The 144,179-nt window shown below is 38.5% G+C and overlaps 1 protein-coding gene across 2 annotated transcripts; it reads left to right on the top strand.

The window, feature by feature from the left end:
• The first annotated feature begins 32,400 nt into the window (after nucleotides 1–32,400).
• Nucleotides 32,401–122,292, top strand: grik3 (glutamate ionotropic receptor kainate type subunit 3). 2 transcript variants are annotated; one of them, XM_051407894.1, is made up of 16 exons: nucleotides 32,401–33,431; nucleotides 80,088–80,261; nucleotides 80,459–80,722; nucleotides 80,847–81,028; nucleotides 83,506–83,559; nucleotides 86,331–86,501; nucleotides 88,443–88,586; nucleotides 93,194–93,301; nucleotides 95,430–95,543; nucleotides 99,886–100,089; nucleotides 105,884–106,107; nucleotides 110,042–110,160; nucleotides 114,752–114,969; nucleotides 117,429–117,654; nucleotides 117,909–118,159; nucleotides 118,942–122,292. In XM_051407894.1, exons 1-16 carry the CDS (start codon nucleotides 33,317–33,319, stop codon nucleotides 119,305–119,307), a joined length of 2,934 nt encoding a protein of 977 aa, XP_051263854.1. In that variant the 5' UTR covers nucleotides 32,401–33,316; the 3' UTR covers nucleotides 119,308–122,292. The 2 variants fall into 2 exon arrangements, with proteins under 2 accessions (XP_051263854.1, XP_051263855.1); XM_051407895.1 differs by having other exon boundaries at nucleotides 32,404–33,431; nucleotides 80,459–80,716.
• The last annotated feature ends 21,887 nt before the right edge of the window (nucleotides 122,293–144,179 follow it).

Genomic DNA, 144,179 nt, shown 5'->3' with positions numbered 1-144,179 from the left:
AGTTGAGACATTTTTGGACCTTGCAAAGCTGTACTGTGAGATCAGCAGGGCAGCATTTGACCACCTACTTGCTTTTCAGCATGATTGTGACACCTGCACACTATTTTGGGTCAGAGTCTTTCCTAAATGGTCAAGGTCTGTGGTGTAATAGCCCAATGTTTTCATCCTGAGTATCTATGGGTGCTTTCATCTCTGTGTGTGGGCCTAAGGACCAACAGGATGTGATGGTACGGCCACTTAATGAAAGAGACTAATGCAGAGTCAATGCAAACTTCACTGTCTGCACAGTCTGCCTAGGAACCAGGGCTATGCTCATATAACTATGACAACAATGTGTAACATGCAACATTCTTTTTTAGTTAAACATTTCTACGCCAGATATGGATTTCCTTTACCCAATCACTCAACCACTCTTTCATCTATTTATCTATTTTTTTTCTATTTTGTCTTCTTAAATGGAAAAACCTTTGCTGATAGGGTAATATGCAACGATTCACTTATTCTAGACATATCATGAGGCCCCAAAGCCTTGTTATTAAGCAATAAGACATAAACATAATGTCTGTGTTGTCCTGAACATGTAATATAACATGGACATACAAGCTCCTGACTAAAATCTTTTTTGTTGACAGCAAATTGTTGACTAGTCGTCTGACGTTTATGATATTAATTAATTTATTTAAATATCTATATTTTAACTGCAGTCTGTTAAATGCTAATGGAAAGCAGTAATAATTCTGAGTGTGTCGGAACGACAAGCAAGGACACTGAACATTTAGTTAACATCAAACAAGAGTAACATCACACAAGTCTTGGTGTTCAAAACACAGAATAAATAACTTTTCCAATTTCCAACTTCAGAAAAATAAATAAATTCCTGTCCCTGCCTGAAGCTGTGTCTTCATCCCAGAGTCACAGTCCTGGTTGGAGCCATTGAGGCTGCGAGGTGCTGCTGCGCTAGTGGTGTTAAAACTCCCCCTGTCCTTCAACCTCCCAGTCTGGGTACAGACAGCTAATAGGACCACTAACTGGTTAGTAGTAGCAGCAAGTACTGCTAGTGTATTTGCAATAGTGCACAGGTTAGTGACTCCATGTATTATAAGAGAAAGAGTCTGTGTCATAAAAATCCCCTAATACGAACAGAGTTTGACATTGTTTTTGTTTTTCTGTGACTGTAAAAAGTAGTTTGACTAAGACTCCTCTCAGCGACTAACAATTAAGTCGACTATTAGGGGTCAACCTTAGGACATGTCAATGTGGAAGACGAATTGTCAAATGAATGAACATCTTTGGAATTTGCATCTTATGTGTTCTTTCATATATATGTATATATATTCATATACACAAGACATCCACAATACAGAACAGTTTGATTTGTGTCACATTTCCTTTAACTATCTGTTTACTTGTAGTGTAGTTCTGTGAATGTGAAAGTGTGAAAAGAAAAGGGAGAAAAAATAGCTGTCTGTTTGCATGTGGGAGTAGCAGTAGCTCTCCTGACAATTCATTTGTTATCATCTGTAAGTCCAGTTTGATGAAAGTGGTAGTAGTATGGGATCATAGTTATGCTACGAGCTAATGCATCCCGATTGGCCTTCTTCTCTCCAGGCAAACCCGGAGGTGTCAGACTTCATCCGCTCCCGTCCTGCCAGAGGGGATATCGCCCAGTTTGATAAATGATGAATTCCTGAAGGATAGCCTCCAGTCAGTCAGCAGACAGAAAATAGCTCACAGCTCACATGACGAATGTTACCCTACCCACACACTCCATTTGACCCTAGGAAAGATGGACAGCCTGCTTTGTTGTTATTTTTCCTCTATCTTTTTTAAACAACATGCTCGACTGTCAGTAATGCTAACAATTACCACGTCCACCCACCAAATGGGTACATTTTCAGGGGACAGATTTAATTCCTTTAACATACGCGTGAATTGATTGTTAGCTTCAGAATCATTAATTAAAGCACGGGACATTTCCTGGCAAGCTGCACATTGATGGAGAGCAGATCATTAGTGGCCCTTTGGGTCCTTTTAATATACTCTTCCGACAGTGGGCAATTCAGCAGTGACTTGAGTAGGAGGACCCAACCTGCAAATCAACCTTGTTGATCTGTAATTTGCTGTATAGGGTGGATATCAGCTGCACAAAATATAAGGATACACCCCCTGGTGGTTCCCAATTATTGCTTTTACATAAACTGGTTACAATTGTTGTTGAAGAGAAGCATCAGCCTTTATGTGTAGTAAAATTACAATGAAAATGTATGGAAACTTTTTAAAATCTAATGCTTTGGTATATGTCTGTATTTCAAATCTAAACTAGCTGAATGAACTATAACAAATACAAACTTGATGCAACTGAATAAGAACATCCTCCATTATTTAAATTTGTCTATATCTCATTATCTGCCTGCATTTCCTCAATAAGTTGTGTTGATCTGATATGATAGGTGACTCACACTGAGGGCCATGTTAGTTCAATAACAATGATTGCCAATCCTAAAATCAATTATGTCCCTATTTTCCCACTTGTAAGTATCGGCAGTTTGATAGATCTCATAACTTCGGGGTATAGCATGTAATTAAAAGGAGTAAAAGGACCATTACAGTGGTAATGCTTTGCATTTAAAATGACCTCATTTTCAGAACTCACATCCTGGTGCAAACAGAGAAAGAAACATGCGTGTAGCAGCATCGACCTCAGCTTGAGCACATAAAACAACAGGCTAGTAAGATGTCACATTAAAGTGAGTGTCGCCACACATAACATGCTGCAAAGGCTAGTGACCTTTATGAGAAGGAAGTGTCCACACTCAATTGACTATGAACTCAGAGTGATGGATAAAATGACATGCTTTCTGGGAGCAGTATCTTCGGGCACACACACAAAAAAAGGAAAGCAGTGATGAATCAATAGGTTTCTTATTCTTAAAGGGATGTCTCTATGGGGCAAACATTTGGTGATGGCAGCTCCCTTGTGGCCCCTGAACTCAAAGAACAGCCTGGCTTCGGGTCACAAATCACATGAAGCTCTCGATTGCATCCTCAACCAACATTGATTTCCCCAGTCTGTGGATGACCACAATTCAATGTCTAACCCCTGATTAAACATCAGCGGCATGTTTGACAAAGTAGTGGGGGTTATCGCCTGATCGCCATTCGTACCACTGGGAATCCAAAGCTTATCTTATTAACCAACCAACCTCTGACATACCTCTGAGGAGGACTTCCACTTATCTTGATACAGTTACAATCAGAATCAAATTATTTAAAGTCCCAATGAGTACTGATATATCCTCCAAGAAAAATCAAGTTGAAACTGCTGTTGCAGGTTAAAGGTTGAAGCACTGCCCCGTGATCAAAAAGCACTTCCACATCCCTCATACACAATGGATAAAGACAGCATTTAAGGTAGAAATCATTTATGGTCAAATAAAAAAAAAGCACTTTGATATCAATTCTGTGCATGTCCACATAATACTAAATCACAAAAAGGCTGTGGGCCAGTTTTACATAATGAAGGCTATGATTTTGCCTTCAATGACTTCTCCAGCTCAAACATTATTTCTGTAAAACCTGGTTTCTGTCTACGGCTTTGAAACATTCATAAGTGAAGCTAAAACAGCAGGCCACCTGGGCTTTTGGCCCATTTAGTCATTTGAAGCCAAATTAAAAACCAGTTAATAGTATTGGGAAATGTTTGAGATCAGCATCAGTAGACAATATTATTTGTTCCTATCACCATCAACTGCCCATGGCAGGCACTTCTGATGCAGAATTTGATATCAAAATCTATCCGAGGACAAGGTTCATAATGACATGGATTGAAATGTTGAGGCAGAAATTGTGTTAATTAATATGAAGCCATTTTTATAGCTGCCTGAATAAGGATAAAACACATATAGATCCAGAACAGAAGAGGCCTGCACCATTTAGTGTTTTACAGCCAGGCCAGTGTCCAGTATTATTTGGTATCTTGCTGAACACCTAAATAAAATGTGCAGTAAGGAGTTTTTACCCCTCAAGGATGATCCAAACGGATGGGGTGCTCTGCTAAAGTGGATTTGGGGGAGCCAGCCGAGGCAGACTAATCAGAGGGTGCTTGGGAGAGCATTAAGACAGACGTGTGGAGGGGAAATGTGACACCTGGAAATTACACAATGTAATGGAATCAGCCAAGTGGTAAATGTAGCTTTTAAATAGGTTTTGTGTTCTCCATTAACTTGCTAGACACTGATTGGTCCTGACAGCAAGGGAAAGTGACGGTCAGCATGCTGCCCCCTCCCTCCAGTACAGCCTCGACTGAATGTGTGCACACTCATGCACACACACACACACACACACACACACACACACACACACCCATACACTAGCACACACCTCTCACTGTGGGACACAAAGTTCTTTGTAGTTAGTGGGGCTTCTGGAGCCAAATGAAAGTCTGGCTGGAGCTGGGCACAGGTGATCACAGCACAGTGGCTGCAGTTAAGCTCAATTGCATCCTTTTGTAGTTATAGCTGTAGATGCAGGGTTACAGCCAAATCAGTTCCATCGTCACTTTTTTCAAATACTATTTGAATCTCTTTGTCACTAAAATAATGTTCCTTTAAACTGGCTTTTTTTAATAGTGCACCACTGATTTAAAACTAATTTTAAAATAAATAAATCTAATACTTCTGTGAAATATAATTAGGTTACTCATGCTTTTGGGGTTTCCTACCTGTTTTGTAACCACTCTGTTTACATATTGCATTCCTTAGGCAAAGGAAGAATGCTCAGTTATCTATCAGTATTGCAGAGCTCTAATTTCTTAGTGAGTTTTCTGATCTAATTTCCTGCTGAAAGTGGATTGGATTTTTATTGTATTAGTGAGATAGGCTTAACAGGCTTCTTAGTTTGATCATATTTCATAGGTAGAACATAGAAGAATGATATGGTGGGGTTTGATAAGAATTAAAATCATTTCATAGACTTTCTATTAAAATAATATTTCCAAGTTTGTAAAGTAATGCCATGCTTTTGATTTCATGTTACATGGAAGACATTTTCATTTCCCTCACTAAATAATAGTATAAACTCTAACAATACTTCAGTTATTGGACATATTTTGCATATTATTTCAAAAGAAGAAAAAGCTTTCTGGACGTGCAAAAAACATAACCGCAGCAGCTGACATTTTGAAAACCTGCATTTCGAGAAGACGTGCTGTCAACTTCTGTGGTGCGGTACTGACTCATAGCTCTCTGTCAGCCTACATATGTTGATATAAGACCCTTTTCCCCCTTTTTCAACAAGCCCACATAGTTGGTTTATGTACCATTATCAATCTAAGAAATCTGTCCTTTCATAATCCACCGCAATCAGTGCTACATGCTACTTTTTGTAAATGTTACTTCAACAAATACTGAGTCATCTGGGGCAGCTCCTTCACACTTACTGCTGCGTTTGTTACACAGTATAGCCTACAATAAAGGGGGGTGTTAGCGGTGTCCAGTTGTGATGGTGGAAAATAGCTGTAAAGAGACTTGAAGCAATGTGCAGTCCTGTAACAGCTCTTTTTAAGTTACCTTCTGATTCAAATCATGACATGGAGTAATGTAAGGAAACATTGAGCGACATAGGATGTGACCCACACAGATATTTCAGTGCTGACATTCTCATTAAAAAACAAAAATTCCCTGCACCTAAAAAACAAATAGGGGTGGTGTTATCGCTGCATCAAAATAAATACAACTTTTTTCCAAATAAGTCAAAACAAACAGGGTAGGCTATATACTGATTCTTAGCAAACATGAATTTTAAGTTCAGTTTGACTTAAATAGATGCGGGCTTTATCTAGAAATTGACATTCATTTTGAATTGCATTGATCTTATGTCAAAAACTCACTTAATCAGTCTACCTAGGCAGGCAGTAAAAACACGCATGTAAAACATCATGTAATACATAAACATACTCTATACTTGGGTATTTACCCAAGTTTCCATGTCCATATTATGCATCGCTGCCAAAATGTGAGTGGGGGCAATGAGTGCTGTTTGCCTTCCTTTTGCTCAGAGCTCTTACATGTTCACCAACATGTGGGAGTATGAACTGGCTCAAGGGGGCCCACACAGTGCCATGAAGCTCATAAGCCTCAGCCTTCACACGAACCCTGCAGTCCTTTCAATGCAAATGAGAGAGGAAAAGAGAGGAGGGCTTAGTTGGGTATGTTCAGTATCTGCCTTCCTACTTTTGCATTTCAAATGAATAAATGATAAAAGCCCCCTTTTTAGTCAGTTGGTGACTGCCCTCTCTCACTTTCTCTCTTTTCATTTACTGAGCTCTCTCACTCTCTCCACCCCTCATCCAGTCCTTCCTCTCATTCTGAGTTTACTGTGACTTTCCCTTGACTGCATGGTTATTCTTCCTCTTATGAATCTAAAGTTGCCTTTGCATAATATCTAAAGCTCATATTAAACGGCTAATTTGGCCAGTCGTATTCTGGCAATTAACTGCATTTATTTGAGGCCCCTTGAGGTTTACAACTAGCCATCAAAGTAAAAAAAAAACATTAAAACATTGAAAGTAGATTCACACTGAAGCCAACAACGCTCTGCTCAGTGGAGCCATTCTTGTAGGTTTTTACTGTGGATCTCTTGTGACAGCCATGAGCTGCCCTCTCTACCATTGCTTCCACCTCTGCACTTTTGCCTTAGCAGCCCTGTGGTAAATGCAATAGTTGGTGTGCATTGAAATAATGGGCCATTACTACTTCTCTTTCTGAGAAACACTGGAGGCCCGTAATGCTAGAATAGTAGGGGAAGGGGTAGGAGGGGGGTTTGATTGAAACCCTACCTCATGGGATGTGGGGGTGGAAAAGCGTATGTTGAAGTCAAACACCAATTACTGAAGGCACTGAACTCTGGATAATCCCCAGTAAAAAGAACTTTAAAAGACTGTATCATCTGTACTTTCTATATTATAGCATTGATGAATATTTGCAGATTACCACGAATAACAACCTTCTGATTAAGTGATATTTCTGATCTCAGCTGGAGAAAATATATATAAGTTTGACATGTTGTGAAAAATCAGATGTCATTAAAGAGTCACTTAACTACTGCTTTGAAAGAGCTCATTTTTAGATGCGGGGTTATTCCATATAAGTCAAGGCAAAGACACAAGTGGGTGCTTACCAGTGCAGTTTTCTTTGAAATGATGTCACCAGTGTGAACATTACAAAAGATGCAGTGTGTGCATGTTGGAGGCTTTGGAGTTGTTATATAAGCATCTTTTTCACGGAGCTAGGCTAGGAGTGACATAATGAATAGAACAAGTGATGTAACTAATTACTTTCTCTAATTAATTAGTGAAGTAATGTAATTACTTTTATAAATGAATATAATATGTAATAAGTATGATTAAATAGTCTATCACTAGTACTGGTCTGTGTTGCGTTCCAGATGCTACGCGGACACCGGACATGATCGTGCCCACACTAGACAGTGCTTGTGATTCTGTCGGAAGTGCAACAGCATATTTCAGAAGCAACCCGGAAGTGACTTTGCTCCATAGAGAATACGTGGTTATTTTTTGACGGAAGCTGCATCAAACTACACAGAGCAGACTGAACCGGGCAGGAAGTCAGACACAGAAATGGAATAAACCTGGTCCGTTTTTTTTTAAAATAAAACAAGCTCTGCAGACTCCTTGTTGTAAAGAAAAAGGTAAATACATGGTCTTCCAATGCCAAAACTGTATAGAATGTAAAAAATAGTAGCAGCTGGCCAACAAGAACATGATAAACATGACATTTCTCTTTTATTTTAAAGTGAAAACTTGGGCCTTGGTTGCATGAAGGTGTCAATGAAAAGAAGCTGTGCCACTGTGAATCACAGATGATACTTTATTTACAGACTGTTCTTCCCCCAGGGACTCGAAGAGTTACAGCATGACATTCATCTCTGTAACATCCTCTGTCCTCTTAACCCAAGATGTTGCTCAGTATATAAAACATTACTTTTTGATGATTTCCTGCGTTTCTAGAGAAATGGAAATGTATGATGATGTACAAATAACCCACTGCTGACTCTACTCAACTGAAACTTGGTAAAATACTCATTATTTATATTAAGAAATTACATCTTAGAAATGTTCTAAAAAACAATGCGGTAATATTTTTTGTAACAGACAGTAGACAACTTATAAATTTATATTAGATATTGCACTCCAAAATGCATATAAGCCTTTGGAATTGAAATATTTTCATTATTGATGTCAACATGAGAATGAACACAGTAAGAATTCTAAACTACTTGTAACACACATGATGATGAAATTAAAACTTAAACTTTTTCTGACACAAGATATTTAATTTCAGCTGCAGACGGGCTTGCAAGCAGAAAAATCTGGGACAAATTCATTCATTATTAATCCAGCTTTTATTTCCACACTTTCTCATTTGATTATCTGCTTTCTGAAATGGCAGCGCTCATTTGCCTTCATAGATTAATAATTCAGAATTTATCCTGGTGTTCAGACACAGATACTTTCACACTTGCGGTGTTGTGTAACAGCAATGGGTTTCATTGTTACATTCAGTAAAATTACACACATTTATTTACTCCTCATGTAATCCCTGTGTTGTTGTTAGGCAATCTTTTGGAAATAATTGATAGCACTAAAGTATAGAAAATGTTCATGTTAGAAGTGATGTTGTGTTCATGACTCAAACATGCTAAACCATTATGAGCATAGGGAAGAAAGGGTCTGAGTAGAGATTTTTCTGAGGAAAGAACACAAACAGCGATGCATTAGTCAAAGGTAAATGCTTTGCAATGAGAGTTGTCATGTTTTTTCTACATCTTACAGTATTTTCAGCATCTAGAATTCTTAAGGTCTGAGGCTGCAACAATTCCATACAAAAACATCAAGTGTATGACCTCTTAAAACTCTCTATACTGAACTCACAGTTCTAACTGTGGCTCCTCATGTTTCCTGCCCTCACAATGCTATGCGAGTTGAAATTCTATTAGGCTCAACATTTAGCACATTTAATCTTTAATGAGACTGGTTCAAATTTTATCACATTTCCCTTTTTCGAAGCATCAGTCAGAACTGTTCACGCCTTGTGAAAATTCTGAAGCCATGATGCGAGACGAGCCTTATCAGGGAAGACAGATGGGATTGTTGATAGTTGACAGACATGCTGATATCGGATTTTGGTTTTATCTCCAATCACTTCATAGGGTGGAAAGCCTGACAGCCTGCATCTTCAAAGCGACAAAAGGCCAGAAACACACCGCGCTCAGACAGATGGAGAGGCTGTGTTTTTAATAACCTCAGTGCCACCGTGGCCTAGCAATGATGCCAGACCCAGGGGTGCCAGTGAGGGACACCACACTGTTGTGCCTTCTTGGCTCTCACATCTGTAAGATGGCAAGGGTGATAACATCTTTTTTAGAATTATAAAAATGGCAATAAGGTAGGATGGGCAATTGTGTTGTGGAATTTGCTCTTTTTGTTTGCTTTGAAATGTTAATGTCTTCTTTACATGCAGTCAGATTTAGATGTAACAGCCAGATATCAAGTCACAAGTTTGCATTCCTTTGAGGTTTCTTAATTTGAACACAGTTAGATGCACCACTCCTGAGGGCTATGCATTGAAGTTCATATGGTATGGCAGGCTTTTTTGTTCATTTGTTTATCATTCACTCACATGCTGCAGCCTACAAGTAAACACAGTAAACGTCAGGTCAAAGCCATTTATCTTAAGCAGCAAAGCTCAATCCATGTGACATCCGCGCAGCTGGACTGACATCTCACAAGCTTCAGCAAAGCTGCTTTAACTCTCTGTGACAGTTACAGTAAGAGCCACAACTGACCGCAGAGCGTTAATGTGAACTGATCTTGTCTCTTAACAGCGCACTGAATTCTAATGTCAACAGTCATGCTCATTTTTCATTAGCATTATGAATCACTGCCTCTGCTCATCATACTGTTGCTCTAATGACTCACTGCTGTGTAGGTTAGCCAACGTTAGCATTACTGATCATCCCCTCAAAAAAACCTGGAAGCTTCTGGTGTTGTGCTTTATTTTTTTTAATTCTTGATTGAAAATCACTAGAGATAATATTTAAAACAATAAATCACACATACTGAGGCACTTGTACTCAATCACACAGCATACTGCAGTTAAGGAGTGAAATGGAGAGCCCTGTAGAGAAAAGAACTGACTATTGACTGGCCATTGATAAATAATGTATTACTCTACAGTGCAATTTGATGTGAATTGCAGAATGGCTGCTATGAGGTTCTCAATGTTTAATGGGAACAGTGTTTAAAAGTGTTGATAGAGTACAGCTACACAAAGGGTCTGGTAATTATTTTCAGCCACTGGCACTGAGCTCCGCATTAATTTGAGAGACAAACTGAGAGCATAAGAGTAGGATGGTAAAAACATACATACAGTTCAGAGTGCTGAATTCAGACTAAAGCATTTACAACAGATATAGATACTGTTTGCGTACTACATGTTTCCATTCTCATTATAAAGTAAATACAGTAGTGTTCAGTTGAACTTTAGTGCTAAATGTATTCAGATTATAAAATATACTGTATGTCTGTATACAATATATAATACAGAATGTAGTGTTTATTTTTCTCAGATGGCTTTTAATCAGACTCATTTAGGTAAAGAGCCTTAGCAGTAATCAGGATCCTGCAGGTGTGTCTTGCTGGAGTTATATATACATGGACCATATCAACATCCTGCAGCATCTCTGTCAAATGGCACATGAGAATAAAACCCAAACTGTTCTGAGAGAGTTGAAAAGTGGACAAACTTGCCGTTTGATTCGCTAAAGGAATAACAAGACCAGGAGTGCCTCTGTGAGGCTGCAATTAGGCACAGTGGTGTTTTGAGCTAAATGTTAATATTAACATATAATGTTCACAATGATAATGCTAACATTTTAATGTTAAGCAGGTATAGTGTTTACTATTTTCACCATCTAAGTTTACTATCTTCAAGACAAGGTACAGCTGAGGCTGATAATGGCTTTAGTTTTGCAGGCATTTGGTATCATAAAAGTATTGAAATTTTGACCTGATAATACCATTGAATTAAAGGTCAAAAGATCACCAAACCTTTTACAATTCATCCTGAAGGGGACATGAATGCTGAATGAGAGAATGTTGAATGGTGTATTGCAATAAACCACCTTTTATGGCAATCCAATAGTTGATAAGACATTTTACTTAAAAACCACAATTGGCAATGTCATGGTCACACCAGAGGGAAAAAAGAGGTAATTTCAGTAGATATTTCAGTCTGGACCAAAGTAGTGACTGTCCACAGAGCCGTATCGCTCGCATGGCTAAAAATACATGTAGCTACTTGATAAATTAAGTTATCTTAATATTGTCTTTATTCCTTCATCTATTATGTCTCTTACACAGGTTTTTGCTTTCCCACTGCTGACTGAATCTGCAGTGCAGTGGGGAAAGTGACAAATTTGTTAGCTCTATTGTTTTGACGGAGTCACCTCTACCTAAAAACATAGTCTACAACTGTAGTACAACCTACCCCTAAAAATAACAGCAGACTGTTGACGAGCAGTTGGGAACCTCAGGCTCAATCTATGCACATCTGTCAGGCAGGTTTGAGCAAAAGCATGCTGCATTATTAATGACGAGCCGCTTAGGGAGAAGCTGGAGGCCAAGCCTAGGGACGACATCTGTCAAAGAGCAGCACATCTCTTTCTAGGCTGAGGTACTTCAGTCCAGACTGGCTTGAGGGGATGATAAGTGTGTACATGTGTGTGAGGGGGGTTCTTCTAAGTTGACCTTCAATTTCCTTAACCTTTATTCATCACCCATTCTTCCTGCAAATTTTTAACATTACCATTGTTTCTCATAGTGCAGTTTTATGCAGCTTGTCTGACAACACACTTGAGGCTATTTTAGAACTCATTAGTTTAATTGGCACTAAACTGCAATTATTTTTGCAGCTGCAAACTGCATTTCGAAGCTACTACAAACACTAGCGAATTGAAAAGAATGTTGGACTAGCAAATGAAAAGAATGCCAGCGCCAGCTTTCCTGGATTTCTCCCTCTCCGTCCTGCATGGCTGTATGGAGAGATAATAATTACTGCTGAGGGGGTAGGCAAGTTCACCTTAAAAGTTCCCTTGCACCAAAAGAGTCAATTTCTTCTCCCCTGCTTTAATAATAATTCATTTGTGGGCTATGTCTGTCCATGACTCAATAAAAAATAGATGAATAAATAATAAGCTCAATTGAAGGCACTTGGTAGACATTCATGCTCCAGCTTCTTCTCCCTTATACAGAAACCTCCCTATTCCCCGCTCACATGCATTATTCATATGTTTAGGAATGCAAGTTTGTGGTGGAAACCTGACTGATGATAGGAAATTGTACACACAAATAAATCACAACAGATGTACTGAAAGCACGCTATTTTGTTAGAATTCTGGTTTATCCACTTAATCTTATCTACTTGAAAATCCAGAGACAACAGCGAACATTTTAGATAATACATACATGCAGTATGGTGCATTAAATGATCTAGTGTAGAAGCAGTGCCTGCACTTAAAATACAGATATTCACAGGCACTCTACCAATAGGAAAACCAGAAACTTAATCTCTCAATGAAAAATGAAGGTGGAAAGAGACAATCACATTATTGGAGAAGGTGGACTAACTAAAAGATCAAAACTCATTTGAGGCCAGTTAATGGCCACCTACCCATCTGTATAATGTACCACAAAGAGGTACAAGGTCTAGTTCAAGACTGGTGTGTCAGAGGCTGTGTAATTAACCTCTGTGAATGAGTGTTTACTACGGAGAGACAAATGGGTTTGTGTGTGTATGTGTGTGTCTGTGCATTTTTCTCTGCATTTGTTTTTCACGTATGCATGTGTACGTGTGTGCATGTGTGAGTATATCTCTCAGGCAATGGGACCTTGGACAGGAGAGTAATTGATTCAGAGAATCTTCAAATCAATTCTTGGACAGCTGGGGCCGAGGAGATTAGAAGTGAAGCACAGGCGGCCCGGAGTGCAGTCAGACAGGCCCCAGAGCAAACAGTAATCTCAGGATTATAGACCTGGGGGAGATGTACCTGTTTTCTCTCATTTCGTTCCCTCTTGCTCTCCCAGCAGTGACAGTCTATATTCACTACTAACCACTTTCCCCTAAAATGCTGCACTCCCTTCTTCCATCTGTAGAGCTTCACAATAAAAAGGTGACTAAAAGCTCTTGCTGACATCGAGGTAAGATTTCAGTGAGAATATATGAACGTAATGCTGTTGGGGGAGGATGTAGACTGGCTGATATATGGTGGCAGATGACTTTTGACCCTTTTATTCTCTGCATTTTCTTCAAGTAAAGCTCATTGCAAAAGTAGCCAAGTCAGAGGCAAGTGGAGATTATCTGGCCATGCAGCTCAACGGAACCACTTAACCTAATGAAGTAAATAAGGTAATGTGTTCAAAGGTCATTTGTATAATTGTTTTGGTCGGACTGAGCGCAGACGAATGATGCAGACCTTTGTCCCATAGCTGGAATATATCTCATTGCCCCTTTCAATTGATTGAATTAAATCACAAGAGTAAATCTGTCAGCTTAATGGTGGAAAAATTGGCCTTAGAAGGAGGTAAGGAGGAGTAATTTTAAAAAGAGCTTGGGAACAGACAGCACCACAGGCTGCAGCTGACACAAAATAAACCCTTATAACTATGTGCCATATTTGCTGTTTGACTTCTGACTGCTTTTGTAATTCTGCCTCTGAGCAGCCATGAAAAATACAGTATATAAACCCCTAATTATCTAGAGCTCGCAAGGTCCACTGAATGCATCTTTGCGTTCACAAAATATGTCTTAATATGAGAGGGAAAGAAAACCCAAATCCATTATGCCATCTCCAGCATTTTCAAAAAATTTTAATTGTTTCTCAGGGGATTTTAATGAACAATGCCACAGCTGAACATAGTGTGGTGGGGCAGCGCACACTCACCAATCAATCATTCACACAAGGTATTCTCTAACGGAAATGAAACAGGCATGCTTTTTTTCTCATTACCAAGTTTAATATTCAGGGAACCCGCACTGTGAATAAAAGTATTTAAAACTTTAGATATTTTGCTTAATATCTCCCACAAATGAGGAGTAAATACACTTAGACAATGACTCACAGTGTGTTTTGCTCATGACCATTTTAATAAGCTGTAGGACAACTGTTTACTTCCACGACATAGCAGCAGCTCTGGAATAAAGAGATAACATGTTTGCAAAGAATAACAACAGAATGCATAGCAGTACAATTGAGCTGACACTACCAAATGAGGAGGTATCATAATGTTGTGTAGTCTTCTGGGACAAATGAGTCACTCGTGCTTGACTTATCAGTCTGTTCATCAAAATACCTCATGTTACCCATCCAGCACTGCAACACTGAAAACAGCTTTTATTTTCAAATGTTGGACATTGTTATACATATACACATATTATAATTCTGAGAAGAGGCTTGTGAGATCTTTCTTGATCAGAAGTTACAGGAACTGAAAGGGTGTCTTAATTAGTGCTGAAATGATTAGTTGATCAATTAAATAGTTGTTTTTGATATTTGAGAATCTTTGAGTTTTTGACTGTTGGTTCTAACTAAGCCACCAATTTAAAGTTGTGACCTTGGGGGCAGGGACAACAGTCAAAAAATAGTCTATCGTATAACTAATTGCATCCCTAATCTACATATGTCTGGAACTGCCTTTTCTTTGAGAAATTTGAGATCAGACCTGGAGGTCCTCACAGTAGTGTCTGTATAAAAGCTTAAATTGAAAATGTTCTGTGTTAGGAGATTAGAAGAGGAACAATAGCTGGAGGATGGATATCTCAGTCAGCATATTCCAGCTGGAGGGAGTTCAACTGAGGTCCTGTAACAAGATGAGACTTCTGTCAGCTGTGTGATCACATTGATGAGAATGGTGGCTCACACAACGCTCTGTCAAGGGCTTGACAGGCTCTTAAGGTGATTACTGGCTGATTAGCATTACAGTAATCACAATATGATTCCTGATATGGAAGTGACTGTTGCTCCACAGATTATGACCTTGGCAGAAGCCTCAATTCTGGCCAGTGAGAGAAATGAGATTGGGCATATGAGAAATCCTGTCACCGTGTTCATTGCACAATGTGACATGATGAATTCAACTTACATCGAAGCCTTGTCATAATGCATTTTGCGGCCTGTTCCTCAATCTAAAATTAGATCCTTCTGAATTACTGTTCCTGGCAAATTTACCATTTCTTTCTTTACAAGCTAGAAGCAGATCTTTTAAAGCTATTATTGGTGTTCTACCTAAGAATGCTACCCATATAAACAGGAACTTGACTAATATTATCTAAACAAGACTAAGGGTCTACATCCATGCTACTGGCTCTGTAAGGATGTAATGAGGCACAGTGGTGCTTTGACCTAAATGCTAATGTCAGCATGCTAAGAAGTTTGGAATCATAATCCTAACACGCTAATGTTAAGCCAACGCTAATTTTTCATCATCATAGTTTACTGTTTTAGCAAGCTAACATTTGCTATGTCATTAGTTTTGCAGACATTTGGTTGTAACCAAAGTGCTGGACAGATTTGGCCTCTATGATCGCAATTCATCCAATAGGCCTAGTTATTGAGATACCATGAGGACCATCCAACTGACTGACATTCCCATCCCTAGAGCCACTTGACAATGCCTGACAAAGATCTGTTTCAGATCAAAAAGTTGTTCTGTTAAATTAAATTAGCTGGGAGCTATCAGTACAGTGCAAGGATCTTTTGTCTGACTTTTGCATCCTTAGAGCCACACCACTAACAGACCTAAGAAAGCAGATGATGTCTCACCTTTAACTTCGTGTAACACTCAAGCAACAGAAATTACACTTCTCATGCATACAGTATCACAATATATACAAATCTCCTTATCGATTGTACTGTAGAAATGGTAAAATCCGTGTAAGTGGGCTGTTTAAAGACAGCCAGGAGTCATTGGATTGGCATTTTGCATTGGTGTGGAGGTAAAAGGGGAAATTAAGGGATGATGGTGCAATGGTAGAATCTCTGAGGGGCATTTGCTTGGATTATTCCAGAAATCAGATATAGGAAACAGGAAAGAAAGGCAGCAGGGGCTTGTGAGTGGGCATTGGTTTTAACGCACCACTGTATATGTGCAGTGATCCAAAACCGGGAGGGATCGGATCAGGAAGCGAAATTAGAAGAGCTCCTCGCAAAGCTTTACACTGGAAGCCTGAGGTTTGACACAACCATGCAATTTTTATACTTGTCAGAATGTGTACTAGATGCATGACATGTAAATTAAACTGGCAACAAAACACAGCCAGTGGGCAGTGAAGGCAACTGAGGTCTGGAGTTACCCTAAAATATCAGGAAATAGATTTTGAATGTGCCATTGTGGCTGCTGGAGGAGCTCTATTACTCTCCACAAGAAGAATGTTGGGGGGTTGAAATTCCTGCATCACTTCTCTAACATTGCCAGTGGCTGTCAAAAAATCAATAACTCCAAAATAAGACTGCTGTTCCTCCAAATCCTCTATGATTACTCCCACGTCACCAATAACTACTGCAAACAATGTCCTTAGCCACACTTACTCGGATAATCTGATATACAGTCTAAAATAACCTACAACTGAACATGCACCGTTTTAGACACAGGGAGGAGTCCACTCTGGCAAAACATTGTTATCTACAGTACATCACATATCAATGTCTACTTCACTTCCTTGATAACGTACTGAAGCACAAATAGAACGGATGTACAGTAAATCTAGCCATGGTAGTGTTCTCTGGCTGACGTTCGGTTTCTTTAATCAGGTTCCTGGAGCCGAGCAACTGCTTGGCCCCAACCTGAGCTGTTTCAGTCACACCACATTGTGCAGAACTGTGGCAGGCGTGGTTTTCATCATGCATATGCTTGCTGGCAAAACCTCCAAAGTGGAATTCTGGGAGGATTTCTGCTGGTGGAGAGAGGTGGCATCAGTTCAATGTGGGAAAGAAATTCTCAGCACCTTCATACGATCAACACAACTCCATCCCTTTACCTAAAATACGCATATACTTTAAAATTACACTCTAAGATACAATGCAAATGATCAGTTTCTTTGGTTTTCAGTGCATAATTTTGCACCAGGTCTTGCAATATGCCTTTTTCCTGTGCCCACTTTCTCGCAGCCTTCCCCTTTGCAACTTTGTTTTTATAGAATATATCCTAGAATGACTTTCTACCTACATACTAAGAGAAGACACCTGAACTTTTATTCAATCCACGCAGCTGAAAAGAGTGATAGCAAAACAGTAAAAGTAATAAAGTGAGAATTTTTCAGGTCACAAAAAGGTGAGTTGCACCCATTACTCAAAAACCTGCCCTTCATCTGTAATGGATTTCTTCCTCAATGATTGCTGGACTTGGAGGAAACAAGGTAAGTCTAGAAAGAGACCCTTGCTCTCTGAATCTCAGATTCTAACAACAAAACCTGATCTTTACATTTATGTTGCAGATAGCTGATTTTTTATCTTAGTGTGACAGCACATGGTGCATGGTTTACCAGTTACTTCCAGACAGAGAAGAAAAGTGGCCTGGTAACATAATTATAAGATGGATTTTCCAGTAAAACAATCAAATATAGCAAATAATAAAACAAAGACTTGATTAATGGAAAACTACTGTTTCATTTGTTGCTTTGTTATAGAAATATTATTTGTTTTTTTTTTTACAAATCCTCTCAGAAATCAGCTTTTCACATACTTGTGAAATCTGAATGCTCCCCACCACATTTGATTTCAGGAGTTCCTTATGCATTCATGCAGCCCCTTTTTTCCAATTTTCAGGAAAGGGAGCACATTAGTGTGATTAGCAGGTGGCCCCAAATGTTGATTAATGTGATTTGATACAGGGAGATAATTCTGCCTGATGCCTAATATTTAGCTGATCCAAAAGACAATGGACATTAATTATCATCGTTACTAATGCTTCTGGCATGAAATGTTCTCATTACCTATTCCCATCTAATTTAACACCAGGAAAGGCAGAGAGAGAAAGAGAGAGAGACAGACAGCGAGAGGAGAGAGAGGGTGCACACAGATTTATTGAGCAAGAGGAAATGTAATGAAAAAGATCATAAAGACAAAGAAAAAGTAAGTGAGATAGATAGATACCTAGATTGAAATACTATAGTATTATCTGTTTTTTTCCCTATTTCTCCATATTGTCTAGAACACTTATCAAACATGCTCCATTATAACTTAAACAGGGTAGAATTACTATAACTCTTCGATTGATGAGAAGGGTTCACAGAGATAACAGAGTTCCATGACTTGGTTAAAAAATCCTTTTCAGCTGACTTTTTAATGTTTCCAGTGTGGCTCATAATAAAATTAGAACCCTGTAAGATGATCTCAATATTCATTCATTCAGAAACATTTAGACGTTAAAGACGTGCCTCAGGTGAAATGTAAAAAGCATCTTCTAATCGATGAAACATGGAGAAGATGTGGAAAGCAGGAGTGTATTGCAGGATATATATATCCACAATATACAAACTCTATGAAGTAACACTAGGTAACTGTTGTAGTAAGCTAGGTAGAAGCGTTGATTGCTTAGGTCTGAACAATACAGTTTAATTAACAGTTAAATCCATTTCTTTCACTTTTCCATTTTATATTTTTGGTACTGGAAGGTGATATAAAAGATAAGCACTTTGGATCCCGTGTATCGGTTTTAGAGGAGCCCCATGCACACCAATCTAAAGCTTGACAAACATGCCATGTCTAGTTACGGTTGCAAAGCAATGATTGGAAAGCTGCAGCTTGGGGGACGGGTATAATGAAATGTCGATCAACACAACCATGACATTTTGTTGCTTCTGAGGAGAGAACCTAATTTGTCTATTTTGATGTTTGTAAAATGCTGAAACTGAAAGGTATCATTGCTCATGTTTTTTTCACAGACTTGTTCCCTCAAATCTGGTGTTTTCATACAGCCTGCATTGAGATTCTAAACATCACACGACTAAGAAAAATTTCAAACACTTACACCATTTTTTCTCTATGAAGGCTTCAATTTAGTGATCGAGGACATATTCTCAGCCTGTAATACAAGACCTTTTGTTCTGTTGGAGTGAGATAACCGATCCTTAGGCAGAGCTCAGAAACTGCCTCTCCTTGAGATGATAGAAGACCTGCGCAATGCCTCCCTATCCAGCATTCAATGGGAAAAACAATAAACAAGCCTGGGGGGGGAGACGGAGAGATTGATAGGCATGCAGTTCTGATCACTCAACCAACAGAAGCTCACTTTACCGGTTCTGTGCTTTATGCACATTGGTGTTTATGAAATTGCAATCGATTGTTTCAATTACATGCACGGTTAGACCATAGCGTTGTCACAATTGATGTGCTACTCTGAGTCAACCTTTGTAAATATCATTCAAGTTGTAAGCAGTGTTTCTTTCATCATATCCCACTGTAGTCTGAAATACTGCAGATATACAACCTCTACATTTGACTATGGTGGTAGATACCATAATGTACCAAACAACAAAGGTTTAGTTTTCATCTATGGACAAAAGCTTTGGGTAGGGACCATAGGATAAAGATCATAGGTAGAAGGAACTGAAATTAGGTTTCACGGTAGGGTGACTTGGCTCTTTCCCCATACCAGGAAAAGGAGGTCAGTGATCTGAAAAGACCTTGGAGTCAAACCACTATTTCTTCACATTAAAACGAGCTACCTAATGTAGCTGGGACACCTGTTAAAAGAAAATCGTAGTTATGACCACCTCTTGTAAGGGGTGTTACTGGAGCACACTCATGTCTTGCTGGAGAGACTATATTTCATAGAGGCACCTTGATACTAGTGTTCAGTGCTCAGTGCATGAACAAATAGATCTTTAACACAGAATCCTCAATTTGAATTTAGTGAACCAGTAGTGTCATTGACTGAATAAGTAGCTTTTAGAGTTGGAGCTCCCCTTGCTGAGGATTAAAAGTGGCATTGCTACCTAAGCCACGATATACAGTATGTTGCTTCCTTATAAAAAAAGCTCACTACAAGGTCAGAAGATAGGTGAAGATTGTAGTGGTATCCTAATGAACAGTGAATATATGCGGTAGACATGGTTTTGCAGTGAACTGAACAAAACAGTTTGAATAAGCAACAGACTGAGCTTACATACAGTAAGTCAGAAACTGAAGTGAAGACAAAATAGTGTCTTAAAATCCCACCATCTCTCTGAATGTTCTGGCAATATGCGTTGGCGTTTGAATGGTGATGTGATCACTCAGATGCAAACTACGGAACCACTGACAAATCTTCAAACTAAAGTGGAATAAACACTTCAAATCTGCAGTTACCAATGCAGATTTCATTTTTTGCTAGTTTTGTGGCCACTGTAGTTTTTCCTACACACTTCACAGCCCATTCTCATTCCCATGTTGTCAGATACAGACACAAGCAGTGTTCAGTTAATTGCAATCAGCAACTTCACTGCTAGGTGCTACTGATTCCTAAGCACTGGTCCCTTAACTTTATTGTACCGAGGGGGAGATTTGCTTCACAGCATGGTGAAACACAGGACACAAACATTTATTTTATTTTATTTTATTTTTTATTTACTTACCAGGGACAATGCACATCAATCAACACTGCACAATTTAATGTAAACGCACCAGAGTTAATAAGCAAATTTTCATCTGTAGTCGCTGGGCAGGTTATAACAAATTAGTGCCTAATGTTATCAGTACAATACTTCAAAAAGGACTAAAAAACAATACAATACAATATAATACATAAATGCATTACAAAAGTGACAGAGATGTATGAAAACAATGAGATTATGTAAAGGCAGTGCCAGAGATGAGGTGGTAAGATTTTTTTTTTTAAGGTTTTATGTTTAAAAGTTAGGTAATTAGTGAACTCTTAATTCAGTAGGTAGACTATTCCAGTAGTGGGTTGTTTTTAAAACCTGCAACATCAGCAACTCTTATACTGTAACAGTGAGAGTGATGATTTTGGGTTAATGCCCTATGCATTAATACCCCATATTATGTTGTTTTTGTGTGTGTGTGTTCTGTACTGTATGTTCCTGTTGTTTTTTGTTTAAAAAAAGTCAGATCCATTTTTTGTGGGACTTCTTGTTTCATTATTAAGTATCTACGGAGACCTTGGAGACACTACCTGTAATTAAGGGCAGTAAATTAAACTCTGGAATGGACTAGAAAGACCCTCCCGGGCCACCTTAGTGTTCAGCATGCTGTGATGCCTCCCCTGTTAATTTAGTTCACAGAAAGAAACTTAAACATCATGCAACCCATGAGTAAAAAATTTAAAAAAACTCGTTGCCAACTCATCTGTCCTTTCCCACAGCATATGACCCACCCTCCCTCACCCCCCCTCAATTTACTGAGGTAGCACTAAGGTGTTGATTGAAATTCTATTGACTGTACAGTACACAAATCCCTGGCCTCTAATCCCCATAATTCCAGCATATTGTATTGTCATTAACCACTCACTGGTTGGTAAATACAAATCCTTTCACCTTTCACTTTGCAGTCCATGGATAATTGCTGTATCCTTTCCTCAGAAGCGTTCCCATGGGGAGAACCAAGCAGCACACAGGAAACAGGCGCAGTTGTGCTTGACACCGTAATATGGAGCTACAGTAAACTGGAGCTCACTTGGCAGCGGAAGGAAGGGCCTTGTACAGGTCTGCCATCGCTGACAGAGCAGACACAGTGGCTAATTAGACCTTTGCAACCTCCCAGTGGTGAAACACTTAAATGTCTGGTCTTTGAGTTGAAGCTCCAATCTTTAAGGCTGCTCTCTGGTGGAGCCGGAGCTTGGTGTTCTTCGGTGTATTTAACAGAATGGAGGATGCTTACTTGAAACTGAAGTTCTACCACTCAGATTAGAGAAATATGTGCACAATATGGAATAAAAATTGATGGATTGTAATATATATGTTTGAAATAGAGCACTAAAGATCTGGTAGTACTCTCAGTTGTCAATAGCAATACACCAGTTACTGTGTATTTCAAAGGGTATTGGATATTTCTACCAGGAATAGAGAAAGACAAGGAATGTGCACTGTGACATTGTGCTTCATTAGACTATACGTCTACAACAAATTTACATTCTTGTCAGGTCACTCCCTCTTATTGAGTATGCAAGTAAATTTCCCACAGGGCCTTCAATGGATGTCACCATGAACAATATAGGTTAATTAATTCTCATGAGACTTGTACTGGTCTATGATGACTATGTTCAGAGAGATTTATGTAACAACAGAGCAGGGGGAAAAAAAAACTTCGATATGAGAAACAGTTTGAAAGCAACCGGAGCATCAGTGAAAGCAACATATTTCTAGATTACACAAAAATATTCTCTTATACCATATAGGATAATTTCATTCAGTATAAATTCAGTTAATAACAGTATTGTTAATTTTTAATCAATATTGTACTGAGATGTTGTAAGGTTCAATCTCCCCCTCCCAGGAGTGTGAGGTATATTATGTATATTGTTTATTTTTAGTAACATCACACCATACCTCTCTCTGTCACCATTTATGTCTTTTGTTTTAAGCACAAGCTTTCCAGATGGTTTCCTGTAAATTTTCTACAGCGTCTTGTAGTAATTTGTCGAGGCCTATTGATCTGTTGTGGCAGGAAGGTTTTGAGCAGATTCAGACAGCCTCTCTAGAATGTACAAAATATAGTTCAAATTCAGCTTTGAACTAACAGCAGCACTTAAAGGACCAGTGTGTAGGATTTAGAGGGATTGCAACTAACGGAACAATCCTCGTGTCTGTATTTGACAACTTGGAATGATAATGGGGTGTAAAGTGTGTAGGAGAATCTATAGTGGCTGAGAAACTGGGAAAGCTAAACTCGCAGTACGTCACAGCTGCTGGCTCTGTCTGACTGTCATGGCGACGGCCAAAACGCCAGACTCGATGCTTCAAAACAATACTCCCCAAACCAATGGGTGAAATCACAAAATTATTATTATTTTGTTTAGTTTTCCCTTCCAGTGAATTATCTTGCAAATTTGAGATCTATTAATGTAACTCCTAACAGTCTTTCTTCTATATAGAGCATATTATTTTTATTTGTTAAAATCTCTCTATCTCTCCCTTTCCTCTTATGCTGTCCTGCCAATAGAGCTGATTTACCTCTCATACTGTATGTCTTTCTTCTGATCAGGGGCCTAAACGGATAGTAGTTTTCTAGAAACATCCATTTTATTGGTTTTAGTTAATACTTAATTCTTTCTCCACAGATTCTGAAAATATATACTAAGGTTTGAGGCAGAAATGTGTGTGTGTAATTTGCTTTACTCTCCTGTCAATCACCTTGTGACCAGATTAACAGTATCTTTCGACCCCTTCTGAGGGTCCTGAACCCCAGGTTAGGAGACACAGGCTTGGAGAATAGCTACACCGATCAGCCATAACATTATGAGCACTGACAGGTGTTGGGTGTTCCTGGTCTGCAGTGGTCAGTACCTATTAAAAGTGGTCCAAGGAAGGAAAAGTGGTGAACCGGCAACAGGGTCATGGGCAGCCAAGGCTCACTGATGCATGTGGGGAGCAATGGCTGGTCCATGTGCTCGGATCCAACAGCTACTATAGCAGCTAAATTGCTGAAAAAGTTAATTCTGGTTCTGATAGAAAGGTGTCAGAACACACTGTGCATCTGAGTTTGTTGTGTATGGGGCTGCATCACGTTATGACCACCAGAGTGCTCAGGTGGTCATAATGTTATGGCTCATCGGTGTATAATGTAGTTCATTAGACGCAAACAGACCTACAGGACATAAAACACTGATGAGGGTTCATTAATTAAGGATTGCTCACGTTTGTACATTATCTCATCATAACTGCACTTACAAGTTAACTCTCAAACTAATATATAAAGCAGTGACATTTTCTATATCCACTTAAGCAAAATTACCGTAACTCTATAATGGATTTGGAACTGCATTCCAGCCCTCCATTAAACGGAATCAACATCAAACTATAACCACACTGATGTGTGAAAAATGATTTGAAGAAAGCGCTTTTGATGTTTTCAGCTCGATGCAGATAACATCACATGCAGTGATCCACCGGATAGAGTTTGAGTGAGACTGACTCCTGTAACTCAATATATGCAAATGTCAGCCAGGCAAGGTTCACTTGTAGCGATTATCCATGTACAAGATCTTTGATTAAGCCAGCACGGTGCAGTGTACATTGATTGCAAGAGCACGTTTCCGAACGACCCCTGTCTCTTGTTACAGTTTTTTTAAAACCCAGTCAGTGATTACTTCAGTAAGTGTGGTGGTCATTTTTCCAGTGTGCTTAATGTATGCAGTCATAATCAGTCAAACATTATACAGGGGTTTTATACTTAAACAAGTGCATGCCTTGTAATCATCAACATTTAAATGTCTAGCAAATCCTATCCTATGAATCCTATGAACGATGTCTTGATAGTAAATGTAGCACAAACATAAACTTATTATTAAAACCTCACTACACCTTCATGGTTTCGTCATCATGTTATCTCAACAGATGTATCCCAAAGGTCTTTTTAATCCTCTTTGGAAAATTGGTCTCATATCACTCAGGATATTAAGAAATTCTGGAGGGAAGAAAGTGTACGAATAGTAGACTTGATGGCATAACAGTGCACATTTTCAAGCTCGTTCTTTGCATTATCCACCCTGGTACGTATCTGATGAACTAGCGTAATAATTGAGCTCTTCTTGCAACATTTTTAATTGAACAGGAACATGTTTCATTACGTGAGCTGCATGATAAAACCGATTCATATGAGAATAAATTCAGAAATAAGAATACTTCTAAACATATTCCATCTGCAGGGGTAAAAAAACAAAGGATATAGATTGATGTTTTAGATCTTGATGTGTTGGTCAAAACTGGTTGTGAAGCAATCACGTCTCAACAGGTTCCTTGACTCACTTGTGACAAGAGGGACTTGCCCGACATGATACTGTGAGTGACATGCCGCTGGTTGGTATGTGCTTCAGTTCACACTCTTCTGCTCCTACGATGATGGACAGCACACACACACATTCATCTCTACAGGGAGAGATGTTTCAGGCATAGGCCATACAAGACAAAAATGATCCATGGTGCCCGAGGAATAATGTTACATTGGGTTCATTCATTCATGTTGTCAGCGCTCAATCTCTTCTATTCTCTTTCTTCAAAAAAAAAAAAAAAAAGACTTTCAAGCTCCCCTGCTGCCTTTCATTCAGCTTCTGTAAGCATTCCACGGCTTTGCAACACATTATTTTTAAATTCCTTATCATACGTAGTCTAACAAGAAAGGATAATCCCTAATTCACATCAACAAATACCATGGTGTGAGTTTACCTCATACGATTAATAAACATGTTTTCATGATTTAGGAAACGCTAGTCCTTGTACAACACCAGAGTGAATGTAATCGTTCAAGACTCTAGCGAAGACATTAATGCAGGAGAGCATGTGCACTTCGTAACATAATTAAAAGTTGTCCGGGGGTAGGGACTGCTGCAGGGTGCAATTACTCATAACTGCCAATGTGATAACGTGAAAGTCTGCGGATCACTGTATTGTGGACAAATGCAAACATGTTTCAAATTAGTGAGACACTTTCTTTCACAGGTTGTCTGAATGTGGGTATGCGTGTGTCAGACTGGGACACACACACACACATATTAAGACACATGAGGGTGCACACAGCCTTCAAGCTGTTACCCTGCGTGACCTGTCAGAAATGAATGTGTTCTCTTTGACCAATATAACAAACTTGTGTACCATTAGGTCAAACAAGAATGATAAAGTCATCAAATGCGACAAATCTCAAGGTCCCTCTCGTCACACAAAAAGACACAGCATATAAATGTATCAGTCTTGTGTGTGTTCACTCTTGTCTCAAAATATTCAACAAGCTAATGTCTGCATAACATTAAAGTTAAATCAGTGAAGACAGTATAATCATATACAAAATGTTGATTCTCAGAGCCTGCATGCTCTGCAAACACCTGTGCTTTCATGATATCCATTTCATGTTGCTGCAGTTTTTTTTTAATGGGCCATTGATTTGGCAGACGCAAACGAAAACAAGGTGGAAATGCATTCTAAACCATTTATAATGTAGTTTTGAAGCCACTAAGCTTGTCTGGGTTGGATACTGCATATAATTAATTTCTCATTGTTTGTGTTAGACAGGGTCATTGAGGTTAATTGAGTCTTACTTCAAAATTCTGGCTGGGAGCCACACGTGCACTCTTTACTGTATATTCATTTTAATTAATATAAAAGGAGTAGGCAGCCAGCCTTGCCAAGCCTAATGATGGGCAAACGCTGTGTAAACAACAACAAAGGCTGGCCCTGTTCAACTGCCTGCGCAATTTCAGCTGACATAGCGTCTAATCGTACTGTGGCTGTCACCAGTGCTCCCTTTTCGTCACTGATAGATAGGCTACTCGAGTGAACTGAGTGGAGAGGGAAGATAACCTCCGAAACAAAGCCTTGTGGGTATTGGTTGCTGGAGTATTTGCAAGGCATGTCATGATACCGGCCTCTCACTCTGCCTCACTTTGAAGCACTGAATGAACTCTCTGGAGATAGTAAACACACTTTAAGGATGCTTCGCTGATGGCCTACCCATAGTTCTGAACTAAAAATCCATAATTATGTTTTTATTTACACAGATTTACATTATGCAAACTTCCAAACCTCATACTTTGCATGCAGCACAGCCTTGAGTCCACCTCTCAGGAAGCATTGGTTTGTTAAGTATAATAAAGAAAGGTACCAGATCCTTTCCTTGTGACATCAGGGTCTGATGCCATTTTAACCTTGACAAGTGTTACAGTAATACCTCACTCTTGCTCAGTATATTTAAAACTATAGACAAAAAATTGCCAAAAGTTTGATAATTACTCATTAAACTATTGTTTCCAGTGAAACTGCAAATGTCCTCTGGCTTCAGCTTCTCAGACGCAAAGGCCCTATCCTACAGCTAGTGTGTGGTTTGTCCTTTCTGGGTTACTGTAGAAACATGGTGGTTCAACATGGTGGACATGGAAGGCGACCTTCAGCATCTGCACATATAAACGTCTCATTCTAAGGTAATGAAAGCACAATGTTTCCATATGCAGATGATTATGAACTAATGAAAACATACCTAGGAATCTTTTATTACAGTTCTACCAATAGATCCTCCAAACGATTACACACTGGACTTTTAAACTAGTTTTTAATAAGTTTGGTAATACTACAAACTACTACTATTAAAGTTTCCTTTGTTTTCTAGTTTGACAATGGATGATGTCCAGACAAAGGAAATTCTTATACAACAGGAATGCCTTGCTTCAATAACATTCTTAAACTTGAATGCTTACTAATATCATGTTTACCTGCTACATACTGTGGACGATGAAGCACTAAGTTCACCTAAGAAACCAAAATATCCAAAGCATGACAATAACAAAATAATGCAAATAATGACTTCTGCATAGTACAAAAACTACATCCTGATGACAGCCTGAGTGTAGGTCAGTACCAGCGATGTATAAGTCAAGTATAATCATAGACAGTTTTACAAGAAAATTAATCACTCCATGATTGTACTCCATAGGTTCTCCAACAGAAGTGTTTAAGTATGATTTTAATTACCCAGTTTTCCTCCTTGACCTTAAAGGTTTGCTCTAACATCAAGGACCTGTCACTTGAGAGATGAACAACTTTGTATTGTGTTGCAGTAGAAGAATTATTCTTTACTTGACAGGCTAATAGTATAAGTATCTTTGGAATCTTGACGTTAATCATGTTCTTTTATAAAGAAACATCTATTCAGTCCAAATTTAGAAGTGATGATTTAAAGGTCATGAAACTGTGTCTTTTTTTATTTAAACATGCATTCAAACCGCTTCACAATTTTAAACTAGTGTTCAATCGTTATTGAAGATAGATGGTAGGGATGATCAGGATGATAACTCTAATAATTCAGTTGATGAATCAGGTTGGTCAGAAATCTATTATTACTCTGTGCCTTTCTCATCTATAACCAGTGGCTGAACCCCGCTAGCAGTCATTTCCCATCTCACAGACTGTCTGGATGACTGATCAGGGTTGTGATTGTCTACCCTCTCCCCAACACACCACCACCACATACGTCAGCAGCTGCACATACATCTTGAGCAGTCTCTAACTCCAAGCCAGAGCAGTATAGAGCCCCAGTAAACGTTGCAATCAGTGCCAGAATTGGGCCAATTCCTCATAACCTTGTCTGCACATGGCACCTTGCCTTGAATCATAAGAGTGCGAGGCTGTAGCAAGTGTTCAATCTGTCAGCAAAGCAGCTATATTACCCCAAGTACAGTTGAAGAGGGTAAATCGACATTTAATTATCTGTGTCTGCCCACAGAAGCTACATGGGCATTGTAGACCTGATGTAATGGAGTTGCCACAAACCCTGTCATGGCAGCAATATGTACAACCAGCAGCTATATGACATTGCAGCTTGTTTCATAAAGTATGTGCTATTCTGTGCTATGCCTGACAGCGGACAGGTATTTTGAATTTTTTTAATTCTATGAGGACACAGGGCGTTAACAAAAGAAAGAAATATTAAAAAGAAGTCTCAGGTGTACTTTATTCCACTCACAATGAAAATATGGAATTTTTTTTTGTCCAAACATCAAGCTTCTATGCCTTTAAACCTATTTTTGATTTGTCACTTTCTTTTCTTCCGAGAGATCAGTACGACTCCCTCATAGTTTGAAAAGTTGACTCTGTGGCCTTTTGCTGAAACAATCATCTTTTCTTTTAACAAAGCTAAAGCTTTGCCATAAAAAAGTGAATCCCATCAAAAAGACCTGAAAAAAGCCATCTAATTTATAACCACAGACTTAGACTTAGAGATGAGTTCCTATTGACCCATTGTTGAGGGGAGATGTTCGATCTTGAGCATTATGTTCAGTCTGGTGGCAGAGTTCTTTATGTATCTCTTGAAGAGAAAAGCAAAATCAATGTTGAAAATGTTTCACATGATTCATTTTTAAGGCTCAATCGAAGTGCAGCAATTTTTCCAAATAATTATGAACAATCTAACATCTTGGATTGCACATCTTCTCCAGCCAATCATAGGTGTATAAGCAAGCAGTGAAAGGCACCGTGTGGAAATTGATTGTCCTCTTTCTCCTCTCTCACAATCTTCAAAAAATAAACAAAGTGTGCTGATCAATTCCGTCAACTAAGTACACCTCTTGTCAATGTCTCCAGCTTCACAATGGAGACTTGATGTTTCTGGAGCCATTAGTTATGACCAACTTGCCAGACGAGGCATTGATCGCTAGCCGGTTGTAAATGCAACAGTAATCATTTCACAGGGAAAAGAATAGAGCTGACTGTGCTGTCGTGTATGGATGTGTGACCTGCTTAAAAAGTGTCAGCTTAAATGACTTTTTAATTTACTCAAAGTAGAGACTTGACTGAGTTATTTCAACAGTCGTTTGATGTTGTTTTAATAGACCTCTGTGTCCTTCAGTGCCACTTTTATACTTCTGAGTTTCTTATTGCTTCAATGTAGTCTTACGCAGCCACATCAGTATCATATAAAGAAGAACATTTTATAATCTTTACCAAAATACTACAATTTTTGAGATCAATAGGAAGTCTGTTCAAACACATAGGAGCCTCTAGGAAGTATGAAGGGTGCATCATGACTGCAGGATAAAGTGAAGCTGCAGTTGTTTTTCTGAACAGAATTTTGATAAATGTGCTGCTGGTGACAGATTATCAGTTTCAAATGATGTATTAATTAAGTATATGGAATGCCATTTAAGTCATTACTAAATTAATAAAAATAAATAGTAAGTATGCCTATGAAATAAATAAATATGGTTGTGAAAGTAAATTAATCAATAACTATATAAATACATGTAAATACAAGTGAGTCAATATAGTTCAATAAATAAAAAGTTTTTATTTAAGAAAAATTGTTTTTTCCTAATGCCACATTTGTTTCCCAGCAGCATGATCGAACACAGCCTTCAAGATTGACGGAGGTTTGACGACAGCTATACAGCCCAAAGGTGGTTTTCCTGCTGGGTTGTGCTCCTGGCACCCCTGGCATCCTGTTCTGCCCCAACTCTCTGTGATTTACAACGTTTCCTAATAGACAGTTAGTTGTATTTTTTTTTGGTTTTTTTGTTGTAGGCCAAAAGTGATTCTGATTCAGTCTCCAACTGTAACAGTTTTAACATTTCGTCAACTGCAATCATATGTTCCGTCTTTGCCAAATTCTCCTCTAAACTTGTCAAATAGTTTTTTATTTAAATAATTGTCTGAGGCTTGAAGAGATCAAATTATTCAACAACAGAAAATAAATAAATATTTTTTTTTTATCTTAAATATGTGTAGTAATGTAATGTAATGTAATATTAGTTTTTTCTTCTTTCCTCTCCCATTAATCATCTCATGAACCTTCAGATTTATCTTGTGAGGCTTTGGGCTGATCCCTAAGTTGTGAACCACCGGACTATACTTAGCTGTATATAAAGAGGTGAAAAACTAGCTCCATCTCAACCAGCTACAACAGAAAAGTATTACTTACAAATTTTTGTAGTCTAGTTGTAATAGTCTATCATGTAATAAGAATGAGTACTAAACAGAATGAGCACTTTTACTGTTCATACTACTTCACGTGCATTTTGCTGATTTCTGTAATTAAAAGTAAGTGATCTCAATACTTTGTCCAACACTGATGTAAGACTGTGTGTACAACATAACATGTTGACATGACACCAACCGTGCTCTGGTCCCTTTTAATAATACTCCTGGCTCCACTTCCTCCCACTGCCAAAGTGCATTTCTACCTTTTCTTGTAATGGCATGAGGCATCGTAACATACGTCACTTCTTACAGTGACGAGTGAACGGGAGACACAACTGATGACTACATGAAGACTGAATGCCAACCCCTGTAAGAAACACAACAATTAACAACAATTAAAATCCAGTTTGCTTCAACAGCTATTCAGAACGTGTACATTTAACTGAGATACTACATCTTGTGCTTCACATTTCCTCTCTTTGAGTCACAGTGAGGGAACTCTCGTGCTCCAGGGCCTGACTCCTACCAGTTATCAGCCTAGGTGATTGAGAGCACAGACCGCCATCTCTCTATAGAGGGCACCCACAGACCCAGAATGTCTTGTTTGCTAGAGCTGTGTACATTTTGTATTTGAAAGAGCAGCAAGTCAATGAATCTCTATAATGCGAGAGCCGGGCCACATAACTCACGTTGATAGTCCTTACATTGTGCCAAGAGGCGATAAATCTGCTCTTGGAGACATGAATATGCAGTGGCAGTCAGTCTGGCTTGTTCTTGCTTGCATGCCCCTCGATGCACAGTTTATTCCTCTCCCCCATTCCAAACAGAAAAATAAAACCAATGAGCCGCAGCACTATCTCATCAACAGTGTTCTATTAAGCAGAAAGAAATGTAGCAGTGCATTTTTCAGAATATACTTAAAAACTGCAAATCATTAATGTAAAAAAATTACAATTTGTGGTGTTGCTTTATTATGAAAATATAATCATGAACATCTACTATTATCTTTATTATTTATGTGAAATGGGTTTATATTTTTCTATCTATCTATCTATCTATCTATCTATCTATCTATCTATCTATCTATCTATCTATCTATCTATCTAAAATATTACTAGATCTAATAAGAGTGAATCCCAGAGGCTTGAGCTTTCATCTTTCCAAATTTCAGCCTTTTGATGATGCTAGAAATTTCATCTGTTTTAGGCAAAATGCTTAATACACTTACTGAAATCTGTAACATAAACGGGTAATTCGATACTTTCAGCCCTCCTCTACTGCAGTAGGGAGAGAGACATGAGCAGCACTTTTTCTGTGTGTTTGTATATGTAACCTGCAGCTTGTATTTGACGGCTCTTTGTAAGGAATGAAAAATGGACAGCAAGATAGGCACCAAGCAGTTACGGGGGTTTAATGTACTCATTGACACAGACAGAATGTCTAAAATAACAGCGATAAGAAGCCTGCTTTGTCAATGGCCCAGTCCTCTGCTGACACTTATTTTCTTCATACAAATAGATCATCCCATTCACAATACTGTAGGCAGCCGGGGGTTTTCCATTTTTCCTGCTTGAGGTAGAAAAAAATTTCCATCTCAGTGCAGTAAAAGGGATTGCAATGTGGATCTCTTAACATTCCTGAGAACACACACACACACACACACACACACACACACACACACACACACAAAAAAAAAAAAACATCTCATGATATAAACTGTGATTACATTAACGGATAACATAATGCACGTGTATGCAATAACTGCAAAAGTAGAAAACCGGGTCATTATTCGGATCCCTCTCACCTCCATAAAATACTTCTTGGACATAGTTGACAAGTATGCGTAACGACGCGTGCCTCTAGTGGCACCGTGGAAGGAGGGTCGTCAGACGCACGCAGAAGCTCGCCTTTCTGTACTACCTTTCCATCCAGCACAAACGGGAAGATTTTTTTAAATGAACACTGTGTAACAAAGAGCCCCTTTTGAACAGATTTGGACGTCCTTCAATCACCAGCCTCGTGCCATCGCCGTGCGCAACTGGAGAGGAGCGTCTCTGAGCGGCTTTTTCCACCTTCACAAAGTATCTCTGTGTTATTTGAACAGTTTTCATGAGCGGAATGAGGGACTGGAGTGATTAAACTGCAATAAGAATTGACTGAACGTCTGGAGTGCGTTCACATTCCTCAGCACTCATCGTAAACGCTTTTCTCTGTTTGTCTTTTTCGGGCGACAGATTCGTTCGAGGCGACCCAAAGTTCCGCAGGCGCAGTTCTCCTCCTCCACAGCGGTGCGGGCATCAGGCTCGGCTGTTGCCGTGGTACTTGCCAGTAGACAGATAGCATCGGCGGTAGGAGGGGATACAGAGACTCCTGCAGGCTAATTGTAGCAGCCTGCGTTCGCAGGTGTATCACTGATCCGCCTGTGAGGGACTGGGGGGCTTCATCCTGATCGAGCCGCTCTCAGACTTGTGAGTAACAGAAAAAAAACCCCGAGAGAATGTTGCACCAAGTACAATGAGCGCAAATTTGTCGCAGACACCAAAATCCATATATGCTCCGTCGAATTCAGTTTTGATGAGCAATTCTGAGTCGTCTTTGGAATTTTAAAAAGTGGATCCCGCGACTTTACAACCATGCGAAATACTTGGCTGTCTTCCCGGAGTGCGATTTGGGAATACTGGACACCGCTGATTGCATGTCTCTTTTGGATTCAGTACTCTTACGGGATGCCTCATGTTATTCGAATAGGTAAGTTGTCCACATTCACATTTACACACACACACGTTTGTATTATAACCTTGAAAGTTGCTCCTTATTCAGCTCATTTCAGTGTGGGTCATCATCTGTACGTTCACAGCGACAGCGGTTAGTTTTTGGAGTAAATGAGCAGTCCCTTTTATTTTCGCCTTATTCGGATCTTGTGTGAATTCTCATTTTACTTAAGCGAGGGGCAACCAGTAAGCAACAAGGGAGCAGTGCATTACTGCAGACAATTACCCATAAAATTGAGGATGCCTTTTCCACTCAGAGACCATGCAATGAAATATTGTGGGTTAGTGTGACCTCTATGCACTCTGCTTTGTCTGTTCCATTTTCTGCAGCCAGCATGTTGAGTCACCAGCTAAATTCAGGCTCATTGCCATGCCTTCTGGAAGTAAGTTTGAGCTTTTGAGGACAGTGTGTTAAATTAAAAGCTAGACTATCAAATTAAGAAACAAACCATCAGGAAGTTTCTAACAGTATTACACCTTATCTAGTGGAGATGAGAAAAGTTTTATCTAATCTTATCTTATCACGGCATACAAACCAAGTTCAATCACAGCATACACAAACTGTCTTATTCTGATCAAAGTTGCCTCCCTCCTGATCTATCACATAGCCTGTGTCAAACCCAAAAAGAAGAAGCAGCGTTTGTGCTGCTGGCGTTGTCTTTTTCCAATTTCTCACCCAGGAACAATGTGAGAATTGTCATTCGGAGGCTGGCGATGCGATGAAACATTTTGCGCCGCCAAGAGACAGGAACAGAATGAAGATCAATACGGTTTTTGTCACGAGGCAAATCGTTTTTGACATTTGGCGGAGTGCCATGCAGGACAATTACTCAAAATGGCATTGCCCCACATTAACATACCACTACAACAGCCGGAGTAGGCAGGGAGTGAGAGCATCTTAATGGTATGGACCTTTTTGTCTTCAAGGTATAAATAATGGGTGAAAGTGGATTAATGTTACAAAAGTGTATATTCTATATTCTCCAGTGCTCTAAAAGAGGTTAATGGCCTTTCCAAATCAGTTCTCTCCTCTATGGCATATGTGCAAATCACCAACATCCCACTCTGATTTTGCAATACATAATTCCTGTCAAGCAGTGGGCGATCATTGAAAAGCTATATTTATTCAAATGAAAGTTATTAGACTTTAACAGGATGGAGCAGAGAGTTCTATAACCGTGAATGAATGCTGTCAAACCTTCTGTAGGTTTAATATAAATTCTAAATGAGACATTCAACCGAAACACAGAATAAGTCTGCGACTGTAGGACAATGTTCAGTGCATATGCAGCTGTCCGGCAGGCCCAGGTTGTTCCTCTGACTGACTGCTGCACTCTGAAGAGCCATGACTTCTCTGACATTGCTGTGTGTGGACTTTAGTGATGTCTTAGAAACTGCATAAATCCTTAAAGCCCTCTTTCTACTGATCTGAACTGAAATTGTTTGGTCAAAGGGACATTTTTTTCTGTGGCAGTAGCTCAAATGAAGACCTGAAATAGACTTGACAGGCTTTGTTTTTAAAAAATGTCAAAGTGCTGAGACAAATTTACCTTGAAATGTGCTACAGTAGCACTATTGCTTTTTATAGAATATATCATTGCTTGGGTGCTGGAGCAGTTTTTTGTGTGTGTGTGTGTGTGTGTGTCCCTGAGATTGTATTTTGACAAGCTGAGAAGAGGGACATGCAAGAGGACGTTGCTGAATTTGCCTCAATGCCAAAAGAAAAAAAATAAATAACAAGGCTTCATATGATCTTTTGAAGCTGACTGTTTATGTACAGCAGCCATGTGTGTATCCATTTTTTTGTCCACTTACATAATGGACCTGTGTGAAAATAACAAGAAAGCCGTAATAATATTCTATATAATTGCATTTACAAAAATTGGATCTATCTATTTTAAGTGTGAGTGTGCATAAAATAGGCGATATGTGTGTATGTGTATTATTGCAGTCGTACTGTAGTATTCTTTGTGAGAGGACCTTAGTATTCACAGTCTGTTGATTCGTTTAGGGATGAGCGCTTTTTTGAGTGGGTGTGTAGTGGACATTTTTGCCTCCCCCTGTTTTGTAATTTGGTACTTGGTGTGCAAGTGTGTGTGCTCGGTGTCACAGCCACCCTGCTAAAAAACCAACAGAGGGCCCTCTTATAGTCCGTGTACGGTGGCCAACGCCGTTTCTCAGCACTGGTTACCAACACAAACAAACCAGTGAGAATCCTCGAGGTGGGCGGTGGTATTTGTGCACGGCGCTCTCTGTCTGTGCTGTGTCTGCTCTTGGTTAGGTGGCCTGTGCAGTTCTCCAAGTACACCATCTGGGTAATGGTGGGCATCCAAGGTAGAGTTGTTGCCATTGATTTTAGTGCTTTTACAGTGCATTGCTCTAAGTTGAGGCCAGATGGTAGCTCCGTCTCATTCTGCAGCTTCTATTTGTTGGAGGGAATAAAAGACTACTCCTCCTGTATTTGTCCTCTTACCCGCTGTGCTTCACTTTAGTCTCCCTCTGCCTGCCTTTCGTAATTTTTTTTTTCTTCCTGACATGTTTTGCAACCTCTCATCTCATCTAGGAGCCATTTTGGTTGATAATGCTGTGTTGTTATAATAAAGATGAAAGTGCTGGAGGATGTGAATGTGATTTTTTTCTCAGAACATAGCATGTGTCAGTCCATAATTCGTGTGTTTGCCAACATGGAAGTCAGAGGCATACTGAAGCAGTGCACTGGTCATTTCCTTGAATATGTTAGTTGCTTTTTGTGTTTTGTTCTGTAACCCCCGTGAGCAGAATTCTATCTGCACAATCAATTAATTAATCTCCCTACATACATTGCTTTCTTCTCCATCAGTTAGGAATTGGCCAGTTTGGAAAGAAAAAGAAAATGTACTTGTACATGTATATTATAAATCTATTGTTAAAGCATACAGTAATAACAGATTATTAAGCATTTTCTCTGTCATCTGTGGACTGATGAAACTAATTCATCATTTGTTGTCTCTTTTCTCTCTCAGTGAGGTTATTCACTGCCTGACAGGGATTTATTGAATAATCAATTACTTTATCTACCTAATACTTAAAGCACTTAATCATTGCCAGTTAATCAATCTCCCTCATGATTTCATGTTGATTTCATTTCCTTAGCTCCTCGCTGTGCCCCTACAACACCTGGTCACATGCACTTTTCATTTAGCTTCCCCTAAAATGCTTTGGGCAACCATGTCTGCAGACTTAATTATTGTGTGTGAAACAGCCTGAACATTTAAAACGTAAGCTGACAAATGTGCAGCACTTGAAGCTGCATGCAGTGTGACCACTCATAAGCCTCAGTGGGATAAATCGGGTGTGTGGTCACCACTTTTGGTTGAAGTCTGCAAACACAGAGCCACTTCAGAGGCTTGTCTTTATCCCCACACCAGCAGCAGAAGAAGAAAAGTTTTCATGCGATTAACTCTTCCAGAGAGCTACAGAGAGTGCATTCTCCCTGAGATCCTCCTCGCCGGAGTTTGTGCAAATGTTTCGTCTGAAATGACTCAGACATATTTCAAGAGACTGCGAAAAGCTGTAATGGTACTTTGTAATTCTACTTTTAACAAAGTCAAACCCAAAGGGATGCTTGTTTTGAGAATTACCCTCAGGAGGATTATGGTTGGCAAAGAGATTGAAGTGGAGGACATTTAAAAAAAAAAGTGTTGAAAAAGAACAATGAGGAGAGATGTTGCATCAAAAGTTGCATCAAATTAAGATGGCCATCAGTTCCTGAGTGCAAATGAATATTTCATTTTCATCTAAATTTAATCTCTCCCCAGACAGAGAGAGTAAGCGGGGAGAAGCCTGCTGGTGGAGGCTTGGGGCCGGGGAGTTGTCGTAGTGAATATGAACAAAGGCTGGTAGAGGTCACAAAAGAATTGGATACAGGGAGAATCTTCTTTGATGTGTAATTCCATTATCTGTTAGCAAAAGCAGAGATTGAAGGGGGGAAGAATACAGCGGTTGGTTTACCTGTGCTAACACACTCCCCTTCATCCAGTTGTATAAACACGGACGAATAAATGAACAGCAAAAGAAATAGCAGAGGTCTATTTTCTGACTCTCCCACTCTTGGGCATCTGTATCTTAGCTTCCGCACACACACACACATACACACAGACACACAGTATGTAAAGCCATATTCCATCCACAACATTTTCCAAAACATATGTCTGGTCTCACTGGGCCTCTTGTACACAATCCAATTCCATTCTCTCTGTCAGCACACTCGCGGCTCGTCATTAGCTTCAATCTCGCTGATGAGAAACGGCAGATGTTCGTTTTGTTGAGCAGAGGGGCCCGTCTCTGAACGTGCTGTCTTCTGTACTCGCCTGTGATCCTGTTTAGACGCATTAGAAAGGAACATTCTACTTCTACAAACAAATATGTGCTCCAGGCGCATTATAGTCTGTCTTTTCTGAAGCGCGGAGCCTGTTTTTAAGTTAAGTCAGTAAAAGCCAGTCAACACGTATTAAACGCACTGTGTGAGTCCAAGTCAAAGTGTATTAAATACACAGTTTGTTTATGCCTCAGACAAGGTGTAATAAATGTGTAATGCTCTGAAATGTGCTCATAATGTGTCTGATCAGTAACACTAACAAGACTTAACTGCGTCAAGGAAGTGCAGGTACTTAACTCCTTGTTCAGTCACACATAATAATGATCATCCAATAATCCAAGCCACTAGGGGCTAATAGAGCGGATCTACCAACCAGTAAGATAATCCTGTGACACAGCAGGGTCCTATCTAGCCCCAGCTAGCTTAGCCTAGCCGCTGCTAACACACCAGATGGTGTTTTCATATCGTACTACAAAGTGGGTGCTCCGCAGTGAAAGGTCTGCTGTAAGCATATGCTTCTGATGCCTATTGAAATAAATAAGGTGCTGAGTTCCTTATGGCTATAAATGTCATCTTTCTCATTCAAAAAAAGCCTAAATCACTTTACTGTTATCTAGATGGTAGATGTTGTTTTGCAGATATTATATATTATTATATTGGTTGTCATTTGTAAGCCATGAGCTTAAAGGGTCAGTGTATCTAAATTAACAAAAAGAAAACTAAGTGGAACAAAGCCATGTAGATAATTTTGGTTAGAATTTTTTTTCAATGTCATTTTTAATACCATGAGCAACAAGAACACATTTCTTTTTGCCTTTTTCATATTCAGGTATAGAGGAGGGCATTAGGAAAAAATAAATCAGGATTATTTGGGTCAAATAAACAATTATCAAACGATTATTTTTTAACTTCAGATCTGCATTTATTGATTTGGCAAAAACATCTTTGCAAGGAAGTCCTCAGTTACACTTTCCTTTCCCCATAAACATTTGTAAGTCTCCTTTTTGACATTGACAGTCATAGTGCACTCTTGCAATATCTACAAAAAGTTAAATTAAATAAAATAACACACAAAAGATAAGCCATGTTGCCATTATGCGTTACCTGTTCCAACGAAAATAACGTGACTGACTCATGTGCATTGCATGTTGTGGGGGGAGGGACGGAAATACGCACGCGCGAAATACGCAGACTGTAGCTGTGTCCCAATTCAGGGGCTGCATCCCTGAATTGGGACACAGCTTTTTTTCTATACAACGTTGCACAACAGAAAATGAAAAAAAAAGATTCCCCAGATTTTATTAGTTTTGAGATCGTTTGGCCCCATAATCATAATCATGATCAAATTTCGATTAATTGAGCAGCCTTATCTCTCTCGAAGACAGATAATAATATATTTATTTATATAGCACAACACATGAAGTCAAAAAAGGACTTCTATTAAAATATGATAATGCAGTAAGAACAAAACAAGAAAATTACAGTATACAAAACAATACAGACAGAAAGTAAACAACAACAAAGGTTTTTTCTTGAAAGACACAAATGTGTCAAATGCCTTGACAATGTTTGGGAGGGAGTTTTGGGCCTTTGTAACTAAAAGTCCCCCCCCCTTCCCCTCCACCAACCGTAAAAACAAAACATGGAAAACATTATTGGCTCAGTATAATTAGCATATATATTTTTTTACAATATAGTGAAGCAACTCTTTAAATATCTTCTCATAACTCAACATAGAGATTGGCTGATTGATTTGGTCCACAATCTGCCAGAGTCCCCCTGCAGACCCCTGAGGGACTCAATGTCATTATAGCAGGACGTGCGCTTTTTGGATTTGACAGTGTTTTGAAATTCATGGCATGTCAATGTTGGCTATTTCCCTGTGAATGTTTCTGTACCAAGGCAATGAATCAAATTTCATGCTCTACCCATTTGTCTTTATTATGTGCCCTTGTCCTTTCCATTTGACTCTCCCATCTCAGCCCTCCTCGGGGCTCTGCTGGAAAAGTCGAAATAAAATCAAAACAGTTTGAGAAGAAAGCTTGATCACGGGGCATTTCTCTCTCAGGGTCATGCTAGCAATATAACATAGTTAATTAGAATGATCTTGTTGGAGGTAATTTGGTGATTATTTTTTACATTTCAGCAAGGGGCGTAATTTGTCTTCACTTTTCCAGACAGACTGTATATGTTGGCAAACCAGACACACACACACACACACACACACACCATAAGTGCAGAAAGTACTGCAGCAAAAGACACAGAGTGAGGGAAAAAGAGCGAGGGTAGTTACATAGATGAAGCTAGGGGACTCTTATTTAGCTTGTTAATTAGCTTGAACCTTTTGATCCCAATTTTAAAACCCGCCACGTTGCAATGCTGGCGCCTTTTGTGTGTTGCCCCAAGCCAGATAAAACTAAGCTTTATTCCTGTGCCTTTCAAACACTATGGCATTCACCGGAGCAGTATTAGCTTTGCTTTCTCTCCCTGCGTTAGCGACGTTCTTATCTATTCCCAGACGCTCTGTGTAAACTTGGTCACCTCCGACACCTCAGTTACATACTGTTACGCACATGCATTACAATAACAAGACCTTTTCTTCTCTCTGCTTTAGAGCAATCAAGAATTGACAGTGGAGGTATCAGCTGCAATGCACAGGTTTAAATCCTATTTAACTTGGGCTAAGGACAATGAATGGAGGGTGACACCGTTTCATTCTGCCCTTTTAATCAAGCTCTCATTGTTATAAATGTCAGGTCTTGGTTGTGTGATTCCCTCAAATTGCTGTTCCATGACTGTAGGGAGATGTGTGTGCATGAGTGTGTGTTTAGGAGAGAGAGAGAAAGAGAGAGAGGGAGAGAGAAAGTGTGAGTATGTGCATGACAAGGGGATGTATAAGGGGAGCTGGCATAGAATCCCTGGAGCGTAGGGGTAGAGCAGGAGTTACTAATCAACTGTGAGAGAGTAGGCTAGAGAAGACTCGCCCTCTATTTTCCCCCCAGAGAGAAAGAGAAGGAACAGATAAGACAAACCTCTTCAGGCCAAAACCACTACAAATGAATAGCTATCACCAAAAATATCAGGGGGGAAACAGAGATCTTTTCCCTCACATTCTGCCTCACATCTTTTTTTCCCCTCCTTCCTTTTCTCATCCCGGCAGTAACAAATACGGCCGCAGGAAGTGCATAAGACTTGGGGGTTACCTCTCTAGCCCATGTGCACATCCCTCCACTGATAGATAGCCAGGAGGTTGAAAGCCAATGTCAATTTAGTTAACACAGCCAATACCCAGAAGATTCCACTCAGCACTCGCGCTGTGTGCAGGCAAGACAATCTGGGATAGTCTTTCCTGTCTCAGCGAATGTTTTACCGGCTGCCGATCCACTGTCCAGGTTGCCCCCGGAGAGCAACGCGGTTAACCGCAAAATGCTCCCCTGTGACTCATCTGAAGACAGCTTGTCTGCATGTGACCAGTTTCAGATATATGGAACAAGACGGAGATTATCATTGACAGGGAAGGGAGGAAGAGGGGAGATTGTGGGCGGTTTGAGGCTGGCAGTACATTTTTTAGTAAAGCTATTAGTGATGCTTGTATGAATTAGGGCCTCAAATGTAAAGCCAGGAAACTAACTGTCCTGCAGGTTTTCACCCTTTCAGATGATGGCTGTCATAGTAACCAAAGCTCACGTAGTTGTCGAACTAGAATGTGATTGGTGGAGAATATAGCGTGTGATTAGTCTATCGTCTAAGCAGCAGGGGTTTTTTTTGTTGGTCAAAATCAATTCTCTATCACAGAGAGTTAATGAAAAATTAGGCTTCTGATTGTTGTGTTCCTAAATCATGTTTTCCACTCTCAAGTGCTTCTGTTACTTCACTGCCAGCCTCAAGTGTTTTTTAGTGTTCAGTCTTGTGTGTTGCTGTTTTTTTTACATGTCACTGCATCCAGCTTCATTTTAAACTTCTACTTTATTCTTAATTTTTTAATTTTTATTAGCCCATATATCCTAATTCTATTGTTGTTGACCATAAATTACAGTAGATTGAGAGTATAATCGGAGTATATATGTTTTCTAGACATTACGAAACACTGTCCCTTCTTTCTTGACCTCCTTAGTATTCATTATGTTAGGTGATCAAAGTTCACAGGCCAAAATTCTAGATGCAACAACTCCAGAGAGAAATGGAAAATGCAACTTTATATGATCCCTTTTTTAACCCCACAGCCCCAGAGTTGTGCTTTTATTTGTCCAGAGAAATAATAGCAAATTAATTCCGTGAAAGCTGCCTAATTTCTGAATAACACCGGGCAACTACGAGCTATGCTCCTAATTGCTTTTCACCAAGAGTGAAAATAATACCATGAAATTTGCCTGCGCCAAAATAATCTGCAATCAGCAAGTATTATCTGGTTTGATGAAAAGGATCAACTGAAGTAACGCTGCAATAATCATATGCAAATTTAATGAGACATCTGCAGTGTATTAGGCTGATTATTGTCATTGGTAAAGCAAACAATGTCTGTCCTTCTTGCCTACCATTTTAGTCAGTAATCCCATAAAACACTAACATTACATGTGACTGCAGATCTTTAAAACCTCAATATAGTACAATATCTATCATCAGTATTTTGAACATACATAGATTTAACATCTATATCAGTAAACGGTGTTAGGATGTGTGGGTATCTGCCAAACATGAGCATCATCTCTTTTAATAAATGTTAGATAAAACAGAAATTTTAAGTCTTATGAGTTAAAACAAGGAAAAGAAAAATAACTCTTCACTGTAATTACATGTCTATACTGACAAATCTATTAAGAAAATGTGCAACACAGTTTAGAAATGTCACTATAAATGCCTTGAAAGTTCAGTAGAAATGTCACAAACTTTACATAAGTGGGAGCAAAGTTTCTAATGGGGGTAAATAAGGACATCTATAACTATCATAAAGCCATTATACCTCTGACTCATATTTTAACCGTACGTATTTAGTGGAATTTTTAATCCTATCCAATTTACAGGACCCACAAATGTTCTCTTCCTTTAGAACCGCCTTTTTGAGCTTATCTTCCATTTACGCCAAGGAGCTTTTATTAGCTTGATTGGTACTTGGAGAAATTTATAACCATCAGAACATTGACCACATTTAAAATAATTGGCATCACGCTGGCATCACAGAATTAATGCTCAGTTAATGTCCTGTTCAGCCTCCCTCTGCACTGTTCACATATGGATCGCTTGTCTGCCAGAGGGATAATTGCTTCAAATGTGGCTAGGACCATTACTACTGTAAGGAGAACACAGGCTACAATATACACCAGAATAACAGAGCAATCTCTTAATGAAGCAATTTAAAATACAGTTGAAATGATTAGTCAATTAATCGATCACTCAGTCAGTCAACAACAGAAAAAAAATGTAGGCACCAAAGAGAGTTGATTGCTACAGTGGCATTCATATTGTCATAAACTGAATACTGTTGGTCACTGTACATCATACAGCTGGCATTTAACATTTAGTTGACCCATTTATATAGGAAATAAGCAATGTATTAAAACAATTAGTTGATTAATCGATTTGTCAACTCACAGAAAATAAATAGGTAACGATTATTATTGATCAACCTTTAATCCTTTTTCAAGCAAAATACAAAACATTCCCTAGTTCTAACTTGGATTTGCTGCTTGTCTTATGTGAGAGTAAATCAATATTTTTTGCAAAGAAATTTTGGAAATTGTATTTGTATTTGTATTTTAAAGACCAAATGATCAATAGAAAAAATAATCATCAAATTATTAGCGATTAAAAAAAATTGTTGCTGTCTAAAAGAAATCAACATGTTAATCAATGATAACGCTAATTGTTTACTGCACTGACAATACACAATTAAAGTAGAGAGTCAGTTTGATACAGAATCCAACACAAAGACTCTCAATAGAGAGTATTATACTATAATAATTCAATATTCCCTTTTGTTAGGTGTGCATATGGCCCTTGTACCCAGCATGGTGGAAAACCAGACTTAACCACACAACAAGTTATTATCTTCTTTTTCCTTTTTACTCTATCAGGGCCTTTAGGAGACCAATGGACAATCAGCAAAGTTTTTAAATGGATTCCCACTCTGTAATGGTGGCTTGCTCGAGCCCAGACATATTAGGCATGTTCTTTATCAATATTTGGAGGACAGTACAAGATGACAGGACAAGCCTGATGTATGTTGCTTTCTGAGTGAAGCCTATTAGTGTAGGGAGCCTCTCCAGCCACTGTCAAACTTAAAACAGAGGACAGGAGAAGGTATTACCTCCAATTACGTGCTGTGGTGCATCTGTGAAGTCTGAGCACTATCAAGCTGCCAGGCTGTCAGACTTTAGTCTGTTTATTAATTCATTTTTGTTTCACATTATACGTATCATGGTGATAGAAAAGGAGCCCCCCTCTTCCCTGTTTCTTGTCTCCTTTTTCTATTACTCATCGTTCTATCCTTGAAAAAAGAAATAACCATTTATTTGAAGTCATGTTCTTTTAAGAGGGTAAAAGATAAGCTTTTGTTTGGGTTTCATTCACTTGCTCTTCCTCCTTTCTTAACAGACAGAAGATGTGACTCTGCTAACATATGCTCATTGTGTTAATCCCTTGCCAGTGTAAAATGAGAACTCCCTTCCCTCACCTTTCTTGACCCGTCCCTCTTCTGTCTCCTCAATGCAGTGTATTACAAGACTTACATTTCAATTTGCAAGCCCAATCACAGGGATCTTATGAGCTGCTGGTTGGAAAGCAATTGAGCCTCATTCAGTATGTTCCCCTCATGTTTCCAATCCATTTATGATTATTTAAAGTTATTAAATAGCTTGAATAAATCTCCAAAGAACCAAAAGTTTTTTCTTTCTTTTTCTTTTCTTTTGTCTCTTCTTTTCACACTTCATTTGATTGCACCCACCAGCCACCTTTGCCTCCATCCAGTGCTTCCCTGGTCATCTGTGCACCTTGATTTGAGAGTCGAAGATGGGGGTTGGGGGTAGGAATAACAGCACATGGAAATGGGCTGGTGATTGCCTTCCTCCGAGCGCAGTGATGGAGGGCTTGAGTGATCGCGCCCCTCAAGCCCCTCCTTGGTGGTTGATTAGCTGTAGAGCCCTGGAGCTCCGGAGTGACACACTGGCTCATCAGACCCCGCTCAGCCTGTCAGGGACCCCCTTGATTGCACAGTGCTTCATAATTGTCCCCCATTCTGCTTTAGCGTCCGGTGTGCTGCCACCTCATCTTCGTGTCAGAGAATGCACCACGCAATGCTCGACTTTTCCTGTTGCTTTTCAGAATGTACACACTGGAAAACTTACAACATGAAAAGGATATGCCAAAAATGTCATCTGTGGGATTCAAATTGCTAACAGATGACAACACAGTAATGCTCTTTGAGACGCTCACTGCATAGTATTTATCGTACAGTTCAACTATTCTAAAAATGTACCATATCTCTGAGGCCTATCACAATGTACAATGAATAGAAAATAAAAAGGTCCGTCATAGAAACTGGTCAAAGGAAGGCTGTGTTATAAAAATTCATATTGAACTGTATGGATGCAAGGTTGAACTGAATTGGCGGCAGCAGACATTTATGTCAAGGAGTGCTTCTTCTTTCTACCTCTCATTGTCTGCCAGCACCAGCACCTGCAAATAGGCCGAGTGTAATGTCTTTTTTACTAAGGCAATTGGAAAAGAATTGCCATCGTGGCATTTATAATCATTGAGTTGGTAGACATGATTGAAAGTTAAAGCAGTCAGAACGGAGAACTCTCTGGGTTCTGGCCTGGGTTATTGATTCATATAGCTTATGTAGGTGAACTGCCCGAGGTGTGGAACTCATCAAATCATAAACTGCATTAATTATCTTTATGTCCTGGCATCGGCCTCTGGTGGTGTTGAAGTCTTGAAGTTGAGACTTGTGGCAAGCCGTTGCAATCAGTCTAATACTCCGGCTGACATTAGTTTGAAGCAAGTCTTTGCACCCTATATGGACAACTGGAAAATGTGAATTGATTCAAGGATTCAAAGCTTTATTTCTCACATACACAATCATAAGGGCGTTATAAAAGACTAGTGTCTTGATTTACTCTGTGTTGGCTACAGCAGTGTTTGCCTAAATGTAGAAGCTGTAATTTTCTATTGCTGGGGTAGTGTATGCTGCAGAGTGGGGAGTGGAGTGGTATGCTCTGTTCAAATGCTTTCCACAGCACCGGAGTAGAAGGTCTTCCCCCACAGAGAAAGACCCCCAAAGAAACTCTTGAATTTCTTAAGCTTCACTGAGGTGGTAAAGGTTTTGCCTTTTACTCCAAATGTCCACAATGATTCAAAGATTCTCACCCCTTTCCACAAGTGTCCCATTAAATGACAGAGGTGTAGGTCCACTACTGCTTTTTCTAACATTCCACAACCGAGTCTATGGTTTTGCTTACCCTCAGTAAGAGGCTGCTGGCCTTGCACCATAGTGACAGGTCTGCTACCTCTCCCAGCTAGGCCTTCTCATCATTGGTGATCCAGCCGTCACCATTGTTTCATCAGCAGACTTGATGATGGAGTTGGAACTGCTCTGAAATACACAGTCTTGCCTGTACAGGTAGTACAGCAGGGGGCTAAGTACACAACCTTGGGCTATACCTATATAATATTTTTTGCCTCTGGTGAAAGACCCAGCAGTTCTGCTGTGTTTTTTCCACTCACCATACAGTTGAGATGACCTCTAGTCAGTCAGCTCAGCAGCTGCTTTTCACTCAACCAAGACACATTAAATTACCTCTCTCTGCTGTTTTGGCTGCTAGAAGCCATTCTCTCTGTGTTCAAGTGACACACACCACCTACGGAGTAAAGGTTCAAATGTAACATACGAGCTCTATGTTTTATAGAATATCATGCCTGTTGTTTGTGATGTGTGCAATTGCATTTAACTTCATGCCAGCTTTTATCTTATTTTCTACCAAAGAAGTAGTGACTACAGCCACAGGCTTATTCATGTCCAGACTTTTTGACTCACGAAATGGGCTTTTTCCTGTTGTCAAGCTTTTGATAAAATCACTCACTTACGTTTGTTGGTACATTTTCCTTCTTTTATTCTTATTTCCCTCCTGATAGAAGTAAAAAAGCATGGTCTTTGGTGGTTCAGTTTTGCACTTGCTTTTTCTTGCTTCCCTGGCTTTGTGTAATCTTCCATCTAGTTTGGGACATTTGCTTTATTCAACCATTACAGTTTCAGTGATTTCACCTGCTACATGTTTACTAGACTTTGAGTATAAAACATGACTTTTTCCTTTGTGTTTCTTTGATGGAGATTATAGTGTCACAGCTCTCGAATGAAATAGGACTCAGTGTCAGCCTTGTACAGGTTGATAGACTTTACAGTGTCGGAGGAGACTCATATTGAAAAGTAAATCCACCATCATATTCAGCACAAGCATTTACATAAGAAGTAGAGGGCGGTAGCAGATGAGTGGCTTGTCGTAACATTACACATTTGTTCAGTCAGAAAATGAGTCAGCGCAGTCAGTGTTCGCGGTGCGTCGAAAGGGAAGCCTCGGTGAAAATATTGGCTTTGTCAAGGGTCCCTGAAGAGTGCTGTAACCAGGGTAAAAATGACATGTTGGTTTATACCAGCTCTCCTTGGGTGTTTATAGCTGTCTGAGTGTGCAATAGAAAGATAATGAAAATATAGTAAGTGATAGTATTGCATTTTTGCACAAACTACTTCTGGAACTTGAATGATTTAGGGTGATTTGATTTAACATTTTCTTTCTTTTGTTTGATTTTGTAGTTTTATGTTTTCATGTAAACTGCAGTAAGTGCCACATGTCATGTCACCTAAACAAATCAGTTTACTGCAGGTGTTGCTGTTATATCATTCCTCCTATGTGGATTTATTTTATACAAACTGAAGAATAAGCAGTCACTAACATCGATGACTAAGGCTAACAGAAGCTGTGACTGGAAGTTTTGTGTTTGGATTAACATATGCTCAACGGCAGACCTCATTACAGCTCTGAGCAGAGCAGATGCAAAAACATTGTCTGCTTCCTCAAGAAATGTTGCCTGATTGTTGACGGGTATTAGTAGGCATTTGGTCAAGATGTGATAGGATTCACAAACTATCTTCTTATTTATGTCAAATGGTCTGCTCAGAATAAATGTGGTTTTGTACTGGCCTGTACTGTATGCAGCTTCAAATACACTGTATTTTCAACATGGCAAAAAATAATGGGAGGTTTTTAACCTATTGATGGAACAGGATGAAACATGATACCTAAGTTCAATATTCACCCTCAGTGTATTCCTCCGTTATGGGTTGAATGATATGTAACACCTTCCAAAGCTGCACACCTTTCGGGTAATGTGTCACTGCTGGAGACAGATACACTCCCCTCCATTCAAAGTAAGGCATGTTGTTTTGTTGACAAGTTGTAGCTGGGTGCCTGTAAGCATGCTTGTGCCTGGGAGGACATGTAATTCAGTATTCTCTCTCAGAAAAATCAGCATTGTGACAGAGATTCTGTCAGTGCTGTGTGCTCAGATTACTTAACTGGAGCATCTAGATATGGCTGAAAATGAAAGGCCAAATAATGATAGAGCTGATGCAATGTTTGAAACTGAAACAGCAGCTGCGTTTGCACTCCGATATTACAGAAGCAGGTAAGAAGATGTTTTGTTTCTCACCAAAATGCTTTGTGTCTGTTCTTGAGACTTAATAAACATGTTGAATGCATAAAACATAAAACATTTGCAAAGGCAATTTAAAGAAGAAAGCTCATTTCATAGACATATCATTTTCATTTACAATCACATCGCTGGCAACTGATTGTATGTTTCCAGCTGAGGTAATATGTTCAAAAAGGATACCTAACTTTATTATTCCTTCATGCTTGTCTTCTCCTTCATGTTTTATGACTTAAATGCATTTTAGTAACTGCCCCCTAAAGTTGGCCACACTCGTGCTAGTAGAACGTCAAATGCACACAAAATCAAACATTACTCCATAGCACCACTATGTGTGTATATAGTGGTCAAAAACACCACAGGCAATTGTTTTTCAGCTGTTCCAAAGACTATACTTTCTGAGGACATATATGTTTTTGAACAAGGTTTTCCATGGTATTCAAACAAAGAAAGAAAAAAAAACAATGACAACATAGCTCTTGGAGGACCATCTTAGTTAGCTGCCCTGCTCAAGAGCACCTTTATATTGTTTTTTGCAAGTGAGATAAGAACTCCTTCAGGCTACATCAGTGACCTCTTGGTTGCAAACCGACTTGGCTGACCTCATCTCCAGGCATTAAGCCACATGAATGTTAAACAGCAAAGTAGTGCCTGGTGGTGATTGTGTGCATTATGGCCTTACACATTCCAATGCTAAAGGTCAATGTGGATGCACATACAGTATTGCTATATCTAGCGTTTCCCAGACAACATTTTAATTTAATAAACCGCATACCTTAAGAAGCTACAAGGTATGCAGGAATCAATAGGGGTTGCTGTTGGCATGTGGGCATTGTGATTAACTTGTCCACAGGTTTGAGATACACACACTGAATGTGTGTGCTCACTTCAGGTCAGGAAAATATGGAAGTCATTTGTTTTCTGCACTGAATTTGGTTTAGGAGCGGGAAGTAAACTCTGTGGCTACTGGTTATTAACTTGTTGTGATTCAACATCTTTTCCAAGCTGAGTCTTACTGTCTGCCCCATGCAGCCTCTTTCAGTTTAAACCCTTCTAGTACTTTGTCATTCTGTGCATATCCAGCAGAGTGTAAACATTATCACTGGAACATATTTATTATTCAAGAATAATTACACTCACTGTTTCAGCCTGCGTGTCTCCACCTAACACACAATTTTGAGAAATGGCCTTCAATTAAAATTTTGCCACATGGTGTCAATGTATCTCCAAATGTAATCAGTGCAAAGTTTGCTCAAATATAAGAGGAAAGTGATACTGCTCCCCACTCTAGTTTCTGCTTAATTAACAAAGGGGTATGCATTACGTTCCCTCTCATATCACCTCATGGTTGTCATGCTCCTTGACAGTGTTTAATTGAAAAAGGGGGTCTGCAAATTTCTTACCAAGTTAATGATCAGCATTGATCATAGAGTGTGTTGATGTGAAGTGAAACTTCAAAATATTACACACTTTACACGCAGTATCACCATGTCCATTACCCATCTCTCTCTCTCTCTCTCTCTCTCTCTCTCTCTCTCTCTCTCTCTCTGCTCCATTCATTATTCTCCCTCTCCTTTTCTACACGCAAACAAACACCCTCAGGTAAGACATTTGTGTTTTCCAGGCTATATACTCACATTAGGCAAGGATGAATATGAGACGAGTCATCCATTATAAGAACTTGATTGGTTCCATAGTGGCAAATATCACAGCCCCATTTAATACCATCACAGCACACACTCCCTCACACATACACAAACACACCCCAGTGCAGCCTGGCCCAGCCTCTTTCATAATTTTCTTGTCAAGCATAGCAGACAGTCTAATGTGAGAGGGCAAACACAGAGTAAACAGTGGACAGATTTTAGATGTATCACTGTAATGGAGTAATTACCCGTCAGTGGGGGACTGCACACGGCTGCTTACCAACATTCTGGTTCAACAGAATCAAAAGGAATCATCAAATAAGGTATTACATTTTAATTACTTGCATATTTTGGCAGCTTAGTTTGTTAAAGCACAAGTCAGCCTATTTTTCACCTTGATGCTATTTCCTGATCTATTCCCAAAGTATTTATTACATAAGGTTTTGATGATACATAATATTTTAATCCATCAGCTGATAATACAAAGACAAAAAATAAATTATTACTATTCATGGTTTTGACTCTTTAACCCAAGTGGCAGCTCATACTGTGAGCAATTTAATTAGTAGCCCAAACAAGAGTAAAGAGAAAAGTAAAGAGAAACTTTAACATACATTAAACTCATATGACTGAATAAAGCAAATGTGCCAAACCAGATAGAAGATTACACAAGGTCAAAGCTCCTGTCATGATGGAAAACATGCATCCAAACAGTAACGATATATACCTTGAGACAACATACATTTGTTTATCATCTCATATTTGTGCCATACTATTTGTACAGTGGTGGCTATCCCTTTAATATTTTTTGGGGTAAGATACATGAGTGATTAGGACTGCTTTATGACAATATTGGATCTTTGTGCTTAAGTACTTTGACATAAGGTATTTTCTGTATAAGACAATGACCTGTATGGTTATTGTTTAGAATTAATTTTGCAATTACTGTGAGTGTTTTATCACTGTGCCTATTGAAAAGCCACAGGCCCACACAGGCCGAAAAGCAAGCACATCAGAATTTTGGTTGAAACCGAACAGTATGATGCAAAATGCTTGCAAAATAGGATCCAAGATGAAAACGATGGAGTTAATAACCATGCGGCAGATTTTCATCTGACTTTTTCTTTTCATTGGGAAGCACACACTGGGAAGCATGGAATCACTCTGGTGTTCGCAGTTTGTAGCTACTGCTGTGCTGAAAAAAAGAATTATTAGATTTAATAGTATGTAGGGGAGAGAAAAGCAATGAATAAATAAGAGGTTATACAGTGGTGCAATTCAAATTAGCCTTGGATTCAATTTGTCGATGGAATGGTAATAGTAAGGCCATAGAGAGGAGGCAGAAAATGGTATGTGATTTCATCCACTCGCTTGCATCACACCATGCTAATTTGTGTTTCATGCTCTGCAAATGCAAGCCAAACCGCAATTTTTCTCTCCCTCAACCCCGGTGCATAATTTGACTTTTTGGTTTGTTTGTAAGGACTTTAATTATTTATTTATTATTTGGTTACTCTGAAAGCATTAACCTCAAACGCTGGTTTTGGTATTAATGGCGAGAGCTGAACAGCTGTTTGGTAGTCTTTCACAAAGAGGTACTTTTAGCCCGAGTGGCGGCTCACGTTTCATTTTCAGGATGTCTGCGTAGCCTTGTGGCTCTCTTCAAAGACCACAAAAAAGTGTGTGAATAAGAAAAGCACAGTGTAAATGGCCCTCCTAATGACTCTCAGCAGGACTACTCCTTGTATCTTTTATGAGCCAGGAAGAAAGGCGCGCATCATTATACAGTGCCCATCTGAAATCCACCAACAGCATGATGCTCAACAAAAAGAATCCCCTCCTGGCAAATCGGGCGTAATGGGACACATTAGCGTATCGTTAGCCTGTTAGCGTGCCTGGAGGTCAGACGCTGGCTGCCAAATTCTTGCTGCTGTAGAAAGAGAAGAGCTGGCTCTAGATGTCGGTTCATTCATTTGTGAACAGATAAAACACTATAGCGCTGACATGTTTGATGAGATTTTTAATATTTCTTCAGTATTTAGTGGGGGTATGAAGTAATAAATATGTTCACATTTATTGTGCCTGTCGACCAACTCACCACTGATATTCAGAAATGTCGTTCAAACTAATTGCTGATTCCTCAGAGTAGCAGCTTAGTTCCTCATGCTTAAATGTATTCAATGGCAAATTCTCCTGTATGCATTAGGAGCAAATTTATTACTTGGTCTTTCACTTAAAATACACTGAATACTGTATTAGCATTCAATATTAATAAAATCTGTGTAAGTCTTTGGCGGTAATGTTAGGTAATAAAAAAGGTAACTGTAACAAAATTTCAGTTTTAAGGAGGAATATACTTTATCTGTATCTATTCCTAGACTAGTAGGCATATACTACAGGTTTTTGTTTAAAATGGTCTAGTTAGAGCTTAGCAAATGCGAGTCTATTATAGAACATGAGAGGCCGTTAAGGATCAATCAATCAGAGCTGAAGGAGTTTACCTTTATGTGTTTAGCCTCTTTATAAGGTTATAAGATTTATATCCTCATACTGTCAAATATAACAGAGTGAAGTGCAGGAATTGTATTGTAAGACTGTAAAAGGATTTACGTCACTGATGTGTAGATTACAGGACCGCCAAGCAGAGATTTATAGGAAGATGGATGGAAACAACAGCAAGAGATGATGTAGATGACGGTGAAAAAGAGAAAGATAGATGGTTGTGGTCAGGGAGAGGTTAATAAGGAGAAAAAGAGAAAAAGTAATGAGGGCTGTGACAGTACCAGTCACCTAGTGTCATCTGTCATTCACTCTTCGGCGCTATGTTGATGGGACCAAACCCCAAAATATGATCTAATTTGACTCACCTTCAAAATGATACGCACCGTCAGAGGCATCATACGCTGCATTATGGGAAAATGATTTTCGAATAGTAAAAGAAATGACCTGCTAGGTCCCACAGCACTATCATGCAGTCTAGAATAGGAGATGCTTTGATTTTCCATGGAATGGTAAACGACACTTCAATGCATCACTGTGCAATCTAGTCAGGGGTGAAAGGTGGGAGAGTGGGGAATTGTAAGGCTAACAAGTGCAGGGGCTAGTCAGCAAATAATGGGAAAGTCATCTGTGAGAGATGACTATCAATTAAAGGCACTTAAGGCACTAATGATCAGCAAAGGGTTCCTAATGAGGATATGTGAAGGTGGGATCACATCTCTGGAAGTCAAGTGCAGTGTTAAGATTCCAGCAGTATGCTAAAAGCCATGAATGCACACAGCTCCACTCATCACACTATCAAGGTCATTATATGCTGTAATCAACTTAGCTAGCACTATTTCAGGGAGAAAGAAAGTTGCTGTGCTTTAAAGCAGCGATGGGAAACCATGTGCCGTGGTACAGCAGGTGATTACACTAATTAGTTCCCTCTGTCAGCTAGAAGGCATGCTAATCAGTGAAATCGCCCTGTGTAGTGTTTGGTTGGAATGAATACCTGCACACTTTCAGCCATTCCCCTGTCACACGGATGCTTATCCATGCCTTTAATAAAGATTTGGAGACAGTGGGCTGATCTTGGACAGGTCTCTTTTGGCTGTTTCAGTATCTACTAAAAATAACGACTCAGAAGTTCTTAACCTTCATGGCCATATAAAAAACAAAATGGAATATTACCATACAAAAAAACGGTAGTAGATTCTTGTATGAAATCTTTATTAACAGGGCCTGTAGACAGTACATCTTGTAAGACAAAAAAAGCACTACTTAGGCGATACATGATGATGACGATGATTGTACTAGATATTTTTCCGCAGAGGATGTAGATATCTGCTGTGCACCATATGTTTTAAGCTTTAAAAAAACCTTCAAAATGTACACCATGCCATTGAAGCATTGTCAAAGTCTAATTGGAACTGTAGTCAGTGCTAACAAAGCAATCAGTCTTTCATCAATGTTAAAGCTCCACTAATCAATATTTTCTATGTGGAAGTGGTCACAAGGGTAAACTAAAAATAAGGGCTATTTTTTTGTTTCTTTTAGCTCATTGTTTCACTTTTACGACTAGCACAAACATTGTACAGTCTGGTTCTATTGCTGCCAGTAAACATTTTTCAAGCAGCAGTATGCAGCTGTTTTCTTAAAAGTGCATAAAACCACTGTATGCTTCTCAGCACCAATCTGACAAAGCTAGTGACTAACTAAGACTTCAATACTTTAATAGGAATTACCCCTCAAAATGACCAGCTTATTGTTGCATTTTAGTAGATTTTAACTGTTTTTTTTTTTCCTTTCATTTTGACAATAATAATGTGTTATACATAAACACATTTATTTCTGTAAGAAGCCTAAATCAGTAAATAAGGTGTAGGCACAGTGTGGATTAAGCTCCACCCTGTCTTGGCTTTAGGAAGTGAACATTGTCTGGGCAGGAAAGAGCATGATACCACTGACACTGCAAACTCTCAGCACCTCTGGGTATTTGATTATCTCCGTAGCTACCTGCTCACTGATGACCCCCATTACCTACCTGGCACACAGGTCAGACACATATTGCGTCAAATAAAATGTACTTCCTGACAATCTCACACACAAGGCTACAGAAAGAGAGAGACGAGAGTGGCCGGAAGAGGGTCCTCAACAACAATGCAACCATCTGTGCATCTATGGGTTGATTCAATCATGGACTCCACTGCTACATACTGTATTATCCCAGATGATATTTCTGAAATATTTATTTGTTCTTTGGGCATTGGAAGGAGTTGATGTCCTGAATTGCAAATGTAATTACCCCACTACTTCACTGCAGTGGTGTGTTCCTGTGGTGCCTAAGCTGATCTAAACCTAAACCAAACCTGAATAATGCATTCAGCTATCCCAGGTTAAATCCTAAAGTAATATATTTGAAGATATTGCCAGAAAGTTACTCTTAACCATAGACAGACTGGAAATACGTTCATACCATTAGAATTAACACTGTAGTAAGTTTATTTGCAACCCATAATGACAACAATAGGTACAATATATTTGTAAGTTAATGGCCATTACATTAATAAAAAAATATATAATAATTCTGGTCGTGTGGTTTTTCTGACTCTGTGACTGAAACATGGGATACTGGGAATTACAATTATTCTGGTGATGTGCCAAATTCAGGCAAAACAAAACTGTATTGCATTCTGGAGGTTCCAATCCCTGACTGAGCATTCCCTTGAATATTTGAGTTTAAAAAAAATCTAATATTCAGCGTAACACAAAATATAAATGTGAATTCTTAATCATTTAATTTCTACATTTGAATTAACTATTAAATATCTTTGACAGAAATTTCTTGCTACTTATTGGCTAACATATATGTTGATATAATATGTCTGTAATACGATAATGCAGGCTGATATGTTAGCCCAGCTGTGTCATTGGTAGTATTCCATTACACACAACTGTGTCTTCTTCTACTGAATTTCTAGCAGACTACTTTCTGCAAAATATTTGATGATTTCCCAAGGCTGATATTTCATGCCAGGGGAGTGACCAACAACCACTATAAAGTTTTGCCAAATTGACCAAAACAGAAATCTCCAGGAGTAACACTTTGATTTCAATGCAGAGAATGACATTAGATTGCCCTCATGAGTCATTTGATTGAATTGTTCTGGTCTGCAGTGTCGCCCCATTTGTGAAATGTGGGGCGCACTGTACTAGCAACAACATGATGTGTTGTATTTGGTCAGACCTGTGAGACTGGTGTTATCAAGGGCTGATTGTGTCCATGTGAGAAAACTCTCTTCTTCATTACTTTGTCCACAGGTGTGAGGCTTTGCCTTGTGCTGCAGAATTAGGGCATTAAAGTGCATACAATTCCAACATGTTTGTCCTACAGAGGTATAGATTGTAAATCCACAAGAAGCCATGTCTAGATACTGGCATCATTTCAAGCAGTTCATTTTCGAGTCCAGTACTTGTGTTAATGAGAGCAAGCCCCCTTGAGAAAAATAGAAAGTGTTATTTTTTGGATGCCAAAAAGTGTAATTTCTCAACTATGAATATAATTTTAAAAGTCGTATTTTTCACCCCGTTTCCCTTGGCAAAGTAGAAGCGTGACTGAGTATGTCTGTGTCATTTGGCCACGTGGGTGTTTTGGAATAGAGTGCAAGCTTTCACATATCTTGCAGGTTATTTTTTCATTCACTCAACTGTGTTAAGGAAATGGGGAAAACACATGCCGTACATTAGTTATTATGTTTCTCTCATAATAAAAATATTTTGGGAATGGCTTTCCACAGTTCACAATGGATGATTTTTCTTCTGAACTGTAAAATGAAGTCATTCTCGTCTGCCTTGTCCTCTGGTAAATAAGACTTTACGGTTCGGCTCAGTTTGTTTTATATTTGTGTTAGTTTCCTATTCATCATTCTTCAAAGAAAAGATTAAGCCATATTCTATACCATACTATTCCATGCTTCATGATACAGTCACAGCCAATCAAATTGCTTAAGGTATTACATGGTCTGTTTGAGGATGGAGCAAATGTTAAACTAGCAGAAGAAAACAGTCATATCTAGTCCCTAAACTCGGCCACATAAGGGTTTGTTATGTAACATTAGTGTTTAAAGATATGTCTCTTTACAACAGTCAACACTGGGGAGGACTCAATGTGCTATTGCATTCTGCTCCAAAAGTGAAAACTAGTTTGCCTAGCTTGCAAAACATTAGCACTGATGCCCCCTATACGTTACTTTTCATTATCGCCAGCACCAGCAAACTCACTGGTGTGTTTCCCACATTATTGAAAGGAGGGATTCCAGCGAGTGTTACCTATCGCTCTTTCATGGGCCCAGTGGTGGTGAGGGCCGGACAGTTAAATCTCATAGCAATGAGTAGTTCTGTAACCTCAGCACTCTGTCGTGAATGGAATCATGGAGTAATGTACAAAGAGCCTATATGTGGCTTAGTGGAGTCAACAATACGGTGGCCTACAAGGACTTAAAATCCCTAACAGGACTCCAGTGGTACCATAAACTGTTCAACAAACTGAACTGTAGTCATGGCACCTACATCAGGCTGGCTCTCAGCTGAAGTCCCTAGCACCCTCCCACACCTGCCAGGGACAGGCCTTCCTGCAGTTGCCTCTCCTCTTCCTCCTCCCACTGGCAGCAGGGCAGGCGGTAATTAATTTCCACATTTTAACTGGGAGGCAAAACGCTAGTGTCCTGGGACTGAGACGCGTGCCACCAGCCTACATTCTGGATTCAAGGGATTAGGATAATTAGCCCCCGGAAGAGTGGGCAGACAGATGGAGAGAGGAGATGGTGGCACCTCGTGGCCGGGGAGGCTGATCCCTCCTGTTCTTTCCTCTAGTTATGGAAGCAAAGAAGCTGTAAACAATAGTTTTCTAACCGAGAAAGAGTAGGAAAAAAAGAAGAAAAAACTTAAACACAAACAGATTGCCAAATACTTTTGCCTCAGGATAATCCATCTGATATGTCTCTTTTTTTCATACAGCACACAGTTTTGGAAAAACTAGATTCTTCTGCTGTGCAAAACTTACCAGTTAACTTGTTGCAAACAAACAAGAGTGTGTATGTGATATTGTTTGTGAGTATGTTTGCGCAAATGTAAGAAAGCCCTGTTATTTCTCAAAATGGGTGCCTGCTAATGTGTGTGATGGTTAGCCGGGGCATTTTGACAGCAGCTCTACTCTGTGCTCTGCTCCTCCAGGATCCCTCAGTCACTTAATGAAAAAGAGAGTGGACTTGTTGCAAGTCACTGATGCAGAAAACAGATTAACTCAGTTGGGCTGTACTTTCCCAATATCATGTACAACAAAAAAAAGCATAAACTCAAGTGATGGGCACAAGAGGGATCGAGGACGGGGAGGGAAGTTGACGCTAGGAATGTATGGTGTGATATAGTATGTACTGTATACTGGGGTTGGGTGATCCAATTGAAATCAATATCACAATACTGAAGTAATTGTATATTACCTCAAATTATCAGTAACTCTGTTACACTGTTATGCAGTACACTAGAATAAACTCTTCACATATGTAAAACAATGACTTAACACACATTTTAAGTTATAATTACATTTTGCTCAGAATCATTCATTGCATGTATTGCCATAGTAAAATGGAAGAGCTCTACAAATAAATATAGCTCAATAAAGCACCTGCACAACAACACAAAACACCAATACAATAAATGATGATTCCTTTTTTCAGTACTGTGGAGTGAAAAGAGGTCCATATTTTGATCCCCAAAGACGTTTGTCCAAAGGAGGTATACTGAAGGGCACATTGGTAATTCCCCATAGATGAACCTTATTGACCCAAAATAGTTGTTCTGTGGGCTTTAAAATCAAAACAACCAGCTGAAAGGTTGCTCTGTAATTCTCTGATCATAATTCTCTGTGGTTTTATCATTTTGAATGATCACATTACACCAAGTAATTTAAACCATTGTTATAAAAATATTGATTAGTGTAGCATTAATATGAGTAAATTTAAAAAAGAAGAGAAACGCAAACGTATAATTTAAATATTAAGTTTCTTGAGAAACTTCCCATCTAAAGTATGGAATTACTGCCCAGCTCTTATATATAAAGGATAGAATGAATAATAATAATACACTCACAGCACTTGCCTTTTCCCTCAGATTCTTCCTTAGCATACTGTACAATGGAACATCACTGACAATACTAATGTTACATGCTTCCCAACATGTGTATGCCTTAATGGTTTCTAGCACTGGCTGACAGCTCCGGCCAAATCTTTCCTCCCTGGGTGCTTTTTGGTGCTTTTTCGCTCCCTCTCCTCATGAGAAGCACAAGGAAAAATAAGTGACAGTTAGCTCCGGAGACTCCAGCGCAGTGGTGCACTATGTCTGAGGCTGGCATCTGACAGACCGCAATAGGGGGCCTGCAATTGTGAATAGGCTCGACTAGTGAGGGGGGCTGGCAGTGAAGGAGGGGGGTAGCAGTACAGTGAAGGCTTTTGACAGGTAGACAGCAGGTGTGAGTAAAAAGGATATACTTGTTCCTGTGCAGAGTGGGCTGCATCACTCCAAGTGTTTCTGATATGTTTTTTGTTTTTTTTAATCGGTGGGGTGTTTGTAAAACTGTAGCATTCAGATGTGTGGACTGTGGTTAGTCCTTTCTCTATTCCGTTTCATTTAAGGTAATAAATCCGTGTATTCTTTCTGTTCCAGTGGTATGCTTTGTAGATTTCAAGCTGCACTTTTAAAATGTCAAAGTAAGGGTTTGTTGTTCAACAGTAATTGTGGCAACATGGTGCAATAACTCTCTCAGTCTTTCAACTGTATTGGAAAAAGCAGTGAATGAAAAACTGCTTTTGAGGTCACTTCATTGAAGTGCTACTGTTTCCATTTTGTAGACTTGTGTAATTAGAGTTCACGATGGAGCTAACAGCTTCACATGAGTTAATTCCTGTCCAAATTTGCTTTTAATCAAGTTGACCTTCACTTTGAATTGAATTCACAAGTGCAGCTGCTACTTCAGTGTAAAATAGCACTTTATTGTCAGTCTTGAGAATGTGATTGTTGTTTATTTTGAAAGACCTACAAGGATTATGTGTTAACTCATTAACATTAAGGATTTTCCTCCTAAATAAATTAATCTTTGATTTGTACAACGGTGCTGAACATGCAATGAATATCCACTCTTGTTAAGTGTGAATGAATGCTGAACCGAGCATTTTCCTGTCTTCATTTTGTTTTTCATGAACGCTCTCAAAGGCAAATAAAATCTGCAGTTAGTGTCAAATTTCCTACACTAACTCCACATGAGATATTAAGGCTAAAAGTGGGTCACCAGGACGAGAAAGAACTGGTTGCTGAGTAAGCCTAATTGTTTTATATCTCTCAAGGTTTAAAGGGCAAGAAGGTATACATATACTCCTTGTGTAAATTGAATACAAATAAACTTGTAGTAAATTCAGGAAATAATGGCAAACTTAGATTTTATCAGGACACAGGACAGAAAACATGATAATTTAATATCCCGTGTAACATACCAATCATAAATCTCTTCCAGGGAGATCAACAACTAGAGCACATGCATCAGTTCCATATGCTCCAGTCTAAACTTAGCTATTTTCATCTTTTGGGAAATGCATACCGACTGGTTCTTTGTCTTAACAACAACACCTGGCAGAAACAAGATAAACCCTGTAGATTTTGCACAGTAGACCATAGCTTGAAAGAAGAATAATTATGTCCAAATTACCTGGTAAGCAATCATTTAATTCTCCTTGTCACATTGAATAAGGATTAATTTGCAGGCAAATATTACACAATGAATTATTGAATAACTCATCTCCCAAGCCAAATTAATCTTGAGGATGGATGGTGTGGATGTAACCTGTGATCGGAGTAACATTTCATGAGTCATTGGTGGCGCGCTACGCATTCATGAGGGCATTACCAAGTGATGACTTGATTTCGACTGACTGTGCCCATTTGAATCCAGGATGTATAAACAAACAGGGGACGTCGGTTCGGGAGTAGACCGAATTATGATTGCATAGTCACTAAGCTTTTTAATTAAGTCTGTTAACGGATTATGACAGTGCCTGAAACATTACGCATCACATGTAATGACTCATGAGCCGTTCCTTCCTGATTCCTCCAGACACCCAAAATGATTTAGAGCAGTGTCCTTTAAAAGTTGACAGTGAGGCTCCCTTGATGTTTGGGATCTTGACTCAGTGATGCACAACAGTTATGCAGCTGTACAACTTGATTTTCTGCAGTCTGCCAAGCCCCCTCAGAAAACTGTAACAGGATATTATGGACAAGGTAGAGCAGTTCATATTTAAGTTTCTTCAAACATCTTAGTGCTTCAGGCTGTCTCTGCTTTGAATGGCAAAATAGGTCCTTGACTCCATCCACTCACTGGCTTTACAGTATCTCAGCTTTCACGTTTCAAGTACTGCCGTTGGAGTGACTGTTACTAAACTAGTGCCGCGTGAAAGTCCTTAAGGAAGCAAGTGTATCACAGTTGTTTTTCTGTTTGCTACTCTCTCTTATCACCACACTGTTGGCTCTCTCTAGGTCAGACGTTATGCTTGCTTTGGTCTCTTGATCCCACGAGCACCCTTGAGATTGGCCAGGCGGATTTAGTAGTTGCCTCTTGGTATATGGCCTTTATTATACTTTGTTAGATTGGCAGAATAAAACAATTGCACTTTTCTCTCTTTGGATTGCAAGCTATAGGGCAGGGTCCCACTAAGTTTTAAGGGGGTCAGCAATAAATACCAACAGCATCCACCAACCTCTCACAGTACAATCCTGTTCCCTAGAAATTAAGTTTATATTCTAACGTGTTTTTACAAACAGCTTTGAGGAGAAATGCAGTGGTGCATGGATTGTGTTCACTGGCACCGCTATTTTAGTATAGGCAATGTCACATTTATGGTGGGCGTACAAAGCCAAGCTTCGACACAAATCCTGAGTCCTGCATGGGATTAGATTTAGACAACAAAAGCACTTTGATTAAAGGCACCCTGCATAGATTTTGACCACTAATAGCACTATGGACCCTTGTTTTTAAATGTGGGTCTGTGTCTTATTTATGTCGTGCTTGTGACATAAATGCAAACATGCGATCACGCTGGAGGCATGATTCACATCCTGTCATTGGTTTAATACAATCCCCCTGATAGACAGTTGCTGGCATGGACACACCAAAAAAACATAGCAATGCGCCCACAAATGCAGTAAAGAAAAACACTGCAAGCTAGTAAACATGGATATAGAAACAACAAAACAATGTTTTATGAGGAAAGAAATACATTCAAGGAAAAACACAATGGGCCAGATGCATAAGACTAAGAGACATAAGAGGAATCTGTGTATACACTAAACAGGAAACATGCATTCACAGTCACATACGTCTGTTTCCATGTTTTTTCCATACACAACCCTTCTGCCCTCTGACCATTCCCACAATCTACGATAAATTGCTTAAACACACCCCAATTACCTGATTTGCATATGCAGCATCAGCATTTAGATAAGACTTGAGGAGAAATGGCGGAAGCATCGAAGAAGCAAATGTAGAAGAAGCGCAATTTTACGGAATGTGACCTGGAGGTAATGGTGGATCAAATTGACAAAAGAAAACACATGTTATTTGGATCCCAAAGCTCTCGCATGAACAAGGAATAGAATAAAGCAAGGTGAATGGCAGAAGGTAACGGAGGCAGCAATGACGTTAGTTCCCAGTCTCGGACCCTCGAGCAGATACAAAAAAGTGGTCTGATTTCAAACGGTCTCTAAATGCTCACCAAAGCAGGCAGTTTATCATTTGGCACAATTATGCGTGGCTACAGTCGTTATGTAGTGGCCCTTTAACAACCTGTTAAGTGGTTACTCACACCTGAAGGTTAGAAGGTTATTCTTATTCCTCAATAATACAGGATCATAATGTCTACTTTTCTAAACATAGGGTATTTATTTGATTATTTATATAAAGATTATATCATATAAGATTTTTATCATAATGATTATTATAATACAGTGACACACACATCCCTATGTTAGTGACGTTTTTATTTTAATGACAGATTATATCCTAACACAGTGTAGTAAAAGACCAATAGCTAACCCAAATTCCCACTTGTGCTTCCCTTTTTTACTAACTCGCAACATCACACTATAAGACTCAATGGACTACGCTGGGTACGCACAGTGTGAAAGATGCGTACCAGTACACACATTCTCACCACATGCAGGTTTTTATACATCTGGCCAAATGTGTTTTGGTGAGAAACACTGCATGTGAACATAACTTTGCTTTAAAAAAAAACGATGGTTTTGGTTAGATTTTGATAAAGTGTCTGGTGTTTTAAGTCACTTTTGACTTTTTCAGTATTAAAACAAGAGTACTTTCCCTAACCTTAACCCAGTGAGTGCCTATTTATAACCACAAAACGTTGAATTAACCTTGAATTTCTACCAATGGATATTGTATTGCAAGAGGATACTGTAGGATAACAAATTACTTTTCTTACAAAACTTGTTTGCTGTGGCATATTAGTGTATGTATAAATTACATTTTTAGGAGACTGGTTTGCATTAAAACTGTATGATTCGTGCGGGCAGACTATGGTGGAGTTCCCTTTGGAGCATCTGCTCTATGGGCCTTTCCCAGTTTGTATGCTCATACATGCATATGTGTGTTTGTAACTTCATCCTGCCATAGGAGCATGGATATTTCTTATTCAATCTAATCTTTCTAATCATTAAAAATATCTCGATTGAGCTCTCATTCGTATTCATCAAAATGCATTTTATATGAACTGCATGAGCCGCCGCCTTTGCAGTTAAATAATGAAACTAAAACACACTTGGTTTGATAATTAACAGCAGCTATAGAAAAGCTTCAGAGTGAAAGGGGGAAATGTGGGTCTAAAAACATGACCTTGATTTGACAGTAAGGCCCAAGCATTGTGGTGGCCAGATCGAATTCGCAGTGTGTGCAGTTATTTTTGAAACCTTGTATTAGTAAAAGCCTCATAAGAAAAGCTGCTAGCCAGGTGGTTTCAGGGGGTAATGAACTTGTCAGCTCTGAGGTTTTAGAGTTTGTTGGCTTTGTCGTTTTTTGTTATTATTCAATTCAGCACCTTGGTCGCTCTTCTCCCCCGACTGATTTCTCAAGTCTCCACTCGGCCCCTTGTTTTGCACCAGGAACACATTTTAGCTTCTCCCATTGGACCCAAGCTATCGAATGGCCTCTCATTCAAAATAAATAATCTGCTCCCATAATGCTACTACTGTGTATTCCCACAAATGCTAAGCAGCCAAAATGCTGTTGTAGCGGGGGGATTTTCTATTCTTTTTCAACAGCCCATCAATAGTATTAGGCCTGCCAGATAAAAGCACTGAGACTTGACTGCACAAGAAGGTGAGGTTAGTATGAGGTATGGATTTGCCTCAGTCCTTTTTCACTTCATTTGAAATTTCTTGCCTTTTTCATTTGGCAGAGGAAAATGCCATCGGCTTAGGTAGCTTACCTTGTGCTTCATTGGGTGGGATGAAGTTTTTATGATACCCTGTATGGCCTTGTGATACTTACAAAAAAGAGTGAGATCTACTGATTATATGCTAAAGGCCTTATTATCAATGACATTTCACTCACACAATGCAGTACGATTTTACTCTAAGTGGGTGGAAAGTACAGTAAAACCTACAATATACAACAATATCACATTATAACATCATGAACGTGTATATGTACATGTTTCCACATGGGATTTAGTTTAAGTATGTGAAATATCTTCACGTTAACATCTATAACTGGAATATTAATGAATTAAAAAACTATTTTGCTAACCAATCGCTTGACTAATTAATAAGACAAACGCCAAACATTCACCAGCTTCTCCAATGGGATTATTTACTGTCTTTCTCTGTTTTATATCATTATAAACTGAATATGTTTAGGTCTTGGACTGTTGGTTGGACGCAACAAGGTATTTAATGACGTCACATGGGGCTCAAGAAATTAGTGATGACGTTCTTGAATATCTTCTGACATTCTATGGACCAAACAAATAATCAATTAATTGAGGAGGTAATCAATCAAATTAAATAATGAAAGTAATTTTTAGTTGCAGTCCTATTGATGCCACCTCTCCTACTTAATAATGATTTCCAAATAAAATGTACTGTGGATGGAATTAAAAAAACTGCAGCTCTAATGAATAATAGAAGAAGATAGACAAACCTAAAACAATGTCAAGAAGGCAATAATGGCAGGTTTCATTGCAAAATAAATATCATTGTATGGAGCCCAGTTTATTAATTAATATTTACAGCTCCTGTGATTGCTTGTCATAACTGATTGCTTTACTTGACCTTCCTCAATTGGAGTGAAAGTGATTTCAATTATTAACATTTGATTGCCCTTTGAACAATAAACAGACATTCTTCCTTTAATTAGTCTCAAAGTGGTCTGAAGTCTGATTGTAAATCCTTATTCCACCTCTGACAGGTCAGTTTTTCCACTGTGTTTTTCAGGTGAATGACCAGACATGATGCACAGCCTGTTATATAGGCGATTCACAAGGTGCACACATGTTATGTGTTCTTTCAACAACAAAGTGTTGGCTGATTGTCAGTACTCCACATGGAGTTGCTTTAGCAGGATGCCATGTCTATGTCAGGGATCAAAGTGAACAGTGGAGACAATTTATGCTGTGCAGCGTGTGTGACCATCACTCAGAGGGCGAGGGTGGAAGAAGTGATGTGAGAAAACAAGTTGTTGCGGCAGTCAGAAGATGTTGAGCTGCTGTAAGGACTCTTTCCTCAGCTCATTTTTCAAAGTCAAATATTTTTTTAATTTGCAATTTTAGAATTGCAAATTAAACAAATAATATTTATAATAATGTTTAATGAAAACTGGTACTTTTCTATTGATCCTTATCATCCTTTTCACATTATCCAACAGAAATAAAGGTTTCAGACACTATGACCTTTTTAAATATGTCATTCAAGGTTGTTTTAAAAGATGAGCATGCTAACAAGGCATATGAATTGTTGTTTTGGGAAGTTGAACTGTTTTCAATCTTAGATAACTTTAGTGACCTCCAGGCTAAATTTTGATGTGTGATGTATTAAAATATTTAGAATTATGACTTGTGAGAGGATTTCTATATACATGAAGTACAGATAAATACATGGAATGCTAGAAGTCTATTAACAATATAGTATACCATCTCCGTTTCAAGGAGACATTCAGCTGACAATCTGATATTTTTGGTGTATTTAATAGAGAAAAACAAATAAAAAATCCTAAGCATTTTCCACAACATTGCCTTAAGACTTTATCAGTGCCTCTGTAATGAAACACATGCTTAATGGGTTTGTTTAAAATGTCCTAATGGTGTTTTTGGTCTGTGTCCAAAGATACTCAGAAAGGCAATACAGGAATAATTTAGACATTTAACTTTGGGCCGTATATTTTTGTCAAGGGCAGCGATCTCATTAGAATTATTCCCTTATGCCACTGACTGACGTTTCTTTTTGTGCTTTGGCTTTTTGACTCACATGTGTTTCTTTGATTTCGATTTCACCGCGATCGATGGTGCGAGGGAACTTGGCACTATGAACAAAGATCAGTGATGAGACTCGTTGCACCTGTCAGAGTTGACCAGATCAGGTAATGAGGAAAGTCCCTCAGGATGTTAACGAAGCTATTAAGCACTCATGTGTGAAACTGCAAGGAAGCCGGCGTGTAAAATCGCAGGAGCCAAATTAAAATTCACTGCACATGGCACTGAAATGTAAATATCCTGCCTTTGCGAGGATGAGCTGGCCTTCTTCTCCGTGCTCTAATCGGCTTTGAAAAGACGGTGCAAAGTGCTTAGGAATAATGCTTGTGCTCTGTGATAAAACAGGCAGCTTTTATTATAAACCTACAATAGTCAAGCCATGTTTGAAAAAGAACTAAAATATAAGCTCTGAGCATTTTGTTCTCCGCACTGAGAATAAATGGCTCTCATTCAGGACACGACGTGTACGCAACAGTTTTCTCACACAATGTCCCTTGTCTTATCATTTTGTTTTGTCTTGTCATCCCCAGAACAACTCTGATGTGTCTGGAAGCTGTAGATTGATATGTTTATTTAACAAGTAGGTTTTGAAATAGAGATTTGAAAAAAACGTTATCTATGCGATTCAAATATAGACCTATCTTGCCTTATCTGTTTCATGAAACTATTAAACTGGCGATGGGTAGTGTGCTTACAAGAGAGATTTCATGTAGGCTGTCAATCACATCAATGCAGTGAAACATGTTGATTTACATACAGCCATGAGGGAATGTGCTTTGAAGTTGATCATTACGAATATTTCCTTTCATTCTGGGGCTTTTAATATGACACATTTTTACTGCAGTGTGTTAAAATAAAAAAAGTCTTCCTGTAGTGACTTAAATTTAGATTCTATGAATGTCGAATTTCGTTCAGAAGGTATCAGTTAATGTCCCTCGGTTGACTGGTCCCTCACATTCATTGCTCCGTGCTCTCTGCTAATCCTCATGAGTACACGGCCCTTCTACGTGCCCTGAAGGGAGTAATCTCCCTCCTCATACCACCAGAAAAGTTGGAGAACGTGGATAAAAATGAGTGCCCAGGGCCTCAATTCAGATGTGTTAAGATTGGTCTTGTTCCAGAGGATGTGAACGCTCTCGTAGACACAGTGAATTTCCATTTGAGTGCCTCCTGTCCCAGAAACTAGCCAGAGGTGTCCCAAATGATCTGACCTGCACCTCCCCCTCATTTGTCTACATTAACTTTGCATGTGTGGTCCGTCCAATAATAAGTGGGGCAGATTTATATTTAGCTGCGCCTGCAATGACTTTGAAAAACAGGGTGACTCTTGTCTTCAGACCCATATCAACCTCTCAGCTCAAGGCCCTTTTACGTCTCTTTAACATACTTGAGCTGTACTTTTAATTTTGATATTAATCAAGTTTAGGACAAATATTGAAATGTCTTTTCTTTTGTCATTAGTTGGGTTACAATCAAGCTCTTTGCAGGTTTTCTTACTTGTAGTTGAAAATGCAATACAAGCCCGTCAGGGATGTTTACTGCATTTTACAAAAGCAAGACAAGAGATCATAAAAAGATACTTATGTCCTCTTTTCATTATGCCCCTGGCAAAAGACACTAATTTCTGTGGGTGGGGGACGATAATAGCACTGTCAAAGAGTTTTATATGTAGCTGAACTCAAACTCTTGTTCTAATTATGTTAAGCATTAAAGCAACTAAGTGGTTGTCAAAACTGCATGGTAATAAGGTGGCCTAAATTAAACAATGTCTTTCCATTTTAGTATGGACTTTGAAGCAGCTTGCAGGGATAAACACAGGCCTTTATATTAATTGCACCTTTAGTTGTAAAATCAATGTCAATTACGTGGCACGATTTTTTGTGACCAAGAGTAGTTATCTAACCTTTCACTTTAGTGACTATACATCTAACTGTGGTGCTTTAACCCTCAGGATAAGTCAATTGGTCTGCAACAGGTTTGTGACAGTAAAATTAAAAGGTCCTTCCAAAGTGCTACTAATGAAAATGAAGCCCTGCAGCCCTCAAGTGACCCGTCACAAAGAATATGAACATAAAACTCTATGGTGAAGCCTTGAGGTGGGAAGTTATTACACTCAGCCTTCACTGCCGCTGTTTCACTGACACTCATGGCAATATATTGATTGCAACATAAAATGTAAGATTCATTAATGAAAGGATGAAAGACTTAAAAGTAGGTGTTGATTGTTCTTCTCATAAAACTTTAAGTATTGGCCATTTTTGTATCAACTGATTGGAACAACACACAAAGAGAAAGGAAAAGGAAAAAGGAAAGGAAAAACTTCTGAAGGCAGTGTGAGTATTGAGAGAATAGAAAATGATGTTTTGTAAGTGTGTTTTGTATGGAACAGAGTGTGACAAGTTACTGGGTGTTCAGATACAAAACATTCCTGCATTATGAAATGCAAGGGGCTACATTGTCGGGGCGTGTTATTTCAGGTCCCAGTGAGACAATGAGATGCAACCCTGGCCAACTAGTAGATGCATATACTGTAATACTGTGAAAAAGGTAGATGTAACATCTCTGTTAAGTTATCAGTCATTTTATCCTCTGTCCTCAGAATCAGCAGGTAAAGAGCAGAAATACTCATGTTACAAAGTAATCTACCAGGAATGTGTGTCTGCATGTATTTAATTGGCCAACGCAGCGCTATTGCCATATGTTGTCACATAATGCTGTGGAAAAAGTGGAGCCAGGTTCTTCTTTTTTGCCCAACGTGCCTGAGTTTTTTTTATTTGCCAAAGCCCTCTGCGGTGGCACCCCTGCTGTGGCAACACAGTAGTCTCTTTGGAATGAAGGAAGGTGCTGCATTTTTCACACAGTGCTGTCGTCTGTATGCACATGGCCTTACTCTGCTGCAGTAACAGCTGAGATGCTCTGAGAAATCTCTGTTTTTTGCTCACCTGGCAGATAGATTCCACATAGAGGGCTGACTGGGAAAACAAATGTATCCATGTGTTCATAGGCAACAACTAGGTTTTCTGACCAATCTTTAACAAACAACACTGCCCTGTAAAGACTATAGTTTGTTTAGTGTATGCTTGATGGTTTTTCATTTGGTTTTTTGCATTTTGTGAGAATTTTAGTGTACAGGGTTAGGGATTAAAAGTATTACATAAAATGTCTCATGCTTCAAATTGTGTTTTTGTTATGAGACTAGGGGAAATGAAAAAAAAAAAAAAAAGAAAGGCTAAAGGAAACACTGAATTTTTAACTTGCAAAAATAGTTCTCCTCTGACAGTTTCTGAGGACATACTGTAATTAGCCTTATCAAATATAATCACAGTCTGTCACTTTTATTTCATGTTGTTACATTCTTTTTTCATTGTTGTTGCACAAATAATGTTATGTTGTGCATTACTTATTTATTTGACTGGCGTTTTTCAATTCATAGCTGCTGAAAGACACCTGATGTGACATCACTTCCATTATGGCCAGTGTTGCTTGACAGTTTTAGCACATGCAGTAGAGAGCCAGGTTTCTGCACTATGGGATTTAGTGTTGAAGTACTCTTTTAAAGGGAACTGTTACAAGGTCAATTCCATTTTTTTAGGGTATTAGACAGATAGATAGTGAATTAGCCAGGTAAGACTTTTAATCATCCAAGTCAAAATATATATTCACAAAACAGAATTTTTTTTTTTTCATTATAAAGGGTTAGAGGCATGTTATTGCTCTTTGACAAGACAAAACGTACCCAGCAGAGGATGTCTATTGTCTGTATTTTTAAACCAGAGAAAGAGGAGGCAGCCACAGCATAGCTGGTGAGTAAGCTTGTTTGGGGTCATCAAATTGCTTATTGACAAATGTTGCCAAGGATACAATATTTAACTGGATCCTGTATTTATCTTTATGTAAGTCCACTTCCGAAACACACACACACACACATACAAGCACACACATTATTAAAGGTGCACCTTCCAAAGCAGTTGTTTATTCACAGTGTGGAGCTTTTTCTTGCTGTTGGCCACCTTTATGTCCCAGTATGACAAAGTGCCAATGCTGCAGGTCTGCGAATTTTCCGCCACCATATGTGGACAAAGAAAGGTGGCAGCGGGTGAGGAGATTGATGGGGTAGGGATGGTGATGGACACAGGTAGCTTGGCACAGCTCAGGGCCCCCATCCACCTGGCATTAGTTACCATTGTCTCGCTCCCCGTTTTCCTGGCACAGCCTTTGATTGAACTGGCGGTGAGGTGAGGATTTGGCACAGGGAGGGTTTTACCTCCATGATAACAATAGGCCACAGACGGGGGAGGTGGCTGTTTGTATCGTGCATTGTTGAACAGGATTGTCTAATGGAGGTTCACTGTGCATTGTGCAGGGTTTCTGGAAAGGGATTTGGGGTTTGTAAAAGGGCATCTGAGTCCCGCTGCTCAGTTTGGCTAATCAATTCTGTGTCCTCGCTGGGTTGTCCCACAATTGTCCTCATACAGTATGAGGCAGTTTCTCTGTACTAAAGGATCTAATTGACACAGTTTTTTATAGCATACAGGGAGAACGATATACCTATTATTTCTAGTTTGGTTTAAAGAAAAAAAAAAGGCATTTTCATTGCAAGCATGCCCTGACACCCCTAATCATGACCAGGGTGCCCTGTACGGTGCAGAGCACAGGCTCCCGCCCTGACAGATTATCCGGTGTGAATGTTTGGGAATGATAATGAGATCAAAACACCTCACTAAGCTGGGAAGAGAGGGTGGAGACTGGAGAGGGAGAGGGAGTAAGGGAAAGCGAGCAGGGGAGAGGGTGAGCGATAGCTGCGATAAATTGCAGAAGCAGAACCACTTGAGCATAAAATTAGATTTTACAAATGTGTTGTTACCTGACAGTCCTCTGACAGAGGAGATATCACAACATTATAGGGCTGCATGAGTACTACTAATCGTATCAAATAAATAAGAATGCCTCTCAGCTGTGATAGAGCTGGATGGAGATTCAATGTGGACAGTGAGTTAGAGGGAGAAATAACATAATTAAAACAGCCTCTCTCATTATGGACTCAAACATTAGAAGCCCAAATTCAATTTATATGATAATATATTATGCTCCATAAAAGCTGTACACATTATGACACATTTTTCTAAATGCTGTGACACTTAAAATATTGTCACTGACTGTTGATTTCACATTTTGGATTAACCGTTTTCAAATGTCAGTGACATTTCTCTCGTTGATGTGCATTTCTGTCATTATTCTATAATGTTTATAATATGGTAAAGCTTCAGAACTGTCTGAGTAGCTCAAGGACACTTTTACAGGACAAACACTTGATATTAAGTGGGCTTGAATCATCTGTTCCTTTCCCCACCAGACATTACTGCTGCTATGAATTATATCAATATGTGATTGTTTAATGAATAATAAAGTCTTTGGATCTTGTAATACGAGGATACACTAATGCCTTCAGTGGTTAGAATAAATAAGTTAAAGAAACAAACATCCACTATATGCCTGTCAAAGTAAGAAATATAAACTGTCCTTCTACATAACGAGCTGCTATGAGGCAAAGTATTTGAGGAAACAATTATTTGTTATTGGTGGATACAAATAAGTAAGTTAAATACATCATTAAAAGAACAATGAATCAGTCTGAATGACAAATGGAAGCTCTAATTCCAGTCGGCTTAGCAGAGAGACAGTGTGACAAGTCACTGAGGCAAGCTTTATGTACAGTATGCTACAAGAAGAAATAGTGTGTATGTGTGTGTGTGTGTGTGTGTGTGTGTGTGTGAACCTGCTGCAAATGTATTGCACAGTGAATTAATATACAGAGGGTTTTATTCCCCTAGGTGCTAAATCTACGGAGACATATTTTACCTGATGTTTATTGCTTGAGATTTCAAATAGATAATGGTGGTTATATCCGTTACAGTGCAATGGTCTTTACCCTAATAACGTCAATAATAATCAGTTGTAAGACACTTTTATATCTGCAGTTTTGTAACAATCAGTTCCATGTTTTTTCAAGTGTTGAATATTGCATTTTAACTCTCTCAGATTTTGACCAGATGGGAGGGAACTAAAGCCCCGTTGATAAATTAACATGTATTTTCTGTATTGTCAAACAGCTTTAACAGCTAAACTGAATGTTTATTTCTTTATACATCGGGGCTGTGAGGTATAATAAAATTGCTGTTCTCATTTTATGTTTGTGCCACCAGCAAACTATCTACCAAATATTAGCTTAAGCCAATTGTTTAAATATTTACTATAGTAAATGCATTAGATGTTGGGGTTAGTCAAAATGTCATTCTTTTCATAGTTTAAGTATCCAAACTGTTGTTGAGGAGCTGTAAAAGAAACTGATTAACTTCTCTTGGTGGGTGATGTTGCAATTAACCCATACTTTTCTTGCCAGAAATCTGGTTTAGAATACCTCAGTGATCAATTCAATGTCAAGGTTATCAATAAGAAAAGTAACCCTTTAACCTATCCCCGTACTGCCATCATGTTTCAAATTGCTAATATGGAGGGTCATTTGTTAGGGCTAATTCGTGCCAATATTCCTATTCTGGTTTAACTAAACCATTAGCCCAGTAAAATAGTTAGTTGAATTAAATCAGACTATTGGTACCGCTTGAAATAATCAGTCACTACATTATATTAACCGTATTTACACATTGTTTGACATTTATTAAATCCAATTACATAAAAAAACAGCGAGTCAATGAAAAAAAACTGATATTACTGTTTAGATATTATGATACACAATTCATTTTACATTATTAGGAAATGCTATTGATTATATAACAGAGTGCTGTTAATATGTAATATTGTAAGCAGAATTTGTATATATTAAACAGTACCCAGTGCCCAGTGACATTTGAATGTCACTATTAAATCAGAATTACTGTGCTAGAGACAAATTCTAATAACAAGCATTGTCTTACTCCATGTTATTTTATGTTCATTAAACAGGGACAATGCACAATAAATGTATTGTACCAGACGTAGATAAAAGCTATTTTCTTTTTTTAAATCAAAACACTTTGTAAAAAAGGGACACCATATGAAAAACTAAGAAACAAACAGAAAAACAACACTTAATTCCCACTAGGGATCACAACATCAGCAATCCCAACTGAAAGACATTCAGAATTCAACAGAACAAGAAATTACAAAGCCCACACACAGTACTAGTGCTGGCCACATTCAATGTGTCGCAGCTCAATGACTACAGACCTGACTGTCCTTCAACCATGTTTTCACACAGCACAGAGTACTGCACTCTCTGATATGATAGTGTAATTATTTCAACAAACGTTAAAAAGAGCTCATTGCTGACTAGAACTGTTGTGGCCAGAATGAAGGATACACATTAGCTGCCATTACGCTGAACTGCAGGCTTTATTCTTCTGTTTATTTTCATGCATTATCAGTGAACAGAAACACTTTATTGTTTAAGCTATAATGCTCTTTAGCTTACATGTGTTACATAATCATCCATAATACCAAAGCCCTCTAGGCTTTTCAAACTAAGAAAAATATAGCTTATTAATTTTAAACAAGAATTGTCTCTGTTTGGTCCTAACATCTTATGTCTGTAAACATATGCATAGCACTAGTAAGAATACAGTAGAAAACATGTCAAAGTGATATATTTTAGATATTTAAAATTACAGTCACAATCTGACTTTTGTATGGCTAGAATGAAAGATGAGGACACACAAACAGAATGTTTAAGATAACACTTCAATAATTAAAAGTCATTATCAGACTCATAAGTCCTTTACGCTGTTAATAGTCAGTTGTGGCATTTTGCAATTAAAATGTGTGCAAACATAAGCATGTCAGCACATACCTGTCAGTCACTGTCACCCTTATCACACTTCTAGTTTAACAAGTATCAACAGAAGAGACCTTTAATACAACATTTAACACTTCGATTAAGCCAATAAACACAACCTGTTTGACGGAAGATGTAGCCAATAGACGTTAGCAAGTGTAGTATGTGGACCGCTATATTTTGCATGCATACTTTATATGTGTTTTCGTATATTTTTCCTCCAATGATAAGATTTAAACATCAACTTGTTGAGGCTATATCTCATTAGTTATCAGACTAATCACTAGAGTAATCAATCATCCATTCATATGCTCCTTTATTCCTCATAAGGGACACAGAGTGATTGGAGCATTAGGAGAAAGACATGGAAACACCCTGAAAAAGGTCACTGATCCTTTGCAGCGCCAACATGAAAAACACATTCACACTTAACACCCGCAGGGAATTTTAGAGTCTCAGATTCACCTGACCTGCATGTGTTTGAACAGAGGAAACAAGCAGTGGGGGGACGCCCAAGTGAACATGGGGAGAAGAACCACAGCTAAGATCAAACCCAGAACCTTCTTGCTGTGAGGTGACTTTGCTAACTAATGAGCCAATGTGCTGCCAGACGCCATTAATTAACCAGCACCATTAATTTCCTCTCATGATACTTATCATTGATTAAATGTAACAGATTCCTGGCCTGCCTTTTTTGCTATGCGTGGTACAAAATGCAGTATTGGCTAGCTTAACCACTGTTCTGGATATTGTATAACAGTTAGTCCCAAGTGTTTTGTTGTTACCCATAATTATGGAGAAACATATTCTTCCCAAAATTGGCTGCATTTCCGAATGTTCATGGTGGTTTGTGTCTGTGCTTTGTGCTGGTCATTGTTTGGTGCCATCATTGTGAAATTGAGTGCTGTTGCACATCCAGGGAGACAGGAAGCTATTCACAGGGAGATTGGGAATCCCACCAGTGAAAAGAAAGTACAAAAGAGCAACACTCGGAAATGCAGTGGGCGAGCACGCATGTATCCAAGAGCATAATGAGCTAGTTTCATTGTTTGGGGTTCTGCAATGGTTTGTCTGGCAGTAAGAAGTTTGTTTTAACAAGCTCAATGTATCATACAGTGGAGGGCAATAAAAATAAAATATGTATGGGATCCATCTCTATGTACCTGGTAGGTTATGGATCTGTATTTTATTTATATACAGAGAATTATTTATTTACTTTAACCTGGAGCTGTGGAAAAGTATCATCACTTTTTATATAGTATGTCATATTTGTTTTTGAACAAAAAATCTGTGTTTAGAACCTACCAAAATATGGGGTTACCCAGGTTTAGGACAACAAGTAAGGTAATGAAATCATCTTAAATGAGGTTGCGAAGCAGGCTGTAACTGCAAGTAAGGTCAAATTCTTGCTTGGTTGAAAATAACAGTCATTGATCTTCCCTCTCTTCTGCACAAATTTCATGTTGCACAAGGTCAGAGGTATCAGTTTTTGCTTCAGTAGTAAATAGTACAGATACAAAAACTGACCTTTTGTCTTGCTTTTAAATTGTAGATACTGCATTTATTTTGAAAACACATATTTTTTTGCCAGTCAGCTGTTTAAACTAGGAAGCAAAAAGGGATTTTTCTGAAACTTTCAAAACTTTCTGATTCTTTGAGACAATGGATGCTTATCTGACAGTCTTTGGCTTGTGCTGTGTGGTTGCTGTAAGGACAAGGACCAACGCATTCTCATAAACGTCTGACGGTTTACATTACGTTACGCAGAAATATAACTTCTTCAATCTTGAATGTAAGCCCAAACAATTGGGTGACATAGCTGGAAAAACAACACGCCAGATCCTATCACACAGCCACTTTGAGATCACGTTAAATTAAACACTGCCTACACTCCATTTAGATAAAGAATTTCAGATAATGTAAAAAATTGGAATGTGTTTCTCCAACAACTAAGTCATCTTTTTTCATCACAAATTCAGAAAATCTGTACATAGTAAAGCAGAACATGGCAATATTAACATTTAAACCATGTTACTTAGCTATATAACTTTAACATAATGTTATGTCATCACACCAAAAATCTAAAATAGCAAAAATGACCCCAGCATCATTCTATTTTAATGTTGCTTTGTTTTGGCAGGTTGTCATTCAGTCACTCAGATCACACTCTTTGAAGTCTAAAGCCTGTAAATGCAGTAGATGTTAAAAATAAGTATTTTCAGTGGTACCCAGATGATTCCAACCTAACCAACTAAGCTGGCTTGCAGGCAGTCTGCCACTACATAACAGCAGAGGATGGTTTATGCTTGTGCTCTTGCCCACGTTGTTTGCGGGTACATAACATGTAGGGCTTTCATGCTACAACATGGATTTTTGCAAGGGCATGTACAGCTGAAATGTGAAACCTCTGATTTTGACTCGGCACAGCACAGCATGTCTCTGTCAGTTCCTTAAGGCCTTGCAGACACCTCTGCACTAACAGCTTCTGTTTATGAATCAAATCTAGCTTGATTTTCATTCATACCACCCATTACCAAAGGCTTTCATTCACATGCAGGTTAAATGTTTAACATTATGGCACTATTATTTATCACTTTAGACACATTTGTTACATTAACGTTTCATAAATCTTTCTGAATAGGTGTTTTTGTTCAAATATCAGTATTTAACTCTATGATATACACTGTAAATGATGACCGACTGTCCTGTATTTGAAGGAAATTACTTCTACACAATACTGTTGCATAAGAGTTGAACAATTCATTAGATTTTACTCTACCACAACTGGTTGTTTCTACTGTCTCTGTTAATATTTCTGTTTGGTTTAGATGGTCTGGTTTCTCCAGCTTTAGGGTTAAATTTGAATCATCCTCTCTTCACATACATCAGTCTGTGGCTTTTGAATGCAGCTGATCCACAAAGTCCTCAAAGGACAAATTATGGAAACAGCTGCAATTAGTGGCTGATTTATATATTGTGGTAGGACCTTCGAGACTAATTAAAGGCCTTTGTATTCTTGTCTATTGGAGACATGCTAATTTGAAGCCTTTTGACTGAGATTCACAAGAACAAGTCTGAAATTCATGCATCTCAATTTGCACGCGCCCACTGCAATAACGAACATTCAGTGTAGTTGTTTAAATGAGAACTTGTAAACATGTTCCATAATATTCCAATCTCTACATCATTTGAGTACATTTTGTAAGATGCCAACAAGAACTGCTTATTTGATGGAGCTGCAGGAGCACTTGTACATTAGGCCTTGCTACTGTGCTTATGGCAAAATTCTGAAAACGGCAAAGCAAATTATCCGCAGGATTTTCCTCCTAAGGAGCAGGTCTCCCCCCGTTTATTAAATTTGTTAAAGTGCTTCTGAGCAATGCACATTTTATCCTCTTACCAGTCAAATTACTATATACTCCAGCAATTACTTAATGTACTCTAATGAGATTTCCCCATGAAATGGAAGGATTCATTTATTTTAATGTGACGCATTCCACCGGGCGGTTTATGCATCACGTCCCCATCGCAATCCAGGGAGGCTTTGAGTCATAAATAGTAAGATGAGCTTGGCTTCAAGAATTGCCAGTCTGCCCACAGCAGCAGCAGATATGCAATTCTGTGATCCAGGCACTGGGGGTCTGTTCAGGGGCATCAACAGGTCACAGGTGCTATTTCAAAGCTCAAGCTCTGCAACCAGGTATGCTCTAGGATTAGTGAAATAATACTGCACTAGCTGGCAGTATTTGTACGCCATGCTTGGGGAATGCAAAATCCGGAACATAAATTACACACGAAAACACTAAAATGAAATAAAATAAATCACTTTGTGCTCTTTAAATGCCGTTTGGCTGAATTAAATTAAAGCCTTTTAGATTTTTTCTGTGCCCTTTATTTTATAATAAGGGTAATAGTATGCATATCAATCCAGTAACTGTTTGGATAATGTATCTGGTGGTAAAGTCCACCTAGTTCAATTGTTTTATATTTCAAGAAATAGTATTGTAATCCTCCAACTGAAGGCAAGAATTATCAGTATTGCAGTGAAATGTACTAAAAGCTCATATTCTACAACAAAAAGCAACTCCTGTAACCATTAGTCAATTAATTGATTAGTTGATTGTCAGGAAATTAATTGACAACAATTCTGACCATTTATGTCAATTATCAAGCAAAAAGGCCAAGCACTGTCATGATTCTAGCTTTAGGGAAAAGAAGCCCTAAAATTAAGAAAATAAGCCCTAAAAGCAGGGGATTTAAAGAAGCTTGTTTAGTGTCGAGATGGGATAAGCTATAACTTGACCAATGTAAATGTACCTAATCAAACCAACAAGGTGCATTGTTGTAGTCACTTTTGAAATGTTCTGTGACACCACAAAACCAATATTTTGTTTTGGAGTCTAGATAGAGATTGGAACTTATCAAATCCAGAAAAGAGACTCAGAATCTGCTTTAACATGCATTAACTGGCAGAATGAATAACTTAAAATATAATATGGTGATTTAGTGTTATAGTGGTGTTAGAAATGTTGTGATCTCAATGCAGAAAAGACTGCTTTCAAAAGGTTTTCTCTATAGCTCAAAGGATGCCTATAAACAGTGTAACTTTTGATGACGGCAAACTTTTCTTTTTCAGAACTGATGGAAGATGGTTTGAGACATTTTGCTTTGTTATTGAAATAGATGATATGATGAGAGTGGAGGTGGAGGAGCACATTTTTCGATAAGCTGATGCTCCTACAGGCATCTTTTAAGAAGCTGTCTAAACTGTCTACTTAAAGGCTGCAGCCGAGCCACAGAGGGACTTTGTTGTCTTACATTTGACAGTACATGTAATATGTGTTTCTTTACCAATTACACACAAATAGTAGAACTTAACTATTTTAATGTTAGATACTGAGTACATGACAGTGAAATATCGCCAAAGAAAGTACTGTTGAATATTCTGTGTTAAAATGAAACTCCAGTAATTTAGCATTTTACTTCCATGACAAGAGAGACCACAAGAAATCGACAGAGGATGAGATGACTTTTATTCCCTTGTACGGAAAATTTGATCAACATTTCCAATAATGCACCCAAAGGCGTCATTTTGTTAAATGTGTGCCTGTTCATTGTCCACTTTTTTCAAGCTCCTTGCCCCCAGTTTGTAACACAGACTTTTTGTTTTTAAGTCTCCAAGGCCATCAGTATGACACCATCATGATTTTTTTCTTAGACCAGAAAGCTCCCTTTAGAGCTATACAGAAAAACTGTTTTTAGAGGTAATGTCTTTGTGACAAGCTGGTCTATACAGTATTTACTGAATGAAATATGTGTAGTTCCGCTTTAAGTGACATAACTAGAATTTAAAATACTTTATTTTGATTGTTTAAGCTTTATTGTCTGTGCTGTAGGCCCAATATATCATGAAAAAACCCATTTCAACTATTGAAAAAAAAAGTTGTTTTCCTCTACACTGCAGGATATAGTGCAGCACTGATGGTCTTACACACACTACCCTCTCAAGCGATACCCTTTTTTGATGTGCACATAGACATGTTTTGTACATTTTGAGCAGTAGTTCATCTCATCTAAAAAATGAAAAAATCCTTTGAATTTTATCTAAAAGAAGAGTGCACGTCCAGTTATCTGCTCCACCAATCTGGTATTCTGGTGAAATAAAAGGACATCTTAATGGAGAGACAAGAGTCTGAGATAGTCTGCTGCCCTGATGGAACAGACAGACAGACACACATATATACACACACAGACACACACTTTAAATCCATTATGGCTTTAGACTTCAAAGCTGATATTGGTTTTTTAGCATTCCCTGAAAATGGAGAGGGTTGCTCCATGTTTACTGAGCAAATTTAATACCTCGTGTAATGTGCACTGCTCCCCTCTCTGCTAGTCCTAAGTGCAAATGCCTCTCAATATTTTTCTCCATTTAGCCCTACCTGGAATTGTGTCTGTGTTTCTCCTTTTGCTTGTGATTATGTCTGAGGCGAATTGTCATGGGCCTTACGTCTCTTTCTCTTTCGTCTTTCAGGTGGGATTTTCGAACAAACAGATGGACCTGTTTCACTTGTTAGCCCTGAGGAGCTTGCCTTTAAATTTGCTGTCAATAACATAAACAGAAACAGGACTTTGTTGCCGAACACAACACTAACATATGACATACAGAGGATTAATATCTACGACAGTTTTGAGGCATCAAGAAAAGGTGAGTGGCTTGTTCTATGTTTATTCAAGGATTGTGATTACAGTGTGGAGGAAGACAAGTATCTGGTCAGTATAAAAACACTAAAATGTCTGTGTTAATTTGATAATGTTTGATAATGATCCTGACTAAATGGACTGTGACTGAAGAGGCAACACACTTCATTCTCAAACTTTCTTCTCTTCTTTCTTCTTCTCTAGCTTGTGACCAGCTGTCTTTAGGTGTGGTTGCAATATTTGGGCCCTCACATAGTTCATCGTCGAATGCTGTGCAGTCCATCTGCAATGCATTGGAAGTGCCGCACATCCAGGTGCGGTGGAAACATCACCCAATGGACAACAGGGACACCTTTTATGCCAATTTATACCCGGATTATTCTTCTCTAAGCTATGCTATCCTGGATCTGGTGCAGTTTCTCAAATGGAAAACAGCCACTGTTGTATACGATGACAGCACAGGTGACGGTTGTACTATTATATTTATTGCCACAGACACAGTCCACATGTGCAAAGTACTCCACTAAAATGAATTAAGAAAAAAAATTTAACATTTGATGATCTTCTCATTTGTGATTTTTCTTTTCTTAAGGTCTTATAAGACTACAGGAGCTGATAATGGCCCCGTCCAGGTACAACATCAGGCTAAAGATCCGACAACTTCCTCTTGACACGCAAGATACGAGACCCCTTCTTAAAGAAATGAAGAGAAGCCGGGAGTTCCGCATCATTTTTGACTGCAGTCATCAAATGGCTGCACAGATTCTCAAACAGGTTAGTGACAGTCCTGCAGAGTGTGGCATAGACCCTTTCTAATGTTAGATCTTAATATGGCCCAGACAGATCTAAGCATGTGGTCCTCTTCAACACAGCTGTCAACAGCACAAGTTGATTCTTATCAGATCAGAGTGAAAATATGGAGGCTATGACTTGCCAAGAACTTGGCAGTGGTTAGGTGAGAGGAGAGTAGCAGCAGAAGGTGTCAGTAATAATTAAGCAGGAGTGAAATTTTGCTGTCAGAAAGTGGGATTTCCACTTGTGCCACCTGACCCCTCAGAATCCCTTAAAAGTTAATCAAATACAGTGTCCAATCATAGACATCAAATCTAAAATTGACTTGTGGAGAATATACTTCTTAGAGTGAACAATCGTCTTGTGATCTTAAGCAGAGAAAGCTGTGACCCGTTGTGATGCACAGCTGTTCATTTTTGCATATGTTGCAACTGGCTTTGTATTGCAGACTGTAAAAGTGTACTGATGTAATGCTTAGTTCTTACAATGATGGAAAACAATGCATAAAACCTGTACTAATTCAGTTTTTAGTGTCCAGCACATGGGTGAAATTTGAACGGTTTGACTTTATACATATGCCACAAACAGCAATAAGATCCAAAATGTTTCATTATCAAAACTGTACATACATGTGTTTTGATACAAATGATCGTCACTCAACAAACAACTGTCAGTATAATGCTCGCAGTAGAGATTGTGGGGGTGGTCTAAAGCTCTATAGATGTCAGAAACAGGCAGGTGGATCCCCCTTCCATTCAATTTGCTGTCAGCTTCTGTTTACTAAATGCATCATCCCCTCCCAAGTTATTTAAATATCTCAGTCCTCCAAAGTTATTGAGATCTAAGGTGACATATATCTGCTCGTGGCCAGTCTGCACATATCGCACCAAGGAATCAGTGTCCTCTTGAGAGAACAAGTGAGAGAAGGTTTTGAGGCAAAAATGCTCCAGACAGTTCCCTTCCGTGACCATCTTGTCAGGGTGCTATAGCACAGACCACAGCTTTTAAAAGATACCTACTGTGTTTTGGTTGAAAAACAGCAAATATTGACTTTTGAAAAACTGGAAAGAGAATTTCAGACATTTTGTTCTTAAAATTATGAAGCAGAAAATATAGAAAAACTAGAATAGATGACCGTACATTCTAACATTCTGGTAAATCACTAATAATACTGCAGCACACAAAGTATGATCTCTCAATGAACTTCTGTGTTGTAGTCACCTAAACAGACTTTCTTACTAAAGGCAAATTTGGAATGAATATCACCTACATTTTGACTGCAGTACAACTACAATATCTTAACATTTGCAGACTCATCCATTCACAGCTTTACAAAAAGTTTGGTCCTATCCCAGACAGTAAGTAGAAATCAGAAGCATTGTGTAATGTGATTTGACTTGTACTGCAGGTGCATGTGTATGAAGGAGGATCTGATGCGACTGTTTTAAAATAGTTTAAATATCATCTCTGAAGTGCTGTATTACGCCCTTGGAACATTTTGTTTGTCATGCCATGATTCTCAACAATATGTCTCGTCCCGTCTTCGCTCTGACAAGCTTACCTGCATTCTACATGCCTCTGTCAAGTTATATTCCTTGTCAGATTGGAGAAAATAGGAAGCCTGTCCCAGGTGTCTTTAAAAAAAAACAAAAAACTGTGTGCCTTTTGTTCTTATGTTTTTATTTTTCATTTGGTGCTGTTATGCTGTATTGGTGCTAACAGAGCTATATTGAGTTTTATTAAAATAAGTGGTTGACAATAGAATGCTGACAGAATTATATTGTATCATAGTGTACATCATCCTGCAGCAGTGGACAAATTACTTCAATTAATGAAAAACCCCTGCACACAATACAAAACATGACACAAAGTTTCAAAGTCATGTATTTGGCTTGATGTCTATAGACGAAGAAGTGAATTTGCCTCCACATATGCATAGCATCTTATTTACATAACCTTGGCTTTTTTTCACAACAGATGGTACAATTAAATGGGAAGCACAGCCGCCATGAGAATGTGGTCCCTTTGAATGTAGATTGAGTGAAACAAGTGGCGGTGATGGAGTGTTCGGATATGAGGCAAAGATTGCAGAGCTCTTTTGATTGAAGGCTCGCTCGTCTCCTGGGATAACGTCACATGCCCTAAGCCATTGCAAACCATTTAAATGCATAGAAAAGCATCAAGTACTGTTGCTATTCTGTAATTCTGTGGACCACATATGGTTCAGAATTCCCAGCAAGCTATAGCAGAACCTATCTTCTTTGTCAATATACTGCATGCTCATTAAAACCTGGCTATTTTTTACTTTACTGATAAAAAGATTTTTTTGTTCATCTCTTTACCATTGTTTGTTCTGTTGATTCTAAAATGCCCTGACATGACAAAATGACCATTTTCTTTATCCTGTCTCTATTCATTCACACCTTTCTTTCCCATCCTCCATCTCTGTATCCCTCCAGGCCCAGACCATGGGGATGATGACAGAGTATTACCACTATATCTTCACCACTCTGGTAATGTACCATGCTTGTTAATGCAAATAGAGTCTCGTTTGTTCTCATCTCGTCACCGCTTGAGTTTTTGATGAATAGTGGCTAATTGCCAATGGGGTTTGGATCCAGTCCATAATATCAATTTTGTTTGACAAGCTGCAGGCATAATGGAGTCTTCAGTGTGCTGTAGTAAACACTCTGCTTTATAGTAAAGTCAACAGAAGCCTTTGAGGTGGCAGCATTAAAAAACAACAGCTTAAGATTCAAAACTGACTATGACTTCCAAGTTAGAGGAAGGACTTCATTTGGGCCTCTGTACTAAATGATATATCATTTAATTAAATACCATATATTTTTCAAGTGAAAATGATAAAAAAAAACTGGATTGGAATGAAAAAAAAAATATCATGAAATTTAATCCAGTATCACTCTTTGTGAATGTGGGATTTATTGCAGGAGTGTTGTTTTAGACTGCATTAGTTTTAGCTAGGTGTAACTAATAAATTGTCAGGTGAATTGTATAATTATATATCTTCATAGGAACAAATAAGTTTGGGGAGTGGAGTGCCACAGACATGGTAGGGAAGACAGAAAATATTTAGAGTTTAGATCGTTGTTGGTCTTTTCAAGACAATGGGGATGATGACACACAAAACATTGGCAGACTTACCCTTTAAAATTAAAATTAATTCAGGCTTGAAGTTTTTTTTAAGTATCAGATATGTTTAATGTTACCTGGGTATGTTACAGTGTCATTCCCCTCTTGAGCGTTTAAAGTTCCCTTTCTGATGAAATGATTTCGCCTGACTAATACAAGCAGACCCAGCAGGGAGGTGTTGCTGCTCTTCACTAAGACGCTGGCTATTTGGTGACAAACAGACTGAACGGGAATGAATACCAGCATGATCTGTGCTGTTCCTTTCACTCTCTGTTATTGTCTCTGTTCCTGCCTCTCTCGTGCACGCACACTCCCTGTCTCTCTGGACTTGGCCCGTCTGTTGTGATAATATGGTATGACACCGAGGTCCAGGCATGATGTGTGTCAAATTTCACGCTTGACAGCGTGGCAATAACATTGGTCTGCCATGCATCGTGTTTGTGTAGCATGTCTATTGCTTTAATAGGGATATCCAAAATTCCTTTTCATTGCCAGTGATCTGATGTATGTGTGTAAGTGTAACAGTTTCCTAGCAGACGGAACAGAAAAATATTTACTAGAGGATTAACTCAAAAAAATGCAGCAACAATATTTTTCACATGAAGGCAGGATATCTTTTTAGAATCAGAGTGTGGTATCTATCTATATCTGCAATATGTTGTCATATTGATAGACACACCATTAAGAAGATTATACCTGGCGGCTTGATTTGATCCAAAAAGATGAATACTTGTATGCTATACACAGCAATACAATTTCCTCTCGATGGAATCCACTGATGTCTGTGTTTTATCTTCTGAGGTGAGGGAAATGCCGACTTATTAGAGCGTGAAAAGGCAACAGCAGAGTGGTATGGGGTAATAACGTCCTTGTCCTTTGAAATGAGTCTGCCATAGCTCCTGCCTTGCCATAGCTATCTCTGAGAACCTAAAGCTGAGAACTTTGTTATGTTTGCCACGTTCATAACACTTCAGTATGCACTCAGACATATGCAGCATGTTCGCTGGGTAAAGTTTTCAGCGTAATGCTGTTGTAGGATTATGTTGATTTTGTGTTATAGATTTGTGTACAAGGCAGCACTGTAAAAAGTGAACTTATAATTGGAACAAGTTGCTTTTCTGACATTCTAAAATACCCTGATAGAAATAAGGATGTCACAAAAGATGAATTATACTTTTTTACAAACAGTTCTGTCCCAGTTAGTTTGTATTCTTAGCTTCAAAGCTAAGAAACTCGTAACCTGATCTACTTTTCTGAGCAATTTTGAATGTCATATAGAACAACAGTGATTTTCTTTGATCTCAGTTCATAAAAGAGAGTACTGTACTGCATTCTAGTGTGAAAAAAAAAAGAAGAAATATTTCAGTGACTGGCAGCGACTATTCTTTAGTAAGTGTCTTACACGCTCTCGTTCCCCCAGCACTAACCCCACAGGGTGCTAATGAAATATCTATGTTCATCCAAATGTCTTTTCCAAGCCCCCTGGCCCATTCCGACACGACATGTGTCAACATGTGACTTCACACTTCAGCTACAATGGCTGCCCCAGAAATTACAGCGGCTCAAATTGAATTGCTTTTTTTTGCTTAGAAGTTGTCTGGAGAAGGCGAGTGTTGAATTATTAATATGATCCAACAGAATTGATGGATTTTTTCTTGTTCTTTAATTTTTCTGACCTACAAACAATAATTAAAATATTCCTAAATAAGAAATTTGCACCCATAAAGATTTTTTCACATGAACATGATTAGGAACGACAAAATATACCACAAGCTTGTAATTTGTGCAGTATAATTCATTATTATATAGGTACAAAAACAATAACAATTTGTCAATTCTAAAAGGATTTGCCAGCAAAAAAATACTCCACCAGGAGAGCCTTTCAGATTTAATTTACAACACAGACACTGCCTCAGACTGTAAGCTTAAATCTCCTGATATGACATTGAAAACTACTGTATTCTCCTTCTTTTCACCCTTTTTGGTCTTAATATAGTATCTCTTTAATCAGCTCATTAATTTTTTCATTCTTTTTCCATGTGAGGAGAAAGCATCCAGGACAAAAAAAACACAGATGCTCAATGCTGGCAGACTAAATGAGAATCTATCCTTCATTACTGTTGTCCCTCAAAAGGACCTGATGGCCATTGACCTCGAGCCGTATCGCTTCTGTGGTGTCAACATGACCGGCTTCCGCATCCTCAACGTGGATAATCCCCAGGTCGCATCCATTGTGGAGAAATGGTCGATGGAAAGGCAGATACCACCTAAACCTGACTCAGGCCTACTGGAGGGCATCATGACGGTATGTTTTATTACTTCTGTGTTGTTCCATTTAAAGTCAGTCATCAAACTGTCAATATAAAGGGACCACATTTATCTATCTGTCTGTCTTATCTATCTATCATAGCTTTTGCCAATGGTAAGAAATTGATTTAATTATAATAGTAACCTACAACAAACTCAGCTATATCACTATATACAATAAATACTTTATCAGATGCATATACAAACAACTCTTTCAGACTGTGGCTCATGTATAAAACATAAATACTGTATGAAGTATGTAAACAGATTTGAGAGGTTCAGCTACAGCTCTGCTAAATGTTGAATGGGAAAGATGCATATTTTAAGTGATTTTAAAAGTTCATTGGTACCATACTGAGTGGTTCCAGTTTCTTATAAACAACTACTGTCTTTGTGCACTTCGGTGTCTCCCTTTAACTCATGGTTCTTGTGGGTAAATTGTCTGTTGATTAGAGAGGTTAGAACACAAAAAAACAGTCACGCTTACACATAAGTATGCAATGTATGTAAACAACTACTCAGTAAACCATTCAGGTATAAAAGGGGTCTCAGAAAGGGCAACCCATCTAGCCTTGAACCCATGGTTGTACATTCTTTATGTCCATTTTCCAAGCAAAAAGCTGAAGCTAAGATCCCTAAAACTGAATGATTGAAGAGAAGAAAAATACCTCCTCATCAGAAAGATTCCTGGTTCTGTTCTGGCATGTTGATGGCAAGGTCAGATATTGGCAAGAACAGCACAAATCCATGGGGTTATCTTTTATGCTTTCAACCGTACAGATGGGGGTGATATAATGGCTTGGAGAACATTCATTAATCCCTTTCGCACCAATTATCCTCTGAATGCGTCAGTCTCCCCAAACATTGTTTCTGACCAGGTGCACCGCTTTACAGCCAATCTTTTTCAAATGGATAGTTTATAATGGATAATGCACCATTGTTTCAATATGTTTCTGGGACAATGATAGGGGCTTTGGCTTACTTCAATTGCCCACAAAGTCTAAATATCAAACTCAGTACAGCCCGGGATAATATAGAGCAAGATGTGCTACCAAAAAAATCTGCAGAAATGTTATTATGCCATCAAGACAGAAATATCTTTATGGAAGGTTTCCAGTCCTTGTTGAATCCAAACCTTCAAGGTTGTTCAGTTTGTTCTGGATGAGAAGTCAGACTTAAGTTACACATTGTGTAGTTACAGTAGTGTTATCAGTAAATAGATGTATAGTTTGAAAGAAATGCTGATTGTAGTGCCAGAAAGAAACATAGCAAATTAAAGGGAAACAAATTTACTTGAATCTTTTTGTATGCCACATATCCGCTAATGTGCTAATTCCAATAATGAACAGTTTCCATTGATTTGATATTTCAGATTTAGAACCCCTTTTATCATTGAATGTAAATTAATAATATAGCAGATGTGCCAAAAGGATGTTTAGTTAAATATTTCCTTTTGTTATTATTTTCAAGAATGGTAACCTGCTATTACTTTTAAATTGATTAACAGGTCTTTCCAGCTGCTGAAGGCATATGTCAGTTATGTAAAGAAGACAAAAACAACACTATACTATATTAACTAATCAGTTGAGAAATACAGAAGGTGGTGATGTGTCATATAATTTCAATTTGTCAATTATGTACGTGAGTTTATCTCAAATCAAAATCTATATAGTTGTATATAGCTGGCATTTGAAGAGAGCCTGAAAGCTTATCCTTCATGAAATAAAATGCAGATGAATTCATGAATAGATATGAGTTACACGTCATTAACCTGAAAATGTAATGTCTACAATAAAAGTGCATAAAAAATATTATGATCTGAGCAAAAAAGACTTTTGTCCTTTGAATCTTTCTATAGTAGTCTGAAGATTAGATTGCTGGTGACAATGTATGTCTTTCCACAGGCATCAGCTGAAATAATATTCACCCCTTATTCCAGACAGATGCAGCTCTGACGTATGATGCAGTCCACATTGTATCCGTGTCATACCAGCATGCTCCACAGATGACAGTCAACTCGCTGCAGTGCCACCGCCACAAACCCTGGAGATTTGGAGGGCGCTTCATGAGTTTCATCAAAGAGGTGATGGGACACCTTTGGCCTGTTGCTATTTGATTTAAGTATTGTTGATAATAGAGCATATTGACTGAGTGGTGACAATGAAAAAAGGAGTGGAGTGAGGACTGTGTAGTCATTTGGGACTTAGATATTTAACCAGCAAATCAATCATATTCACATACAAAGCAAACCAAGCCTTAATAGTCACATCAAAGCAGTGTTGTTGTCATATTTATAAATTCCCCGTATTCATAACCTATTTTCCAGAAAGTGCATACTGTAACCTTTTGAACACCCAACTAGTGTAATCGGCTCTTATTTAATCTAACATGAGAGTCTGACAGTGCCTCAGAATATACAAACAAGCCTGTGGAAAATGGCAGATTAAGGGTGTGCAGAGATGCGACTATTTGTATCTTGTCTATTTGTTCAAACAACAGAATTATTTGTGTTCGTATTCGTCCTGTGTCTGGTTTAGACATGTTTAAAATTGCAGGAATTCAGCTTATTTTTCCACTCTTATAATCACTGCCATTATTGCCAAATTAAAGCATTACCCTCCTGGATCTATTGTATTTTACACAGACTTCGTCCTCTAACCAGGTTCCTTCATCTGTGGTAACTGCCCAATAAATTTGCATATACCCACAGAGCAATCAGAATGATGGCTATGGGGGGCTGTCCATATAAAAGGGCAGAGCTAAACCTCTTTCCTCATCCACTTTTCATTAGCAAAATGGATGACAACTTCTGTTCAGTACGGTTGGCTTCGTCCAAAGATTTTCTCCATGCTAAGGCTAAGTCTCCATGGTTAACCGCTTTATGCGCCTCAGTGCTAAGCATCCTGATGGCATTTGGGACTAGTTTCAAGCATGCTTTTTGGCCAGTTTGGGCCTATTTTCCAGTGATTATCTCTCTTGAGCTTTGCGGTGATGATTGTGAGTGTGGATGTAGATCTCTTGAGTCCTAGTTGCCTTTTACAGCACCCTTCTCTATCAAGATGTTAAAGAGACTAAAGAGTAAAATTGCTACAAACCTGAGGCCAAAGTCAGAGTAGGCTGCCACTGTGGCTAGAGCTGGCCACCTTCAAATGTCAAGAAGACATAATCCCTTTGTCATACTGTGCCATTTCCTGGCCCATACTGTTCAGACTTGGTACCAGGATGTGTAAGTATGGGGTAACTGATGAACTGGCTTGCAGCCATGTTCAGTGGTAAGCAGGGGCAGAATCTAGGCTCAAAAGGAGAAAAAGAATAACCTTTTGTTTCCCCTAAAGCATCTGCTTTGAAAGAAACTATGGGTGAGTTGGAGGTTTGAAATGGCCACCGCTTGTGGCTCCTCCAAAGGTTTTCTTTACCAGCAGGCAGTGTCCTTGAGTGAGCAATCCTCCATTATGGCACCAGGCTCTCTGGTATATTCAAAGACAGTGTTTGGAATAGGCATTGCCCAAATTCTCAGTTCACTTTTGTAATGATGTATAGGGATCAACCTATTTTCTTTTTCTTGAGTTGCAAAGAAGGGTGGGGGTAGGATAGATGTTTTAAACTCTCCTGGCTCCCCTCCTCCTTCTGCTTAGGAGCAAGGATGACAGTCCATTTTTACTCAGGACTTTCTTGGGGTCTGTGTATTGCACTAAAAAGAGATCCATGGGGATGAAAGACTGGTGGTTGTGTCTTCTGTGAGGTATTGGCAAGTTTGCCAACTGCCATCGACAGTTTTATTAGTTGTGTGACTTGTGTCTTTTCACCTTTTGCTATGGCAGTTTCACTCGAAATTGACCGGGGTTTTGTCAGCATAAAAGAAGGGGTACGGTTATCATGCATTGCCCTTTAAGTATATAGAGGACTGTAAGATAGAAAAAAGTCAGTGCATTGATTATACTAACCCTGTCCCTATGAATACAGATGCTGCATCCCAGCTGTTTCTTTAGTTTGTGAAGACTTACATGATAAATAGGGTTAGTGGTAAACTGAAAGAGGTGGTTGGGGCAGTGCCATTAGGGAGGATCTAAAAGTATATGTAATCCAAGTTTGTGTTTTGGAAAAATGAGGGGTCAAGTCTACAGTGTAGAGCCTTGCTAGTCTGCCTCTATTTATAGAACTGAAGCTACAATGTGTATCAACAAGGAAAATGTTATTAATGCATCATTATTGTGAGTGCCATGTTGGAAACAAAAGGTCTCACCTTGGCTAAGAAAATGTAATTTATCTACCTCTACTAATGATGTGACTGTTTTCAACCATTCCTACAATACCAATAATGTATTGTGTGAAATGTGCTCTGAAATCTGACACCATATATTATGTTTCTCAAATACACATCCCCAACTGGCACATGATCCATGAATACTATTGTTTGCATCTGAGTTGTAGTAACAATTTCTGCTTGTCTGCCAAATGTGCAAACACAATATTGCAAGTGTCTATGCACAACAAACATATCTAGTGTGTGTGGTACACTGGCTTCATTGCTAACAATGCACTGGAGCATTGTTAGCTATCCTAACAAGCTGTACCATTTAGCAGCTATGTTAGTGACTTGTAGCGATCATGAGTAAAGCCAATGACATATTATTACATTGTCCTTATACAAACATACTGTAGTGTTCGGTTATTAAAACACTTACTCAGGCCTGATTTACACTCTTCAAGACAGGCGTATGACATGTTCTGAAGGTCGAATTGGCCCTTTGGATGTGATGTGGCTGAGGCATTTATGTCACTCTCTGAATTAAAGCTGTTTGAACATGCCACCCACCTCGGTGGCGAGAGGCCAGCTAGAATGAGGTACGGGGGGGTTTGGAAAAGGAGAGTGCCACATATTTCTCCTTGAGGCTTCGATCTTCTCACAACAAGTTCTGGCAAGCTACGGGGAAGACAGGTTAGAGCTATAGCCTGAACTGTAGGGTTGTCACATTTTTAAATATTAGAAAAGTGCTGCAACTTGACACACAAGGATTGATTACTCTATTGTATCAAGACTTATTAAAGATCTAGTGCCTGCATCAGACTGACAGAATGAAAGTGACACCAATAGTCAATTAAGACTCTGTTTTTGCAGAAAGAGCACAAAAGAGTAAATAAAAAAAGATTGAATAAATCTGGCATGGCATTTTAGAAAAGGATTCCCAAGTTAGCTTCATGAGTGCTGAAAGATGGCTACCCCATTAGCAGACGTGTGAGAAGAACAGGATTGTAGCAGAGGCTGTCATTTGTTTGCCTATAAACACGTCTGTGGAGGTGGCGGGTATCAGGGAATCGTAATAGGGGGCAGTTATGTGTTTTCCCTTCTCATGGGGAATCAAGCAAAAGGAGATGGTTGTTAATTAACTCTGCAGTCTGGAGGGAAAATGCGTTGGAGGCGTTGAGATGTAAAATGTAATTAAAAAAAGGAAATGCAGCCTGTATGGTTTGTGTTTGTACTTTTGGTCGGTGTGTTTGTGTGTGTGTGTGTGTGTGTGTGTGTGTGTTTGTGTGTGTGTGTGTGTGGGTATGAATTTACTCTTAGTGAAAGATAGATGGTGTTGTAGTGTGTGTGTGTTAGGCTTTACATTTGTAGATTGTTCATTTCTCTATGCTTATTAGTTTTTTATTGTTGTCATATTGTAATGGCTACCAAATATTTTGTTACGTGGCTATACATGCACACAATACGCAGGAAAAGCAATGTAAACCACAGTCTCAAGACAATCTGATTGATAGATAGATTGATTTTATCAATCCCCGAATGGAAATTGGGTCGTTATAGCAGCCAGGTACATTAAAATGCAATAAAATACAATAGAATAAAATACAACAATAGAATAAAATACTTGGACAGAAAATTAAAAAAAGATAAAAGATAATAAGGTAGGTAAGGTGCAAAGTTTTTAGTTTTTAGTTGCGAGATGGCGGTAATAGTACTGATGACATGATGGTAGTGTTATTGTTAATAACAGTATATAATAATAACAGTATATAATGATAATATTAATAATATTTATAATATAATAATAATATGTATATATAATATGATGACTGAACAGATATACATGTATACACATAGATATTAAACATTAGTATTAATATAATGTAAACGTGTCATATATTCAGCCTGTGCAAAGTGTGCATACATACATGTACACTGTATTTTATATATATACAATATATATATGTACACATATATAGATACACAAGATATGATATATAGCATATGTATAATAGATACTTGACTATACAAGAAGGTATACATACAATAGATAATATCTTATATGTTGTTATATAATAATAATAATAATAATAATAGTAATAATTGTAATAATTGTAATATATAACATATAATTATAACAATAATAGTGATAAAAATATAATATTAATATAATAATAATATATTGTATAAATATGATATATAATATCAACATGGTTTATATTAACACATATCACATACGATAGTATATGATGACGTATAACTGTTGGTCCACAGTTGGCCTAGTTACCTCCCCAAAAGACAGTATTTATTGCAAGATTATTGTTGTGAGGGGTATAGACTGTAATATGCAGTATTCTGCATTACAACAATAAGCGTGGTAGTGAAAAACTTACAAAATGAATGTGTTTGAATATGTATAAATATGTAGATATATTATTTTTCAGTCCCACTGGGATGGTTTGACGGGGAGACTGTCATTCAACAAGACAAGTGGTCTACGTACAGACTTTGACCTGGACATCATCAGTCTAAAGGAGGACGGACTTGAAAAGGTAACTTTTCTCTTTGTTTTCAGTGCATTCTTTGCTGTGATGGAACAAAACAGCAGAGAACTTCTGTGATGACTATACCATAAAAAGAATTTAATGGAATATTGATTCCAGAAATACGTTTCAGATTTTCCTCTTAATGTGGAACAGATAATGCAAATTTGACAGTATCATTTACCTCCTAACAAGGAAGCAAATTGGCTGTTTCAACATAAGCATAAGTTAGTGGATCATAAAGCAAATTGGATTAGGGTACACATTAGGGTGTTAATTGCAGCCTCTCTTAATGATAATTTGAGGTGATGCCCAAAATGCTGTTTGGTGGTAATGAGCTGTATAAACATGTTTTACAAAAAAGGGAAAAAACGAACTAAAAGGTTGGTAATGTAGAACTTATTTTATTATACTGGAAGGCAAAGTACCCTCTGGACTATAACAGCTTTTCTCTACTAGAGGGCTTTCATACATTATGAATACATCAAATAGGGATAAGTCCCATTATGACTTCCTCAAGTACTCCCTAAAGGCTCAATACTATATAATAGCCGGGGCTTTTCAGCTTGTAACCCTTCTGTTCCAGAATGGAGCATGTAACACTACTGCTTTAAAATTATTCGTCTTCTCCCTTTCACTGGCATCTGGTCCTGCGTGCGGTCAATTAAGTTGAAGCACAGTCATCTTGCAAAAGTATTTGATGCCATATTAGCATCTTCTCTTTGTGTCCCCGACAAATCCTACGCTCGAGCATGTTAACGCTGATCCGGATTGCTGGATTTTTTTTTCTTTTCTGGTATATCCGTGGAATCGGCTTTAACAGTTTGAGCCGGTTAAGATGTGGACTTTTCTCAACTAATCCATTGTAATTGAATATTAGCCCAAGTTTGAGCTTGTGCTGGAATTATGAACAGGTTCTCAGAGTGCCACTTTCACTCAACGTCAGCATTCTCAGAAGGGTGAAATACATGTAATGCTGCCCGTGTGGTTGTATGAGTAAATAACTTTTGAATCAAGCCTTTTGCTAATCATGTTTAATGAATTGAGCTAATTGTAATTGGGTACAATTAGAAAGAATTTTGCAAAGCGGAAAGCGTTCACAGATATTTTTAAATATCTCTCCTGGAGTCCTCTTTGGTTGTGTGACAAGCTGTAACTAATGTGCTTTTCAAATTAGAGCATATGCCTCTCTTTGGATTAGGCAGGGAGGACATTAACCAAAGTTTTTCATGCTTTTTTGTGGGGAGGTTGTATGTCTTCAAATGCATCCACCTCAAGCACAAACCCCAGTGAATATTAAAAGCTGTGTCTGTTGTAATAGAGAAAGCAGAAGGGATGGGAGGAGGGTTTGGTGGAGGGCCCGACTTACAAACAGAGATTGTTACCGACAGCCACAGGACTATTTGTGCTAATGATATGTTCCAGAGTGTGTCTCTACAATATGCAGAGCTTTTTGCCTGAGGGCTTCTTGCATGTATAACTCCTTTATTTGTTCAAATCTCTTGGCTTATCTCAGTGAGAATGCAGAGCAAAATTACTTTCGCAGTGTAATCTAACTGCCAACCCCATGCTGTACCATCATTCGAATTAACTGTAACCTGTTTGCAATATTTTCTGTTTTTAATAATGTTCTGTTTGGTTTAGCCCCATTGTTTAGCCTTTTTTTATGTGTATTTACATACATGTCAGAAACTCACAGCATCAATATACCAATATAATATAATTAATCATTATTATTGATATAGTATAGACATTCTCTTGAATCTGTTTTCATTGTTTTTGGGTAGTTTAGTTTGGAGATGAGGGCAGGTGATGTAATAGGTTTACTTTTTTTCAAACTGGTTTTCTATATTGTTGAGTATCAAGTCCATTGTTTAAACATACAGTTGATCAAGTGATTCCAGTTCCTTTGATTTGCCCATCATGCTTGATTTCTTTCAAGACACCAAAATACCCCCTGCTTTCCAAAACACCCTGGCCTGCTGATATAAAGGTGACTCAGCCAATCATCTAATGCTGCCAGAGATGTGTTCGACCTGGCACTAATGTGGGAGACTGGTTGGCGGGGGAGTCTGCTGGGGTCACAGCCCACCAACAGACACAGAACACTTAGCTACACGCTTTTCATCTTCCGCAGGTGGGGAAGTGGAGTGCGTCAGGAGGTCTTAACATCACAGAAGTGCCGAAGCGAAAAGGGATGAACATCACCGATTCCCTGGCTAACCGCTCCCTCGTCATCAGCACCATCCTGGTAGGTCACCTGTGTAGCCTGGCGTAAAAGATGTCCTACCCTTCATGTCTCCTCAGTTTTCCTTCCAGATAATATACTGAAATTTCACAAGAATGTCTTGTATTTGGCTCTTTCCAGCAGAGATATTCATTGCAATCTTGCAACCCTAAGGTTCTTTGCAACCTTAACTCAGAATAGCAGGAGTGGTGTGCATGGGACTATAGTAAGAGCGATACACACACAAATGTAAGTGTTAATTACACTTGCACTAATGCACGATGCAAAATTCCTGTCTGGCCTAGCTACTATGTGAGAGTTTGGGCTAATATTAGTGGCTCTTGCATTTGGGAAAGTTTATACTCCCGCAATGCTGGATTTATTACCAGAAATAGCTTACTATTTGTCCAACTTATTGCTCAGTCCTCATCCTCAAAGCCTTTTTTCTTATAACATTAAAAGTGAAACTTCCCATTCCAGACAGTTTTAAATTATGTAAAAACCACTGATTAATATTTTGTTTAACATGGTTTACAAACATTACTTTTGTTGGCACCCCCTACTAATTTGAAATCTTACAATCCAATTCACATCCTTGGATTAATTTTTGTAATCGTGGAAGAAACTAGCTTGGAAGATGGAAACACCTATAATCAGCATCTGGAAATATTTCCATTACTTTGATTTTAACAAATAAAACTGGCTTTTAATCGTCTTAAGTCTGAATCTTGGGAAGAAGGGGAATTATTATTTTCCAGCTACTCCCCACAAAATTAATATGACGAGTAGTGTAACTAATTACTGTTGGCAGGGAGTAATAAGTGAAGTAATAATATTACTTTTGAAAAGAGTAATGAGTAATGATTGATAAATTAAATGTTTTGAGTTACGAGCCCAACAGTAGTGTTCACATTTTCACATTGTTATTACGTAGTAGACAGTGACAAGAAGCTCCAGGGTCCGGTTTACATCCAAAAACTGCACACTGTACCATGTTTGCTGTCAAACCTTTCACTATGTATGTGCAAACTCTCACCGTCAGGTCTGCTCTGCGTTTGCGTCTCTGAGTTTTTTTCCCCTGTGGCATTAGCTAGACAGCGATTGGCTTTCAAATTTGTTATATACCAAATCTAGCTTGCCCGGGGTACGCTAGAATCTCAGATTTTAGGAAAATGTACAGACATCTCCCCCTCCAGTAGAGGAATGTGAAAACACCTCTCTTGTGATGCACAGACACAAGTCAGTAAAGTCAATGCCTGACATTTAAGGGGACATAAATGAGGAGATAAGAAAAACAAATTTTTGAGTGGCCGGGGTCTTTAATATTTGAGAACATGAAAAGCAGAAATCTAAACTGTTTTGTTTGTCCATGCATGTACACAAACCAGCTAATGTGAGCGCCTGGTTAGCTCAGTCGGTGGAGCTGGCGACCCATGTACGCAGTGGCCCGGGTTCAAATCCGACCTGCGGCCCTTTGCTGCATGTCATCCCCCCTTTCCTGTCTATCTCTAGCTGTCTCTCTATCAAATAAAGGCATAAACGGCAAAAAAATTAATACTTAAAAAAAACAGCTAATGTAAGAAGGAATTATTATTATTATTAGAAGACTAACTAGGTCTACAATACAAAAGCAATGCTGTTTTTGTCTAGTACATTCAGCTTTAGCCTTAGTCTCTTAGCACAATATTATTCTCTGCACATATTTAAGACCCCTTTCACGGGGTTCAGGGTTTGAAAACAAGTCAGGTCGAAACATTAAGGAGTCACAGACACCGACAGCGTTTTCAACTGCCCCATGGAACAGCTAATTAAAGCCAGAGATGGTTGTTGTTTCAGCTAAACACCAGCTATAATTGAGAAGGTAGCTTTTGTATACTGCTGTCTCATATCAGGGACCCTTTGTTAAAAAAATTACTAAGAATTTCAAACGTTAAATATGCCGCCATCATTATAAACTGCACAAGTGTGCTATGTGAGAACAGGAAGCTTAGCAACAGTAATTAAGTTGGTAGTTGGTAGTTAGTGAACAGTTAATTATCAGTGATTCAGATGAGATTTTAAAGTCACATTATGATCATGTTAAGTTAGAAGGCCTGGGGCATAAAAATAAAGGAGACAGTGAACTACAATAAACTATTCCTGCATTAATTACATGTGCAGATACAAAGAACTAGGTGATCCCTCCCCCAGCTCCACAGCGTATTCATTTGTAAATCCCCAGTTGTATGTACTTAACACTGTCACTGGATGTTTGGATGTCTTTGTGGAGCTATCAGGGAGGTGCTGACACAAATGTTCCCCTATGTACCTTTTCAGGACAGATATACAAGCTACAACGATAAACACTATCATTATGCCTATATTGGACCACAAGGCTGTAATTATGACGAAGTGAGGTCAAGACGAGACATAATTAATGCCTATCAGGTGCCATCTATGTTAATTCCGTCTCAAAGAGGAGAAATGGAACAAGGATTTAAGTGGTGTAATGTTGAACTACTGCACTAGGAAGTGCTTGTATTTACTGATTTTATGTTGTAGCTAGTGGTGTTAATGTAAATGTGTTTCTCACCAAGTAGTTCAAGTGTTTCAATTGCATTTGACGTTTCTTAACATTTTTGGATCATTCTTGCCTTAAAGTACGTTTGGATATTTCTGACATGTTCCCTGATTTGCTATTTCTTGGGGAATCATTAGTTTAAGATGATAAAACTGCCTACTTTCAAATTGCTGAAGAGAGTTTCAACTTTAATATCAATCTTTCCTCTTAGTGTAATGACATTGCATCAAACTGATTCCAGTGATGCATGAACAAGACGTCTGACAGCTTTATAGTGATAACTTTGTCAAAGAGATTAAGGCACTTAATGTGTTTTCCCACTTACATTAATTGTTTGCACTCCATTGCCTGTGATGTCTCTGCGCAAGCCCACCTCCCTCCTCTTTCTGTTATGCACGCCCATGCTGGGACTGTGAGGGTAGAACTGGTATAAACACTTTGATTTGAGTCCAAACCTTGGGGAATAGCAAGAATTGGAAGGCTAGAAACAGATGGTAATGACTTTTTCCCTTAACATGCAAACTTTTTGATCAAGTTAATTGGACAACTTGAGCAAAGTTTGTGGCTAAGCACTCACTCCCTAAATGCATTGTCATCAAGTATTCATAACTTATTATTTATTTAAGAGGCCATCCTAATTGTAATGTCCAAGTGGCTTTTTTGATAGCAAACAATTAAAGATGTTCATCATTTACTTATTTTGTGAGAATTAATGGAATAAATTATGCCCTGCTTGATATTTGTTTGGTTTACACTGTTCTTTACAGTCAGCAAACCTCAACAGTGTAACTGTGTCCACATGCCACCAGCACATGATGTTATATTTTTATTGCCCCCACCTCTGCCCTTGTCACCTCCACTTTCCCCCATGAAAAACAATATCCTGGGGGAATAAACAGTCTTGTGGCTGCCTATTTTCAACCCTTTGACTGTGTCACACAAGCTACAGTTAAAAAAAAAAAAAAAACACAAAGCAAGGAGTCACCTTCACTAGAGAATCAATTACTGTGCTTTTGAGCTCAGTTTGTAAATTATACATCTGGCTATTGGAGGCGATAAATTGTATTACAGCCTTTGCATAAATGGACCAACATGTTTTGAAATGCACAGCAGGATATGCAAGTCTATCTGGCAGGGAAATGGTAAGAGCCACTAAATAAAGGAAATCATTTATGAGCTATTCTGTGTTAGTCATTGTCACTGCAGGCATCAGCTCAGTTGCTCTCCCTTGGTGGTTGGTGTCAATTGATGAAGGCAACGTCGTGGGCATGTTCCATTTCACTGCGGCATTCTGTTCCTAATCAAGCTTTTATACAGCCAAAATTATGAGCAGCCAGGCAGGATATTACAGGCCAGTAAAGAGTGTCAGCCACATGACCATAAAATGAACCGACCTGTGCACCAGCTATATAGGTCAACGCACAGCAGTGTGGGGGAGACAGTAGGTTTAGTTAGTTCAACACTGCAGGCACATTGATAGTATAAACATTCCTTCTGTGTGCATTACCATCACTATGGCAAACACCGGTCACAGCTTTGCAATTTACAAGACATTTACTTGCATTACAGTCTTAGCTCAGGCCTCCTTTCGTTAATACATCAATGTAGGAAAACCCTCAGACTTCTTTCATATTTTAACACTCCCTGAAACTGCACACTGAACTTGAATCTGCTGTCACTGCCTGTTAAATGCAACAGCGACTCATCAGCTCGGATCACTTTGCTTCAATTAGATGCACGTGCTGAAACAAATTGAAAAACCTGACCTCACCATTGCTTTTCATTTGATCTTTTGGTTCTGTGCAGGAGGAGCCATATGTCATGCTTAAGAAGTCTGACAAGGCGCTGGTTGGAAACGACCGTTTCGAAGGATTCTGCATCGACTTGCTGAAAGAGCTGGCCAACATCCTGGGCTTCACATATGAGATCCGTCTGGTGCCTGATGGGAAATACGGCTCCCAGGACGAGAAGGGCCAGTGGAACGGCATGATCAGGGAACTTATAGAACATGTAAGTTGTACTTCAAATTGTCTGCTCCACAGTTTTCCTTAAAGCAATAGGTCAGCATTTTGGGAAATACACTTATTAGCTTTCTTGTCAAGCATTAGATGAGAAGATTGATGCCACTGTCATGTCTGTACAGTAAATATGTAGCTGGAGCCAGCAGCCAGTTAGCTTAGCTTAGCAGTTGCCAGGCAACAGGCAGAGACTCCAAGAGGTTACTCCTCCCAGCTAAGGAATAGACCTGGCTATAACCCCCTTAAAACTGCAATTTATTTTTTACAAATGAGGTATCACATGTTGATTAGTGAGCTTTAGAGGTGCTGGTAGGTGGATTGTGTTTCCTTTGGACAGACCCAGGCAAGCCATTTTCCCCTGTTACTACTCTTTATGCTAAGCTACGCTAATCAACTGCTGACTCCAGCCACATATTTGTTGTACAGACGTATACAATATATCAATCTTCAATTCAAATTCACAGCAAGAAATTGGATTAGTGTATTTCCTAAAATTCCAAACTATTCCTTTATCATCTGCTGCATTATTACAATTATGCAGCTACATACACTGTAAAAGTGTTTTATATCACGCAAACTTAAAAAAGCATGCCATTGAACTGAATTGCAGGTTATGTCCTCTGCACAGGCAGTGATATAGTTATGATTGAGTACAAGTCAGGAAGAGCCTGCAAAGCTGTCAGTTACATTTATGGCACAATTATGTCAAGGTTGCCTAAAAGTTACAAGTGTGTTGATGCCATTCAGTGAGACAAACCACTTCCTTCAACTGAATAAGCCAGAGATCTAGGATGAACATATGATACTGTATTGTAAGGATACAGGAGAACACACTGGCAATCAACTTGCTAAGGCATGGTGGGCAGTCGCAGCTGTCTGTGTCAAACTCAAAGCTTCAGCAGCCATGAAACAACCTCACATCGATGTGATGGTGGCAATTCTCTGCTGGCATTTCATAAGTGTCCCTGTCAGTGCTCTCTCTTTGTCCTCAGCCCCATCGGGTCAGCGCTGTACTCAGCTGAAAACTTGTAATAGCTTAAGTGGCATTTAGTGCAGGGAATCGTATGGCAGGAGTCAATGGCTTGGTGCTGAAAGGGTTGGGAAAGGTGGGCTCCCTCTGCAGCACTTTATTTCTCCATCCAAGCTTTTTGCTAGATCCATGTTAATACCAATAACCTTGAGGGGAACAAATGGATTACTAAAGGCAGAGAATGCTGGCACGAAATGGAGATGCATGACTCCATCATTAGACAGCACATGGTCTTTGTATTAGTCTGTTCTTCAGATTAAAGGGAGAATGTGCAGCTAGCCACAGAGAGTCCGTTCATTATTTTAGTCAGAGAGCTGTCAATTCAGTAATTTTTTCAGCCAAATGGAAAAAAACAATGTGTTGTTGTTGTTGTTGTTGTCTGTGAAATAAGGTTTACAAGTGTGTTGGGAAGATGTAGAATCTGATGATTGAGACCTCTAGCCTGAGCTTACTTAATGTAAGCCGTTGAACACACACACATCCATACCAATGAGTTACTCCATTTGCTTGTGTTTTAAATTGAAGATACATTATAAATTTGATAAATACAGTTAAAAATGCATTAAAGGGTGCAATTTTAGAATCTACATATATATTTTGGCTTTAAGGTTTATTGCCTTTGTAAATAGCAGCAGAAGTGAAGATTATAATCTATACTGCTAGTTATTGCTTTTACTGCTCCTTATCGCATGACCAAGGACGCATGACGTCTTCTTTGTGGATTTTAGTTGGTTCTATTTTGTGGTCTAGTGCTTTCCATACCCCTGTTGGTTAGGATAAGCTGATCGTGATTCAGCAGACCTGAAACATAAACTTTAAGGCAAGCACAAGAGATCTGACCCTGGAATGATATAAGAGGCCATTGCATCTCCAGTAAACCTTAAACTACTGCTTATTCACTGAGGTAATAAGTTGGGGCTATATTTCTACCCAGCAAGAACTGTTACATATACTGTCCATTCTATAAAAAAAATACTATTTTGGGAACATATTGTATGCATGAATTGCATTCCTTGTGTGTACCATATACAAAGAGGTAGAGAAGGGAAAAGTATATGGCTGCTGTCATAGTTGTTATCTGTTCAATTTGTATTCATAACTACTTTCTATTAACCTCTTAAAAACCCATTGCCACCTCATTGTAATACAGACAGATAAGATGGGTAACAGTTTACTGGAGATCGGTGCCTTTACTTAAAAAATGGTCACTGAGTTAGATAAAGTCTGAGGAAGAAACAGTTGGTTTTAGCTGATAAAATGGTGCTGAAACACAAGGCTCATGCATTCATGCTGTCAGCTCACATAGTGTACCCTCATAAATCATAGTTGCATTACAGAATTACACAAAAATATTTGATGGACATCTTTTTAACAGAACAAGACTATAGTTTTTTAAAATCCGTTTTAAGCCTTCATTCATCTCTGTAGGTCATTGAGTTTTGTCACAGAAAAGGTATTGTAACAAAAATAGAGTGAAGCTCTGTAAGAGTGTCTATGTGTGTGTTTGCCTTTTCATATATTGTTGGATGAATATGATACTATTATGTGATTTACTCCCCATGTAACTAATGCTCCTGAATGAGAAACTGCAATGTTGCCCAGTGCAACGATTTAGTATTGTGGAACATACAGCCCTTTATTTTCCTCTGTGTAGTCACAAAGCTCACTGCAGTGCCAAAGGGCATTGTTTGGAAGGTGCTAAATGATGCAACAGGCCTTGTTAAACTTGATTTAGTCACAATAGATGATCACTTTAATCACGCTGTGATGCAAATGTTAATAGCGTGCTTAGCACATCATTTGTTTCTGTCATGGCAATTAATATTTGCTTCGACAGATAGCAAATCTAAAAGGATGGAAGGTTGTAGCCAGCCCACACCCTCATTGTTTATGCAGATATATACTCTAGTCAACTAGATTTAGGTCTATTTTGTATTTTGATGCTCATCTAAGGGTTTTTCTTGGTAATTGAAGAAAGCATGTGACTGCAAGAGGATGGACATGTGCGATTTTGATTTTTATCTTAGACAGCAGGATGACCTGGTGGTCAGAGTGGCTGACCCATAGCTGCAAGGGCAAAAGTTCAACTGCCTCAACAGCAAACATGTCTGTCGCGCCTGCCAAAGCACCCTCGAGTAAATCACAGTTCCAGGCTCACCACAATCTGAACACGCTGCTTATGCAAAGCAACTATTTCTTTATTGCACTGCATATGCTTCATGATTAGCCCTTATTTATATTTTGATATGAGACTGCATTATATAAGTTGGTTCAGGCTTATCTATATGATTACACGGAAGTGTCACAATTTGCATTCATTCCTTACTATTGATTCTGTAAATGCATGTACAACTGGCCAATCAGACATTTTCATATTCTTTTAGGATCCCTACAGCAGCATTGTCTGTTATCTGCAGTAACCATTGCATAGTTGAGCAAAGTGTATTTCTGCTACATTTTACATTTTGAACTGAAGCAAAATTTGCTCTGGTATCTGCTCTGTGCTTCACAAAAAGAACAAAAGGAGCAACACAACAGGACAATTATTAAGCGATATACAATCTTTGCTTGCATTTTACAGCTTGCAATCACAATGCTAATGTACACTATATAGGAGAGGGATAAAAAAGCTTGGTTGTAAGCAGTATGAAATTAATCTATGTTTGATGCTGAAGAAAATGCACTAACTATGCTATCTTCAGTTATTTCTCATAAACAAAGAATAAGAAGCAGCTCATTGTAAAAAGTAAGTTCAGTGTACAGTCAGTAGATCGGAAATGCATGGATCATGTTAGTTATAAGTTCATGAATCCTCCAGGCTGTCATCAGGTGAGGAGGTCCGCAGGGAGAACACCACTAAGCCCACCATCTGCAAACCCAGATAACACTGAGCCATGTGGCACGCAGCAGGGCACTATCAGGTTATCTTGCTTGTGCCCAGTTTGTGTGCCTAAGCACTAAGCAGAACAAGGACATGCAGCATGTATATTAGCGCACCGTAGGGATGTCTGGAATCGCATGCTGGTTGATCTTCCGGCTGAGTGGCAGGTTGGTTCAAAGCTGCAGTTGGCAGCAGAGAACAGAGAGAGCAGTATGTGATGTACGAATTTGAATAGTTTAAGAGAGACAGCAGATGCACTGCAGGATGCACTGGTTTTCCCATCTCTCCATCTCCTCGGAGGCCACCGTATATTTAGCCACCGTGGTGCTGACCACAGGAGCACGTAATCTGCAGTGCTACACTCAAAGTGGAAATGTTTTCTCTCTGACCTTTGTTTACTGTTATGTGGTAGTTATCACATGATTCTGATGGAAGAACTTCCCAAGCCACAGGCAAAGTTAAATTCATGTTAAGAATAGCCATAGGATCTAGAAAATGAGTATTTTTTGTAAAAAGAAAAGATATCATACAATACATCAGTTCACGAGAGGAGGGCAGGACATGGCTGCTCAATTTCAGCTCAATTTCTTTTGATCTCATTAAGGGTGTTTGTGTTTCTGGAACCAGTAGATTCAATTCCTGTTGGTTCAGGTCTAATGGCTTTGCATAACGTCCCAAAACAAACACAAGATCTCATTTTACTCAGTGAAAATGCTGTAACGGTGAATTGTTGTATGAACAAGCCCTGTTCTTCTCTCACCACTCAGTATGTAGGAAGAAAGGAAAGCCTCCCTTTGTGAGTTGTGTCATTTCTTGGAGGAAAAAGGTATCCGAGCGTGAACCAAGCAGCTGGTTTCATTAACCTCCTGTCCAGCCATGGTGCAGGGGAGTTGTCGGGGCTGCCAATATAAATGGTAACCTTCTTAATATGCAGTCATACGCATATAATAGGTGACTGCAACTTATCTGTCATGCTCAGCCGTGTCCATTGCATAAAGCTATATGGTGTCATATGTCATTCTAGTGACACTAGTTAATGGCTTTATAGATGGAACTGCTTGATACATTGGAACGACGTATCTACTATTTCGGAAAGACGTCACTGAAAAGACAGAAACGTATTTCAAATTCACATTATCAAGTTCATATTCACATTAAGTTTTACAGAGAATGTCATAGCCATATTTTATTGTGTCTCCAAACTTTGAATAAAAGACAAATGTTATATAGCCCTGTTGTAACCTACTTATAGATAATTCACAGTTCCAATGATTTGGCATGACTTAGAGCCTACAGCCATGCTAGGTGCTGTGAGACTGTACTTAGGCAGAGCTGTGCTTTGAGCTAAACGCTAACATCAGCACGCTAATATGCTCAAAATGACAATGAGCATGTTTGGATGTTAACATTTGCTAATTAGCACTAAACACAAAGCAGAGCTGAGACTGTATAACCAACGTATTGGATACATTTTGATCTGATGGTGGCGTTTGATGAAAAAGTTAAGGAATCACCAGAGTTAATGAAATAAATGCTGAGGTGGACATATATCCAAGTACCAAATTGTACCAAAGCCACAAATGTCATCTTCATGTGGGTGCTGGAGGAAAAGTCAGGAGATCACCAAATCTATCATCCTCTGGGCACCATAAATGTCGTGCAAACCATATTTAATGACAATCCATGCAAAGGTTGCTGAGAAATTCCTGTCTATACCAAAGTGGTGGAACAACAGACCAACAGACCAACAGACTGACTTTGATGCCTCTAGAGTCACGCTGCTAGCTAAGCTCAGTGAGCTTAGCCCCCCTTCTGCCAATATGATAACAGGAATCAAAACAATTATCCATAATGTTTTTTGTTTTCCCATTACAGAGAGCAGACTTGGCAGTGGCTCCTCTCACCATCACCTACATGCGTGAAAAGGTCATCGACTTCTCCAAGCCCTTCATGAGCATGGGCATCAGCATTCTGTATCGCAAACCCAATGCCACCAACAATGGCTTCTTCTCCTTCCTGAACCCCATGACTCCTGACATCTGGGTCTACATTCTCTTGGCCTACCTTGGTGTTAGCTGTGTCCTTTTTGTCATTGCCAGGTAAGTCCACAAGTTACATACTATTTGTCCTATCAGTCTTCATACATTTTCCATGAAGTCTTTCAATAGACATAGCAATTTACTTGGTTATCACTGCAGGCTGAGTACACCAGCAAGTTTCTCATACTGTGTTTGCTGCTGGGTAGTGATCAAGGCAGTTATGTCGGCATGGGCTCTCTACAGCCCAGCAGAGGGGGGAGGAATAGAAAGAGACCTTCAGTTGAGTTGCAAAGTCCCATTCAGTTTGCAATTTCTTGTTTCCTGCATGATGTCTTTGGAATTGGCAATGCAGCTTTAAATGATGCACCTTAAAATTATCATTTAAAAAAGAAGTACTTGCTGAGGCAAAAAATCATAACTTCTCAAATTACCATATTTAGCAAAGCGAAGAAAATAAAATATACACACCTGATGTGAAATTTCATCAGAGAAGGATATATTTAGTAGATCATCAGCATTTACATTGAAAAATGAAATTGCTGGCTGTAATAAGTCATAAAATTATTATAGATGGAGATTATGTTTGATTGGCTGAAAAGTATCTCACTTGTAATTTTTTTTGGGTCATGAATATGATGAATATCCTGTTAGCATCATTGTCAGTATTTCCTGCTGCTTCTCATGCAAAGTGGTGCTTGAGGAAGTTCTAGAAAAGCGAGCTGAGAGGAGTTCTGGGGCTTGAGAGCAAACAGCTGCACTCCTCTATCCTCGTTCGTTGTTGTGAGACCAAACAAATTCTGGAGTGGCTTCACATAAGTAGAAAATCATCTTAAACTGTTGCATAGTTTTTTTGGAGGCCGGCCTAGATAGCTGAAAAAGCTGCATCTCTAAAAGTGCACCATATGAGCATAAAACAACAGCACTGAACAATAAGAGGGCTACTTCAGCAGAAGTAGGTAATTTTAAATGCTGGACAGAGGTGTCAAAGCATTACCAACAATATTAGGTAGAAAACACTTTGGCTTTCAAAAGCTCTACTGCAAAATAATAATTATATTGCAGGGTACCATATATATATATATATATATATATATATATATATGTCCAAAGGTGTATTTTGTCTATAGTTGTATGTATGTGTATGTAAAGTATACTGTAATGTGCCTGTGAAAAAAACAAAAAACGCTGCTCTTTACTTTCATAAATCAGCTAAAAAGCAGGAGGATTTAAGATGATGTAAGGCGAGAATATATTTGCCTCTTTCATTCAAGCCATAACTCAAATCCTGGAGACGTACATCTGAGAAAATACAAAGCTGCTGAGTACAGATTATTAGAAGATTTCCATATATACATCCTTTATTTAACCAGGTAAAAGACTCATTGAGATTAAACTATATTTTTCAAGAATGACCTGGCCATTGATGTGGATAAGAATTTACGTTCCACTAAGTGTGTAAGAGTGATGGAGGTTTCTTTGTGTGCATACTTATTTCACATAGAAACATAGCGACCTGGTTTCTGTTTTCATGTCTATGTAATATGTTTCTATATTCTCAATACTGTTTGCAATTTGGATTATGTGAATTTGCACAATGTTTCTAGTATAGTTTAGTATTAATAGTATAGTGATTGGAATTATGGTTTCACAAACATTTGCATAGTGCTAACAAAAGTATTTAAAAGCAGTTATATGTTTGTTGCCAGAGACAATTAAGCTTTTGAAATGAATTATAAAAGCAAAAAGATGAATTTGGGTTAAACATGTTGCTTTACAAATAGCTTCAACACATTAAATCAGTTTGTTGATCTAAATGCATGCTTATATGTCTATACAGCCTTTGTAGTAAATTTTAAATGACTGAAATGTCACGAAAATGCTTCTATAATGTATCCTTGATTAAATGTATTTATAACCAAATGTTTTCTGTAGTCTTAAAATATTGCCACTGAACATAAACCATTGATGCAGATTAGCTGTAAATGATTCATAAAGGACAGAAGAATTTCAGTGTTATCAGGGTGTGAAAATAAATGAAAACTGATTGGATGTACTTAAACATTAGATGGCAGTACATGGTGCATCAAAGGGGTGAGGTAGGTGCAAATTCAGTACAATATTTTGCTTCATGTTATGTTTAGAGCCGTTTCCGGATCACCTCCTCTACTGTATGTGTAGGTTGTACTCTTGGCTGACAGCTAATAGTGTTGTTTAGCAGACAGTTTTGTATAGGGTTGTTCAGCATGCAGTCTGAAGCAAGCTTATGGCTCTGCTTGCCAGCACAACGTTTTTAGAAATTAGCAGGGGAATTGAATCAGCACAGTTACATTGTCTGTGTAGAAACTGCACTCAACATAGTGAAAAAAGACACTGGCCTTTTTCATTTGTGGCCCGTTTAAGTCCAGTTCTTGTGTAGTTTGGATAGGCATAAAGTCTCTTGTATTTTTCCATGCCTTTTCACTATCACATATTATTTGACCATGGCTTTTAATTTAACATTAAAGTTAAACAAAATGAGACTGGAGGAATTAATTGAATGTAATGAATACATTGAATAAAAAGTTCCACTTTTGTACAACAGCTGCCAAAGGCCTTTCTGATGTCTGCAAATGTAATGGGCATGAGTTGGGAATATTTAGAGAAAAAATTTAGATGAAAACACCAGTGTGTATATTTGACAGTAGTCATTTTAACTCACAAGAAACAAAACATAGCGAAACCAACACTGGGCAATAACACCCTCTTATTGTCCATCAGTTCAGAACTCTGATTGCTTAACTAAGAGGAGAAAGACTTCAGTGATGGCTAGAAAATACTCCATTATAGAGCTGTTTCATGATGAACCATCAGTCCTGTTCAGTGTCTGATTAAAATAGACTGCTGATGTATTAGAAAATATTTCTGCAGCATGTAATTAGATTGAAGTGTATCTATCTCTTGAACAATATAAATTTCAGTCAATTGAATCTTTCTAGATTATTCTCACTATGGCCCTTCAGAACTGAGAATATGCACTTGAGGGTTCCAGTGTTTTGGACCATTTTAGTTACTTATCTGGTTGTTGAAGAAAAGGCTTTTTTTTCTGCCATTAGCACTTTCTACTATATCTCATCAAAGTTACTGATATGCCACATTTTGAGGAGATACTATCTAGAGTCTAAGGGATCCAACTCTACTCAACAGAACTCCCAGAATAAAGAGACAGAAAAAGGTTTCTCCTATATAAAAAATAAATTTTAAAAAGGGGGAAGTTGTGACATTTAGCATGTTTTATCTCAGCATCTGCCTCTAAAAATGACTGGTGCAATAAATGTGCGCAGCATTTTCAGCAGGTGTCAAACGAAATGGCAGAGATATAGAAAGATGCATGCTTTATGGTTTCATGTGACTTTAAAGGAGCCTTCACATTCTTAAACATGACATTTTATATAAAAATTTGGCTGGTTGGTCACCTTCAAGTACAAAGCATATAAGACGTAGTTGAGAGGATATGTGAAGGTAAGGCTGAATCACATCACGACCAGTTGACTTTAAAATATAAAACCAATGAAACAACTGCATATAAACAACTTGAAATTTATGGATGGGTTCCCAACATGTTATGACTGCATACAAAGTCAGATTGTTAAAGCTGGAATCATTTTTTATGGTAACAATGGATCAAATGATTCTGTTTAATTTGAAAGCTGTTGCCAATAGTTTTCACCACAACAAGTTTACAGTTTTATCAAGTTTGTGTTTAAAGTTTTTTCTGCTGCCCCCAAGTGGCCAAAAAGCTGTCCATGCTGCTTTAACTACTTCTCTGTACAGTTGCTGCTCTACTGTAGTAATCAAAAGTTATGTTACTCCAAACCAAAGGCCAAACTCTAAAATAGCTGTAACTCTCAGAATAGCTCTCAAGCTTATATGATTCGGTTCTTGAGATTCTTCCTCAGGAGGGAATGGTGTTAACCGATTTAAAAACAGCTCTCCAACTTCCTGTCTCATTCACCAGGTTCAGCCCTTATGAATGGTATGACGCCCATCCTTGTAACCCCGGATCAGATGTGGTGGAAAACAACTTTACCCTGCTCAACAGCTTCTGGTTTGGAGTCGGTTCCTTAATGCAACAAGGTATGGCGTTGCACACATCCTCTTACCTGTCAAAAACAATACGATCACACCAGCCACCTTTTCCTGTGCTCTGCTAGCTCCCACTTTCTGCCTCTTTAACTGACAAGCTCCATGATTTCCATTCCGTGACTGTTTCATAAGACATTTACCTGTCAAGAACAACTGCAGAGCTCAGTCTTACATGACAAGGGAAGGCTGTTGTCACCTACCTGCTGTTTAAAAAGGGAAGAGTAGGTGCCAGGCACTTGTCAGAGATTGTCAGCTAAGGATGGAAAACATTGCTGCATTTATTTCCCCATAACACAGTCGCTGGCCCTGCTCAAGAGCTTTCTGAGTGTTAGGACGAAAAGGGTAAGTTGAGGAACATGTCTGACAAATACCAGCTGTCAGCCATGCTAGAACTGGCTGGTGTGATGTTTTCAGCGCTATACGACTTGCACTGAGAGTGCCCCGCTGTAGAGAATCCATATGTCTCACTGTCCAACAAGTAGCGTACCAATTAAATGTCACTGCGATCTTGTTTGATGCTAATATACAATTTTTAAAGTCAGAACAAAAGAAACACGTTCTTCTTTCAACACAAGTACCCAACATGTACTGTATTAATAAACCTCCCACTGCGAGTTAATTCTACCTTTTGTCCAAAAAGATACAAATTATTTTTAACATGCTAGGTGTCCCTTAAAGGAATAGGTAACCAAATGAAAGCCCAGAAATAACATAATGAAGTCAACAGTGGAGGAAAAAGACCCAAGTAATAAAATGTTTAACCTCAATGTAACAAGACAAATCAAGGAGGCTTAGTAAGACTCGGCAGTGGATCTTTGCCCGTAAGGATAGCAAACACATTCAGCAATTCATTAAGCACAGAAGCTCGGCAGCACTCTTGTGAAACTGCATAGTAGCTCTGCCAATTTGCTGGTACAGGCAGAGGGCTGCGAGTGTAGCACCAGCGTGCCGGGAGGGAGAGGAGAGAGAGAATCAAAACAAAATGAGCTAGTTAGTAGCCTATATTATTAAACTAAACAGGGAAAATTTCCCCATTATAATTCATACTGTGGCTCACAGTGTTGTCTGTCAATGCCTGAGCTCCAGTGTTTCTCATATTTACAGCGGTTTACCAAAGCTGCTACTGCTAATTAGTTTTTATTCATAGCTGCCTGAATAAAATGTTTCACATTGGGATATCAATGGGTTTAAAATTAAGTATCTTCAAAAACACCTTCACAATGATATTGAACATATACTATAATGTAAGTTTTAAATTGACATGTACTGTTTTCTGGCTTTCCATGACACCCATTTGTTCTACAGTACCTTGTAACACATGCTATATGGTGGTATCTGCAGCGAGGTATATTTTGTCTGTCACATAAACAGACAACCCCTGCTTGTCTGCCAAACACAGTGACAGCAGCTGAGACGGAAGCCATTTCCTTGACATGTTTAAAATGCAAATGGACGTGTTTGAGGAGATCCAAAAAAAAATCTACCAGCTTGTCTGTGGGAGGGAGGTGTCATACACAACACAAAGAACACAAAATGTGAGGAGGTGCAAAAAGCAAACACTGTGTACTTCAAAAGAATTCCTGGGGGTCTCAGTAGGCTTTTGCTCACAACAAACATATGTCTGATCATTTCCCGTAAATTGGTTTCCCCATATAAAATTATTTTTGAAAGTACGTTTGATTTATGAGTTGACTCATTTCCAATCCGCAATTCTCACCGACATTTTCCCTTGATTTTCTAAAACATATTTCTACTCTAAATATTAGCAAGATGCAAAGTTGTAAGCCTAAATTATTGCATTCTTCATTCAGTCCTTTATGCAAGAATAAATATGGGGTGGTGTTTTGTCTGTGGTTCAGAAACCAGAGTTGTGACTTTGCCCCTTCTTGAGATTCAGATCAAGATGTACTTGCTATGGAATAAACATTTCCAATCAGAAGTGTCACCATTTAAAAGCAATTAACTACTAGTAAAGCCTCAAGCTCTGAAAGGAAGTTTTTGCCATGACTCCACAGAGAGACGCCTAAGTGCAGGTAATCATTCTCATGGGAAAGCCTAGTCCTCTCATGTTAAGGTGAGGCATTGCTAGTGGGAAGAAACACTCCAGAAAACCGGGGCATTAAGCACAATGCACTACTGAATCCACAGAGAACGTTTTTTTTCCCCCTCCCAACTGACATTTCAAAAAGCATCATTAAATACAAAACATTCTGTTTATTTATTCAAGGGAGAATAGCAGTGTCAGGATGACTTCTTTGTGATCTCTTCTTAAGAAATGTGTGCTGTAGTGTTAGTAGTGGCTATAGACATACTTGTACATTAACTCCTCTATTGTATATAGTATTCACAAATGCTGCAAAAAGGAGCTCCCACACAATAAATGAATGCACAGCTGGCGTTGTTTTAACCTCAGTCAACATTAAGTCTAAAAGCTGTTTCCCTGAGTGCTTTTACTAAGAATATTTATGCATTACAGAGGAACTGTTGAAACATGGAAACTTTGATATAGAAATCATAAGACTGGATGATAAAACAAATCCAAAATGAGTTAAAAATGCAACAGCACAGCTTTTCTCAGACTTCAACTAAAAGAATCTGCAAATTCCAAAATTCTACTTTTTAATATTATTTTTCATATAAATTCTCTAAACCCACTTTTGAGGCTATTAAGTACAGCTTAAGAGTTTTCTTTTTTAAAGCAAAACATCTCCTGAGAAACAAAAATTTGCTAAATTATAGCAAAAAATGTAATAAAATGTACATTTAAATGTGCCATTTTCTTATAATAACAGTATACAAAATTCCCTCTGCTGAGTACAGACTCAGGTGGGGTTTTGCACAACTAAAGGCTAAAAGTTAGCATACCACATATTCAGAGTGATTCATTAGCATTTTTGTGTGTGAACTTACAGATGGACAATAACTTGGTACTGCTGGATTTAATAAAAAATGTTAGAGCCAGTGTTTGGTTTGTCCCTTCAGTAGAAACATGGTGGTTCAACATTGTGGACTCTAAAGAAGGCAACCTGCAGTGTCTGTAGATAAACAAGGCTCATTCTAAGGTAACAAAAACATAACAATTGAAATAATATGGCATAATAAGCCGTTTTTGACGACAAGCAAATTTCTGAATCTGATCACAAAAATGTCTATATTGCCACAACAGAAATCCCACAATGATATTTGTACTTCCGTGTATGTATAGTCTTAGGCAGCTATTTACAGTATCCATGTGAATGAGCAATGCAGGAGTCAGCGAGATAGATGTGATGTTTTGGTTACTGAAATAGTATCAGTATCGTCCTCCCTGAAAGAACATTTATATTTCCTTGGTTTACAAGATATGAGTCCTTCCTCAAGGAAATGTATGGCATATTGACACCATTTTATTTCCCTGGCACCATATGACTGATATGCTTTTTGTATTTATTAGAGTGTTCTGATGTAGCGCCATATACTGTTCCCTGCTGACAACAGCACTTTATAGTGTGGATTTCAATTGAGTTACCCGTTGCTTCACTTCATTTTTAGTGCAACCAGAGGATGCATCTGGATCTTCCCTCTCTGAAGCCAGAGTGAATTAAGGGATGCTACTGTCTTCCCTTGTTTGTAACTGTGTAGAGTCTTTGTCAAACCACAAAGGACAAATCCAATCAAATTTGGTAGAAGAGGTTAAAGAGCTGACCACTCTGCCCCCCTTCTGTGGGCTTGTTACTCTTTAGAATTGCCCTCATAAATCTTCTCAGTAAAGTAACAGAGTGCACAAAGCACAAGGGTATTTTAAAGGTTGTCAGAGATGAGATATAAAGTAACTTTAACACCAGTCAGTGAGCCATTGTAAACATAGTATTACTCAGCAGAGGACCACTCAAAGTCAAGGCTGATGCAGAAGTGTGTGTCAGTCTGGCTAGGTACTATATCTTGATTATTCTTTTTCCTTTTTTTTTTATACAGACTGTGATGATTTGTTAATGTGTACATCTGGTAAATCTGATAAGCTTTGACATTACATAATAGGAGCATGGTAGGAAACTTAATTATGGTTAGTGTGAAGTACATGTAAAGTAACACTGGAACATATAATACTAGAAATAATCAAATTAGGTCTGGTAGTTTTTATATTCCCTCATTAAAAGTTTTTATAGTCTATTTTCAATTAAAACATAGTTTGTTACTGATGTGTAAGATCTCAAAGCAACATAAATTGATAGTCTGCAACAAACTTTTGCAGTTTGATAGAGTAAACAGTGAAAGTTACTGCTGCCAACTCTAAAAGGCTCACATAAAAGGCTTTTTATACCCAATGTAGAAGCCTGAGGAATATACAGTTTACTGGTCTGATCAGCCTATTCTGAATTTTTAGCTTAGGGTTTGAAGAAACTGCCAAACTGGCTTCTTTTTCTGTTTCCTCACTGACAGTAGCTTGATCAACACCAGTGGCACTGCCAGAAACATTTGCAGGCTAATTAACAAAAACGCAAGCCATCATGTTTCTGAATTTGTTTAATTCAGTTACAGTATTGGCAGGTACAGTTAAGTCAATTCTACTAATACTCTTTCACTATGTGTTGGTTGCATACAGGCTCAGAACTGATGCCCAAAGCCCTGTCGACAAGGATCATCGGTGGGATCTGGTGGTTCTTTACACTCATCATCATATCATCCTACACAGCAAATTTAGCAGCTTTTCTAACTGTGGAGAGAATGGACTCACATGTGGACTCAGCCGATGACATTGCTAAGCAGACCAAGATTGAGTATGGCGTGGTCAAAGATGGCGCAACCATGTCTTTCTTTAAGGTATGGTACACACTAGTTGTATGAAAACAATTTTAGCATTATTTCATTAAAAAAAAATATTAGACAGATCAATTACTGAAGGTACTACACAGATATAGAATAAAAAATGTCAACCACAATATAGTCTCTTTATTACTTATTTCATGTATTTTACAGTGTGAAAACAGTCATACTGTAGCTGAAGCCTGGCAGGTACAAACATGTACAGTAATAATGTTAAAAAATCGATGTGTCAAGAAATGAGGCATGATGTGGAATCTTGAGTTTTTAAATTGACTTTTCAAAAAACTTTTTTTCTATATAGTAGGTGTATATATATTTTTACAGTTAGATCTTAATTCCCACAGCAAAGGGAAATTCTTCAGCTTCTCCACTTCTCTACACTGTTTGATGTGTTCCTCCATAATGATTTTTTTATTCCGAAGTTTCAGCGTTTGCCTGCAGGGTCTTTGACTTTATTTTATTATTTTGAGCTTTGCTTTAGATGCTGCTGCTGCTGCTAGGGTGCTGAATAACACATGTAACAGAGTTACAGTTTCTCAGAGTAAGAAAATGAAAACACTGCACATTTCTATTGAAGATGGTCCATAATTTTATGACATTCAATAGCAAGAGAGTAAAAGAAATCGATTCTTCCAGGGCATCTGTCTGCCCTAGTATTTATGCCCCCTAAAATTTGTAGTTGAACTAATAAATGCTCTATGCCTCATTGTTGAATCTGCTGAATGGTATGTGTATACTGGATCCCCCAGATTATGTCATTTGATTTAGAGATTTTTGCTGATATGTATGATGAAAACAATATCGGTGTCTTGGAATTACATCCAATTGTGTTCATATTAAGTATGTAATGATAATTTGTGCGCCTGGATACAACTCAACTTGTTGACCCTTCACTTCTTCCGAATATCTACAGTATGTAAATGAAAGTTATTCTAGATCATTTTCTTACTTACGTACTCATAAATCACAGTTGTAGCGTCATAAATAGGAGACGCAGGTGTTTAATTACCTCATCAGAGTTGCATGGCTCAAGTGCCCTCTGCTCCCTCTTGGTCTTACAGAAAAGCCTAATGAACTCAACTCAATGAGGCAGAGAAGCATGATAAATACTGAGGAGAGCGGGGAGTAGATAAAGGCTTTGCAGATGTATGTAACTGGATGGATTCTTTCCTAAACTTTTGTTCAAATTCCTTGCCACCAGATAGCAGATGGTTAGTTACTGTACGAGCCAGATGTGGCTCTGTGACACTGAATCAAGAATACATGTCCAGAGAAAACTAGTTAATGTTGTGTTGTGAATTGTGGCAAAATCCATTAGCGAATATTTTAGCGATGGCTGACCTGGTACTCTGATAGCTAACCAGAAGGCTTTATCTATTATCAATACTGTTGAAACAACAAACTGTTTGTAGCCGCTGTTGTCAAGGAGGTTGTCACATCACCTAAAAACCCTCTTATGAGGGGATGTTTTGTTAAATTGCATGTCAAATCAAGAGCGTTGAAGGGCACATGAAAGCAAGTCTAACTGCCCCGAAGGAAAGTAGCTTTCACTTTCTGTTAAAGGGTTGAAGGAAATTACTGGATGCAGTAGTATGCCAATTTGCACTTTTAGCAGATATAAGGGATCTATAGGGAAGCATCTGTTATCATGAGACCAGCATAAGCTGTGTACTAAGCTGCTAGGTCCAGGTTTATCTGACCTCAACTACTATTCTGGGAAAAAAAAGTGACAAAGATGCAACCTTGGCAACACTTGCAATTCATCCTAATTGGTAGTTTTAAGTTTTAATATCAGGCTATAATATCTCAATTTTAACCAACCAGGACTGTGCTTCTACTGTAGTTACATATAATGGAGGCCTTCTTATAATAGCATCTTTCACAATTTGAAATGGCTTATAGTCTTTAGACAGTAATTATCTAGGATTAGACATGGCATAAATGTGACCTCATATGAAATTGCATGAAATACCACATAGCCTGATGCAAGACTAATGGAGAGGCATTCTATTATTGCTGCTTCAGTAGCACTTATGAGAATAGATGTGTGCAAAGCTTCAATTTACTGTCCTTTAATCCTGTGACAATGGAGATCTGTAGGAGTAATCATATAAATCTATTTGGTCACTGGCTAAAGAATCTGTATTTCTAAATACTATACGTTTGATCTTTGACATTTTCTATTCAAGCATTAAAAAAATCCCCATAGGCGTAAAGTTATTCTGCCATTCACCAGGGCTACAGAGGGACTGGCAAGATTTCATGGTTAGCAGTATTTTCAGCTTTAACACCCTGGGCTGTAATGTTGAAAGTAATTTTGTTCAAGCTCAACCTTTTTTTAGTGGTAAAAGCATTGTATATTTTTCAACCACTTTTTCCCTACCTGCAGCAAGGGAGATTGTTCAAATGGGGTTCAAAGGCACATTTTTTAAACGGGCTCTTTCCATCCCTTACAGAAATCTAAGGTTTCTACTTTTGAGAAGATGTGGGCCTTTATGAGCAGCAAGCCAAGCACATCACTGGTGAAGTCTATTGAGGATGGGATTCAGAGGGTGCTGAAGTCTGACTATGCCCTCATTATGGAGTCCACAACTATCGATTACATCACCAAGAGGAACTGTAACCTGACACAGGTGGGAGGGCTCATCGACAGCAAAGGCTATGGCATCGGCACTCCCCTCGGTAAGACCTGTGAATGACCACAGAATACATTTTAAACTACCAAGTAATAAAAAATTCAAGCCAGTTTTATAAGTCGTGTGCTGCCTTTTGAAGGATCAGGGCGAGGGACTGCTTCTTAGACAACGCAGAGGCATAAGATGTGTTTTTTTTAGCTACTAGTCAGACAGTATGCCACAACATGTTTATGAACCTTATTATCACAGAATCCAGCTGGCGTTTCTTCCAAAGTAAAACAGGCCTTATGTTGCTTCCAGGCTCTCCGTACAGGGACAAAATCACCATAGCAATCCTAAGCATCTTGGAGGATGGGCGCCTACACATGCTGAAGGAGAAGTGGTGGAGTGGGAGCAGCTGCTTGGATGAAGAGCGTCGCGAGACAGGCCCCATGGGTATCCAAAACCTGGGTGGTATATTCATTGTGCTGGCATCTGGCCTAGTGCTGTCTGTTTTTGTGGCAATTGCTGAATTCATCTACAAGCTAAGGAAGACTGCAGAACGTGAACAGGTATGTGTCCCCATAAATTATTTGCAGATTTTTTTTCAGTTGATCTTTGCTCTCTAGTTTGGATGGATGTAAAATTAAGCTAACATTAATTTAATTACACTCCACCAGGATTTCAGTTATTTCACCCTCGATTTTAGCAAAGAAGTTGCTAACCATGCTTATTTTGTTATGATACACGATGCCTCTAAACCAAAGCTGTGCTCTATTCATGGCTTTTAGTTCAAACATCTTATAAAAGGATTTGCATGCCTTTGGCTAATCCCTAGGAGTACTTGGCCATAACACCACAACATTTACTTATTTTAACATGCATAATTGCAAATTGGAGCATAGAGAATTAATCCATTATTAGTCATTGGAGATGTCAGAATAGCATGAACCCTTTACCGTTTTAAAATCACTAATTTGAGTCATGCTAAGTGAGTGGTTGCATGCAGGCTCATGCACCATACTTGTTCACTCCTTCTGACACAGCAGCAATAATGAACCGTGTGCAGGCTACATGTGGTGGTGGTGTGATTTGACATTGCTGACAGCCATGGATGCATGTGCACACATACACACACACACACACACACACACACACACACACACACACACACACACACACACACACCAGCAGTAACACAGCATGAATGTTATTTTCTAATGCATTTTGTGGTCTTTACACTGTGGACACTCTCTGCTGTCAGAACAATTTAAAGCTAAGGCATTTACCCCCCGTCCCTTTCCCCTCTTCTCCTTCTTGCTCTCCTCCCCGCATCCTCCCTTTTTGCCCAGAGGTCTTTGTGCAGTGCCATGGTGGACGAGATCAGACTGTCGTTCACCTGCGAGAGGCGGGTGAAGCACAAGCCTCAGCCTCCAGTCATGGTGAAGACGGATGCAGTGATCAACATGCACGCTTACAACGACCGACGACTCCCAGGAAAGGACAACATGAGCTGCAGCACTGGGATGACTCCCGTGTTCCCATGACAATGTGTTCCCCCCAGGGCAAGAACCTCCTGAGCAACGTGTCAGGGGTGGTGCCAGAGACTAGAGACAATGGCATAGATGGAATCACCAGATTCACCATTAACCACAGTGACATGGGGACACTAACAAAACATGGGCAACTCAAAATGGCAGCATCAGCCACACAGGTATGACAACATTCACCACCGTATTCCAAACCACAAGAGGTAAAATAAATATTTGGGGAAGGTTACTGGGAAAACAGTATACCCAAATAATACGTTTCAAGTCTGATGTTTACGTGCGCAACACAAAAACACAAGAAAATACACAGTGAAAAGACTGAGAATTTTATTGGGAAATATGGACTGAAGCAAGAAGAAAGGCTTTGTTAAGAATGGCAATAAATGGCAGATATACAAGGAGGAAAAGGAAGATCAGTTTTCATTGAAGATCAGTTTTGCCACATTTAAATTATGATATCAAGTTCTTACCTTTATCCTGTTGAATTTCATAAACTCCTGAATGGCCTTTGACAGCCGAAAATAATGTTACCTCAAACATGTTGTCTAGGCTTGAGTGATTATCTTTCAGTCATAAGCTGCAGGATCTTTTGAAAGCATGGTTCACAGGGACACATATGATGTAGGTGGAAGCCCATAGCGAGATACAATTGTTGTGAAGTTGTTATGTGATATTATATTGTTACACAGAAGAAATTAATCATTGATATAAAGCAAAGCTGGAATGGGGACACGCCTTTGTTAAAAGATTCCACATTAGATCATGTTTTTGCGGGGTTGGATTTATTTGAGCAAGTATGTTTTATGTCAAAATCATTTTGTAGACGATTGAATCAGTTAAATTGCCAAAGATCTGACCATTCAACAGAACTATATACAGTACAGTATGGGCCAGTTCACTTAGCTTTTTAGAGAGTGCTTATTTTGTTTTTAATGCAAAGTAAATTGGAGTGGTTTAAATGGGACTATTAAGGGATCGTGCTCTAACAGTGTTTCAAACCATGTAAGGTAATATGTATCCAAAGTAAAACCCATTTGGAACAGCATTGTATTTTCTAATTTACGAACCACATCACGTCAAAATATTGTTATCAACACTGTAATGTAAAACAATCATTACATAAGCAGCATGAGAAAAAAACCTGATGACTTTCCTGATGAAATGTCTTTCTGAAATCACAACCTTGGTCATGTGTAAATTCCAAAAGGATAATCACAGAAATACTGAGCAATTATAGGAACCAATTTCAAAAGTTTGTACTTACCTTTGATGGAATTGTAGCATGTATGTACTTTTAAAAAAACATATATCTACAGACTGGGTTTGGAAGGCATTGGATCAGGTATTTCTGTTTATATCTTAGTTAAATAACTAATTGTAAGTCACAGAGACAAAAGGTAAGAGACTGTGACCTTAAAACTCAACTTTTTTGAGTGCATTTAATTGTGACCATCCATCCAATCATGAGCTGGACCTTGTCCATGTGTGGCTACGGGACTACTGAATGTCACAAGTACTTCTGAACACATTTTTAAACCGTTACTTCATTTCTCATCAGATGTGATCTATAGGCTTTTTGGCTGGAAACTGATTGTTTCGCATTATGAGGGTTTAGTTTAAAAACATGAAAAGATTTCAAAGGTTATCTCAGACTTGAAAGCCTTTTCTGTTTAATTACCAATTGTGGAAAATCCATACTTGTAGTGTGTGAACATGCTGAAAGATAGTGTGGTGAATAGACAGAAGACAGATGGTTTTGTGTGTTCATGTTGACTTTAATGCCTATTTCGTAAGTGTACATCTTCAGCAAGTGTCATGCCGTAGGAGGCTTCGAGGAGTCTGTGAGCTGCTGTCACCTGGGAGCTGAACGAACAGCAAACCTCTGTGAGGTTAACGTTGTTAAAACATCGAGACAAAAAATGATTCAAGGAAACTCCAATCTGTAAAACTTAGAGTTGGTTTGGTAGAAATTCACTGTATAATTGTTTATCAATTCCCTTCTGCAAAGTAGAGTATGTAGATAAGATCAGCAGGAGAAAATGTATTTTGCTAAATTTATACGGTTATAAATGAATTCTGTTCACAGTCAAATATGTTATAGATACTATTTATTTCATTAGAGAGGTCACTTTAACCTACTTCCTCACTGTACCCCAGTTCCGCAGCCCCAAACCTTGTTTATTTATTTAATGGAAATTAATTATATTATGGTATATTGGATTACTATCATCCAGGTGGGAAATGTGTGTAAATCTTCTTTTATGATGGCTAATATATTTCTACAAGGTAAACATGAAATGGAAATGTTGAGCTTTCCCAAGAATTTAGGGGACACTCCCTTAGAGTAAGGAGAGTAGAATCTATCTTATGTAACTGGACCTTTACTGCTCTTGAAATCCCGATTAGGACCTGGTCTAAGGTATGGCCGTGGCCGACACCTGGTTATACTATATTACTGTTACCCTCACGTGTACTGTAGCTTTCCATGCAGGTGATTAAAGACTCAAGTTTGCTTGTATTTCACCTCTGTAATATGTGAAAATAATTGAAAAGTTCATCATAATCAAAATTAGTTAAAATTCCAACAGGGTTTCTGATTTGGCTGATTCAGTCAGTTTGGTTACTGAATATATTCATCTTTTTTATAAATTAATGTGAATAATAATGTCATTTTACACAAAATTGTATGAAATGTGAGAGAAAAGTAATGCAAAATGTAAGCTACATAACCTGTGTTCCATTAGCAGTGTGTGATATGAGTTTTGATTTTCCAGCAGTCACGATGGTATGCCTTTTTATGTATACCTTTCTTTTGAGTTGCACAGCTTCTATCATTTGGCAGAAAACCTTTCAAACAATACGAAAAATATGTTGGTGCCAACCAGGGTTTTCTTTGTGGACATGCAGAATTTCTATGAATATAGTTTTTGTAAGGTTTTGTAAAAAAAAAAGAAAAAAAAAGATTTTGTTTTCCTAGTAACTGTATGTGTTAAGAGAACATTAGAATAACCGACATCTGAGTAAAACATGGGGAAATTCAACGAAATATTATAGAAAAGCTATTGAATTATTTTCTTTTTAACACATTGTGAATAATTCAATTGTACAGTTTGCTGTATGGGTTATATGAAGTTTTAAATAAAAAATACAAACTATTTATATCTCCTGTTGAGCTACTGATTGATTGATGTACAAACATGTTGCAAAACATGGACTTGAGGTGAACTCAGTCAGTAGATTGTTACAGTATTACAATGTTACAGGTAAAGTTAACTATTTTGGACTCATTTGAGTTTTACATTGCAGAGATTATTAGTTATGCTGTAGTTAGGGTTTATAGGTACAAAGATGCTAAAACCTGCTGTAAGAATAATAATAATAATAACTGTCTATATTGCACAGAGTTTACAAAGTACTTTGACAAAGCAGTCATAGGTATAAGTTTAGTATTATTGATTAGAAAGGTTACACTAAGTAAAATATTGACATTGACTCAATTTTAAAGCCCAGTATCTATGACGATTTTTCCAAATTACCTGCAACGTTATTAGATTAGAATAGATTAGATTTTAATAACTCCAGTGAGGGATCACAGCACAATGTAAGGATATGAAATGACATGACAAACATAAAAAGTACATTGAATAATTAATGCAAGCAAATGTATTGAAACAAAAATATTAAACAAATACAAATAAGGATATGTCATTATTATTATTATTATGCTACTTTACCAGATGTGAGATGAAATGCATTGTACATGAGGATGTTTCCATGCATGCAAATATGTTTATATCACTTAATGAATTTGTTTGCACTAACCATTTTTAAATTATTATTTCCTGGGAAGAAAACAGAGAAAGAGTCCTGCACACTGTCCATCACTTGTACTCATTTTTTGAAAATAAAGAAAGTGAGTACAAGTGAAAGACAGAGTGCAGGTTTTTTTCTTCCCAGTAGAGAATTTTTGATCTGACACACCTGTCCCCAAGACTTTTATTTTTTGGAGAATGTGACCTAGATTAGCTATGAGAAAATAGATGAGAAAACAGCTGCCTAGATAGTTAGCAAGATACAGGTCAGTAACAGCCTAATGCACGTGGCAGCTCTGTGTGCTGAAACTAGAAATTGAGGAACCTTTGAAAACTCAACATCTGAAAAAGTGTTTCAAGGTAACAGGAATTATTCAGTACCATTAAAAGGTCCAGTGTGTAACATTTTGGAGGCTCTATTGGCAGAAATGGAATATAATATTCATAGCATGTTTTCATTCCTGTATATTTACCTGAATATAGGAATTGTTATGTTTTCCAACTACACCGCTAGATGCTACTAAATCCTACACACTGGTCCCTTAAACCTTTTCCATGAATGGGATATTTTCTATTGTCTTATGCTAGATAAGGAAAAGGAAAAAACACACATATTCAAACTGAGTGTTGTGTTTGCATGCAACAGCGACTGCTTAAGGCTGCTCAGGTCGATCACGTTAAACACCGAGAGTGCAAATCTAGAGAGGGAGAAAGGAATAAACGTGCTTCAAATGGTGTTCATGCATGAATGAATATGTGTTGTGACGTGAGGTAGCCAATGGTGTGTGATAGGCAAAGATTGACCTTGCTGGCGTTGTGATGGCAGACATGCGTGTTAAAAAAGCAGGGGGAAACCCCAGGCCCTGGCGTTGAGGAGCAGCGGGCGCATAATGAGCGATGGGCAGGGGCCTTGCGCCTAATGGGAAGATTTATTATCTCTCACTATCAATTAATCCCTTCGGACAGACTGGGGCCAGCAGGAGCGCATCAGGAGTATGTAAAAAAGAGAGAGGGAGACCGAGGGAGCGTTGGAGTCAGCCAGATGAAGAGAAAGAGATGTGAAAGGACATGAGAGGTGGAGGCAGTGGGGTGAAATGAAAAAAGATGGTGTGAGAATAGGAGAAACCCAAGGAGACTGAGGGAATGATTTGAAGATAATACCCACAAACATTTGAGAGCTATACATAGAGTGAAGAACAGCGGGTTAATGACAAAATGAAGAAAGAGGTATAGTTGGTAATAAGATATGAGCAAGGGAATAAAATGCAGGAATTAGATGAAATAGAAATAAAAGACAAAAAAAATAATGAGTGAAGCAAAGACAAGCCAAGACGTCTATGGAAGAACATTAAACAGAATATGGAAGACTGACACAACACCACGAACTGCTTTGTGCACATGCTTTTAAAGATTAGCTATATGTTCGGCTTGAAATATCTCACTGGACTGGCGGTGCAATAATGTAGACAACAATCTCTAGAAGTAGGTCAACAAATATAGACTATTTCAAGCCTTTTTGAAAATAAACTACACAAATGGCTTTTAATGAAAAAAATTATTCCATTCGAAGGCAGTTGTATGTGGTGGTGCTCAGTTATGTTAGAGTGGCTTTTAAGAAAAGGAACATTTTTCTTTTTTTGTGATGGAAAGTCTATGTTTGATTTAATCTTAATGGGGCTGCTGCCTAATGTAGAGCCATAAACTATTTATCTAGAGTGGTTTTACATAGTGTTGCTCATGTTTTAAATAGCAGAGGCAATGAAGGACATTAGGACTTTGTAGTACCTTTACAGTCCTCAATCTCTGCAGATTTATTCTCACATACTGCATGGAGAAAGTACAACCTTAAGCCAACCTCCAGCGTCTTTGCCATTAGGAGACTGCCTTGGTCTGTTGCTCATGCACGCTCGTGGCGGTATTCTCACTCCGATGGCACATGTCCAGACCAGTGCTCTTTTTGATGACCTTGACAGGGCCGTCAGTGGGTGATGTTCTGCTTGACACTCCAGGGCGATGTGCTGGAGCCCGATAGCAGTGCATCATCGACCCATTTGGGGGTGAATGAATGCCCGACCCATGCTATGCCCATCTCTGTAGACCCACTGGGTGAGAGACCCATCTTAGCTGAAGCTGCACCAGAGGATTGGCTTGATAGCAGGGCCAGTGTGCGCTGAACCTTATTATAGGCACTGTCATCATCCTAGAAAACTGAATTCCCTCCAGGTAGCACAGGATATGTAGCTGTAAAGGATGCAGCTGAATAAAAATTGTTCTGGAGGAATAAAGGTGGATTTCACGTTCAAACAAAAGAGCAGAGGCTATTACAGACCAGGGTATGGATAGTTAGTTTTTCATGAAATTAAACCCAAATTTTAATACTATGTATGGTTGTCATTTTTTCAGCAATAGCCGTTGAATGTATTTACATTCAGTAATTACAACTCTATATGATAGCTTTCATTGTTAGTGACAGAGTGCCCCATTCTTGCATTGGATTCAGATTGCCTTCACATGCAGTCATTCACAAGAAAAGATACAGCATGCAATCCAGCCTTATTGTGATTTTATTTCAGTGATGTCACCCTCACTGTTGGTCACTCTTCTAACGCAAACCAAATATTTCTTACCGCTGCTGCTGCTTCACAATAAAAGCCTAACTGGCAAAAAACATGGCATGGGTAACAGCAGTTGATCTAAAAAGCAATAATTTTCAGGTTTTTGATTTCATTTTGAAGTTTACAAAGAGCTGTTAGATGAAGTGTATGAAGAAGTGCAATTTACAATTTTCACTCACGGAAGAGTACACATTTTGTGTTATTTCGCATTCCAGTATTGACTCAAAATCCTAATTTAGCCACCAGCCAAAGGAAAATATCATCACATGTACTTAAGTGGTAGTCAAATGTCAAGACTGTATTGACACTGATACATTTTCACTTTCATATATGGCAGTGTGCCAAAGCTGGATTAGACTAATAGGTCGATAGCACTGTCCATCCCAATAACATTAAAAAGATGAACAATTAATGAGTGTGTAATTACAGCACACCATAATGCACTAATGAAGTAGTACCACAGTGGGAATACTCATATTCTACCTTCCATAAGGAGCTTGGCATGTATCATATTTGTACAAGGAGACACCATATGGCAGAATGTCGGAATGAGAGAAAACTATTGTTTATTCCAGACCCCATCTCTTTTATTGCAATTCACTGACACCACCAATATCAGAGGTTTATCTTCACACCATCATATTGAATTATCCATTTGGCTTTAGGTGAAATAGCCTGATAGAGACATTGCCCGCCAAATGCCTTGGCGACTTGCTCTTTGTGTTCTCTGTCTTTGACCCTGATAATGACTGGAATAGAGGCTTTTCATGAATATAAATATAGAATTGGATGAAAGGCAATTTTCTCCAGTGTGCATAAAATAACACTCTTGAACATTTAATGTAGAGTAGTGTTTGTCAAGAAGGTACTGAGCTTTTGCTTTTTAACATTGTGCTGTGCGCTCAGTGGCCACTCTATTAGGTACAACTCTTCATTTATGTAAATCACTCACTCCTCTAGAGAGTGAGTCATGTAAAGCCTAAGCATACTTTAAAGCTTACACACACTGTTAGCTACATGTTACAGTAGAATGCGCATGATGCAATAATTACATGTTGTTTACTTTGAAAAATGAACAACAGTTTGTGCCAGCATCTGACCTTACCAAGAATTTATGCAGAAGGACAAAACACATGCAATCAGCTGCAATACTGAGGGCAAAACCACCTTGTTCATAAGAGGTGTCACGGAATGATAAGATCCATTCAAGCTGACAGATCGGCCACAAGTACAAAGAAGAATATAACCATGCAACTACAGTGTCATAGCACTGGTAGGTTAAAACATGAAAATAGTTTAAGCCATAATGGTAGGGTATGATGGAGGTATAGGAAAATGCTGCATATGTTTCTACTGCCACATGCTGTTGACTAAGAGCGTGATGGAAACAATGTGACTCCATCTGATAGTAGTAATGGTGGTAGTGAAGATGGTGGTTTATTGAAACTGGATTGTTTCGATTCCCCTAATTTATACCAATAAAATATAATTTCAATGCTAAACTCTTCCTACACATTGTTTTTAACAGTGTGTAGCTTTAAATGACAAACAGATATTTCAAGTATTCTGCAGATGTAAATGTTATACTACGTTAAATATCCAGATCACAGCGTCAATCAACCTAGAAAACAAATACAATCGCACACATAAGAGTGCATTTATACTATTATGTGTTTATACGTTGGAGATAAGATATTATTGTTGGGTTATAAATGAATGAATTAGGGAATTGCATAATGTTTTGTAAGAGATTGTAAGCTTTATTGTGGAAGGCACCACATTTAATAAAAACTTCTTAATCTTAAAAAGTAGATACTCTCTGTCCCAAGATGATTTGAAGTGATTTTCATTACAGCTGCACGATATGGTAAAAACATAATAATGTGACTGCTATATGATTCATAATAAGTGGGAATGATCATCACAAATACATTTTCACAGAATTTTTTTTATTTTAAATTAAAATCATGATCATATGATATGATCATATGAATTTTTTGGGATGTCTTTACCAAACCAACAACTACTTCTACACTACTTCTTATCTGGAAGACAAGATTTGTAGCAGCATTAGTGTTTCACTAAAGTTACTTCAGAAAATGTTATCCAGTTATCAAAGACAGAGATTCCTGTGAAAGCGTCTAGCATCTTGTTGAGTCCATGCGTAGAAGAATTCAGTCTGTTCAAGATGAAACAGGGACAGCTTTGCATCATGGTCACTGATGTCATTGCATCAATGACAATGGTGCAAATTGCAATTGGGTAAAGCTTAAAAGTCCAGTGTGTAATATACAGGAAAAACCTTTGAATAATATTCACAGTTTTGTTTTCATTGCAGTGAAATAACCTCAAATTGTTGTGTTTTTGGTACCTTAGAGCTGCTCACAGAGGGAGCAGGTCTTTTTCTATGTTTGCAATGTCCAACCACCCTGTTTCTACAGTAGCCCAGAACGGAAAAAATGAAACATTGGCTTTTCACAAGATTTGCAGCCACCTTAGTTTCATCTACACACTTGGAAGGCAATTCAGTATTCGGTTAGTTGTAATCTGAAACTTCACTGCTAGACGTTACTAAATCCTCCACAGTAGTCCTTTAAAATTGAGCTTCATCTAATTGCAGAGCTGTAAAAGCTCATTGCCTGCAGGGGGCATTAGTTTAAGGTTGAAACTGCAGCAGGTATTTTCCTTGCCTGTGGGAAGTGCTATTACCATATCTACATCTATAGCAGTGTACAAAATCACCAGCCCAAAAAAACAAGGGCAGTCTATTGAGTGACTGGTAAAAACATTCACTAGCCTGGATTAAAAAGTTAATTCTGCATCCTGATCTGTAGGATTAAACTGGAGCTGCTATTGCTTTAATTTCCTGTAGCAATGACTGAGCAGCTCCGTTTTGTTGTGAACCTGCAGTCTGCCAAATTTGAGTCTGTTTGTGAGCAAGTCTGAGTTATTAGCCAGTGTCTTGAGTTTTGAAAGTCTCTATGTGGAACTCTCAGAAAATCTCTGTTATTAATGACACTGTAGTAAGCATATTATTGCTCGCACTCATGCTTACACAGCTTAGACATGAGCAATCATCATCCTGGGCATCGGTCGAAACAGTGAAGTGACATAATTCATATTTAGACTAACGTTACTATCTGTATTGTTTCTAGATTTTATTTGGTCTATTGGCTCCATGATACTAAGTAGCTTGCCACAGAGCAACACCAGACCAGTGTTGGGCAGCCGAGAGACAGCCAGTTGGCTAACCCCAGTTTACCTTAGTTTAGGTTACAGTTAGCTTTTTGGCAGCCCCCTTGCCTTGTTCTTGGCTAGCAGAAAAGCAATCGTTAATAGGGTTGCTGCAGTACACCAATACCATGGTATGAAACCATGAAATTGAATTGTATTGTATTATAAATAATTCTACCATATTAGTGTAAAATATATTACATCATATTTTTACAATTCATTAACACATACAATTTGCATTAATACAAACCGATTAATACGATTGCTTCACATTCTTACATGTTGTACCTTAAAGGTTTGGATTTGTTGTGTAAGGCAGGTCTTTCTCATCATCAAACAGGAACTCCAAACCTCTTTGCTCGCAGTACCTGAGGAGATACTGTCAGTGTTTTATCCCAAGGTTTCTTGCAGCCTACAGCAAGGCTGTTTGATGTTGGCCCAGGACCAGACTGCATTCGGTTCCAGAGGGGGATGAAGTTCACCAGCAGATGATTTGCTATTCTCTATCAAACTCCATCCCTACATTTCCATCTTTCAGCTTGGGAAGCTGCCAATACACCTTGCATGTACACTTTCCCAAAACGTCCTTACAACAAACAAAGTGCATATAAAAAACCCACCAAGATTGTACAAAGGTAATGTTTACCATTAATGGTTTGTTTTAGCTTAGAATATTATGGGTGAATGGGTTTGTGCTGGCTTCTCTGCACAGCCTTGTCAGTTGTGGGCTAAAAGTACATTTTCAGAATTGGCTAGCAACAGCTACCCTGGCTTGGCATATTCAGTATAATGACTTGATCATGATGATAGGTTTAATAGAGGCTTTCTTTTACTACAAGAGGGTGAGGCCAATTTTGCTTTACTAGTGCAAAGAGGAAGTAATTATACCAGAAACTAAATTCAAGTAAGTATCTGGATATCTTTTGCTCTCTTTGCCTCCATCCTTAGATGAAAAAGCCAGACAGACAGTCTCTTTTCTCTCTCATGTCTTTCTTCTATAAGAGGACATTATATGGCCTGTCCACAGGGAAGGTGCTAGAGGGTGTCTGGCTAGCTGGGGGAAAGTTTATGGGCTGTGAAGGCCAATTTGAGCAGCCTGCAGATGGAGTCCAAAAACCGCCATGTCACCTTCCTCCCTCTAACGCTCTCCAATATAACGTTAAAGTTTAAAAAAAGCCTCTATCACCAAGGAAACAAAACTCCCGTTCAAAACTATTTGACATTTTGAGTGGTAGGGGCATGGATTTGTGTACCATAAACTGCTCATTAATATTAAATAAGGAAGTGACAGTTGGAGGGACTTGGCTTACACTCTTGGCACCTCAAGCGGCATTGCAAGTGATGGCTGGGTGCTTTGTTTAACCCAATATGTGGTGGTTAAGTGAAAGAACAGCTGGTTTGGACTCCTAAGACCGAGGTGCTGCTTGGCAATGTTGGGCTAATGTGGTCAAACTGCAAAAACCTAATATCACATGTGAATTTTACAGCAAGGTTATACCAGTTTTATTTTTATTTTATATATTCATCATTGTATTACAAATCTTACTCCTTTTTTTTTTTCTTTTTTAGATAAATCAAAGTCCCATTTTAATGGAAACTACACAACATGTGTTATCCTGAATATTCAACAGACTCTGGACATCTGAATGAAAATGAATTTAATTTCTTTACTGTTATTCATTTATTCATTATTAGTCTTTTAAATGATATTCTGCTACATATCCATTCACAGTTGATTTCATGTATTCTGGATATGGCTTCTGTAATAGAGCTTGGCAAGGTTTTCCTTGTTTCACACAGTTAACACCACCTTATGCCACATACTAAATATGAGGTTGCAAACAAAGCTACACACTGTAGCCATAAAGTGTATGATTAAAACGTGTGTCTTGCTTTCAGTATTTATGGCAGATGATTTCCGTTGCGCTAGACTTGTTTTAATATCCACACAAAGCTCCAAAAATGTTAATGTGTTGCCACTGAAAATTACACTTTATATCGCCCATTGTATTTTATTTTTGTGGCTCCTTGTTGCCTGTGTTTATGAGTAAGGCCAAATGTAAAGTCATATTTAATTACAGAGCATTATTGCTCAATGAGGCTTTGTTAATGCAAGGTAGTGTCTCAGATATAAAAGATAAAGAGACAGCACCTGTAGCCGAGCATAAATTGGACAACAATTACCTTCTTCGGTGACATGTAATAACTGAGTAATTCAATTTGAGCCCATTCACAGCTGTGAATTTGGACATAATGCAAAATCTATAACTCTTGTTGATTGAATTCAATGAAACAACTCTTTTGTGGATATTCTTGATTTGTCAAATAAAGGAATTTATATAATATTAGAATTTATGTGCCAGGAATGAGACTTAGAAAGCTGCTCACTCGAGTTATACTTTGCAATAAAAAGCGTCCAGTTCTGCGTGAAGATTTGGGACCCCCACAACGATTCCACAGCATTACAAAACCTTGCCTTTGACTCCTCCGACTAAAAGACCGTTAGGAAATGTTGTTTGGCATGAAGCGAGTGGCGCGGATTTCGTTGGCGGTTTGTGCCATTGCATATGGGAAGTCCTTCAAAGTCAGCCGTCGTGCCGCAGGCAGCATTCTAATGAGGTCATCAATAACCTGCAACAGCTGCTCAGAGAGAGAGACCTCATCTGTTAAGCTCTAGCCACCAGTGACTCTGCTGTAACTGAACAAACAGCTCCAAAATAATGAGAGGTATTCTATGGAACATACAGCACTACTTTACGATAAACCATTAATTGGTAAAACTGCAGTAGATTTAAAAAGTGACAGCAGAGACAGTGAATGAGAAGGTTGCAAGTAAAATCCCTCAGGAGCCGCCACTTAGTCCACCGTGTTGCTTTTGTGGAATGAGCTTCTCAAAATAAGGCAACAGCAAACATGTCACCCTCTACAAAGAATGCAGTCCCACTTTGGGCCAATCAGGAACAAGTAAACATTTTTTGTAGCACCCCCCACAGGCAGGTGGATTTTAAAAATAACAAAACTCTGCCTTTTGTTTGTGATTAATTATTTTCTAATTTTTTCAACCACAGATCCATACACATATTCACAAACAATGTTATTTATTACTGTACTGGTACCAGGAAGCAGACTCCACACATCAAATACAGCATAGTGTCAGTTTGCCCACCCTCCTTCCACTAGCTTTGTTATATTTATGAAAACAAGGTTATCAAGAGTGGCATGTATGGGCCTTTTTATATATCTTGTCTTTTTCTCTAAACATCAAAGTCCAACAAGCATATCTCAATAAATTGAGACACCCCAAGGTCTTCGAAACTTTACAGCTGGACAGTCTGTACCCTCTCTCACACTGAATAAATGAAAAAGGTTGCAATGCTCCTTTTGAGTTATTCAACAAATTATTTAACAGGGATTCAGCAATTTTATGCACACATTCCAGTAATTTTCTACCTCATTACTGATGGATGGACGTAGACAGACAAAAAGAAGGATAAACGAGGGCCAATCCACAACCTTTCCAATAATTCATCATGGGGAAGAAAAATAGTTTACCAGACGAGAAAAACTACTTGGTTTGCAGTGTCTGGTTGCTGGCTACATGAAAAGGCCAAAGTGACCTTCTGGTTTTGATATTAGAGGCAAAATTTGGATGAATGACTTCTGATCCTCAATTTCCTTGTCTGAAACATGTCAGTGTCACGCTTTTGCTGGTCTCACCATGTTGTACAGTGTTGGTTTTCATCATCATTGCATGGTTGACCCCTTCTCGGTCTCACTGTTGGAGACAACATGAGCTCATCTATTTGTGTGACATTTGCAGCATGGCACCTGTAACCTGGAGGAGTTTTCTTATCTCCTCGCCTTATCGCCTGAACATGAGCAAAGACAGCACGATCCGTCTCCCTTCTCTGTTATGGATTTATCCCACAGTTCATTCTTGCTTGGATTAAGCAACACTAAGATACAAAACAGGTGCAACTCTGCTTGCCAGTAAAAGATGTCTGCCAACCTACTTCGAAAGTCTTTCTAAGGAATAATGTTTTATGTGTCTAGGTTAAACTTACAGACTACACCCAGCGCAGTTCATATGCTAGAAGTACAAGTGCTGAGACGCTGTGGGATGTTTATACTTATTTAAGTCTGTACATAGTCACTTGTGAGGAATGGGAGAAAGAGTCTGTCACACATTTTGTTAAATATTAGGAGGTGTACATTATCATAAAAAAATAAATATTGAAGGTTGATTTTCTTGTGTACTTGGTTTGATTTATTCTTAGTAAAAATTTGTAATCCTGCCAGTGCTTCCCAATCAGGTTGGTCTTTCAGGTTAGTTAGTAGCATCTTAGTGTCACATTGGTTGGTACATAAATATGTCACAATATGGGCAATAAAGTGCTGACCCCAAGAAACAAACAGTATTTGAAATATTGTACTAAAACTGTGCAACAACAAATGTATGTATACGGAAAACTTTTTTTTGTGAGAAAGCTGAATCCTCTTTATAGGTCAAATGGCTGCAAAGTAACTGAATAAATTAATGAAATTAAAAGACCAAAATAGAGTTGGTGGCTTAGCTGCTCAACCTAATGGTGAGTATGGATGTTCCTGGTGACTAATTTTATTGTAGATGAAACAAACATTTTAATTTCACATTGGGATACTGCTGAAATTGACAACATATGGACAATAACTCTCTGTAGGACAACGCTGTGAATGATGAAATTAAATGAAGACGCTGTTCGTGGTATTTGACGAAGGGAGAGAGATTGCTCTCCTGGCTGCTTGATCATTGTGGGATAACCTGGTACGCATTGCCTTTCAAGTTTTTATTTTATATTTTTTCCACAGCTGACTGGATTAACTTTGAGAACGACAAAAGTGTAGATGACGACATTGGCGATGATGTTTTATAATGTGATAGCTAGTAAGTGCTTCGTCTCATCGTAACTTACCATACTCTGGGTATTTTCTTTACAATGCTAGTTCCACCATCCTCTTTCCCCTGAATAGTACCATCTCTAACAGATTTGTTGTATGAGGTTAGATGGTAGAGAGAAAAAATCAGCTGCTAGAATCCCAAAGCAGACTGCAGTAATGAAAAGTTATGAGGATATAGTATAAAGTGGGACAAAGATGACTCTAAAAACCAGTGGTGGCATTACTGCGGGGACAAGGGGCTGCCGCCTGCTGGGGCTGTGTCCCAGGCTAGTGGCGGATGGCTAGGTAGAGACGCAATTAAACATTTTTGTACATTAATAAAATATGATGGTATTAGTTTAACTGACTATTTCTGGTGCTGACTAGCAACATTAGTCAAATGTAACTGACTAATGGTGCATATTCCGAATGTTGATCTTGTTTAAGTTGCTTAGAAATTGGCAATTTTAAGTCAAATATGGACAACACCTGCCATTGGCATTATGTTTTATGTGTCCTAGATTCATTTTATGGTACCATATATTTCCACCTTGCAACTCTGCAACTTCTTGGATAAGAAGTTTCAACTGTACAGAAGCAGGTCTACACTCTTATCTACTATCCATTATGAAGCTGTCAGTGCACCATGGCAGGAAGTGCAGTGCTTTTAAGCAAAAGGAGAGGAGAGATTCGATTTGCCATGACTAATGCTAGCTCCTATCACACCCACTGATAACTCCTACCAGGTTTCTGTGCCACAGGTGTTCCACACACCTCTGAGCACTGAAACACCAAATATAGACTCAACAGCCCTGTTCATACTGGACTATTGGCTGAATCATCAATTTACAAAAATATGATTGTTGGATTGTATGGTTTGGTCACAAAACTTACATAGTTGTAGTCATTAGTAAATAGTATGGTATGATTACTATTACTATATTATTTTCTGTTGTAATTATTTCCATTTACTATACAGCTAATTCAAAGCTACATTAGTTTGCCTTAGTTTTAAACACACAACTCTACATCTGTTACTACACATGCATTCCATTGCCCATTTTAATCCTGTTACTTTTAAGACTCTAGGAGCAAGATTTATCCTTGAATGGTGAGTAGGCCTTGCTGTGACGGTGGGCAACATGAATAAAATTTCTGATAAGTCCCTTTTTCTCTGTAGTTCTGCCAAGATGGCTTACATGTAGAGGCAAGTAGGGAGGTGGTAGAAGGATTAGGAAGAGGTTACATCTAAGGCTCAATTGCAGTAGGGCACCCAAAGGGTGGCAATACAGGTTGAGGAGATGCAGCCGGAGCATGGACACATAGTCACTGATTAGATATGGAGTCTAATTATAAGAGAAGCTGCTGACAGCAGCCTCACCACAATACTAATATAAATCCAAAGTGGAATTAATGAATGAAACAGGATTTTAAAATGAATGCATGCGGCCTTCCCTTAAAGTACATTCATGCAACACATAAATCTGCTACTGGTGCTACTGTACAGTTAACAATGCCCATCTTTTCTGAGCATTAAGATCCTCCTACCGTCCATTCTCTCTGTTTTATTATGATGGTTTTTTCTTGTATTAATGTACCTCATCTGTCAATTAATCACCTTGATTATACATTTATTTACCTAATGGAATCTACTTAGCCCTGCCAGTACTCCTCAAAATGATGTATTGCTCCTATTGATGGACTGATTTCTGTAAACTGCTTGTGTTCCTCCTAATTGTCCTCATTGATTAATTTTCACTATCTTGTCACAGATGTCTCCTTTATTTAGTCCGCACATTCACTTGTGTATGCACGTGAATTAGACCTGTTAAATTAACAGTCAACAGACACTTCCAGCAAGGCTTGGGTTACTGGAGATTACCTTATCTTAAAAGTGACATGAGATCCCCTTTTTGCTGATAAGTTTAATTTAGTGTGCATTATATGATTAGGGTGTTCAATGCAGGGAACACTGCAGTATTCTGAAAATACATCTACCTACAGGAGTGAGGTTAGGCTACAAACTTTACTGTATTTAGATGAGACACTGGATGCATTTGAGCCGGCAAAAAGTGAGCGTAACATGCAGTCTGACCTCTCCATGTCCTCTCTGTAACTTCAGCAATAGTTAACATCATAATGCTGCTATTTATGGCACCTGTTAAATAAGGCAATATCTCAGGATCGATTTTGCTGCCGCTCGCTCTCCCCTTTGGCACTCTCTTCCAACACACGTTGGATTTGATAACTCAAGCTCTATTGATTTTTCTATAAGCAAAAATAGTCTGCACAGAGGCATAAACAAAAAATATTGGTTGTGTCCACATGCCTTTTTAAAGATCAATATTTAAATGTTTTTGTTTGGTTTGTGTGGGACATTGTAACTTTATATACATTATATACAATGTATATATATACACAGGAATTGATTTATTTTTTCTGAAAAAAAAAAGGCAAAAGTAAAAAACTAAATTAAATGCGAATCACTATCGATACAATTTTCTATTGGGTTATATCAATTTCCAGGAAAATGTATTGTAATGTATTCAGTCTGGTTGTCGTATCACAACTTCATACGCGTAAGGCATGACATTGGAAAGAGTGTCACTTCTCCAACTGCAAGATTGCCCTGTATGCTATACATCTTCTTGACGAGTGCATGAGGGGGAAATATGTCTTTGGAGAAATGAAGCTGATAGAATGGTGAAATGATATGCAGTGAGATTGCTGCCCAGACACAAATGGAAATACACAATATGCAACAAATGCAGAAAAGGTAAAGCAGTGTTTGGAAAGGTCTTGAGGGATGCAAGCAAAAATAAATAAAACAAAAAAAATAAAAATCTGGGTGAAAATGGAAAGAGAAGGGCCATAACATTCAAATGGCAGATTGGGATCTAGCTTCCTGAGTTGGGGAGAAAGTGACAGAGACTAATGGATTTCTGTGCCTAGTGTGATTAAGAGGCTGTACTAAACCTGAGATAATGTGCTGATATCTGCTGGGAGCTGCTTGACGCTGGCTGATCATAATCAGTGGACCCAAGACAGTAGAGAAGCCGCTCACCTCTCTGCAGCACTCAGCTCACCCTACATGTCCGGTCTGGTTATGTCTGGAGAAAAACACCCATCTTCTCCACAATCTCCCACTATTAATATAATACAGTGCAGATTTGTTTAAAATGTTTTAGCAATGCCTGAACATGTGTTTCTTATTGAGCATAATGAAATACATAATGTGCTTGACCATTATAAGTCATGTGATGTGCAGGATAAGTGTAGGATATGTTCTATTTTTGGAAAACTATTTAAACATAGATTAGTGAGACATAGAGTTGGCAATGCAAAACCTAAAGTTTCACAGAGCAAACACAAGCTGTGGTGCATTAAATATTGCTGATGCTCTTATGCATGGTCCTTGGGCTTCGCTGTGCCGTTGCGCATTTTAATTTTAATCTTAATCAATGTTCCGTGCTCTAATGAGAACAGTGGTTTTTACACGCTTGTTGACCTGCCAGATCAGGATGTACTAAATGTGATCAGAGTCTTGTTAGCCTTGGGAAGGTAAGCACTACCATAACAGCGAGCCCTCGCCCTACAAGGGCTACCACAACAAATATAATTGTATCTATTTTTTTATTTTTTTTTATTTTTGAGGAATGACACTCTTGATGTGCCGGGATATCAATTTAATATGGCCACTAAAACCATGAGTGGGACTTAAATGCAGCACCTGTGGAAATATTACTCTCGTCAATTCATTCTATACTGTCATTACTACTTAACTGGTCCAGTGGGACTCCTTTACTGCAGAATAACAAGTCCCTGTATTGCAACAACCATATGTCCTAGGTTTCCCTGGGGAAGACGCCTCCGGCTGCCCAGATTCCGTTTTCTTGCTGTCTGTTTCAGGGAGAAGAAGCCTGACAGCTATATGTTGTACCACCAAGATGGATCAGGACGAAGTACTTTGCTTTCAAATCTGAATAAAAACCCACAATTACAGTCTGAAGTCTATGCTGATTAAACCTGTGAAGCTTGATCTTGTGAAAACATTCAGTCTGAATTACAGTATCTTGAACTGTGCTGCCTTGCTTAAAGCATAAGAAAAAATGTATTTATCATGGCATCTAAAGCCATGTTTTTGATGGTATTAAACTCAGCGCTGTTACTATCATGGTAGGCCTTTAACTGTGTTTTACAGTCATGCAAATAATAAGAAGCTGTCACTAATTTATTATGCCAAAGGTGGTGTGCAGAATTTCGATCAGATAAAACCTTCAATTGATCAAAAATTGTTATTTAGGGGGTCTGGAATGAGAGATCATCTCATCTGCCCCAGAGTAAAACGTGATAGATCAGTGTTTGAGATAAAACATGTTTCACTCCGGCTTGATCTGGATGCAAAGGAGTAGAATGATAAGTTATATACAGGTGGAGATAATGCAGTGGGTCTGTTTGAGCAACTGCAAATATTCAGACAGAATGCTTTTTAATGCTACTTTACTCCATTGTCTACTGTGCTATTACATGCATTTTGAGAGCAAGCTTTTAATATTACCAACTCTGTGTGTACTGACACATACAATATGATTTGGAATGAATTGCATAAATGAGTAGGATAGCTCATTTGTTTATTTTTTCCCTCGTGTTCATTATTGAATTAAATGACACAATCCAATTAGTAGTGTGCATTACCCTTTCTCGCAGTTTGATTAAGCAAGTAAAATATTAAGGCTGATGCTCAGCCAAATTATGTTGCATTACAAATCCTCCAAATCGCAGGGCTTTTCATTCATGTGCAAATATATTCTACTCTAAAACTATCAGCTGCAGGCTGAGAAATAGAAGCCTTCATCTGTTAGTAGTTTTGGAGTTGTACTTAAAAGACTGACCTGTCCAAACACATATAGTTTAACACAAATGTCCTTAACCAGTGGTGCAATGTACCTAAGTGCATTTACTCATGTACTGTACTTAAGTACAAATTCAAGGTACTTGTAATCTTTAGTAATTTTTAGTCCACTATGATTGCCTGACAAATTAAGTTAGAGTCATACTCTTCTGTCCATTGAAAACCGATCTCAAAATGTATATATTTTTTTAATACACTGAAGAACTAAATGTTCTTTTATGGGCTTAGAAAGTTTAAAATTATGAGCTAAATAGGGATATTTTCATGAGCTCATGACTTTTTAGAGGTACGTGGTTCTTACGGGACAACAATGCTATGAACATATGATGACCTCATAGAATGTGATGCATTGCTGTAGATGTGTGCAGTCTTGAACATTCAGTGCAATATATACATTAATGCACCAGTAATATCAATCCAAAAACATCATATATAAAGACTGTCTGGAATTTTAAGCAGAATTTTGTACTTTTGATACTTTTACATGTGGGGAACTACTTTCACAGTGTGGTATTAGTACTTTCACTCAAGTAAATTATTTGAATATTTCTTCCACCTCTTCCAAAATAATAGCATGTATTTATATTCTTAATTTTTAAGAATTTGATACACAAAAAAGACTTTTCTTTACTGGTTGCTGTCTAACAATGTTATCATTAAGATCTACTCGATCAGTTACCAGGGGAGAGTGCAGTATTCCTAAACGCAGGACTTCATTTGGTAAATCATCTTTTTCTTTTGTTGCCACAAATCAATGGAACACACTTCCAACAGAGCTGATTACATGTGCGGATTTTAAAACATTTTCATGTCACACAAAATGTTGGATGCTTTCACAGCAAACTTGTAGACATTTGTGAGTGTGTGTGTGTGTGTGTGTGTGTGTGTGTGTGTGTGTGTATTTGATGATTTGATTTATTTATTTATAGAAGTTGGCGGGAGGGGGTTAAATTGTTTTAAATTGTTTTAATGATGTGGGAATGTGTGTTTTCATAACTTTTTAAATTTTGCACAACTGTGAATTTAGTAACTGTTTTTAATTTATTGTATGTTCCATCTACCTGCCCAGGGACTATGGGTGGAAAATAGCAATTTGCTAAAACCCGGTGCAATGCATCTCTCATGTTATGTACAGGGTTAATGTTTTATTGTGCACTGTCCCTGTTCAAATAAAAGAAATAATAAATTAGGCTGAATATTTCCTTTGTCATCACAGTTATTCTTGTAATATCTTTTCCGTCCTGTTGGATTGTAAGGACAACAAATATTTGAATAGAAATGACCTCAATTCCGAGGGAACATTTCATTTGGCTGGAGAGCGTGTTATACATATTGAGGAATGGCAACATGTCAGGCCTGCCAAGCTGATTCCCAAAGTAGCTAAAAATGACACCGCTTACAGCCAGCACTGTCTTCAATGTACGTGTGTGCCAAGTATTTTGGATGTCACTACAAATATTTTATACATCGGATGCAGAGGATGTTTTGTTTTTGTCCTACTCTGATTATATTCTCTCATTTTCCTCCTCCAATGGAGAGCTGTGACACAGACAAACCATGTTTTCATTGTCAATCAAACGATCACTTGACAAGGTTTCTATAAAAACACCTTTCGCTGTGTCCTAACACTATGATGGTATATGTCTGCTAGAGAACAACAACTGTTGGAATAGTTGAAGGTTATCACTTATTATTTTCTAGAAAACCTAGCAGATGTCATTTATAATCCACTAACATATTGCAGCTGGCTCTATGGAGGAATTGCTTCAACATGAGGAGAATTAAATACTTTCTCCAGCCATCTACTGGTGTGAATAAACTGCCAGAAAATATAAAGTATGACCCCAATTTTTTGGATGCTTATGACAGATGTCTCTCCTTGTAGGTCAGAGTGAATGTGAAGAGGTTTACTTTCTCTTTTAACCAATCTTTAGCAAAGGTTTGGACATTAACTTGGCAAAGTGTGTGGTCTGTAATCTGGGTGAATGGCTGTGTCATATATCAAAACTGTTGGCAGGAGTCCTCGGTTTAAAACTGTTTGAAAAACCAACATACAGAGAGTAAGACGCCTGCCTACTGCTTACAGCACTCCTGACAAAAAGAAGAAATCTGTCCCCGGCACTCAAAGGAGTGCTTACTTTTACTTATACTAGTACTCTACATCCTGAATGATTGATTTCAGGGCTTGCCATTACCATATGTTAGACAAACATATCTATTTGTCTGGCAGTGTTGTCTTAAATGGAAAACAGTGTGGTGTACTCGACCACTCTACACAGACAACTTGATCAATTGGTACACAGGCTTTCCACTCAACAAAAACTTGGAAGCAAATATAAGCAAAAATCAAAATTGCAAACCAGCGCTTTGTCAAAAGGACATCAGTAGAGAAATTGAGCACTCATGAAACAATGGAATAGAAGGGGGGGCATCTATTTGCAATAATAAAGTGCAAATACAAGCAGCCGGTCCTTAATGGAACTCCTCACTGTATCGCTCATTGCTTGGGCCCCCCCAAGGCTTAGCAAGATTGAATACACCATATGTTTATCTGGAGCTTTTTCCCTTGTAAGTGGCACTGACGGCATGGTTTTGGCACTACCCTTGTCCTTCCCATAATGCATCAATCCAAAAGCTCATTTAGGCAGTCACTTCCCAGACACCACACACAAAAATGGACTGGGGCTCTTATTTGGCTGTTAGATCACTGTTATCCATCCACTTTGTATATCTTGCATAATTTATTTGGTCAGAGGTTTGATTTTGTTGTGCTGTATACAGTATGTACAGGACACCAAACACAAAAGCTCAAATCACAAGGAAATTTCATTTGCATGATCTTAGAAATGTATAATACATTTTTTGATGCTTGAATTATGTATGCAATCTTTTTTTCCAAGTGTACAAGTGACCCGGTTGTGGTTGAAGGTGGGTGTTAGAGGTGTTACTTTGGTAACACTAAGCGCCCAATTTCTGTTAAATGAATCATAACATAAAATGCATATCACTTCCTACTGGTAGGTAAGTGTAGGTACAGAGGAAGAAAACGAGACTGGGCAACAAGGTAACAACTGGGAATTTTAGAGGAAAAGAGAATAAATTAAAGACGGAATGCTCTGACTGGTAATCACTGTACAAACCACCATTCAAAAGCTTTATTTGTTGTTGTTTGTTTTTTAAAGACAGGTCGAAAGGTGCTGAGCAGTGGAGACAAAAAGTAGACCTATATTCTTTGGATATTCGTAGGTCATTCTGACAAAGCCCCCAAAAAATGGCATTAAGGACAGCCCTAATAAATTATACTGTAAGTATTTTTGTAATTTGTAAACAGAGCTGAATGGTTGACAACAGTGGCATCATGCAGGTACCCATTTAGAAATTATGGTGTAACGTATTTCACAGTTGTGATGTGCTACAAAAACGCAATATGCTAATGAATGAATAAATGATTAAGTACATTCAAAACATATGCTTTCACCCTTTTCTGGCACTTATTTGCATGCATTTTATTGCAACCCACATAACGTAATGCGTGATGCTGAGATACAGCGAGCTATGACTGGCACATCAGCATCGTTTGTGGTGCATCCGCTGCCTCACTGGGGAGGTAAGCTAGCGGGTGAGTCCTCTGATTTGTTGTCATTGCAGAGGCAGCTGCTTTTTACAAAGTTGGCAAACAGCCTCATCTTTGTTGGTAATTTTGCCATCTACAATGTGCTAATACAGACAGTGTTCATCCCTGCTACGCTCTATGTGTGCGATCTGAGCTCTGATTATGATTTTGTGATATCCGTATCTCATCTAACCTTGTAATGATATTCCCTCCCTCTGTCTCAGCAGCACTCCCCTCCCCCCCAGTTACCCTGCTGATGCTGTACGGCCATTTTTAGCCCCATAATTTCCTTGGCAGTAAGCTCCTGATGAGGTTGGTCAGGGATGAAGACTTCTATTAACTCAAATGTTGTACATGAAGGGAATTGCAGACCCATAAAGCAAGGTCTTGTCAGTCTCCCAGGTGAGCTCTAGCATGAAGAGCATTGCCTCCCTTTCCTCCCACCGGCAGATTTGCCTTTAAAGTTTCAGTGCCCGAGGAGGAAGGTAAAAACTTCTTGATTTTCCCCTTCATTTCTCCAACATTCATGCTGTATCTGCTGTTTAGTAAAACTGACTCTCTCCCAAAAAAATCGAGCTTCACGTAGTAACAAAACATATAAGAGCAATTTACAATAATGACTTAATTTGAGAAGATGGATCGCACAGTATAATTCATGGGGACATAAGACAAGGTAGAGGACCAACATAGTTGAAGCTCATTTTTTATTTAGAATGTCAAAAAACAAATATCTAGTTTCTAGTTTGTTATTAAAATCTTAAAATTTTAAGTTTCAAAAATACCATTTGGAGCTAAAAAGTACATGTAGTTTACCTGTATACTTTGTTTTACTTATTGTGTTTTACCACATCTTTCTCTTAGAATTGCGATGAGGGAGACACCCCTATCTAGAGCCCGTGTTTGATTTGAACTTCTTGGGCTACTGTAGAAACATGGCAATGGTGGTCTCCACGGAAGGTGACCTGTATCTGTAGATAAAAATGCATCATTTTAAGGTAACAAAAATACAACGATTCTTATTTTCAGGTGATTATACACCAACGAAAACATACCTATGAATATTTTATTTAATTTCTGATAATAGATCCTCCTAAATATTTCACACTAGACCTTTAATGTAAACACTGAACAGTAAACAAAGTTAACAGTGAACAGCATCTTGTTGCAGTAGAAAACTTTTCAAAAACTGTGGCTATTTTTAACAAAAATCAGTTGGGCCCACATGTATGAGCCGTAATCATGTTAAGAGGGGGCACTTACAAAATAACCTACCACAGGCAGCCTGCAAAGCCGAAAAAGAGTCTGACTGAGTCAGTCATTACTTTTTGATGAAGTGAAAACCTCTCAATCCTGTCTTCACCTCTATAAACTGATGAGTGTTTGCTGGATATTGCCCTCATATTGCTGGTGTTCTCATTTCCTGAAACACTCTAGCATCTGGAGGGAGGCACTGACACTTGTCAGTCCAAATGTCAGCTAGGAAAACTCATTTATCCATTATCTGTTTTTTCTTCATCTTAGTGTTGTTTTGTAGTATATCTCACCAAACTCTCCAGTTGTGTCATATTTAATAAAAAAAGAACCTCTAGCATTTCTAAATTCAATGTACTCTAGTGTAACTTACACTATGACACATGCAAGAATAGACAAAAGTCCAATTTTCTTTCATAAATGTTCAAAAACATCTGACAACACTGAATAAAACTGGAATCTCACAAGTCCTGACTGTGGACATGAGGACAGTGGCTACCTTCTGTCAAATTCATGCAATTAATAGTGATAAATTAGTAGAAACTGAAGAAGCGATTAAGCCCCATTACAGATCAACTTGATTAAAAGGTTCAGTGTGTAACATTTAGGACCCATTTGCAGAAATTAAATATAATAATTATGTTTTTCATTGTGTATAATCATTTGTTTTTAATCTACAGATGCCGTC

Source organism: Dicentrarchus labrax, unplaced genomic scaffold, assembly GCF_905237075.1.
Source record: "Dicentrarchus labrax unplaced genomic scaffold, dlabrax2021, whole genome shotgun sequence".
Lineage (NCBI taxonomy): Eukaryota > Metazoa > Chordata > Actinopteri > Moronidae > Dicentrarchus > Dicentrarchus labrax.
The sequence above is the reverse complement of the archived record's forward strand: the minus strand, read 5'-3'. Positions and strand labels throughout refer to the sequence as shown.

Coding starts and splice junctions, on each gene's coding strand:
- grik3 (XM_051407894.1), top strand. CDS start 33,317: ATGCGAAATACTTGGCTGTCTTCCCGGAGTGCGATTTGGGAATACTGG. Junction 86,502..88,442: donor TACTGGAGGGCATCATGACG/GTATGTTTTATT, acceptor CCCTTATTCCAG/ACAGATGCAGCTCTGACGTA. Junction 88,587..93,193: donor TCATGAGTTTCATCAAAGAG/GTGATGGGACAC, acceptor ATTATTTTTCAG/TCCCACTGGGATGGTTTGAC.